Consider the following 121,896-nt stretch of genomic DNA (forward strand, 5'->3'; position numbering starts at 1 on the left):
TTTGCCTAATTGTATTGTGGGATAAACTGTATCTCACTGGGGAATGCTTCCCCTGCTTGGTGTTATAAGACAGGGCATATGAATCTGTCTCTCAGGAAACATTAATTAAACATACTAAGGAAACCAATGGGGTTACCTGAGACTGTACAATGTAAAGTAAAAACTGCAAGGTAATATTCAGGGGCTAATAAAAGAAAAAAAAACAACAGAAACTTTGCTCCGGGTCTAGCTTGTGCACTCAGAAAGAGGGACTTAGTTGAATGCTTTGTGCAAGCTTTTGAAGGCTTGATAAATGAAACTAAAATTCTAGAACATAGAATTCTTGAATTTCAGTTTAGTTGGAAATCTCACTTATATGAAAAAAGCAAATGAAAGAAAATATAGTTGGGCAAATCAATCTTTTAATATCATTTAGGAGGCAGACCAGTTCTTTGGAGAATTAAAAGCAGCTATCTTTGTCTTGTAAATCCCTACAAATCAGAAATTTAGATATAACCCACAATGACCTGAGACTGAGCCTAATCAGTTCAATCAGAAAGAACCTGAAGCCAAGGAGAGAAAAAGGGAAAAAGTGGCCTTTTAAAACTCGAACAACTGGAAAGGCTCACCTAGAATCTAAATCATAGCCTCCTTAAGTGTTTATCAAAGACAAATAAAAATCTTACGTCTTTTCCACAAAGAGTAAAGCCCTAGTCATCTGAGCAAATAAATTTAATTTATTTCAACTATTATTTATAAATGAAATTTATATTGTTTATAAACTTACTTTATATTGTAAGTTTATATCTAAGTAAGTTTATATTATAACACCTGATTCATAACTAAGTGTTAAAGTGAAGCTGTGAGATTTCTAATTATGTCTTTTTATGTCTGTGTATATTATACATATAACATATCTCTACCTCCAGAAAATATCAAAATTAAATTTATAAAAGAGCTTTGTTTGACTTGAAAGTAAGCACTTACAAATAAAATATTTCTAAATATAAAAGAAACTGGTCAGAATGAATTTGAGGTTTACATGATCTAAGAAATATCCAATATTAAATTAATATCTGGTATTAAAGCTAGCTTAGGCTTGTTGGTTTATCAATATAGACATGCCTTACTTTTATTGTACCTAGGTTAACTGAAGGTCAGTAAGGTCATGTTATTTCTGTTGGAGAGTTTGTCAGCAAGAAGAAAAAATTAACTTGGTATATTTTCATAACTTGTAAAACAAAAGTAAATGAGGAGTTTTCAGGTGAAATCCTTAGGAATTATATTTGGGGTATGTCTGGCTAAAATAGTTTCTCCAGATTTCTGGTAACTTGAGTTTTGCTAAGTTAAATGATGGGAAATCATTGAATATCAAAGTCATTTCAAATAAGATAAAATACTGGAACATTAAATGCTAAGCATATCTAAAATTACCTACCTTTATATCCTTATGAGAGGGAAAGAGGAAGGAAATTATGCTATGAGAAGATGTGTGTTTCTGGAGGTTATGGATTATTCCAATCAGGAATGCTGGTATGACAGAGTTCACAGTTACTTGCTGCTTGTCAGTTTTTGCTAGAGATTAAGGTTTTTAAGGGTTAAAATTGTAATACGTAGTTAAATCTACAAAAAATGAGGGAAACATTACAGTATGCAAGGAAAATAGAATGTGTGTCTTCAGTAAAAGAAGGTATGAGGAATGGAAATACTTTTGTTAAGTGAAAAGAGTGATTTTTGTTCTAGAGCTGGTTCTTTTTTTTTTTTTTTGCTGTACGCGGGCCTCTCACTGTTGTGGCCTCTCCCGTTGCGGAGCACAGGCTCCGGACGCACAGGCTCAGCGGCCATGGCTCACGGGCCCAGCCGCTCCGCGGCATATGGGATCCTCCCAGACCGGGGCACGAACCCGTATCCCCTGCATCGGCAGGCGGACTCTCAACCACTGCGCCACCAGGGAGGCCCTAGAGCTGGTTCTTGATGGAAAAATACGGGACAAACTCATATGGATTCAGAAAGTCATGAAAGGTTTATGGAAAGGGAGCCCTGAAAAGTAGTTTTGTGCATGGTTAGGCTGAGATTAAATTTAATTAGGTAAATGGATTTTGTTAAAAGTGGGCTGGTGCAGGACTGGATTTGGTTCCTCTCTTCATTGAGAGAACAAATTTTTCTTGGAATACTGCTTTTGATTGTGTTCCTTTACCTTTAAGTGATTTGTATTTGCTTTTGAAATATTTTGTCACTTACATTAAGTAAGTATTGTTTCACAGTGACCTATGATCCTGTTTGACCAAGTGTCTTGAAACCTTTTTGATATTTTTGACAGACTTCTCAAATATCAAATTTAATTGAAGTTCTTTTGACCTCCAGCTAACGCTGGGATGCCTCAGAGGAACCCTGAGGCACCTTAGAGAAAAAATGTTAAACTAATTAAGCTTATTCAGTATGTTAAATTACTTGAAGCATTGTTAAATGATTGGAGACAAACTTTAGGTTATATTGTATGGGTAAATGTGATTAATATAGATATTCCAAAATTTATATGACATTCCTAAAAGTCTGATACGTCCTGTTATGTTATCAGTCATAATTCTATTTATTATCTCAAAATGTTGTATGTCACAAAAATATCCCAAGTTTCTTGTCAATTGCATTGTAATCAGATATTTAACAATACCATTTTAAGTCTTTGTCCTTTAAAAACAATCATTGTTTTACTCTGATTTTATAAAATGAGGATCTTTAGGAAGATTTATAAAAAGGACTTTTTGACAAATTAAGTTTCTGATAACTTTTATATCATACAACTGAACTGGGTAGGAAATTTTAAAACTCTAATGAAAAAACCTGATGACTTCATCCAGATCAACAGGAATTAGTTACATGGGTCTGAATGAACTGATACATAAGACAATTTTATGACTCTTTTCTGAAATATACTGCCTTTTAATCTTTTCCAGAAAAATCTTTCCTCTTATGCTGTGACCTGCAACAAGTTGATAAAGTATACTTTTGTAAATGATTATGAAACATTTAGCTTTTTCTCTTTACCTGATTCTTCCAGAATTTGGCTTCTCCAGGTGGCTCCCCTGTGGACTTGATGGCTTATTGCAACCAGATTATAACTAGTTATACTAATCATTGTTTTAATTTGCTCTCTCTTGTTTTTAAATTATTTATACCTTGTGTCTCTCTCTGCTGTACTATGACCTTATTAACGTTACTAGCTATATTATTCTGTCTATTTTATAGGATTGTTATCTCTTGCACTACCCAATATGTAACCAGGCCTCTGACAAACTTAATGATGGCTAAAAGTCTTGAGGTAGTTGATCATATATAACTCTACATAGAATAATTGTAATAGTGCCACTCTAGATATGGGAAGAAGCAACAAAGGAAAACATTACCTGGATCATAATAGTCTAGTAAGACAGCTGATCCAGAGAATTTTAGAAGATCAATAGCCCTAATCCAAAAAATGAGCAGATTGAATAGCCTATCACACAAGCTTTGCCTGATCTAGGAATGAGCCTTCCTAGCACTGTGGGACAAAATTGGTCATTAAATGCCTCCCAAACGTTGGTTGAATTTGTGACCAAGAGGAAACATTGTGGACATAGAATGTTACCAGCATTTCAGTAAACAAAGAATGCTGCAGCCCCTGCAGCCACCAACTGTGCACCCGGAGGGGAATTCAGGATGGAGAAAAACAGGATACTGGCCCTAGATAGTTAAGGTGCATATCAAAGGAATAATTTCAATAAGCCCAGACTCTTGCATCTTCCCATACATGGAAAAGTGCTAAAATTCATTAACTTGAGATGTCTGGTTTTTCTCTAACAGTAATCTTTTTTTTTGTTTTGTTTTTTACATCTTTATTGGAGTATAATTGCTTTACAATGGTGTGTTAGTTTCTGCTTTATAACAAAGTGAATCAGTTATACATATACATATGTTCCCATATCTCTTCCCTCTTGCCTCTCCCTCCCTCCCACCCTCCCTATCCCACCCCTCTAGGTGGTCACAGAGCACTGGGCTGATCTCCCTGTGCTATGTGGCTGCTTCCCACTAGCTCTCTGTTTTACATTTGGTAGTGTATATATGTCCATGCCACTCTCTCACTTTGTCACAGCATACCCTTCCCCCTCCCCATATCCTCAAGTCCATTCTCTACTAGGTCAGTGTCTTTATTCCCATCTTACCCCTAGGTTCTTCATGACATTTTTTGTCTTAAATTCCATATATATGTGTTAGCATATGGTATTTGTCTTTCTCTTTCTGACTTACTTCACTCTGTATGACAGACTCTAGGTCCATCCACCTCATTACAAATACCTCAATTTCGTTTCTTTTTATGGCTGAGTAATATTCCATTGTATATGTGTGCCACATCTTCTTTATCCATTCATCTGCTGATGGACACTTAGGTTGTTTCCATCTCCTGGCTGTTGTAAATAGAGCTGCAATGAACATTTTGGTACATGACTCTTTTTGAATTATGGTTTTCTCAGGGTATATGCCCAGTAGTGGGATTGCTGGGTCGTGTGGTAGTTCTATTTGTAGTTTTTTAAGGAACCTCCATACTGTTCTCCATAGTGGCTGTACCAATTCACATTCCCACCAGCAGTAACAGTAATCTTTTGATGTTCTGACTACCTGTTTTTGTTTGTTTTGTTTCATTTGTTTGTATTGTTTTGTTTGCAGAACTCCTTTATATCCTGGCTCCTGTCTTAACCTCTTTGGAAATAATCCCTCAGAGCTATCTGAGAAGCTGTATCTTGGGCTTAAGTCCTCAGTAAGCCCACTGAATAAAACATAATTCTCAACTTTTAGGTTGAGCATTTTGTTTGGACACCTATCTGTTGAGCTTCTCCTATGAACGAGGTACTGTGGTAGATGGGGAATATAAAGATGACACCGCTTGGTTTTTGAGAAGGTCAGTTCACAGTGGAAGAGGCAGGACTGTAACTGTGTTGCAACCTATGTTGTACCAGAGCTATATACCAGAGGGAGTGAATGGAGGGTTACTATTCTGTATAGGCGGGTTAGGAAGAGCACCCCTGAAGAGGCAGAATGTGAGCAGGGCTGGAATGTAACGAGGGATTCCTGGGGACAGAACTCCAGGCAGAGGAAATGGCAAGTACAGATGCCCTTGGGGGGAACCATTTTGCTTCTACAAAGGGAAGCAGAGAGGCCACTGCTGCCAGAGGGCAGTGAGTAAGGGTGACCCCCAAGGGGGAGGGGAGGTCTAAGGTGAAGAGGTTAGGAGCACATCACTCCTGTCAAGTCTTGGGCTTTTACTCTAAGATGGGAAGTCCTGAAGGGTTTGGAGCTGAAGAGCCACATGTTTGAACTCGGGCTTTTCTTTCTTTCTTTTTTTTTTTTTTTTTGTGGTACGTGGGCCTCTCACTGTTGTGGCCTCTCCCATTGCGGAGCACAGGCTCCGGACGCGCAGGCTCAGCAGCCATGGCTCACGGGCCCAGCCGCTCCGTGGCATGTGGGATCTTCCCGGACCGGGACACGAACCAGCATCCCCTGCATCGGCAGGGGGACTCTCAACCACTGTGCCACCAGGGAAGCCCCCCCCCTTTTTTTAACACCTTTATTAGAGTATAATTGCTTTACAATGGTGTGTTAGTTTCTGCTTTATAACAAAGTGGATCAGCTATACGTGTACATATATCCCCATGTCTCCTCCCTCTTGCATCTCCCTCCCACCCTCACTATCCCACCCCTCTAGGTGGTCACAAAGCACCGAGCTGATCTCCCTGTGCTATGCGGCTGCTTCCCACTAGCTATCTGTTTTACGTTTGGTAGTGTATATATGTCCATGCCACTCTCTCACTTCGTCCCAGCTTCCCCTTCCCCCTCCCCGTGTCCTCAAGTCCATTCTCTACATCTGTGTCTTTATTCCTGTCCTGCTCCTGGGTTCTTCAGAACCATTTTGTATTTTTAGATTCCATATATATATATATATATATATATATATATATATGTGTGTGTGTGTGTGTTAGCGTATGTTATTTTTCTCTTTCTGACTTACTTCACTCTGTATGACAGACTTTAGCTCCATCCACCTCACTACAAATACCTCAATTTCGTTTCTTTTTATGGCTGAGTAATATTCCATTGTATATATGTGCCACATCTCCTTTATCCATTCATCTGTTGAGGGACACTTAGGTTGCTTCCATGTCCTGGCTATTGTAAATAGTGCTACAATGAACATTTTGGTGCATGACTCTTTTTGAATTATGGTTTTCTCAGGGTATATGCCCAGTAGTGGGATTGCTGGGTCGTATGGTATGAACTCAGGCATTTCAAGAACCACTGTGGCCTGCTATGCAACAGTGACAGTGGGAGACAGTTAAGAGGCACTGCAGACATCCAGGTAAGAGATGATGATGGCCTGGGTTTTGGTGGCTGATGGAGGTGTGAGAAACAATCAGGTGTTTCATATGTTCTCATGAGATTTGCTGAAGGAATGGGAGTGGAGAGTGAGACCAAGGATTCAAGGATAACTCTGAGGTCTTCAGCCTGAGCGACTTGAAGGAGAGTTGCCATTTATGGAGATGGGAAGATGAGGGGAGGAGCTGGCTGTGGGTGGGGGTGAGGCGCAGCAGAGTTTGGCTTTGGACATATTCAGAGACTGCTTGCCATGTCGTCCAAGTGGAGATGTTGATCATGCAGTGTACATGCAGCTAGGACAGCTGAGAGGCTGGCATCTGACGAAAAGAAGCCTCAAAAGCATAAAAGAGGAGTGGGGGGGCTTATAAAATAACCCTCCTGAAAAAGTGTCAAGGCTTTTAAACTTACATCATCACTGTTTTTATATCACTTGTAAAGTTCTATAACTGTAAAAGGTGTGGCAATACCATGTTGCAGGAAGTGGCTGTAGCTGGTCAGTGGTTTCTAAAGTGTGGGCCTGAGGCCAACAGCATTAAATCTCCTGTGAGCTTGTTAGAGATGCAGATTATTGGGCCTCACCAGACCAGACCTAGTGAATCATAAACCCGGGGCAAAGGGCCGGAACTGTTTTGACAACTTCTCCGGGAGATTGTTATGAAGGTTAAAGTTGAGTGAGCTAGATAAGAAGTTTAGCATTTCTAGATTTTAATCATTTAAAAAGAAACAACTTTTTTAAAGGTAAAATGTCTTTATTGTTTGAAGCATTAAAAAAGTAGACAAAAATTGGTATGATATTTCATTTCTTAGTCTTCTCAATGAGGTTATAAAAATAGTGCCACTTAGTCTTATAAACTCTTGAAACTGTCTAGAAGTTCACACTTAGTATTATCTAAAAAGTCACTTAAAACACACGAGGTGATAAAACAAAATCACCTCATAAATACAATCAAAATTGCTTTGAGAAATTTCTAAATATAGACTCCTAGATAAATAGGACTTTTTTCTTTTCCAAAGCATAGACAGTATTTTCCCCATGTTATGCCTACAGGCGTCATAAATGTGGACTGCCTTCTCCTACCTTCTGTTCTAGATATAGGTTAACAAATGCAAACTAAATTCAGTTTTTTTTCAATTTAATCTCTTATTTTGTTTAAGATAAAATTCTTAATTTAAAACCAAGATCTTTTAGAATGCCGGGCTCACTTTCATTTTGTTTCAAATCACAATTCATTAAAAAAAAATAGGAAGATGATGCAAATGTTCTTTTAAAGTACTTATATTCAGCTACAAAATCACCCTTAACATTTCTGAAGCATGTGAACATACATGTGTGTATATTTTTAAATATTGCTGTTGCATTGTTCTGTGTTTTGAGGATTCTGCACTAACTTAATCTTCGTAAACTGAGATCACAGGTTTGGATACAACCCAAATCATTCAGTGCATTCATCTATGGAAGCAGATTCGTGCACTTTACATGTTTCTAACTCTTCATTTTCCTTCAGGTTGGTCAAAGAATAAACAAACAATGTATACCATAAATTAAATCGAAACCCTCCTGCCTTATGTCCTGTATGTGCTATTGCTAATTAAAATAAGTGTATTCTTTCTTGCTGTGGAGATTCTGCAGTTTGGGAGTTGTATGAGATCATCTTTTCAAGGCATAGGTAAAGAATACATTTTTTTTTTAACAGAAAGAAATACAGATCAGATCATTAATTCATTCTCTGCATACAAAATGCTATTTTAGAGGTAAGTGAATTATTTCACCCCAAGGGTATTATTTACACTAAAGAAGTACACCAGTTGTTTAAGGAATTGCCTGAACATGTTCAGTTTGAAATAACAATGAAATACAGAGATTTGATTACTTTACTGGCAGGATTTGGACTATTAATGAAAACTGACATTTAAAATAATATGGGGGAAAATAGAGCCACTTGAATGCTTATCACCTTATTACTGCAATCATAACTGGTAATGATTTGAATGAGTCCTCGGCATTGATCTGTGTGTCTAAATTAGTCCTTAATTATGCCTCTTCTGCCTTTTGTTTGATTGCTCACCCTTTTAAGAAATGCCATGATAATTAGCACATGGTTGTGTTGCATAAAGCATCTTGTACCACCTTCCTGAGTACGTGTACATGTGTTCATTTCTCGTGCCTCAGCTCCTATTTTTCTATTCAACTTTTCTGTTGGATGGCATTGAAAAGCCTTTGCTGATTTTCAAGGCAGTCTTTCAGCTTATCCTCTGTCAAAGTCAGTCGCTGCTCCAAGATTGAAACAGTCTGCAAGAAAGGAGGACAAAAGAATCAATGCCTGGTGACCCGGTGGTGAGGAGGAGGATGATGATCTCGGCACTATCTTTTTCAGAACTGGAATGCAACCCTTTTGCCAGGAGGTTGGCTCAGAAATGAGCCCCAGAACTTGCCCCGCTTCTGTGCCCTAACACAAGGCAAAGCACTGTCAAGCAGTTTGAGGAAAAGAAGAAAAAGGAACCATTTGAGGAAAACGGAGTAAATGATCAAGGCTCTGTAGGCAATTCTGAAGTCTGATCTTCTAAAGCATCGATGCCAGAGAAGAGGCCACATGAGGCATGTTAGGTAGTGTCGCAGGTGACATGGAATGTGGGAACATTCCAAGAACTAGAACTCTGCCAGCCACCCCAGAGTGCCTTGCATGCACCTTCCCCCGTAACAGCCCCTATCCTGACCATTATACTAATCACTTTTCTGCATGTCTTTATGGTTTTATCTTTCAAGTGTACATCCCTAGACACTATAACTGTATCTTACCCATTTTCAAGATTTGATGTCATTTAAAGTCTTTTAATCTACAGATACCCACTCTCTCCATTTATTTTCTTGATAATTTGTCTTTGGACAGGTTCAGGCCATTTGACCTGCAGCGCCTCTACCAGTCTGGATTTTAGGGACTGCATACTCTGGGTACAGTTTAATCTGTTCTTCTACCCTCTGTATTTTATGTAAATTGGAAGCTGGATTCAAAGGCTTGGTAAGACTCAGGTTAGATCCCTCGGTAAGACTATTCTTTCTTTTGAGGGCACGATAATAACATTTGCTTCTTTTTCTGTGTTGTTAGTAGCTACTTAATGCCTAGATCTATCGATTCTTAGAGATTGCCAGTGATATTCTAATTCCATCACTTAAAAAATTTATTAGTTGGGATAATTTATACAAGACACTTCTCTCATATATTATTTGGTTACCTGGTAGTACAGTTCATATAGGAAAAGCAGCATAAATGCTTGGTTACTTTAGTTGACAAGTTTCAAAATAATGAATTGATTCCCTACCAGCCTCTGAAGGTAATCAGTTTAAAAAAAACATTATCATCTAATAGTTTTTGCTCTCATATTCCGTACTATAGATCATGATTCTTTGAAATTAACGGCAATGCTAATAGCTTCTACTATTTCTTGAGTGCCTACTATGTGCCAAGCATTTTGCCTGATACTTTACATATATTATCACAATGTAAGATGCAAAAGCTTTTGATATGTGTATTATCAACACCTTTAACACTGGTTAACTCCACTTACCTACCAACCATCTTAAAAGTTATAATGAGAAAGTGATACTACAATCTGTACTGAATTATAAGCACTGCCACTGGGTTAGGAGATGATCAGTCATCTGTAATTAAAGTGAATCTGAATGTGTTTATTTTACTTGTTATTTGCCCATAGATTCACACTGTTCCCATTTTGCAAGTGTGCTGTGCCTGCTTTTAACTTTTCATATTTGAAGGAAAGTCAGTCCTTAAAAATTAAAAGTAAAAAATTACAGACTTTCAATAAAAGAAGGCAAAATGAGTCATGAAGCTGACAGAGTAGAAGATGGAAAGACCCTAAAGAGGACCTGCCACCCAATGTGACAGTGCAGGTGAGGAAGCCAGGGCCCTGGGGAACAGGCCAACCAAAACTAAAGCTGTCATGAAGCTGAGAGAAAAACTGCCTTTTAAAGGAAATGAAAGTCCGATAAACACAGTCACCTCTAGCACAATACTGCAAAGCAAAAATTGATGATTTTCCTATGATTTACATTGAACAGATCTTATGACTCCAAGGTCTCACAAGGCTCATTCCCACAATTGGTCATGACCCACATCCACATCCCTTAACTCCAAGGCCCTGAGATGTTATCTAAAGGGTAAAAATTTTAATTACTGGCTCTTAACCCAAAATGGAACCTTAAGAGTCCGATGCCAGGGCCTTGAATTCTCTGGAGATGAGGACTGGACATCTGGATGATTCTTAACTGCCCTGGTGATTATAACATACAGCCAGGGTTGAGAATAAGAATTAGATGATTTCTATGCATGAGCAATTTCAACTTGAAATATTTATTCTGCAAAAGTAATTGACGTCTTCTCTAGTTCACATTATAGCCTCTTTCTGTATAATTTAGGACAGTGTCTGCTCTGACAAATATTAGTATCCTCATTCTATTTATCAAAGAGGAACAATAAGAATTCTTTAAAGGAAACACTGAGCAGAGCTGGAAGGGCAACCTCGGATGTATCCATCTTAATACACCACTTCCATTAAATGACATCTGTATTTCCTGACCAAGAGTTGGAAGACCTTTGATATATTAAGATCCATGGTATCCCTTCTTTTTTTTTTTGCAGTACACGGGCCTCTCACTGTTGTGGCCTCTCCTGTTGCAGAGCACAGGCTCTGGACGTGCAGGCTCAGCAGCCATGGCTCACGGGCCCAGCCGCTCCGCAGCATATGGGATCCTCCCGGACCGGGGCACGAACCCATATCCCCTGCATCGGCAGGCGGACTCTCAACCACTGCGCCACCAGGGAGGCCCCATGGTATCCCTTCTTGCAGAAGTATATTGGCATCAAAGGACTAGGTAATATTCTAAAAGGGGAATATGGGGACCTCACCTCTAGAAGAACAGAGCATCAACATAAGGAGCTTTGGAATGAGGGAAGTTATACAGAGAGACATGTATCTCTCTCTCTCAGACAGAGAGAACTTCTTCAGAGTGAAAAACTAAAGCACTGCCGATATTTCATTCTAACCGAAATGATTAATCCCAATACATTTTTCTTATTGCCCTAAATATTTCTTTGATAATGTCGAAATCTGAATACACGGCATCAAAAATTCTTAGGGCAAAACATTACTGTCCAAAATCAAATAATACATTTGTAGCACGAAGTACATGGTCTCCCCTATTCACTTGTGGTCCTCAGATGCCAGATAGAGTACAGTGTGTGTGTGCACACATGCATACGTGTATATGTGTGCATGGGCTCTGACTTTGCCTCCATGAGGTTTAGAGCAGCTCAGCACAGCAGGCGCTGTTGTATTAACTACCACCTTGGAGCTTGCCTTGCTAAGAAAATTTTCTCCCTGCTCTGCTAGTTCTGCAACCTTCTGTAACTAGGATTTTGTACCTCTTACCACCAAGTGAAAAGCGCGCCAACCCACCTGTGTCAAAACATTGAGCTGTTCCATAATATGCTCTAACGCGTCGGTCACAGTGAGCGGTATGCTTCGTTGACTCTCGGAAGGGAGCTCACTCATTTCCTCTGTTTTCTTTTTCAAGGTTGTAGGTGAACATTCTGATGACATTAAAGAAGGGTTCAAGAAATATCCGCAGATCTCTTCACCCTTGTCTGGTAGAGTACGAACAGTGGTTTCCGTTGTCTTTGACACCATAGAAAAGATAGGAAGAGTTATATTTTCCAAACTTTAAAATGATATATATTAAAGTTTTCAACATTCCTCTTTTAAAAGCCCAGCTTTCATTTAATTGTTCATCTTCAACTACAGCAAATTATGGAAATTACAATTATAAGAAGGAAAAAAACGCTAAAAAAGGATGGACGAAATTCACAATTTTCCTTGTACTTTGTATGTATCTGTCTGAAAGGTGAGTTCCACCATTAAAAAGGTGGTTACATGCTAATTCTTGATTTTTAAAAAGTCACATCCATTAAATGACTATTATTTGATTTCTATGGGGAGGGGACAAGATGGCAGAGTAGAAGGACTTGAGCTTACCTCCCCTCATGAAAACACCAAAATCACAGCTAACTGCTGAACAACAATCGAAAAAAAGATGAGAACCTACCAAAAAGATACTCTACATCCAAAGACAAAGAGGAGGCCACACAAGACAGTAGGAGGGGTGCATTCACAGTATAATCAAATCCCATAACCACCAGGTGGGTGACCCACAAACTGGAAAATAATTATATCACAGAGGTTTTCCCACAGGAGGGAGAGTTCTGAGCCCCATGTCAGGCCCCACCCCCAGCCAGGGGACTGGCATCAGGAAGCAGAGGAGCCCCCAGAGCATTTGGCTTTGAAGGCCAGTGGGGCTTGAGTGCAGGAGCTCCACAGGACTGGGGGAAATGGAGACTCCACTCCTGGAGGGCCCACACAAGGTTTCATGTGCACTGAGATGCAGGAGCCTGGGCCACACCTACCTGTGGGTCTTGGAGGGTCTCCTGGGGAGGCGGGGTTGACTGTGGCTCACTGTGGGGACAAGGACAATGCTGGTGGAGGCCCCGGGGAATATTCATCAGCGTGAGCTCTCCTGGAGGTCGCCATTTTGGCACTGAGACCTGGCCCCACCCAACAACCTGCAGGCTCCAGTGCTGGGATGCCACAGGCCAAACAACCAGCAGGGTGAGAACACCACACCACCCATCAGCAGACAGGCGGCCTAAAGTCGTCCTGAGCCCACAGCCACCTCTAAACACACCCCTTGACATGGCCTTGCCCACCAGAGGGAAAAGGCCCAGCTCCACCCATCAGTGGGCAGGCACCAGTCCCTCCCACCAGGAAACCTGCACAGTCCCCTGGACCAACCTCACCCACCAGGGTGCAGACACCAGAAGGTAGAGGAACTACAAACCTGCAGCCTCAGAAACGGAGACTGCAAACACAGGAAGTTAGATCAAATGAAACGGCAGGGAAATATGTTCCAGACAAAGGAACGAGGTAAAACCCCAGAAGAACAACTAAGTGAAGTGGAGATAGACAATCTTCCTGAAAAAGAAGAGTAATGATAGTAAAGACGATCCAAGATCTCACAGAAAGAATGGAGGCACAGACTGAGAAGATACAAGAAATGTTTAAAAAAGAGCCAGAAGATTCAAACAAAAATCAAACAGAGGTGAACAATACAATAACTGAAATGAAAAATACTCCAGAAGGAATCAATTATCAGAATAAATGAGGCAGAAGAACAAGTGAGCTGGAAGACAGATTGGTGGAGATCACTGTCATGGAACATATTAAAGAACAAAGAAGGAATAGAAAGAAGGACACTCTCAGAGACCTCTGGAACAACATTAAACACACCAACATTCACATTATAGGGGTCCCAGAAGGAGGAGAGAGAGAAAGGGCCTGAGAAACTATTTGAAGAGATAATAGCCAAAAAACTTACCTAACATGGGAAAGGAAACAGTCACCCAAGTCCAGGAAGTGCAGAGAGTCCCATATAGGATAAACCCAAGGAAGAACACAATAAGACACACATTAATCAAATTGACAAAAATTAAATGCAAGGAGAAAATACTAAAAGCAACAAGGGAAAAGCAACATGTAACATACAAGGGAATCCCCATAAGGTTATCAGCTGGTTTTTCAGCAGAAACTCTGCAGGCCAGAAGGGAGTGGCATGATATATTTAAAGTGATGAAAGGGAAAAACCTACAACCAAGAATACTCTACCCAGCAAGGCTCTCGTTCATATTCAAGGGAGAAATCAAAAGCTTTACAGACAAGCAAAAGCTAAGAGAATTCAGCACCACCAAACCAGCTTTATGACCCATGCTAAAGGAACTTCTCTAGGCAGAAAAGAAAAGGCCACAACTAGAAATGAGAAAGTTATGAATGGGAAAGCTCACTGATAAAGGCAAACGTAAAGGTAAGAAGTCATCCACATACAAATATATCAAAACCAGCAATCATGAGGAGAGTACAAATGCAGGATATATTGGAAATGCATTTGAAATTAAGAGACCAGCAACTTGAAACAATCTTGTGTGATATATATATCTATATATCTATATATCTATATATATGCCTATATCCAAACCTCATGGTAACTGCAAACTGAAAATCTACAATAGATACACAAAAGAAAAAGCAATCCCAACACAACACTAAAGTTAGTCATCAAATCACAAGAGAAGAGAACAAAAGAGGAAGGGAAGAACAAAGACCTAGAAAAACAAATCCAAAACAATTAACAAAATGGCATAAGAACATACATATAGATAATTACCTTAAACATAAACGAATTTAATGTTCAAACCAAAAGACATAGACTGGCTGAATAGATACAAAAACAAGACCCATATATATGCTGTCTACAAGAGACCCACTTCAGATCTAGGGACACATACAGACTGAAAGTGAGGAAATGGAAAAAGGTATTCCATGCAAATGGAAATCAAAAGAAAGCTGGAGTAGCAATTCTCATATCAGAAGAAACACACTTTGAAATAAAGACTGTTACATGTGACAAAGGACACTACATGCTGATCAAGGGATCAATCCAAGAAGGTATAACAATTGAAATATATATGCACCCAACATAGAAGCCTCTCAATATATAAGGCAAACACTAACAGCCATAAAAAGAGAAACTGACAGTAACACAATAATAGGGGGGGACAGGTCTTTAACACCCCACTTACATCAATGGACAGATCATCCAGACAGAAAATCAATAAGGAAACACAGGCCTTAAATGACATATTAGACCAGATAGACTTAATTGATATTTATAGTGCATTCCATTCAAAAGCAGCAGAATAGACATTCTTCTCAAGTGCACATGGAACATTCTCCAGGATATATTACATGCTGGGCCACAAAGCAAACCTTGGTATATTTAAGAAAATGGAAGTCATATCAAGGATCTATTTTGACCACAACGCTATGAGATTAGAAATCAACTACAAGGAAAAAAACTGTAAAAAACACAAACACGTGGAGGCTAAACAATATGCTACTAAACAACCAATGGATCACTGAGGAACTCAATAAATACCTAGAGACAAATGAAAACGAAAGCACGATGTTCCAAAACCTATGGGATGCAGCAAAAGCAGTTCTAAGAGAGAAATTTATAGTGATACAGTCTTACCTCAGGAAACAAGAAAAATCTCAAACCTAACCTTACACCTAAAGCAACTAGAGAAAGAACAACAGACAAAACCCAAAGTTAGTACAAGGAGAGAGATCATAAAGATCAGAGGAGAAATAAAAAATAGAGACAAAGAAAACAATAGAAAATATCAATGAAACTAAAAGCTGGTTCTTTGAAAAGATAAATAAAATTGATAAACCTTTAGCCAGATTCATAAGGAAAAAAGAGAGGGCTCAAATCAATAAAATTTGAAATGAAAAAGAAGTTACAACAGACACCACAGAAATACAAAGGATCATAAGAGACTACTACAAGCAACTCTATGCCAATAAAATGGGCAACCTAGAAGAAATGGAAAAATTCTTAGGTATAATATTCTAAGACTGAACCAGAAAGAAATAGAAAATATAAACAGACCAATCACAAGTACTGAAATTGAAACTGTGACTAAAAATCTTCCAACAAACAGAAGTCCAGAACCAGATGGCTTCACAGGTGAATTCTATCAGACATGTCTTTCTGAAACTATTCTGAAAAATTGAACAGTATAGAGGTTCCTTAAACAACTAAAAACAGAACTGCCATATGATCCAGCAATCCAACTCCTGGGCATATATCTGGAGAAAACCATAATTCGAAAAGATACATGCACCCCATTGTTCATTGCAGCACTATTTACAGTAGCCAGGACACGGAAGCAACCTAAATGTTCACTGACAGATGAATGAATAAAGAAGATGTGGTACATATATACAATGAGATATTACTCAGATGTAAAAAAGAATGAAATAATGCTATTTGCAGCAACATGGATGTACCTAAAGATTATCATACTAAGTGAAGTAAGTCAGAGAAGGATAAATATATGATAGCACTTATATGTGGAATCTAAAAGGATGATACAAAAGAACTTATTTACAAAAGAGAAATAGACTCACAGACTTTGAAGACAAACTTATGGTTACCAAAGGGGAAAGGTCAGGGGGAGGGATAAATTAGGAGTTTTGGATTAACATCTACCCACTACTATATATAAAATAGATAATCAACCAGGACCTACTTATAGCACAGGGAATTCTACTCAATATTCTGTAAAAACATATATGGGAAAAGCATCTGAAAAAGAATGGAGATATATATATATATATATATCTATATATCTGAATCACTTTGCTGTACACCTGAAACTAACACAACATTGTAAATCAATTATGCCCCAATATGAAATAAAAAATAAAAAACTATTACTTTAAAACATGAAAATAATAAGCGTTGGTGGAGAAATTGGAACCCTCATGCATTGCTGTCGGAATATAAAATGGTCACCTGATGTGGAAAACAGTTTGGCTATTCCTCAAAAGGTTACAATACAGAATTAGCATACAATCTAGCAATTCCACTCCTGAGTATATATACAGTATATATACACAAGGACTGAAAGCAAGGACTTGAACAGATACCTGTACACCAATATTCATAGTGGCATTATTCACAATGGTCAAAAGATAAAAACAACCCAGTACCAATCAACAGATAAATGTATAAACAAAATGTGGTACACACATACAATTGAATATTATTTAACCATAAAAATAAATAGAATTCTACTACATGCTACAACATGAATGAACCTTGAAAACATACTAAGTGAAAACAAGACACAAAAGAAAATACCATATGATTCCACTAATATGAGGTACCTGGAATAGGCAAATTCAGAGAGAGTATAGGTTACCACGAGCTGGAGGGGAGAAGAAACATGGGGCTTATGTACCCATTGCTTAATGAGGACAGAGTTTCTGTTTGAAATGATGACAAAGATCTCAAAATAGTGGTGATGTGTACATAACATTGTGAATACTTAATGCCAGGGAACTGTACACTTAAAAATGTTTAAAATGGTCAATTTTATGATACATATATTTTACCACAATAAAACAAATAAGCCCTCCAAACGTATAGCAATAAAAATCTAAAAATAAAATTAAGAAAACAACTCAGTCTACATGAGCATCAAAAAGAATAAAATGTTTAGGAATAAATTTAACAAAAACAGTGCAAGGCTTATATACCAAAAACTACAAATAAACCATCAGTGAAAGAAATTAAAGACCTAAATAAATGAAAAGACATTCCATACCCCATGTTCATGGAACATAAGACTTAATATTGTTAAGATGGCAATATTCCCCAAATTGATATATACAGGTTCAATACAATCCCCATCAAAATCCCAGCTGCCTGTTTAAAAGAAATTGACATGCTGGTCTTAAAAGGCATATAGAAATGCAAGGAACCCAGAATAGCCAAAATAATATTGAAGGATACAGTTCAAGACTCACATTTCCCAGTTTCAAAATTCACTACAAAGCTACAGTAATCAAGACAGCATGGGGCTGGCATAAGGACAGACATACAGATCAATGGAATAGATGGACCTTTCCATATACGGTCAATTGATTTTTGACAAGGTTGCCAAGATAATTTAATGGAAAATAATAGTCTTTTTCAAGAAACTGTGCTGGGAAAACTGTGTTTTTTAAATTCAAAAGAATGGATTTGGGCCCCTACCTCACACCATGTACAGGATTAACTCAAAATGGATCATAAAGTTAACTACAGGAGTTAAAACAATACAAATCTTAGAAGACAACATAGGAGTAAATTTTCCTCACCTTGGATTAGACTGAAGCTTCTTAGATACAATACCAAACTACAAATGACAAAATAAATAACAAATTGGACTTTATCAAAACATAAAACTTTTGTGCTTCAAAAGACAACAAGAGGGACTTCCCAGTGGTCCAGTGGCTAAGACTCCATGCTCCCAATGCAGGGGGCCTGGGTTCGATCCCTGGTCAGGCGGCTATATACCACGTGCCGTAACTAAGAGTTTGCATGCCACAATGAAGATCCTGCACACAGCAAAGATCTTGCATGTCTCAACTAAGACCCGGCGCAGCCAAATAAATATTTTTTAAAAGTAGGTAACAAGAAAGTGGGAACAAATCTCGCAGAATTGGGGAAAATATTTGCAAATCGTGTATTTGATGAGACTTGTACGAGAACATATAAAGAACTCTTACAACTCAACAATAAAAAGACAACCCAGGGCCTCCCTGGTGGGGCAGTGGTTGAGAGTCCGCCTGCCGATGCAGGGGATACGGGTTCGTGCCCCGGTCTGGGAGGATCCCATATGCCGCGGAGCGGCTGGGCCCGTGAGCCGTGGCCGCTGGGCCTGCGCGTCCGGAGCCTGTGCTCCACAATGGGAGAGGCCACAACAGTGAGAGGCCCGCATACCGCAAAAAGAAAAAAAAAAAAAAAAAAGACAACCCAATTAAAAATGATCAAAGGATTTGAATAGACATTTCTCTAAAGAAGATGATACACAAATGGTCAATATGCACATAAAAAGGCACTCAATATCGTTATCAGGGAAATGCAAATCAAAACCACAATGAGATACCAATTCATACCCATTAGGATGACTAAAATAAAAAAGAAAGAATATAACAAGTGTTGGTGAAGATGTAGAGAAACTCGAATCCTCACACATTGCTGGTGGGATTGTAAAATGATGCAGTCACTTTGGAAAACAGTTTGGAAAAATTCCTCAAAACATTAAACATTGAATTACTATGACCCAGTGATTCCACTCCTTGGTATATACCCAAGAGAAATGACATCCTTTACATAGATCCACATAAAACTTGTACATGAATACACAGCAGCATTATTTAGAATAGCCAATAAAATGGAAACAACCTGTATACATCAGAATGTTGTGATAATTAATGGAAAAACAAAATGTGGTATTATCCTTACAATGGATATCAGTTACCCACAAAAAAAGAAAGAAGTACTGATACATGCTGCAACAACACGATGAACCTTGGAAACAGTAGGCTGAGTTAAAGAAGCCGTACACAAAGGCCACATACTATGTGATTCCATATGAATGAAATAGTCGGAATAGACAAATACAGGAAGACAGACTGAGATTAGTGGTTGATGAAAATACTCTAAAATTATTTTTGGAGTGATTAAATATTCTAAAATTAGACAGCGGTGATGGTTGCACAACTTTGTGAATATTCTAAAAATCATTAAATTGTACACTTTAAAATGGTGAGTTTTCTAGTATGTGAATTATCTCGTTAAAGCTATTTTAAAAACAGAGTCCAGGGCTTCCCTGGTGGCGCAGTGGTTGAGAGTCCGCCTGCCGATGCGGGGGACGCGGGTTCGTGCCCCGATCCCGGAGGATCCCACGTGCCGCGGAGCGGCTGGGCCCGCGAGCCATGGCCGCGGAGCCTGTGTGTCCGGAGCCTGTGCTCCGCGACGGGAGAGGCCACAGCAGTGAGAGGCCCGCGTACAGCAAAAAAAAAAAAAAAAAAAAAAAAAAAAAACAGAGTCCAAATATATGCATCACAGAAATCACAGAATTTTTTAAAATTTTAATCAATTTTTCATTCCTGGTTGTCACTGGCATATGAGAGTTCCAGACAGAAGGTACCTCAAACATGGCAAGTGTACTTCTAATGATGATGGTGGTGGTGACAATCAGCATGTACAGAGTTTACTGGGTACTTGGCATTGTTTCAAGTGCTTTACACATGTTAACTGGTTTAATCTTCACAATAACCCTATCAGGTATGTTCTGTTCCACTATTATTCTCATTTTTCAAACTAAGAAACAGAGATACAGAGAGACTAAATAACTTGCCCAAGCTCACACAGGTAGGAAAGGTGTATGAAACATAACCAATCATAGATCTAAGAGATGCCAAAGCACTCTGGGTATTGTAACCTTGGGATCAAAGCCACTGTTTTCCATGATCTTCCCAACCATTTTTAGGAAGATGAAAACTTTCAAATTTCCCTCTGTCATAATCTTACTAACTCATCATTTGTTGAAAATAATAAAAACAAACTCAAAATCCACCACCCCCAGTTCAAGCTTATTTTAAAATATGCATAAAACACATCTTAGTACTCCTACCCAGCCGAGTGGATCTGCTCAGGTTCTTTTTGTTTGTTCACTTAACAAATACTTCTGGAGCCTCGCTCTGTGTGAGGCACAGTTCTCAATGGTGAGAACCCAGCAGTGGGTGGCAGGACCCAAGACTCTGCTCTCCTGAAGCTTATGTTCTGGTACCTTCAGTCATTTGGTACTTTATCTTTTCTACTTTTCTTTTGTTGCATACCAGCCTATGTTTATCTCCAAAACCATCCTGGTCTCTGAGCAGTTATGCTCTGTACCCCCAGGTTTTCCACCTTTGTGATACACCTGACAATATTAGGGTCTGAACCTAAAATACCTGAATGAAAATGACTTTTTTGGGCAGAAAGCACTCATTAAAATCCACACCCCCCCCCAAAGAATCCTATTACTAATGCTTTTAATTACTTAACTGTGTGATGAAGAAAATCTAAAACTGTCCTTGAAATGTTCAGAAGCAAAACTCCTAGCAATCATAGATCACAGAACAAGTTCACATAAAGGATTTTTAATGCCACTCATTAGCTGGGCCCAGAAGCACCTATGACCTACTTATTCATGTCCTGAGCTAAGGGAACTTAGAAAACAATCTACAGCACTTACCTACCTGGGTCCCCAGCTATTGGCTGGTGGCAAACACTGAAATAAAAGCAGTGTAAAAGTGAGTATGGAATATGTGAAGAATTCACCAAGAAGTCCTGTCTCACAATCACAGTCTGCATTCCTGGTCCTAGGCAGCCACCTCATTGACTGGGGACATTGTATGGATGGCCGTGCAAAGCCATCCTCACCCTAAAATAAATAATTCCTGCTCAAAAGACAGACTTTTTTTTTTTTTTTAACATTGCTTCTGCTGTGCTTTCTCTGCTCTCCTAGCATGACTGAATCTTTTTTGATCTCCAAATATCAGCTTAATTGTCACATCTTCAGAAAAGTAGTCCCTGACCACCTTAATGAAGGTGGTCTGTCTACTGGCTACCATGGCATCCTGATGTCTTCTTCCATAACTGATCAGAGTTGTCTTTTCCTTTTCTATTGTCTCTCTCCCTCACTAGACTGTGTTATGCCTACTCTTCTGACAACTGTACCCCCTGGATTTAGCAGAAACGTAAATATTTTTGAATATGTTAACCACTTACATGCAGAGTTTATCACCGTTCTCACAGATGGAAACCAAACTCTCTATGGCCAGGACAGTCTTTTTTACACAATCACAACATACCTAAGTATGTACACACATGGTTGCAAATATAACTAATTGTAGTAGCAGCTCCGGCCCTTCGTGGGAAAAGGCCTCAATCTAATTAACAAATTGGTCATCGAACCCTGGGGGACTGCAGTCAGGGTGGTTAGTGAAGAAAGGGCAATAGGAAATGGGCCAAGAAAGATTTAAGGCCGTAGACAGGCTAGGCAGGAAAAGATCCCGATAACCTTAACAATAGTTTTCTTGTTTGGGACCAAAAAAATATATATATATATATACTGTCATATGACACATAAAGATGAATAGAAAAGGGAAAAGGGTGTGGGCAGAGAGAAGAAAAGTACGAGATCTCCATCCCACATTAGCCGACTGACAGATCTGTTCTCCGGTCTCTCAAAGCTATTTGGACCTAGATATTAGCAGATTCCCACCGACCAAGCCTGCCTTTGCTTCCTGTTTGTACAGGAAAAGAGCAAGATGCACAGCTTGGGGAAGTTTCAACGCTCTCATTCTTTTAAAAAAAAAAATGAAAAGGGGAAAAAAATATGTCTAAGATTCTGGGTTATTAAAAGTCTAGCAAATGGGGCTGCAGTGCCTGCTTGCTCCCAATACACTGAGGTCCTCTCCCACGTCAGAGTTGCTAATATTCATTGTTTGGGTGAATGCTTAGTGAACACTGACAGTATACTAAGCATTTACCAATGTTAAATGTGAGTACAATGTGATACCAGCAATCAAGGAGTCTCTGTTATGGGGAGAGAATTAAGACAGAGCAAGCCTGGGATCCCCTGCAGGGCCTGGCACATACTGGCAGTGAATAAACAAGAAACACAAGCAAATGATTGTAAGAAAAGAACAAATGCTTTGGAAGTCCATAAAAGGAAGAAATCACACATGTTCCCTTACCTCTTACTTTTTTTTGCAGACACTTGAAGTACAGCAGGGTAACAATAACATTCATTGATTGATCCAGCAAACGAAGGCCTCCTATAGGTAGGCATTAAAGCTACAGCAAAGAACAAATCAGATAGGGTACCTTCCTTCAAGGAGCTTACAGTTCTCCAGGGAACCAGTTCCTTCAAATGGATGGCAGGGCAGTTACCACGCTTAAGTTCTCCTTGGATGAACTCATGGTTGCCATCTCAAAGATGGGAAATACAGCCTCACCAAGTGCACAGAATGAATGTGTGTGGCTAAGAAATCCTTATCCCTACAGGTTAAAAGGCTCCACTTTCCCTCTGAACATATATAATAGAGTAAAAAATACAGAGTTGACTGATGCAAACTACTTTGATAGTCCTGAGAGCTATATATAAAACCTGTCACATTCTGGGGACAAATGACTCTTAACAGGTTGTTTAAATGCCATGATTAATTTTAATGCATAAAGTTTCATTTGTCACATTAGAGAATGAATTCTTTTAATGCATCAACAGAAAGTGAAAATTGTGGCATTTGCAAGTAAATTTTTATTGGGAAATTAACCATTCAACAATGTAATCAAGGTCTACACATTTAAACTACTATTTATATCATTAACAATGAAACATTCAAGATACTGTGATGCCCAATTACATATGGAAGTTCATGCATTATATTTATTCTCTTCCTCTCCTCTTCTCTCCCCCGTCTACTACCCTTCCTACTTACCGACTCACTGTCTGGGCTGGCAAGTCAGCACTAATCACTGGCACCACTTCACTCTCAAGGAAGCAAAAGACCTGTACTCTGAAAACTATAAGATGCTGATGAAAGAAATCAAAGATGACACAAACAGATGGAAAGATATACCATGTTCTTGGACAGGAAGAATCAATATTGTCAAAACGACTATACTACCCAAGGTAACCTGTAGAGTCAGTGCAATCCCTATCAAATTACCAATGGCATTATTCACAGAACTAGAACGAATAATTTTTAAATTTGTGTGCAACACAAAAGACCCAGAATAGACAAAACAATCTTGAGAAAGAAAAACAGAACTGGAGGAATCATGCTCCCTGACTTTAGTCTATACACCAAGCTACAGTCATCAAAACACTATGGTACCGGCACAAAAACAGAAATATAGATCAATGGAACAGGACAGAAAGCCCAGAAATAAACCCACGCACTTATGGTCAATTAACCTACAACAAAGGCACGAATATACAATGAAGAAAAGACAGTCTCTTCAATAAGTGGTGCTGGGAAAACTGGACAGCTCCGTGTAAAGGAGTGAAATTAGAACACTCCCTCACACCACACACACTCATAAGTCGTGTTCATGCCATTAGTAGAGCATTCATCACCTCTCATTATATTTGTGCTTTCATGTCTATATTCCCTACCAGGTCATGCGTAGGAGGGTAGGAGCCATAACTTGGTCATCGTTCTTCCTCAGGTGCCTAGCATAGTGCATGAGACACATACAGGGCTCAACATTTGTTGAACGGAATTCAGCTGACCGTCCTGTATCTGCTGAGCCATCCTCAAAATGTAAATATTAATAATTTGACAGTATTTGGAGAGAAGTATTGATATAAATTCAAAGTCAAGCCAGTACAATTCTCTTCTAAAAATTACTATCTTAAAGGCCTCCTCAAAGGCACAGTGAGGGAGCAATGGAAGCATTTATCACTTAACTGCAAATCACTTCTTGATTGTTATCCCCCCAAAGTGTATTTGATGGTTTCTGGTGAAATAGCATAAGTGTGAACATGCAAAAGGAGGTACTTCACGTGTAAAGATAAGCAGTGACCTGAACTGCAGATACATATTTAATAAATGGGTTAAAATAAGTCAGTTTGGGCTTATACTTAACATTTCTGGTTTTGGTTTAATTCTGTAAGTAGAGAACAAAACAGACCAAAGTCAGCACAGTCTATCCCAAAGTGGTCTTGATCCCTCTAGCTAAAGTGAGTTTCCCATCACTGAAGGTTCTCAAATAGACTAGGGGTGATCACTTGTCAGGGATATTGTGAGAAGTAAACAAACATCAGATCAGGAAATTCAAACTGAATGCCCTTTAAAAGTCTGTTCCATTCCTGACATTCTGAGATTTTTAAAATCACTACACACACGCACACACACACACACACACACACACAAAATGCCTGCCTGAAATAGACTAGGATAACAAAAAATACCTTTGCCTGGACAAAAATAAAAGCAAATATTGCTTTTCAAAGAAAGAATGGATCATTTATCTTCAACAATAACATTTAGAATAGGGATTAGAAACTCCAATAATCTTTATATGGGATATCAAACAATGAAGACATACCAGTTATTCAAACAAAATTGTTTTTATTTAGCACCTACGTGCCAGGAAAATTCTAGGTGCCAGAGATATAGGTGTATATTAGTTTCCTACCACTGCTGTAACAAATTACCACAAGTTTAGTGGCTTAAACCAACACAAATTTACTTACTATCTTGAAGTTCTGAAGGTCCAAATAGATCTTACGGGGCTAGAATCAAGGTGTCAGCAGAGCTGTGCTCCTTCTGGAGGCTCCAGGGGAGAATCTGTCCTGCCTTTTCCAGCTCCTTGAGGCTGCCTACATTGGTGGCTCTAGGCTGCATCACTCCAACCTCTACTTCTCTGATTCCTATGCCTCCCTTCCCCTGTAAGGACCACTGTGATTGTGTTGGACCATAATCTAGGATAATCGCCCCATCTCAAGATCCTTAACTTAATCACATTTGCAAAGCCCCTCTGCCATATAAAGAAACATATTCACAGATTCTGGGGATGAGGACTTGGACATCTTTATGGACCATCACTCTGCCTAATAACAAGAAATTGTTAAACAAAAGAGACCCTGCTGACATGGGGTTATAGTCCAGTGAATAAATAGATAGATATGTGATGTCATGTCAGGTAGTAACAATGGTTATGAAGAAAAATAAAGCTGGGCAAGGTGTAACATTATGATTTAGCTCCACTGATGGTGCATTTTTTAATTGGGGTAGAGAATAAATTGGGGGCATGTTAAGTTTGAGATGCCTATGAGCCTTCCAAGGGGAAGAATCATGAATATAATTGGAAATACATGATTCTAGATTTCTGTGGCGAGGTTGGGGCTAAAGATATAAATTTGGGAGTTATCAGAATACATATACATATATTTACCAGTTTTTATAAAGGATACAAATGAACAGCCAGGTGAAGAGGTACATAAGGCAAGGTCTGGAAGGGTACCAGTTGCAGAAGCTTCTGTTCCCTTGTGGTTGGGATATTCAGCATGTAACTATTTACAGCCATGGCTCTATGATCAAACCAGAGGGAGAAGCCAAACAAGAGAACAGTTGCCAAGACTTGAGAAGGCAGGAAGGGAAGGAGCAGAAAGGTGACTAGCGACCCATGAGGTAGGAGGGGTACTGGACCCGAAGGTAGGTAAGGAAAAAGTTTCAAGGGGGAGGGAGTGATCACTAAGACCAAGTCCTATAGAAAGGCTGATTTGGATGAATCACTGGGACCTTGACATGAGTGGAATGGTGGGGACAAAAGCTTAACTGAAGTGGATTCAGAAGAGTAGAAAGTGAAGACACGAAGACTGAATATATGCCTTTCTTTGGAGGAGTTTTGCTATAAAGGGGGGCAGCGCAATGAGACGGCTTGGAAAGGGACGAGGGGTCACATGACGTTTTCCTGTTTAAAGACGGGAAATACATTACACACGTGGGCTGATGGAAAAGATCAGACAGAAAGAGAGCACCGATGTCACAGGACGGTGAGGAGATAACTACTCGGTAAATGGATTGCTAGGCGGTACTGAGTGCCCCTGGAGCTCTGTATAAATAAATTTAAAGGGAGATCAGTCAGCATGGCTGTCTAGTCGAATTCAGTTGCTTGGGTGTAGGTATAGAGTCGGCAGAAAAAAATAGATTTAACCAGGCTGAAGTTTTTTGGGGTGAGTACAATGGAGAGAGAAAGGGGAAAGGGTATGGCTACGATGATGGACTATAGAATCTAAGCCCATAAAGGCGAGACACACAGACACAGAAGGTGGGCAATGAAAAGGAAGAGGCTCAGTGAATTGGAGGTTCTTCTGAGGTTGAGGAATTATCAAAACTGAAGGACTAGAGGAAGTGGTGGCCAGTGCGTGGGAGGCTTTACACTGAGTTTACCATTAACACAAAGGATTCAGACAGTCACTGAGTTCATCTGAGAATCCTGACCAAGAGAGGATGGCTGTCTTTCAGAAGTGACTCAGAGTGTTGCTCTGTCTTTGGTTCTTTCCTTGAGATCAAAAGCCAGTGTTAACCAAGAAGTGGATGGATTAATCAGAAAAACAAAGAAGAGCTATGGAGTCACCCATGTGGGGCTGTCACAGGACCACAACACAGGCAGGATTCATTCCCAATTTCTAAAACTCTTAAGAAGAAAAGGCTGTTGATCCTGAAGAAGAAAACCGCATCTCTTCTATGTTATATCTGCACAGTGTATTGTATATCCTTGTAGGAACATACCCACCTGATCCAGTGTGATTGATTTAAAAATACTTCTAGGATAAAATCAGAGAATGTCATGTGAAATTTGTGTCTCCCAGACTAAAGTCGCTGAGCTGAGAAAGCCTTCTGTTTATCCTTTGGGAAAAATCATACATCTTTTTCTCAAAGAGAGAGAAAGAGGCTTTGGGTATAAGGTTTTACTCAGGGCTTTGATTTTTCTTCTTCAAACCAAATTGGAAATTTCATGTTTGTCAGAAGACTTGAAAAACACCCCCGCCCCTATGCAACTATCAACTAGAATATCTGAGTGATTAATTCAGTGCCCTTGAAAATGACAGCCGAGGCCAAAAATCTGTCTATCTTTGTCTTTAATCTTTACTGTCATCTCCAGAGAAGCTTATTAATTTTGAAGCCATGAATAGGTAGGATACAGCTAGGACAAATAAAATCTGTACAAAAATTTCCTTGCATGTTTCACTATTTACATGATTAGGCAAACATAAACTGTGAATCCCTTAAAGGAATATTTGTCTTCTAATGCCCTATGCTGAGTCTAGAACTGGGCACTGCACCAGATAAAGTTTAATTCATGATAAAGTACTTACCACAATTATCTGGGGGAGGTGGAGGGAGACAGCGGGTAGTCAGTGAACTAGAATTAGTACTCTCTCTTCTGAGTTAATATAAAACTAAAAATTCTAATCCCAGTATTCTAGACAAATAGAATGCCAATAAAACTTTCTGTAAATTCCAAAGGGAAAACAAGTAGTCATTACATCTTTTGTGAATCCTGCTGTTATACCCCAAAGGCCTACAGAATAAGGGATTCATTCTTATTATCTCCTCTTCCATATAGAATCAACAAGAATATTTTATGCAAGTTGCTGAAATGACAAGGGCAGAAATCAACCACTCTTTATAGCGATACCTTACTGTGTTCAAAAACGGTGTGTGCATGTGTTAATCTAAATTCTGAGGCAGGTAATAACTTATATTGTACAAGGACGTACTTTTTAAAAAGATATTTTACATTCAAGTAAGGATTACATCTTGGAGAAAACTGAAGTTTGACTTGGAAAACCACATTTGGTTTAGTTTCACCCACATCATGTCTCAAAAAAGCCATCTGTTCACCTTTCAGAAAGCTGCCGCTTCTTTGCATGCAGAACAGCAATCAAGTGAAATTAATACAGGCATGAATAAGCAACGCAACCGCACAGCAACACTAACATTTCTGAATGAATCTGTAATCCCTCTTTTTATCTCATAATAACTGAGTTTTTAAGTGCCAATTTTGCTTTCAAAAATTCGTTGAGAATAAAACTAAGTGAAGTAAGTCAGAAAGAGAAAAATATCACATGATATCATTTATATGTGGAATCTAAAATATGACACAAATGAACCTATCTATGAAACAGAAACAGACTCACAGACATAGAGAACAGACTTTTGGTTACCAAGAGGGTGGGGGAGGAATGGATTGGGAATTTGGGATTAGCAGATGTAAACTATTATATGTAGAATGGATAAACCACAAGGTCCTATGGTATAGCACAGGGAACTATATTCAATATCCTGTGATAAACCATAATGGAAAAGAATATGAAAAAGAATGTATATATATATGTATAACTGAATCACTATGCTGTATGGCAGAAATTAACACATTGTAAATCAACTACAATAAAGTAAAAAAATTTTTAAATTCAATGAAGAGATATAAGAATAATAAAGCAACCCTCTCCCCTACCATAAGAAACAAAGTATACCTTTTATGATCTATCTCCCTACCCGTCCCTCTTAAAGGATACCACCATCTTGAATATTGTGTCTATCATCCCAACCTATGTCCCTTTACTTTTATCACATAGGTAGACACCCCTAAACAGCAGTATTGCTTCTGTGTGTATTCGAGCTTCACATAAAATAGCATTAGATCTCTTTAGTATTTTCTGTTAACCAACATTGTTGGATTTGTCTATGGTGTTGCAGGTAGGTCTACTTCACTTATTTTCCCTGCCAAATAGTATTCCATTGATTGGGTATTCCACAATTTATGTGTCCTTTGTACTGTTAACTAGCATTGAATTCCACAGTAAGCATTCTTATAAATGTCTCCTGTACACAGGTAGGTGAGTTCCTCTAACGTGTCATAGTTCAGTTATAGTTTTACCAGATACTTTCCCAAATGGTAGAATCAACTTACTCTTCCATGAGCAGAAGAAAATCCCCCCTTTTTCTACAAAGTCAAAAATATTTGATTGTCAGGCATTTTAAATTTTAACAAAATTATGGGCAGGAAATGGTACCCCATGGTTTTAATTTCATTGTTTCCGTGATTACTGGTAACTTGAGCATATTTTTTGTGTATATTGATCATTCTTCTGCAAATTACCTATTTAAGTCCTCTGTCCACTGTTTAGTTGGTCTACTTCTTTTTTCTAATTTATATTTAAGAGTTCCTTCTATAGAGAGAAATGCAAATCAAAACAACAATGAGGTACCACCTCACGCCAATTAGAATGGCCATCATTTAAAAGTCTACAAATAACAAATGCTGGAAAGGATGTGGAGAAAAGGAAACCCTGTTACACTGTTGCTGGGAAGGTAAGTTGGTGTAACCACTGTAGAAAACAGTATGAAGGTTCCTCAGAAAACTAAAAATAGAACTACATATGATCCAGCAATCCCACTCCTGGGCATATATCCAGACAAAACTATAATCCAAAAAGACACATACATCCCTATGTTCTTAACAGCACTATTCACAACAGCCAAGACATGGAAGCAACCTATATGTCCTTCAACAGATGAATGGATAAATAAGATGTGGTACATATATACAATGGAATACTACTAATCCATAAAAAAGAATGCCATGTGCGGCAACATGGATGCAACCAGAGATTATCATACTAAGTAAGTCGGAAAGAGAAATACCATATGATATCACATATATGTGGAATCTAAAATATGACACAAATGAACCTATCCATGAAACAGAAACAGAATCAGGGATATAGAGAATAGACTGGTGGTTGCCAAGGGGGGAGGGAGGTGGGGGAGGGATGGAGTGGGAGTTTGGGATTAGCAGATGCAAACTGTTATATAGAGAACGGATAAGCAACAAGGTCCTACTGTAGAGCACAGAGAACTATATTCAATGTCCTGTGATAAACAATAATGGAAAAGAATATGAAAAAGAATGTGTGTGTATGTGCGTGTGCGTATATATATATATATATGTATAACTGAATCACTTTGCTATATGGCAGAAATTAACACAACATTGTAATTCAACTATACTTCAATAAAAATTTTAGAAGTTCCTTATATATTATGGATACCAATACTTTGTTTATATGTGTAATACATCCCCTACTCTGTGGATTGTGTTCACTTTTATGGGATTTTTTACAGAAGTTTTTTGTTTTAAATGTAGTCAAATTTATTAAACTTTTTCTTTTATGATTTGTACATTTTATATTTTGCTTAAGCAATCCTTGCCTACCCAGAATACATAAATATATTCTTCTGTTTTCCTTTAGAAGTTTTGAAGTATGGGGTTTCACACTTAAGCCTTTAACCCATCTGGTATTGATTTCATTTGTCGTTAAAAGTAAGAACACAATTTTTTTTTTCATATAGCTAGCTGTCCCAGCAGTATTTATTGAATAGTTGACTTAGTGACAAACCCATCTTCATATGTCTACAAAATCAGGCCTTTCATAGACCAACCATCTGCACTTGTGTGGGTCTGCTTATGTGCTCTCCATTGTGGACTCTTTGTCTCTCTGTGTAACAATATCACACTTAGAGCTTAACGAGTCCCCAACCTTCAAATTTCTTCAAAATTGTCCTGCCTATTTGGGGCCCTTTGCTCTTCCATGTATGCCATAAAATCAACTTTTTAGGTTTCATGAAAAATCTTAATAGGATGTTTATTGGAATTGCCTTGAATTTGTAGATTTATTCAGGGAGAACTAACGTCTTTATGACACTGAGCCTCCCTAACTACAAACATAATATTCCAAAACACATGGAACATTTAATAAATTTCAACTTATTCTCTCGTGGAGGCCACTCTAATATTTTCTGCATCTTTTCAATTTTAGTATACGTGCTGCAAAAGCAAATACACCACCACCATTTTAGTATCATGATAATGTACATGGAGAGCCGACCAAACCAACAAGCCAAATGTTGTCCTCAAATAACTACCCTCATTATTTTTATGAAACACAAAATTATCACAGAGTCAGGATTATTTAGAATAAATTTCTGAAAAATTATTTCCTGGGCTTGCTGACTCTCTTAAGATAAATAACGCCATTCTTTGACCTCTTTTATAGGCCTATTTTCTGTTCCTCAAAACTCTTCAAGTGCCAAGTTCAGGAGAAGTGAGCTGTGTGTTAAAAGTCATGAGATAATTTTTTTTTTAATAGCACATACACAGTAACTCATGCTTTGCTCATTTCAATAAGACTAGCTTCTTTACTGTGTTTTAATACTATGAAGAGGCAATTTTAAGGCAGAAATTTATCCAATCATTTAACAAAGCTACATCCAGAAAACTGGCAAGCTTTTCCGAACATATTTTAGAGGGCAAATATTATATTTATTTATGTTCTATTCACCATCTAGCATAATGTGAACATTCTAGTACGATTAATGATAAAACTGTGATTATAACAGTAATGTATATTCACAGCTGGGTATTGAGAACCACTCTTCTTATTTATTGTTCATTATAGCATTCAAAAGACAGAGAGTGAAAGCTTTCTATGAGATCTCAGTATACACAGTGCACTTTATGTAAGTTTACTTCAATTTGCATTTGCAAAATAATGAAGTCTTTCCTCATCTTCCCCAAATAGATGCAATTTGCCTGTTCTAGATCTCTAGAAAAATTCAATTTTGTTTCTTAAAGGTAATTATCAATTTTCCCTGCATTTCTGCTGTTTGTGATACTGTATAATTATCCATGCTATCATATAATATGGCACTTTATTAATGGGGCATCAAGTCACATAGACTTGGGTTTAATCTTGTCTCTTCTGTGTACTGACTGTATGACCTTGGATAGATTACTTGGCTTCTCTAAGTGTTAGTTTCCTCACCTGTAAAATGAAGAAAATAACCCTGGGCTACATTATAAGGTTGCTGTGAGAATACAGATAAAGAGTTTAATCTATAGTTTGTGATCAATTACCTATCGTTATCAATATTATCAAATTGTGTCCTCCCCACAACTCCACTAAAATCTAAATTGCACCTTTCTAGAAGGCAGAAGCCATAGCTCACCTTCTTTCAGATAGTTGACAATATGGTGAGTGCCTCCTATGTGTAAGGCATACATAAAGTAATTAATAAAATTTGTTGAATTAAAGATATTTTTCTATCCATTATATTCAAATTAAAAAAAATTCTTCTATGTCTGGTTTCTCAAATTAGTTAATAGGCTACTTAAGGGCAGGTGGAAGTTCAAAAAATAAATGAACAAGTCATACTAAATAAAGTAGTAAATGGATAAGCATACGCTGAATATACATTTAAAATGAAAATCACTGTTCAGCAAATCCAAAACAAAATATTAAGACATTTTCAGATATAGTTAAAAAAGAAAAAAAGTTTCCATTTTCAGGCAGCTGCCTGAGAAATGTACATAATACCTTTTTAAAACACTTAGTAGACAAAGATCCAACATCTTTTTAAAAATTCTGGTCCCATCATTTAATAGGTGAAAAATGATTTCCTAATAACACAGGAAGCCAATCTAATATCAAGCATTTAAATCTATGAATCTCATCTGAAATATTTAACCCCTTGATAAAGATTATATAACTGGACATAGTTGAAAAATTATGCCATAAAATCTTCAGGACAAAGAGCTTATGAGTAGAAAATCAGTAACAAAGTACTCCATTATAAATAAGAGGCCAGGATAACAATATTACTGTTTGATAGACATACAATATTTTTCTTTCCTACATTTTTGTGTATAGAAAGGTATGGGTGTTTTGCTCCTTTCTAATTTTGCTGGTGGAAGAAACTCAGAAACCAAAGGATAACAACAATGACTGATAACTAACAAGGACCTACTGTATAGCACAGAGAACTATACTCAATATTTTTTAAATAACCTGTAAGGGAAAAGAATCTGAAAAAAAAGTGTATATATATTTACATATATATATAACTGAAACTAACACAGCATTATAAATCAACTATACTTCAATTAAAAAATTAATTTTAGAATGACTGTCTTTATAAAGAAAGATTTTCCTTTCTTATTTTTTTTTAAACCAATTATCATGGGGAAAATGGTCCAGGAGAATTAATATTCAAATGTTCCCATAAAGTTCAAAAGTATTTTTCACAGATGTCATGAGTCAAAGAGAATATGAACTACATTCTATAACTTTATTAAAAGTGTGGTTAAGAATCATGAAAATTTATCTACACTAAACACATACCCAGAGGAGTAAGCAGGAAGTTCTTAAAAAAGGCAGCTGAGACACCACTAATGCACGTCTGCTACTTACAGCCATTAAATGCAGCCAGTTTTATCTGCTTTATATTCCAGTCACAGTATTTACCAAATAACCTGCATTATTCAAACAAACAGTCTTCTAATTACCACTCCTGATGAATGAGATGAGATGACTGGTGATCATCTATTTGTCATAATCATTACCGTATTTAGCATGAAGCTGCCGTTCAGGGATCATCCTGTGGGACCTCACGGCTTGATCGATCCATTAAAGATTCCCAGATCTATATTTCTGCCTGGATGCTCCATACCCAAGACCTGTCTCTGTCCTATCTTGGTAAACAGTGCCATTATCTACTCAGGAGCTTCAAATTTGGGAGCTATTCTAGAGTCTTCCCTCTCCTATGTCTAATCAGTAAACAGAACTTTCAACCCTGTCTCTTCAAGATCTCACGGCTCAGCCTCCTCTTCTTCATTTCCCCCTATGTTACTGCTCAAGATCAAGCACCCCCCCCCACTCCGTATCTAGATTATGACTGCACTTGCCTCCTAATTTTCATGCCTCCCAGCCTCACCTCCCTCTAACCCCTCCTTTATCACATCTCTAGAGTAACTGTCCTAAAACTCAAATTTGCTCTTGTCATGGTTCCCTGAATTCACCATCCCCTCTTAAGCCTTGTCACCTATACAAATGCTGAACTCTGTCCGTGTTCTCCATAATGATAGGCAAATTCTCAAAGAAACAGCTCAAGTTTCAACCATTTCCAGGAAGTTATCTCTGATTAAGTTTTCTGTCCCCCACCCACATTTTCTAGTACTCACACACATGCTCATGTGTACACGTACACACACACACACACACACACTCATTTAACCACTCCACTGATATACTCCCATAGCAACTTAGGCATTTATCACTATTATTGGACTCTTTAATCTGTGCATTCTCATTGCTTGGTATGTAATAGACGCACAGCAAATGTATTCAATAAAAGAAAGAATATTCTAGCTGTCTCTGCTCACCCTGCCCCCTCCACTCACTGTTCAACTCACTTCCTACTGGCTCACACCTGTATTAGTCCATTGAAAAAGCTCTCCAAAAGGTAACCAAAAATGTCTGCTAAATTGATTATTATAAAAATCCTTCTCTTGGCTTTCAGCAATGTTGACACTCCCATCTTCTTTAAACACTCCTCTCTTGGCTGTCCTGATACCACATTCTCCTGCCCATCCCTGGGCTCCAGCCCTCTTTTCAGTCCCTAGAGCATACCAAGGTCCCTGCAAGCCAGTCTTTGCATACACAGTTCGCTCTGCCTACAACCCTCCAGTACTCCTAATCTTCTCACACCAACTCTTACTGAAGCTGTAGATCAGCACTTCTCAAACTTTAATGGACACAGGTCACCTGGGGATCTTATTAAAATGCAGAGTCTGATGCAGTAGGTCTGGGGTGGGACCCAAGACTCTGCATTTCTAAGAAGCTCCCAGGTGATGCTCAAACAAACCATGGACCACAGTTTGAATAGCAAGGTTTTATATCTCAGCTTAAAACAACTTTTTCAGGGAAACTTTCTCTGATTTCGCCTCACCTATACTCCTGACTTAGTCAAATGCCCACAATTCATACTGTCACTCTACTATGTAACTTTCCACGATAGCTTTTGCTTATCATTATAACCCACGTTCATCCTCCTCCCTCTCAACCCCCTACTCCTATCTAGTGCCTGGCATGTTCATTTTTGAGAAATGAATGAACAATGTCTATTGAGTCAGCCCCTAACTTAGGCTGAGTCACTTCCCTTCATGATGCTGCACACCAAAGATTCACTGCCCTGAGCTCGGCTCCTGCAAAAATACAGCTCATCCGTGGTTAGTACTCTGAAAGATTTTCTATTCCTGCCAAGATTCACTCATTTGGGGTCTGCAGAGCTATGGCAGGAGAGTAATTAATTCCATATGTACTCGTTTTGCTACTCTAACAAGCTGGTTGGCCGCAGTCTCCACATACAGTCTACTAGTACTCCAGATTTTCTTGTGCCAGGCATATAAGCAGCAGAGGAAAAAAAGCAAATCCTAGTTAATGTGGTCAGATCCAAATCTCCCACCCTGGTGTGAGGACTGGCACCAGGAAGGGTAGAGGCAGGAGGAAAAGACAGAAAGTTTCAGTACATTCTGATTTTTTTCCATTCAAAATTCATTGTTTAGCTTCTCATAAAATTCATTTTCCCCTTACATTTAGGAAAATAATTTTGACTAAAAATACTGTAGGAAAAATTATATAAGTTAATGGCTAGATACAACAGCTAGAACATTTGCATGAAATAAGTTGTGATGGGGAATATACTGGAAGAGCTTAATTGCATAAAACACGACAAGCAGAAGCAATGCCACTGTTGCCAAGAGAACTGCCTGGAAAAAGTGCCAAAGCAAAACTAAAAATAAACAAATAAAACATAATTTGAGATAAACCCCAGGAATGTCATTTTGCTTGACTAATAAATACATAAAAATAATCATAGTACATAGTAATAGAAATAACAAGATCCTAATGCTTGATTAAAATATTAATCATATAATACCTTAGGGAAAACTATTGCTCTCTAAATAAAAAGTTTCAAATACATTTCAGGGAAGAGATAATTTATTTTTAAATAGAAAAATTTTTTTCTCAATTCTGTGTCATAAACCTATCAGTTTGCTCAATTTAAAAAATGGTGATATTTTAAAAAACATATTATTTGTTTAAAATTTTTCATGTCATTTAATTGTATATCAGAAAGAGGTTGTTTTCCCTGAGTTGGGAGGAAGAGGGTGTGACTCTCTGATAGATTAGCGCCCAAAATGTAAAACAGCCATAGTTTTATGGCATTTATAATTCGTAGGACATATATAAACGATTTCTTGAAAAAGAACAAAGTTTTTAAATAGTGTTAACAGCTTGAATTTTTTTCAGTAATTTTACTGTGTACTGAATTGTACAGAAAGTACACCGAATTTTCTAAAAGTTCAAATCTGGGAGAGTGCATTTCTTAGTCAAATTCTTCAAAATTTCAACTGATTTTCCAAAGCACACAACTGCCTTCACTTTATCTTAAAATAATGCATTTCCAGTTCTGTTTAAAACAAGTAATTATTTATCAACAAATAGTTAAAAATTCATTAGATGATTAATTATTATCCCTAAAATGCATTGTTTCTGAATTTAGAATAACATTTACTCTGGTACTTTGCCTGATGCTGAATGTCATTTAAAATGAATTTAGTTTACACAATATCAACCTTAGAGAATGGACAAAATGGGACACAGATTCATTCTACTGAACCTGTAGCTTCAAACAGAAGAACTTTCCAAGTGAATTACAAAATGTCTTTTAAAGTTTCACCTATGGGAACAAGGTGTACTATTTCTGTAACACTGTAATTATGGATTTGGGCATGCTTTCAAGCCTAGCCCATAAGACTTCCAGCCCAATAAACAGAATATTACCAAGAAAACAGAGCTCTGCTTAAAAATAAAAGTTAATGGAAAATAGGATTCACTTCATAAAATTCACACTGTAAACAGGTCTGATGGAAACTATCACCTATTCCACAAAGGAAATAATATCTGCACACACCAGAATGAATAGCAATAACACCACCAAAGAAACCTTAGGCACACACAATTCTTGCCACAAAGAATACCCTTCCTTAAAAAAAAAAAAAAAAAAATGAAAATAAGTGATGGGTGAGGTCGGGGACCTGGGAAGAGCAGTAAAAGAAAAGTAACTACAAAGCCCTACCAAGGAGGTAAAGCCCATCCTCAATTTTTGTCAACTGTCATAGTGATGTTCTATATAGCAATTCTTCTACTGACGCAGAATCAAATTCAGAATCATACACATGCATTTAGCTGCTGTTAAACATGGCATGGCTATATAATATTCCATCACTTGATATACTATTCCATCACTTGATATACTATAGTTTTATTTAACTAATACTCTCTTAAAGGATATTTGACTTGTGTCCATTTGTTGTTATAAGTAATGCTGAAATAAACACCCTTGAATACAAGTCTTTTTCTGTACTTCTATTTCTTTAGGATGGTTTAGGATCTTTAGGATGATCATTCAGGATCCAGCAGGAAAACAGAAACCACATCAGTTATTTTAGCAGAGAGAATTTAATATAGGGAACTGGTTAAAAAGGTTTGGAAGTCTGCAAAGGCTAAAAGGGATCACAGAGGTGAGAAGAAATAGTAAATGCATGAAGCAACTAACTCTCTAGGGCTGAAGGAACAAAGGAAAGAAGTTGGTTTGTTAGAAACTTAGACACTTAGAGGCCCCCTCACTGAGTTGAGATGTTTTGTTCATAGGAGGGAAGAGGAATGTTCATTAAAAAGACATTCTGAAAGGAAGAGGAAATGCCTGACATTCCTTTTCTCCATCTCCCCTTCAACTTAAAACAAACAACATGTAACTCTTATGTGCTTCAGTAAAATAATCCAAACAAATACATGAAAAGTAAAGGAATTTTGCCACCATAAATGCTGAAACCCACCAAAATTCTGTAGTGATCTGGAAAGCAATTTAAAAAGAACATATGATATAAAAACTGGGCTTTACAGCGGCCATCATTATCTCAAGTAAAGGAAAAAGAAAATACGTAGGAATTAGGGGAAAAAAATTATACCAGAACATTCCTCAGTTGTAAAAGTCATTCCAAGTCAGTCTCAATTTTTAAATTATAGGGGTTGGTGGATTGGCCGGTTTGAAGCAGCAGAGTTTTCTGTGTGCTCGAGGATGTATGATTGTGCACACAGTATGATATCTTCAACTGATGCCTGACTTTCAGAAAGTAAAAGCAAGGAGACTGAAAGACATAGATGGAACTAGTCAAGAACCAGCACTGGGCATCAGCAGCCAGTTCACTCAGATTATGAGGATTTTAATCTCTCTCTGAAGTCCTAATATAGTTTACATAACCTGACTTCATAAAGCACAAAGAACTGACTGAAAAATTCATTTCAGCAGACTTGTTGACTACTTCCACCGAACAATTAGCTGTCAGGTGGCTAAATAAAGGAGCAAAGCCAACTAGCTTCACTGTATAAGCAGCACCAAATTGCTCAAAACCAGATGGGTGTAATGTACAGAACAGCTGAAAGGGAAGCTCGCTATCTTCCAGGCAACTCTGACAGACCTGCCAACGGCATTTAGCTCCATAGTAAACCATCCTCCAGGTCAGCAGGAAGCTCATTATGGGCTGACAGTCCAGGAGACAAGCACTTTGCAGAATGCTCCCCTAGTAATTTCCTGTGTGAAAAGCTCACTGCTGTTCCTGCATTCCTCAGGGTGCATTTCTTCTCATCTTTGAGGATGTTGCTCTTCCACAGGAAGAGGAAGGAACCAGTTGTTACTGGATGTGTGGGCTGAGGCTGTCGGGCATTTTCGGCACGCCTCAGTCTCAACTGTGGGAACTGGGGATGCGGCTTAGATTCCCAGGCCTGCAACAGTCCGGATGACTGCAGCAGTTTAGAAATACAGTAGCTCAGGAAGTTGGAAGGTAGAAATAATACCTGGAACATCAAAACCTCCAGTTCCCAGAAATGTGCTAGTTTTCTAAAGGAAATTAAAAAACGGATTTACTCTGTTGGGCTCCCAAATAGCATGTTTTATAAAATCCTTTTGTAGAGTTCTCTCTCTCTTTACATTTCATAAAGAAAAGTTTAAGTCCTAAATCACTTTTGTCAACAGGTTATAAGGACCAGTTTCACTGCATACATTTTTAACTAGGACTGTGCTTAAAAATTTACTTAGTATAAAATTTTTGGTAAAAGGAAACACTCATTAATGTAAGCTTTCTTTCTCGGTGACCTTGAAACTTAAAGGGAATGAAGCTCAAATTAGTAAGTCGTTAAGGATAGTTAAACATTTGGGACTTATGATTATTATGATTTTTATCAAAAAGTATATTTTATTTGGAGGAAAAAAGAAACCCTCTGACCCACACTATTACTCTCTTTTTACAGTGGTACTATCTTAGTAAATCAGCTATTAAAAAAAAAGCCACGTTCCTTTAACAGACTAAAAGTTTTAGTTGCTTGTTTTTTTTTCTATAATCCCCCAAACACATTTTTTTTAAAGGTAGCTATCACATTCACAACTGTTGGTAGTTCTTATAACATATAGGTCATGATGTACTTCTAAAGCAAGGATGCAACTAATTTGGAAATCGTCTCTTCCTCTCTAATGTTTTCTCTATCTCTATCTCTAAAATAACTTGTATCTGAAAAAACCATAAATGTGTTTTCTATTCTAAAGGGTGAGAGATTTGTGGAAGTGTATTTTTTCTTATTTACTTCTGTTAGTTTTATCATGTATGTCTTATTTTTTAAATGCTTTGACAATTTAATTACTTTATTTCTTTCAATTTCAAAGGGTGATGTTTTAAAATTATTTCTCAGCCCTGATAAGAATTCATCTTTTACTCCTACTACACATCTTAACTTTTTGAGACACTGGATTAAAAAAAAAAAAAAAAAGAATCACTGTATCTCACTTGACATATTCACTATCATTTGAAATTAAGACTAAATGTCTTTTAATAAAATGAGGATAAACTGTGGAAAGCACCTCTGTGTACAGTCCATAGGCGGATTTTACCAATGCCTGTGTTTATTTTCTTTCAAACACTTCGAGTGGGAGCAGGAGAAAAGTCCCGAGGGCCACTGAACTGATGCCTGGAGATATCATGAATATGTCTGTTTCCTAAAGCTTAGCAAGCAACAACAAAGTTACAAACATACCTAGTTTCAGAAATCATATGCCCCGAATTTACAAATCAAATGCTACCTTATAAACTGTTGCAAAGTTTAAACACTTAAAAAAGAACTTCACCTACCTCCAAATTAGAAGCTGTTTATATGTAAATGCAGGAATGTTAGCATACAGAAAAGCAGTGTAAGCAGGAGGTTTGTGCAACATGATTTTTAGTGATTTTCCTGGAAAGGTAAATGAGGTATCTGGGGACAATACATCACATATTGCCATTTTACACTTTCAAGTTACAAATTTTAGTTTAGAACATTTAGGTTTGCATACACTGTGTTCTTTCAAGTAAGTCTTTCCAAATCTTTGCTTACATAAGCAGTTAGGACCTGGAATAGCTCTGAACTGGTTACGCAATGTTGTCTAGTAACCAGGACGAACTGTTGCCACAACAACCATGGAGATATCCTCTCTGCAGCTGTAAGTTTACTCTTTGTATGTCCTTTTATTTTATCAATATATCAATATTTTTCAGAGGGCATATATCATATGACAATCTCCATGAAAGTGGATAACTTTTTTCTTCCTAAAAACAGGCTGATGCAACACCCTTTCCAAAAGGGAAACCAATAAACTTTGCTGAAAAATGCAAACCTAAAGGACACCTAGGAAGGAGGACTATGTTTTACCACTGTGCTTCCCAAAGTCACAGAAACAGCACAGCATCTCTTGCTTTGATTCAGCTGATCACTTTCCTAACCCCAGAAAAGAAGATAGGAAAATCACAAATCTCTTTTTCTCTCAGCAACCCCTCTGGCAAAATGATGCTGAGCCAGGAGATAAGCTTGGCCACCCTGAGATTACTCAGGGCTGCGCCTTACTACCCCTAGGGAAAGGAGATAGGGAATCCCACAGCGGACATCCAGTCCATCGGCTCCACCTTCAAAATACATCCAGAATCATATCGCTTAACACCACCTCCTCTGCTACGGCCCTGGATCAAGCCACTCCTGCCTTCTGTCTGAGGATTTCATTAGCTTCGGAGCGGGTCTCTTTGCTCCCCTCCACCATCACCCCCAGCTGATTCTCAACACAGTAGCCAGAGTGACCCTGTTAAAACACTCATGAGATTATGCCCCTTTCTCTGCAGGAAACCCTCCAGTGGCTCCTCCTCACTCCCAATCTGGCCTTCCAGCACTGCTCCCATGGCCTGGAGTACCTCCCCAGATAGTCATCTAACTTGTTCACATCATTCCTTCAGTTCCTTCCACAAATGTCACCTTTCAAATGACTCTTGTCCTGGCCATACTATCTAAATGCACCCTTCTTCCTACCTAACTTCGGTGCTAGTTACACCTTTGCATTGTTTCCATCTACTATACTATATGGTCTACTTTTTTAAAATCTGTGAATTGCTTGTCTCCTCCTCTAGAATATACAATGTAGGCTTCTCTGGGGCAGGTAGTTTTTGTTACTCAAGAAGTATTGATTGAGAGCTAAAAATGTGTGTGAGTAGGTATGCTCCCAGCATCCTACCACATCTGCTATCCATTGAGTTAGGCAACGCAGAGACTCCAGATTAGACGGCTGCACTTTTATTACCATGGTACATACTGTATTTTCAATTACTTCTAAGGCATCTACTTATACCTTGCCTTCCCCACCTGGAATGTCTCTATCAAAATCCTACCCATCTTCGGTCAGGTCAAGAACTGGTCAAATGTTTTCTTCTAGAGAAGTCTTCTAGTTTCCTCTAGCCCATTCATGACCTTTTCTGAATCCTTCTGTTAACAACCTTTCCTTTGACAATCATATACCCTTGGCATCTAGTATATTGAAACTGCCACTTACTTCTTACACTGTTATTTCTCTCTGGCTCGGCTGTTAGTTTCTTGAGGTGAGGCAGCCAGCTTGACATCCTGTCTTCAGTATATCATATGATGCCTCCATGCAGTGTGGCTTTAAATATTTGACTGATGGAGCAAGAAGAGACTGTAGGCCTTGATTTTCTTCTATGATATAACTGCAGATTCTCAGTTTATTGTACATAATTAATTTAACCTGAAAACTCTCCCTAAGTCTAAAGAAAGGCATAAATATTACATTCATACTCTACACAGTTGCCAGAGTGAAGGCAAGGACACTCTTTGAGTTCTCTGAGTCCAGTGTTTTGAGTCAGTCAGAGTAATACTAGCAAGATCATCAGTTTCATTGTGTTCATTTGTTGGACAAATAGTAATAAAATACATCAAAACCTAGGAATATAGTTTCCCTAAAAATAACAATTTTAATAATCCTAGAGTATTTTAAACAAATTCTGTTTAGTTAGTATTTTAAAAAACCAAACACCACTGTATACTAGGACACAGAAGAGAAATTACTGTCTTACTCGCCTTTGGGGGGAGAGGAGCTGAGGATGTAGCCTCACCACATGTGCTAATGCTAAATGCCTTGTACAGTTTTGATGGCAGAACTTTGGTCTATTTCTGATAGAGTAAATGAAAACCTTAAAAGACTCAATGGAATCTTGAACTAAATAATCTTTAGATCAGCAAATAACAAGAGACAACGTAATTGGAATAAGATTCAGAAATTTGAGATCAACATTTTTAAACTATGTCTATGCGACAGCCAGTATATCCCTATACAGAAACTTTTTTTTTTTTTTTACAACAAAGCTTTAAAAATGCAGATTGGGAACAGCTTATTTTGATCCTGAAATATTGTATCAAATTTCCTGCCTGGCATTAGAGACACAAGTGCAAGCCACAAAGATACCAACTGTTACACTGTATGCCATAATTTCTTCTCTGTTGTAAGAAGGCATCTGAGCATAGATATCAATACACTTAGATCTAGAAATCATCCTGAATGTAATATTAAATCAAGTCAAAACAGGAACAGAAGCCAACTATTTCTTACACCATAAAAACCTGCTTTTATCCTACTAAGAAATTTCACAAATTAAGGTTTAAAGAGTAACCTTTTTACATCTCATCTTGATGGAAATGAATTTCTAAAGAAACTTTCTTCCAGTCTGCAAAAACCAAACCAACAAATCCCCAAAATAAACAGTAACCACAATAACAAAACCCAAAACCACCTGTAAACACTGCCTTTTTTTTTTGCTTCCAATACTTCTCTGTGTTTTTTCATTATCATTACATGCAAAGTTCACACCACAATAGTGCTTCATGCCAGAATAGAAACAAATCTCCTTTACATTTATGTTTGATTGGTTGTGCAGAAGCAAAAGAAAAGCAGCCAATACAGAGGAGATGACAGATTAAGAATTACCACTAGATTAATGGAAAGGCAAACAATTACAGTGATTGCACTTTAGTTTTCTAACCACTTATCTATCAATGAGCTAAAAGAAAGACACATACATTGAAAATTTAAAGGAAAGCTCTTTAAAGATACTCTTTATAAAAATCTAAATGCTTCATGAATATCTGTCTTCAGAAAATGTGTCAGTAAAGTAAATAAAATCAGGAGTCCTTATGTCTTGCCAGGAGGCAAGCAGCTATCTTCCAGATTGTAAAAAAATCTATCTAAGTGGGACATCATTAGCCTAATTCCAAACCAATTTATAGCAAACAAGTTTTTGTTTTCTTGTTTGTTTTATTTTTATGTAGCATCAAGCACACAACTCAAAGTAACAGTGGAGTCTTCCTTATAATGCTTATGTGTGGGGCTGAACCATGGGAAATCACTGATATGTATTAGATCATTTTTGCCTACAAAATGGCAATATCATATAATTCAGCCTAATAGTATCCCTTATGTGGGTAATAACTGTACTCTTTGTAACACAACTGCAAACGTGTCACATGTTTATTATAAAAATTGTCTTCCCTGTAGAGAACGGACTTGTGGTTGCCAAGGCGGGGGGGAGCGGACTGAGAGTTTGGGGTTAGCAGATGCAAACTATTACATATAGAATGGATACACAACAAGGTCCTACTATATAGCACAGGGAACTATATTCAATATCCTGAGATAAATCATAGTGGAAAAGAATATGAAAAAGAATTGTATATATGTATAACTGAATTACTTTGCTGTACAGCAGACATTAACACAACATTGTAAATCAACTATACTTCAATTAAAAAAAAAAAAGAATTGTCCTTTTGAAGTCCCACGTACCCTGTATTCCTGAGTTAGGGTTCTATAACATAGACACTTGACTTTGGCACTTCTGCATTACCATCCAGGGACAGACACCCTGCTATTGCTTGCTAGGTGGCACTTATGCCCACCTCCATAGCACACTGTTGAGAACACATGGATTCCTCAGGTCATGAGGTTTTGCACATTTCGAAGGGTACTGGCAGGGAGAGTGAGTCTCAAAGCTCCGATCAAAGATTTTTGATGATTTCTGATATCTTTTAGGCCAGAAACACCCAATTTTAGTCTACCAACTACCTCACAAGAAGGCAGCACATCTCAAAAACCACCTATCTTTTGCTCCTCTCACTAGTGGGGCAAAAACCCAACTCACCAGCATTTGTAAATTTCAACAGTGAGACTTTTGAGTAATTCATTGAACATAAGTATTGAGCACCTACTATAAGCTAAGCACTGTGGCAAGAATTCGAAGTCTAGTTAATTTTTAAAGTCATAAGTAAGTTATTAATGCAGCAATGTTTGTAGTGTTACTTTATAAACATGAACACTGTAAGGGACCAGACCACAGATCCACTTAAGGTCCTAGTTGTCACCAACAGTTCTTGGACCTCTCTTTGACAATCAGCCCCTGGGTTGACCCTCCAGCTGATTTCCTGTCTCTGGAACTTCTCATGAGTGATCTAGGAGTCTTCTCTGCATGGAATTAACACTGAAAAGACCCTGTAATAAGCAGATTACTTTCTGACACAGCATAGACTCAAGATAGACTAGTTCTCTGCAGAATTCCTCTACAATAAATACAATTCTTGAGATCTACTGGAGAGTTTGTAATGTTGTAATGTCAAGTGTTCTTCTTGTTTGTTTTCTTTTCTGGCCATGTATTAATAAGTTACCCAAAATATTTAACTATACTGACATTATCACAGTAGTGTTGCCAAAGATCATGCCATTCCTCCCATTCGTTCGCTTTTTTTTTTAATTAATAAATTAATTAATTTGGCTGTGTTGGGTCTTCGTTGCTGCATGAGGGCTTTCTCTAGTTGTGGTGAGTGGGGGCTGCTCTTCATTGCAGTGCGTGGGCTTCTTGTTGTGGTGGCTTCTCTTGTTGCGGAACACGGGCTCTAGGCATGCAGGCTTCAGTAGTTGTGACATGCAGGCTCAGTAGTTGTGGCTCACAGGCTCTAGAGTGCAGGCTCAGTAGTTGTGGTGCACAGGCTTAGTTGCTCCACGGCATGTGGGATCTTCCCGGACTAGGGCTCGAACCCGTGTCCCTTGCTTTGGCAGGCGAATTCTTAACCATTGCACCACCAGGGAAGTCCCTCCATTCATTCTTATAACTAGTTTTGCCCTGACTAGCAGAATTGATGGCAGAAATAATCTGCTTTGCAAAGATTAAGCAGACTCAAATTGAAATGCTAAAACTCTCAATTTTTGAAGTCTTTGGATACACTTAGTAAATAAATTATATGTATGAAATTTTTTAAAACAAAATTGCAAGTGTTAGAAATACTTCTTAATTTCTGGATTATCCATCAAGAGAGACGAACAAAGGGAAATGATTGCTTTTCTTACACCTTCTAAGGAGACTAGACGTAAGTTTAGCACCTCTGAAAGGCAATTACCAAAGAAGGAAATCTGTTCTGTGACAGCAAGTGAAATGTCACATGGGTGGCACCTTAACAGGAGATGAGACGATATGGATTCTACTGAGCTCAAGGTCCTCAAATTGAAGCTTTTCTAGAAATTGGTACTGCTCCCCCTTGTGGCTATTTAGACACATTGTAAATATGACTTTTGTACAAGGTTTTTTCTATGCTAAGATGTTAGGCTATTTAGCCCATTTTTTATCTTCTCTCCCACACACTTTTTAAGGAAAATGGATTGTGCCAAACAATTAAATACCATTTAAATGCCAAAGAAAACTTACTGTGGTAGAATCAAAAGAAAGGATGTCCACAACAGGGGGAGTAGAGGTCTGCAAATCGATTACATCAAGCTTTGGATTAATCTGTATATATACATTAAAAAAAGCTAATATTAGATTTTTATACCATAGGAAAGTGGATGCCATTTCTAATAATCTAGAGGGTACTTCCTAATATAGTCTAAAATGAAAATATCCATATATTAGCATGGATACAAAAATTTTAAATAAAATATTAGCCTATCAAATCTAACAATATATAAGAAAAGATCACTGTGAGCAAGTTGAATTTATCCCAGGAATAAAAAGTTGCTTTTACATTAGAAAATCAATGGGATTCACCTATAAAGGGATGTTAAAAATAAAATAAAATGACCCACCTCAAAAGATGCAGAAAAAAATCCTAGCCAGTTCAGTAAGACAAGAAAAGGAAATAAAAGCATTAAGATGTAAGAATTGGAACAGAAGAAATAAACATTGTCATTCATATATAATTATCTATAAAGAAATCCCAAAAGAATCTACCGCTGAATCATTAAAACTAAGAGAGTTTACTGGATCCAAAATTGATATACAAAATCAATTACCTGTCTGTACTTCAGTGCACAGAAAATGTAAATTTTTAAAAATCATAATTTACAGTACCATAGAAACTTTTAAATACATCAGGAAGAAAACCCAAAAATGCATATGACCTTTACAGAAAAAAATAAAATAAAACTCATGTAAAGACATTAAAGAAGTCTTTAAAAAATAGGAAGCAATACCATAAAGGGTTCAGAAGCAAAGCCCTGTATATATGGAAAACAAATACGAAGGAAAAATGGTGCCACAAATCAATACAGGAAGGATGACTTGGACCTGAGAAAACGGGCTCACTAAATACTACATACAGAGATGTACAGCAGATAAATTATAAACCTAAATGGTAGGTTAAAACTATAAAGTTGGGCTTCCCTGGTGGCGCAGTGGTTGAGAGTCCGCCTGCCGATGCAGGGGACACGGGTTTGTGCCCTGGTCCGGGAAGATCCCACATGCCGCGGAGCGGCTGGGCCCATGAGCCATGGCCGCTGAGGCTGCGCGTCCGGAGCCTGTGCTCCGCAACGGGAGAGGCCACAACAGTGAGAGGCCCGCGTACCGCAAAAAACAAACAAACAAACAAAAAGTATAAAGTTAGTAGAAGTAAATGTGTAAGAATATCTTTCTGGGTCTTCCCTGGTGGCGCAGTGGTTGAGAGTCCGCCTGCCGATGCAGGGGAAACGGGTTCGTGCCCTGGTCTGGGAAGATCCCACATGCCGCGGAGCGGCTGGGCCCGTGAGCCATGGCCGCTGAGCCTGTGCGTCCGGAGCCTGTGCTCCGCAACGGGAGAGGCCACAACAGTGAGAGGCCCACATACCGCAAAAAAAAAAAAAAAAAAAAAAAAAGAATATCTTTCTGACCCAGTGTAGAGAAGAACATCTTAAAAGCTGCAAAAGTAAAACCATAAGGCAAAAACTAAATAAATTTTAAAAAAATGGATCCACCTGTTTACCCCAAGATTAAGGATTTCTGTTTAACAATGGTTACCACAAAGTTAACAATCAGATAACGGAATAGGAGGAGATATTATATCTGAAACTGAAAAAGGACAAATATCTAAAATATATAAGAAAAACCTACAAATCAATGTGAAAAGAAGAGCAATCCTAAGGAAAAAATTATAGAAAACCTAACAGTTATCTAGAATATGAAGAGATTTTCAGAAACATTAGTAGTAATTAGAAAAGGGACGATTAAAGCAAAATACTGCTTAACACCTACAAGACTGCAAAGCTAGAAAGCTCAATGATGCTGACATTGTTTAGAGCAACACTGTAATGGCAAAAACAAAAAGAAACCACAGTCTTGCAGAAACTAACACAACATTGTAAATCAACTATATGTCAATAAACAGTAAATTAATTAGAAAAACAAACCACAATCAGAAATCCCCACCTGTTTATCAACAGTAGAATAAATGTATAATCATGGGAATTAATACTGTAGTAAATTCACTGAAATCCTATACAGCTGTGAAAATGAATGAAATACAACTATGTGCAACAACATACGAATGTATGAATTCAGAATCCATGCACATGAATCTCAGGATTTTAATGCTAAATAAAGAAGGAGGCTATAGTAAAATATATGCAGTATGATTCCATTTATATAAAGTTTAAAACTATCCAAAATGAAAAAATATCTAATTACTGATTCAATCATAAATAGTAAAATTTAAAAGAAAAGCAAGGGAATAATTAGAGTGGTGACTACTTCTGAGGGAGATTATTTCAGAATTCAGAAAAACAAAAAGGGAAAGAAACCACATGATCACCATTTATTTACTAAACATTATGAATACAAAGAAGTAAACACAGGGCAACAGAGATAGCAAACTTGGTATCAAATAAATGCTACCAGCAAAAAGCATACTGGCGAACCTCAAAGGAGAAACTGTTGACTGAGCACTTAGTGAGAAAGGCTTCCCGTGGAGGAAACAGAGCTTACGATGGCTCCTCTAGAAAAGGTTTATAAAACAAAAGCAAAAAGAGAGAGACAGAGATGAGGTTACAAGCCTCCCTGAGCATAGAGGCAGAATGCTGACACGATACTGCTGCAGAGGGCAGCGACGAGAGAGGGTGACAAGGGTCATATTGTGAGGGGTGAGGGAATTTGGGAAGGCACAGAAAAACTGGAGGCTAAAATGTGCTTTAGAAAGATCAATCTGACAGGAACATGTAGAGTATCAAGAATAAAGTAGGGGTAACAGTGAGGACAACACTGCAACAGTCAGGGACTGGGGTAAGAGGAGTGGAATGATTTTAACAGCACTTATCAAGTTTGATGGGTACAGCTGTAGTTTTGGAAATATTAATAAGCATTTACATCTATCCAGCCACTTGTGTCAGAAGTAGAGGTGTACACTCCCAATAATCCCCACACTGCAGTAAAGAAGGAATTAGAACCATGCAGGACTATCTGCTTGGCCCGCCAACACCTGTTTCTTTCTGGCCATTCCACAGAGCAGAACACACAAGCTTCTTCCTATCAGCTCTGAGTCCAGAGTTGAGGCAAAGTTAAGAAACCTGAGGCTGACTCGCTTTCCTTTTAAGCTTGGGGTAGCTGTCCAGAAGGAGTGCTTGCCAACACATTAATCTCATTTATCTACTGCCACCTAGTGTAGATATGAAATTGTTTACCAATGAAAAATACAATCTGGTTTTGCCATGTGAAACTGGAGTTGCTCAAAAAAACACTAAATCACATGGAAATGGTCAGCATTTCTCATAGAGAAATCCTTGAGCTTCTACGAGCTGGGAAACTTTTGATGTAACAGTATTTTGCTGTACTGTACCACAGTTGCTGCCATATACATTAAATGGAGAAGGAAATTCTTACTAAGTAAAAGTTTAGTCTTCTCTGCAAAGAAAATATGCTGAGGCAGTGACACTTACAGTTAAGTTCTTTGCAAGCTAACCTCCATGAATAGTAACAGTACTGTCTATCTCTCCATTTTTATTAAAGGAAAGAACACTCCAATAACTACAGGTGCCTTGAAATGGGGTTGGCTGCCTTATGAGAGGCTGAGTTCTCCATCACCGAACAAGGGATTCATGCATGGGGGAGGGTTAGTATACAGGACCTCACCAATACCATCCCACTCTGAGGTTCTGGTGTATCCATCATACTGAGGAGTCCATGAGCACAAACCCTGCTTCTAACAAATTCTGGAGGGCAAGAAATATGCCCATCTTGTTCACTGTTGCACACTCTAAAGCTAGTACGATGTCCAATATCTGTTAACAGGATGAAATTAAATTTTTATTCTATTGAAGCACTGCATCAAAATAGTTAAAGGTACAGAATGGAACCAGAGTGACTGGGTTGAAATTCTCATGTTGTTACTTACTAGCTTTAAGATTTAATTCACAGACTAGGAAACAAGACGGCAGAGTAGAAGGACCTACTCTCACTCCCTCTTGCGAGAACACCAGAATCACAACTAGCTGCTGGACAATCGACAGGAAGACACTGGAGCTCACCAAAAACGATACCCCACATCCAAAGAGAAAGGAGAAGCCACAATGAGACGGTAGGAGGGGCGCAATCACAGTAAAATCAAATCCCATAACTGGTGGGTGGGTGACTCACAGACTGGAGAACACTTACACCACAGAAGTCCACCCACTGGAGTGAAGGTTCTGAGCCCCATGTCAGGCTTCCCAACCTGGGGGTCCAGCAATGGGAGGAGAAATTCCTAGAGAATCAGACTTTGAAGCCTAGTGGGATTTGATTGCTGGACTTTGACAGGACTGGGGGAAACAGAGACTCCACTCTTGGAGGGCACACATAAATTAGTGTGTGCATCAGGACCCAGGGGATGGAGCAGTGACCCCAGGGGAGACTGAACCAGACCTACCTGCTAGTGTTGGAGGGTCTCCTGCAGAGGTGGGGGATGGCTGTGGCTCACCGTGGGGACAAGGACACTGGCAGCAGAAGTTCTGGGAAGTACTGTTTGGCATGAGCCCTCCCAGAATCTGTCATTAGCACCAGCAAAGAGCCCACGTAGGATCCAGTGTTGGGTTGCCTCAGGCCAAACAACCAACAGGGAGGGAACCCAACCCCACCCATCAGCAGTCAAGCAGATTAAAGTTTTACTGAGCTCTGCCCACCATAGCAACAGTCAGCTCTACCCACCACCACTCCCTCCCATCAGGAAACTTACACAAGCCTCTTAGATAGCCTCATCCACCAGAGGGCAGACAGCAGGAGCAAGAAGAACTACAGTCCTACAGCCTGTGGAACAAAAACCACATTCACAGAAAGACAGACAAGATGAAAAGGCAGAGGGCTATGTACCAGATGAAGGAACAAGATAAAACCCCAGATGAACAACTAAATGAAGTGGAGATAGGCAACCTTCCAGAAAAAGAATTCAGAATAATGATAGTGAAGATGATCCAGGACCTCGGAAAAAGAATGGAGGCAAAGATCGAGAAGATGCAAGAAATGTTTAACAAAGACCTAGAATAATTAAAGAACAAACAAACAGAGACGAACAATACAATAAGTGAAATGAAAACTACACTCCAAGGAATCAATAGCAGAATAACTGAGGCAGAAGAACAGATGAGTGACCTGGAAGACAGAATGGTGGAATTCACTGCTGCGGAACAGAGTAAACAAAAAAGAATGAAAAGAAATGAAGACAGCCTAAGAGACCTCTGGGACAACATTAAATGCAACAACATTCGCATTATAGGGGTCCCAGAAGGAGAAGAGAGAGAGAAAGGACCCAAGAAAATATTTGAAGAGATTACAGTCGAAAACTTCCTTAACATGGGAAAGGAAATAGCCACCCAAGCCCAGGAACCACAGAGAGTCCCATACAGGATAAACCCAAGGAGAAACACACTGAGATACATAGTAATCAAATTGGCAAAAATTAAAGACAAAGAAAAACTATTGAAAGCAGCAAGGGAAAAACGACAAATACCATAGAAGGGAACTCCTATAAGGATAAAGCTGATGTCAGCAGAAACTACAAGCCACAGGGGAGTGGCATGATATACTTAAAGTGATGAAAGGGAAGAACCTACAACCAAGTTTACTCTACCCAGCAAGGACCTCATTCAGATTAGATGGAGAAATCAAAAGCTATACAGAGAAGCAAAAGCTAAGAGAATTCAGCACCACCAATCCAGCTCTACAACAAATGCTAAAGGAACTTCTCTAAGTGGGAAACACAAGAGAACAAAAGGACCTACAAAAACAAACCCAAAACAATTAAGAAAATGGTCATAGAAACATACATATCGATAATTACCTTAAATGTGAATGGATTAAATGCTCCAACCAAAAGACACAGGCTTGCTGAACGGATAGAAAAACAAGACCCATCTATATGCTGTCTACAAGAGACCCACTTCAGACCTAGGGACACATACAGACTGAAAGTGAGGGGATGGAAAAAGATATTCCATGCAAATGGAAATCAAAAGAAAGCTGGAGTAGCAATTCTCATATCAGACAAAATAGACTTTAAAATAAAGACCACTAGAAGAGACAAAGAAGGACACTACATAATGATCAAGGGATCAATCCAAGAAGAAGATATAACAATTATAAATATACATGCACTCAACATAGGAGCACCTCAATACATAAGGCAACTGCTAACAGCTATAAAAGAGGAAATCGACAGTAACACAATAATTGTGGGGGACTTTAACATATCACACCAATGGACAGATCATCGAAAATGAAAAAAAATAAGGAAACAGAAGCTTTAAATGACACAATAGACCAGATATATTTAATTGATATTTATAGGACATTCCATCCAAAAACCGCAGGTTACACTTTCTTCTCAAGTGCACACGGAACATTCTCCAGGATAGATTACATCTTGGGTCACAAATCAAGCCTCAGTAGATTTAAGAAAACTGAAATCATATCAAGCATCTTTTCTGACCACAACGCTATGAGATTAGAAATCAATTACAGGGAAAAAAACGTAAAAAACACATACACATGGAGGCTAAACAATACGTTACTAAATAACCAAGAGATCACTGAAGAAATCAAAGAGGAAATCAAAAAATACCTAGAGACAAATGACAATGAAAACACGATGATCCAAAACCTATGGGATGCAGCAAAAGCAGTTCTAAGAGGGAAGCAGCTTTATAGCTATACAAGCCTACCTCAAAAAACAAGAAAATCCTCAAATAAACAATCTAACGTTACACCTAAAGGAACTAGAGAAAGAAGAACAAACAAAACCCAAAGTTAGCAGAAGGAAAGAAATCATAAAGATCAGAGCAGAAATAAATGAAATAGAAATGAAGAAAACAATAGCAAATTTCAATAAAACTAAAAGCTGGTTCTTTGAGGAGATAAACAAAACTGATAAACCATTAGCCAGACTCATCAAGAAAAAGAGGGAGAGGACTCAAATCAATAAAATTAGAAATGAAAAAGGAGAAGTTATAACAGACACCACAGAAATACAAAGCATCCTAAGAGACTAACAGACTACTACAAGCAACTCTATGCCAATAAAAGGGACAACCTGGAAGAAATGAACAAATTCTTAGAAAGGTATAACTTTCCAAGACTGAACCAGGAAGAAATAGAAAATAGGAACAGAACAATCACAAGTAATGAAATTGAAACTGTGATTAAAAATCTTCCAAGAGGGCCTCCCTGGTGGCGCAGTGGTTGAGAGTCCGCCTGCCGATGCAGGGGATACGGGTTCGTGCCCCTGTCTGGGAGGATCCCATATGCCGCGGAGCGGCTGGGCCCGTGGGCCATGGCCACTGGGCCTGTGCGTCCGGGGCCTGTGCTCCGCAGCGGGAGAGGCCACAGCAGTGAGAGGCCCGCATACCGCAAAAAAAAAAAAAAAAAAAAATCTTCCAAGAAACAAAAGTCCAGGACCAGATGGCTTCACAGGTGAATTCTATCAAACATTTAGAGAAGAGCTAACACCTATCCTTCTCAAACTCTTCCAACAAATTGCAGAGAAAGGAGCATTCCCTAATTCATTCTATGAGGCCACCATAACCCTGATACCAAAACCAGACAAAGATACTACAAAAAAAGAAAATTACAGACCAATATCACTGATGAATATAGATGCAAAAATCCTCAACAAAATACTAGCAAACAGAATCCAACAACACATTAAAAGGATCATACACCATGATCAAGTCGGATTTATCCCAGGGATGCAAGGATTCTTCAATATATACAAATCAATCAACGTGATACACCATATTAACAAATTGAAGAATAAAAACCATATGATCGTCTCAATAGATGCAGAAAAAGCTTTTGACAAAATTCAACACCCATCTATGATAAAAACTCCTCAGAAAGTGGGCATAGAGGGAACCTACCTCAACACAGTAAAGGCCATATATGACAAACCCACAGCAAACATCATTCTCAATGGTGAAAAACTGAAAGTATTTCCTGTAAGATCAGGAACATGACAAGGATGTGCACTCTCGCCACTATTTTTTTTTTTTTTTTTTTGCGGTACGCCGGCCTCTCACTGTTGGGGCCTCTCCTGTTGCGGAGCACAGGCTCCGGATGCGCAGGCTCAGCGGCCATGGCTCATGGGCCCAGCCGCTCCGCGGCATATGGGATCCTCCCGGACCGGGGCACGAATCCGTATCCCCTGCATCGGCAGGCAGACTCTCAACCACTGCGCCACCAGGGAGGCCCCACTCTCACCACTATTATTCAACATAGTTTTCGAAGTCCTAGCCACGGCAATCAGAGAAGAAAAAGAAATAAAAGGAATACAAATTGGAAAAGAAGAAGTGAAACTGTCACTGTTTGCAGATGACATGATACTATACATAGAGAATCCTAAAGATCCCACCAGAAAACTACTAGAGCTAATCAATGACTTTGGTAAAGTTGCAGGATACAAAATTAATGCACAGAAATCTCTTGCATTCCTATACACTAATGATGAAAAATCTGAAAGAGAAATTAAGGAAACACTCCCATTTACCACTGGAACAAAAAGAATAAAATACCTAGGAATAAACCTACCTAGCAAGACAAAAGACCTGTATGCAGAAAACTATAAGACACTGATGAAAGAAATTAAAGATGATACCCACAGATGGAGAGATATACCATGTTCTTGGATTGGAAGAATCAATATTGTGAAAATGACTCCACTACCCAAAGCAATCTACAGATTGAATGCAATCCCTATCAAATTACCAATGGCATTTTTTAGGGAACTAGAACAAAAAATCTTAAAATTTGTATGGAGACACAAAAGACCCAAAATAGTGAAAGCAGTCTTGAGGGAAAAAAAACGGAGCTGGAGGAATCAGACTATGCTACAAAGCTACAGTTATAAAGACAATATGGTACCGGCACAAAAACAGAAACAGAGATCAATGGAACAAGATAGAAAGCCCAGAGATAAACCCACGCACCTATGGTCAATGACTCTACGACAAAGGAGGCAAGGATATACAATGGAGAAAAGACAGTCTCTTCAATAAATGGTGCTGGGAAAACTGGATAGCTACATGTAAAAGAATGAAATTGGAACACTCCCTAACACCATACACAAAAATAAACTCAAAATGGATTAGAGACCTAAATGTAAGACCGGACACTATTAAACTCTTAGAGGAAAATATAGGAAGAACACTCTTTAACATAAATCACAGCAAGATCTTTTGTGATCCACCTCCTAGAGTAATGGAAATAAAAACAAAAATAAACAAATGGGACCTAATGAGACTTCAAAGCTTTTGCACAGCAAAGGAAACCATAAACAAGACGAAAAGACAACCCTCAGAATGGGAGAAAATATTTGCAAACGAAGCAACAAAGGATTAATCTCCAAAATATACAAACAGCTCATGCAGCTCGATATTAAAAAAACAACCCAATCCAAAAATGGGCAGAAGACCTAAGTAGTCAGTTCTCCAAAGAAGACATACAGATGGCCAAGAAACACATGAAAAGCTGCTCAACATCACTAATTATTAGAGAAATGCAAATCAAAACTACAATGAGGTTATCACCTCACACCAGTTAGAATGGGCATCATCAGAAAATCTACAAACAACAAAGGCTGGAGAGGGTGTGGAGAAAAGGGAACCCTCTTGCACTGTTGGTGGGAATGTAAACTGATATAGCCACTATGGAGAACAGTATGAAGGTTCCTTAAAAAACTAAAAATAGAACTACTATATGATCCAGCAATCCCACTACTGGGCATATACTGAGAGAAAACCATAATTAAAAAAGACATATGCGGGCTTCCCTGGTGGCGCAGTGGTTGGGGGTCTGCCTGCTGATGCAGGGGACACGGGTTCGTGCCCTGGTCCGGGAGGATCCTACATGCCGCAGAGCAGCTGGGCCCGTGGGCCGTGGCCGCTGAGCCTGCCCATCCTGAGCCTGTGCCCCGTGGCAGGAGAGGCCACAGCGGTGAGAGGCCCACGTACCGCAAAAAACAAAAAAGAAAACAAAACAGAAAAAAGACACATGCACCCCAATGTTCATTGCAGCACTCTTTACAGTAGCCAGGTCATGGAAGCAACGTAAATGCCCATCGACAGATGAATGGATAAAGAAGTGGTGGTACATATACACAATGGAATATTACTCAGCCATAAAAAGGAACGAAGTTGGGTCTTTGTTGAGACATGGATGGATCTAGAGACTGTCATACAGAGTGAAGTAAGTCAGAAAGAGAAAAACAAATATCGTATACTAACGCATGTATGTGGAACCTAGAAAAATGGTACAGATGAACCAGTTTGCAGGGCAGAAACTGAGACACAGATGTAGAGAACAAACGCATGGAAACCAAGGGGCGAAAGCTGTGTGTGTGGGGGGTGGTGGTGGTGTGATGAATTGGGAGATTGGGATTGACATGTATACACTGATGTGTATAAGACGATGACTAATAAGAACCTGCTGGGCTTCCCTGGTGGCGCAGTGGTGAGAGTCCGCCTGCTGATGCAGGGGACACAGGTTCGTGCCCCGGTCCGGGAAGATCCCACATGCCGCGGAGCAGCTGGGCCCGTGAGCCACGGCCGCTGAGCCTGCGCGTCCGGAGCCTGTGCTCCACAACGGGAGAGGCCACAACAGTGAGAGGCCCACATACTGCAAAAAAAAAAAAAAAAAAAAAAAAAGGAAAAGAAAAAAGAAAAAGAAAAAGAAAAAGAACCTGCTGTATAAAAAATAAATAAAATAAAATTTAAAAATTAAAAAAGATTTAATTCACATGTGCCTCAAGTTCTCATGGGATAAAAATGGTGCTTACTTCATAGAGTTTTAAGGAAGATTTAATGACAATTTGTGTAAGGCTATTAGAAAAATGTTGCATGTGTTAGATATTAGTATTATTACTGCTATTATTATTATGTAATCTCTGAAGAACAGTTTTTGAGGTCCAAAACAGTGTAGACATATAGTACAGCTAGAAGTAAAATACAAAACTGATAGAGGAGTGGTCACTTTTTTAATCATAAACTATAATGTTTCAACCTTAATAGAAGGTTGAGATAAAACCCAATCTCAGACTCCAAGACTCAAATTGATCACTTGTAGTTTTCAACTATGAATCGTGGCCGGGCTACCATAAAATATCATTATATAAATATTTGGTTAAGTTAAAGGAAGTTTTCCTTCCTGATCAATGTACAGAATTTCCTATGCAATGTGTAGATTAAGGTAATCTCAAGTGGCCATTACAAAATTAGAAGCCATCAAAACAATTATTTTATTTTTATTTATTATTTATTTTATTTTATTTTTTTATTATTATTATTTTTTTGCGGTACGCAGGCCTCTCACTGCTGTGGCCTCCCCTGCTGTGGAGCACAGGCCCCGGACGCGCAGGCCCAGCGGCCATGGCCCACGGGCCCAGCCGCTCTGCGGCACGTGGGATCCTCCCGGACTGGGGCACGAACCCGCATCCCCCGCATCAGCAGGCGGACTCCCAACCACTGCTCCACCAGGGAAGCCCAAAACAATTATTTTATTAACAAATTCTTTTTAACAAACGAACCATTACCCCTTCCTACAATATTCAGCAACTCTCCTAGAATAGTTATTTTGATGCCTTTCTGTCACCAAGATCTACCACCATCCCTTAGAATGGCTCTATGTCTTCCCATTAAAATATGCAAAAGGGTAGGGAACCGCTTGGGAGAAAAGTGTCAGGCACACACATTAAGTTAGTTCCTCCTTCAAGAAGGAAAGTTTGGTTTTGTCTGGGCGGCTGGACTATGCAGTCCAGCTCGTGACAGTCTGAAGAAGACAAAGTCAGCACAAATTAGTGATGTGCCATTGCGCAATGCAGGCAGGGTTAAGATACCTTGTTTTAAAAGTGGGCTTCTTTCCCACCAAAAAAAGAAAGAAGTTGGTCTTATGTTTTAATTAAGACAGAGTGCCCAGGCCAGGAGCGTTACAAAGGCTCCGCAGTTAGATGAGCAGAAAGGACAGGGGAGGGGTGTGACACAGCAAGGGAAAGGAATTCATGCTTCCTGCCTTCTTTCATGTGGCCTTCATCTCTCATTTATTCTAAGAGCAATCTGGCTATCACCCTCTCTATCTGTGTAGGAATTAGTAATTTATATCTGTAGTCAGCTGGTACCCAAGGTCTAAGACTCCACAGGATTCCCCACCTTCAAACAAGTGACAACTTTAAGGCTGGCAAATGGATGGCTTTTGCAAAAGGCCAAATAATTTCACCCAGAAGACTAAGATTATATGTGATTCAAATGAGCCTCACAGAAAACACAATAAAATACAAATCATAGGAAAGCTATGTTACTTCAAACTCAGAAATGAAACACTCGTGGTTACTGTAAAAAGAGAAAGCTGGGGAAATTAGATCATTTAGATGTCATTTATTTCACATCTTCTAATAATACATTTTTATTCCTTTAATCAGGAATTCTGACCTCAAAAAAAAAAAGTTTACTAGTTTCCAAATATTTCCAAAGTAACATATGTAAGCTGACCTTGCCTGAAGCTTTGAAAAAAAAATCTAATCCATCAAATTTAGTATTTCAAAGTAAAATTTGCTAATCTTAAATGAGCACAGTACAAGTTCTGATTCATACTATTCTATTCTAAATGATATTTAAAAATTTATAGTCTTTTGACCCTATGAGGGATTCACAGACATTACTTTAAAGTCTTTAAAAAATAATTTGATATTTAATAACTATTTATTCATAATATTAAAGATGTTCTCTGTCCAGAAAACTTTACACCCTTGTTTTATTATAAGAGATTTTAAGGGGAAAAAAAATGAACAGTTGGTTGTTCATTTGTAGAATCCTATATCATAAAATCTCTGGCATTTCAGGTCACAAAATCTGAATTTTGACAAATAGTAAGTCATACTGTATACTTAATTTAAGCAGATAATAAATGTAAAGTGCCCAGGTAGTAACTGATATTTAATAACTGTTCAATACTCTCTATTATGTACTGGCATCTAGTAAGAACCAAGCCTTTTGGTAAATATGAAAAGTAAAAATAGTAAGTAGGGTTGTAGAGAATATCTATGTGCACAATCTGTATACTCTCTCAGGACATTTCTCTCATCACTGTCCTGTATCCAAGCCGTATTTAGAGTGGTAAATCATGATTACGTGTTTACGCTTAGGAAGACAGAGCATTGGTTCCCCCAATCATCTTCTGTAACTAAGAAAAGGGACAGAAACGGATCACGACTCTTTACGAATTGGCCTCTGATCCCCTAGGGTTAGAAGCCGACATTCGCTTTCTCAGAAGTGCCATTTTCTAAAGTGTCTGTGGTGGATAAATGATAGATACTACAGTTGCTACTCTAAGTTTAGTTCAGTCCCCATTCAGTGAGGACCTGTGAGTGCGTACAGATAATTTAAACTGTACACAGAGGCCGACTTCCTTAAGGCAACAAACAATTCAGTCACAGCGTTCAAGATTCTGTATAGTGTAACTGAGGTGTAACTCCAAGATGAAAAGCCAGTGTTTAATAGATGTTTGAAGGGTATATGTGAAAAATATGGGTTGAGGGTGGCTCTGCATGGCCTGGGTCATCTTGACCTAGCCATAGAAAGCAACCCAGCTGGTTTTACTGCTTTCTGGCTGCACTGTCAGAGAAGAGCTACTCAGAGAACTTGTTGACACTTAAAAGAAAGTCTAGCACTCTTAAGTGAGCTGGGGCTGAGAGTAAATCACAGAGAAAATGGCTTGAGTCCCCGGCGCTGAGGCAGTGTGATGCCATGGACGTATAACTGACTTAGGAGTAAGGAGACCTGGGCTCAGCCTCCAGCTGTCACCTACCACACTGGAAAGGTCGGTGGCTAAGCGGATGAGAGGGCAGCAGCAATGGTGCTGATCAGGCCCAGCTAAGCTACGGAAATACTAGAACAAAAAACACCAAGAGGGGCCTCCCTGGCGGCGCAGTGGTTGAGAGTCCGCCTGCCGATGCGGGGGACACGGGTTCGTGCCCCGGTCCGGGAGGATCCCTCGTGCCGCGGAGCGGCTGGGCCCGTGAGCCATGGCCGCTGAGCCTGCGCGTCCGGAGCCTGTGCTCCGCAACAGGAGAGGCCGCAACAGTGAGAGGCCCGCGTACCACAAAAAAACAAAAAACAAAAAAAATGACTTACAGGAAGCCTTGAGAGTGTTACCAAATTTAAAAAATAAAGAGGTGGTTCTAATTAAAAAAAAAAAAAAAAAAAACACCAAGAGTCAATAAAACCAGCTTAGGTAAAACAAGAAAAGAAAACTCAAGTTGTGCTTCCCTGGTGGCGCAGTGGTTGGGGGTCTGCCTGCCGATGCAGGGGACACGGGTTCGTGCCCCGGTCCGGGAGGATCCCATATGCCGCGGAGCGGCTGGGCCCGTGAGCCATGGCCGCTGAGCCTGCGCGTCCGGAGCCTGCGCTCCGCAACGGGAGAGACCACAACAGTGAGAGGCCCACGTACCATAAAAAAAAAAAGAAAACTCAAGTTAAAATATATTTCACATATATTTGATGTGAATGCATGGGATCACAGGGGATCAACAAATGCATCCATAATTGCAGAAACTGGAACAAAAGTGTGGTGAACCACAAATTACATTACATTCTTTCTTTCAAAAAATGAAAGAGGGGGAGTTGATAATACAATAAGTGGCATGAAGATGTAGTAAAGCACAACGGTAAACACTTTATTTAGAAGGTCTGGAAAGATGGTCGGAAGTTGGAGAGGACACAAATTAGAGCAAAGAACTGAAAATAAACGCTACCATTGAAAAACAAGGAAAGAAATCCCCAAAATGTGGCTAGATTAAACAAAATCTAAAAAACAGTCTAAAAGAATTAAAAGTTTTAAAAACTTAAATTTATGCGTGTGTGCACATGCACACACACATACACAAAACCTGAGACTAAAAGAAATACGTGAGGTAAGAGAAAAAGCTAAGACCAAGGAAACCAAAATTAAAGAACTGACATGGGGTAAGGGACCCAGAGACCACAGAAGGGGGTCTGGAACCACAGCATGAATAACAAGCAGGAGGTGGCTGTGAACTGCCACTCAGGAATAATAAGAATTTTAAAACATCTACTTGAAAAGCAAAGAAAGACTGCCAGTGATTGGAAAAAAAATTCAGATGAACAGATAATAGTGATTCCTGATATCTGCTCTTTCTGAGAGAAAAAAGAACTTAAGAAGAATCATGCAATGGGAATTCCCCGGCAGTGGTTAGGATTCGGCGCTTTCACTGCTGTGGACCCGGGTTCAATCCCTGGTTGGGGAACGAAGATCCCACAAGCCAGCAAAAGGAAAAAAAAAAAGAATCATGCAAAATGGAAAGAAATAGACTAATACCAGCAAAGTACCCCGCAAAGACAGAACTTTTTTCTTTGAAGACAGTAGAAGAACATTTCAATCTATAGGACCTAAGGGAACTTGCCAACAAAAATTTACAGCTAAACAGATAATTATATACTTGAAAATATATGTTGGCAAACAGTAAACTGGTCTCAACTATTAGGTTTAATGCTTAAGTCTCTTCTTTTTACTGTTCATAAGACCTTTTATTTTATTTTTTTGTTGTAAAAGGGCTTCAAGATACTGATTTCAATAACTGCTCTAAAAATTCTTGCCCTTCAGCCCTGTTCTCATGACAGCCATCGCGTGAGCTCCCTAAACATGTCTAGAATACGAAGCCAGCTCAGACTTTAGTCATCAGAGGTCTTAGATTTGATTGCTCATTTCCATTATTATTAACACAATTTTTAAGTTTCATTTCTAAATCTTCAAGAAGCAAATATGAGAGGCTTTAGTACTATTACACACTGCCTTATTTATAGTCTTATTTTATTAGTGAAAATAATTGTTTCTTGAAGTGCTGCTGTTTTAAAGCAGGACTAGGTTTCATCTAATTAAGTATAATTTCAAGCATCTAGTTGACCAATAGCCCCAAAGTGTACACTTAACAAATGGTAGGACAAATATGCACAAAGTACTCACTTCAACAGTTTCAATTTTTCCCTCCTGGGGATGTGGTGTCCTTGGGTAGATATCGAGAAGATGTGGTGGTGAATCAAAGTGTAATCTTTTGAGGTTTCTTTTAATAACATCTTTACAATTCAGTTCATCAAAGTTAGTCCTCCATAATAAGACCTATAAAAATTAATCAGGTTGGCAGTTATTGACTTGCATGTACAAGCAGTAGAAGTAAAATTTTTTTTAAATGAATATATAGAATGGTCTCTCAAAATAGGAAGGCTAGATATATATTCTGACAATGTTACATCTCAACACTTTTTTTTTAAAGGGTGATAAGGAGAGATTTAGCATTTCAAATTGCCTTTATGTCCAGTTTAAAATTCATATTAAGAAAATAACTTATTACCTTAAAATCCTCTTTTATTTTTCCCAAAGCACCAAATCATGTTTTTGGCTTTACTGTCCACCTTATTCAATAAATCTGGCTCTGAATGACTTTTGGTCATTTCAAATAAATGCAGATTTGCTATACAAACAATTTAATTTTACCATCCTCAAGGAGCTTAATCAACATTTGAAAAACAAGGCATACAGACCATAGATTAGGCAATAATTCAAGTGAAAGGGCCACACCAATATTAGGTATTCAGTAAGTGTCAGTTTTATGTATTATAATTAAGTGTAAAGATGAGCAAAAGAAAATAACTACTATTTGAGTTCCAAAAACTATCAGAACTGGCAGTATTTCAGCTACGAGATAGCAGACTTCCTGGCACTAAATTAAAATATAAACTCATTGATAATCCTCTTAACATATACAAACTAGCTGGTTGTAAAAATCTTAGCTGAGGTCTCAGATTCCATTCCCCTAACCAAATCAAAGAGGGAGCCGAGAGATTTACAAACCTGTGCATCGGCACCTCCTGATGTAAACAGCTCTCCACCTTTTGAAAATGTAACAGTGAAGACAGGCCCCTAAGAAATAAAGGGAGATAAAAGAAAAACTTACTTGGTAATGTGTTCTCATGGCCAAGAAGGCCATGAGTATTAATTTTTCATCCTAACTTGTGCAGACTATTTTTTTTTTTCTGGCGGTACGCGGGCCTCTCACTGCTGTGGCCCCTCCCGCTGCGGAGCACAGGCTCCGGACGTGCAGACCCAGCGGCCATGGCTCACGGGCCCAGCCGCTCCGCGGCACGTGGGATCCTCCCGGACCAGGGCACAAACCCGTATATCCTGCATCGGCAGGCGGACTCTCAACCACTGCGCCACCAGGGAAGCCCAGTATCCAGCTGTTAGCAACTTATGCAGGCAAAGAGAATCAAAGAATCAACCCAATTATATTAAAACATCTATAAATGACACTAAGTGAAAAAAGAGATACTAATAAAAATGAGAAAATACACTTTTCTCCCCTTTAAAGAAAAGCTTGGGCATAGGTAAGTTAGGAAGAATTTCTGTTAAGATTTTCTGGCTTTGGATTCTTTATTCAACAAATCACTAGCAGAAACTGAATGATAATTCTGTAGGTGATGGGAATGAGGCTGTACGAACAAAGCTCATTTCCTGACCACAGCAGGCTTTGCCGAGTTCTCCCTTCATGTGGGCAACATTGAGCCACTCAAAGTTTTAAGAGCAGGACATGGATAGAAGAGCTGTGATTGACGAAAATTGGTATCACGATTGTGAGAATGATGCGTTGGAGTCAGAACAAACGGTTGCAGGGCAGTTAGGAAGTTACTGCAATGATCTGGGTGAGAGGTAACAGGAACAGGAAATGGAGCCATGGCTGTGGAGCTGGACAAGACTATACCCGCCACAGTCACAACATGACCTCGAGGTCAACGTTCAGTCAAGAAAAGAGTAAATATTCCTTATTTCAAAAATAGTCGTATACTGTTTGTTTTTAATATGTCCTTAATCTATAAAAGAAAATCTTGGGGGGAAAACATCTTATATTTTTCAAGTAGACCATCCCACAGACTCAGGTTATTATAGCCTCATAAACACCTTCACCTCCAGACTGAAAAATTCCATCTTCGTGTGTAGTGCTTTTCTCCTAAATTATTTTATTTATCTTTTTTCTATTACTCTGTCCTTCTTCCATGGATATTTTAATCCTTGGCCACTTTTATTTGTTGTTCATCCAGCCTAAATCCATGGGTACACATACATCTGAGCTGGTTAGTGTCTATTTCTGCTTCACTCTAACACAGCTGCAGAACAAATGATAAAGCAAGCAGGAAGTCCGGCAGGATACATGAAGGCAGAAAAAAAAACTCCCTTAGACCACAAAACCCATTCTATTTCTGGATATAAATAACTTATACTTGGTTAGAAGGAAGTACCTAGTACATCTTATTTAAAAAAAGAAGAGGATGCATTCTAAAAAATTTAGAGAAGTTTGAATATTTACCCAGAAAGGAAAGATAGTTTCTACACTTAAAAAGTTTTTCTTTGGTACATTATATACGTGTGTGTGTGTGTGTGTGTGTGTGTGTGTGTGTGTGTGTGTGTGTGTGTGTGTGTGTGTGTGTGTGTGTGTGTGTGTGTGTGTGTGTGTGTGTGTGTGTGTGTGTGTGTGTGTGTGTGTGTGTGTGTGTGTGTGTGATTGAATAGGCTCAATAAATAGCACCCCACTTCCCCACTGGGTTCCTAAAACAATTGAAAAATAAGACAAAAGAAATATTATCTTTCTTACTGATGAAGGCTTATAAAGAGAAAATGTGGCTTTATCTGTGGGCAACTGGGCTTTCTAGAACTGAATCCCAGAATGAGTCAGATTTGAGTACCCAGTCACAGGCAAGGCTGGACAAGGGCAGGCCTCCCCACAAGAAATATCAGAGGAAAACCATATGGACAGGCACAGGCTCCCAAGAGTAGAGGGCATTGGGCCCGACTTGTCAAATTTCTCCTTCTAAACTTGCCAATCAGATTAGTGAAAGGAGAGAGTGAAGGGGGTGTGGAGGCTAAGAGGGTCAAAGCTAGTGGGACAGCCTCCACATGAGGGGAAAGATCAGAAGTAAGAAAAACAGGTATCCATCACCATTTAACCAGTCAAACCTATACTACATACTGAGGAAGACAGCAGGAGAGGATTAAGTTAATGTCCACTGAAAGATACACATTGATTTTGACATGACTTACAATAAATAATATTTATTTAAAGATAAAAAATATTTATTTAAAAATAAAAATCATAGCCTTGGAAGCAAAAAAAAACCACATTGTGATAGCAGCAGTGTGTGCCACATCTGGAAAAATAATAAAGCCATATAATAAAATGGATCAGAACTTTTAAAGAGGTATTATTTAAGAAGCAAAAATCTTAGTGTTCATACCGTATGTCCTTGAAGTGTATATATGAGCCTTCCTTCTAAGAGGTCCAGAATCTTAAGCATACCATCTGAAGAAGCAGTGATGAGATAGTTACCCGAAGGATGGAATGACACACAATTAACTCCACCGCTGTGAACTGATTTGTAGAAAATTAAAGCAAAAAGTTCAGAGAATAATTCTTAATTCTAGAGATGCCCCTTTACCCTATTAGCAATACTAGGCTGAAAGCAAGAGTCAATTAGGGGCAATGTCTCTACAGCAACCAAAATTCCACATAGCTCGTGAGACAGAATAGCTTTACAAATGAGAGTGTGTCATGGAAGAATGATCTTAATAAACAAACACATAACTATAAAATCTTCAGATATATTACCAATATAAGCAACCATTGACCACCACCGGCTCACATAAGGTATACATCTTAGCCTTAAACTAAATTTAATAACCAGATAGCTGCTTGGGACAAGGGGTGAAGAGTATGGAGATATATTTGGAAAAGGCAGTCTTGCCAGCTTGAGAATTCATTTCTGGACAACCTCCTTCCAATAGGAGGCAGTATAACACAGCGATCAAAAGTTTGTTCATCACTGTATTTTATAAAAATGTACTTTATAAACAGAAAGTCCCATGTCAGTTCTATCCCTATTTTAGCAAGTAACTTAGCCCCTTTAAGCCTCCGTTTCCTTATCTTTAAAGTGGATGTAATACTAATACCTCTTAGGGCTGTTGTGAGGATTTAGCACAGTGTCTCCTACATTATAGTTATTAAGAAAGGGAAATGTGGATTTAATATAAATCTAATATACACTAAGAAATCAATTCATTTCTCTTTTAACTTCAATATATGGGCACAGTAGGATGTTGTTTTCTACCAGTTATAACACCTATCTGTGCTCACGTATCTCCTTCTGAGTCAATTTCTATCCTGGATTCTTTTTTTTTTTTGTAGGACGCGGGCCTCTCACTGTTGTGGCCTCTCCCGTTGCAGAGCACAGGCTCAGGACGCGCATGCTCAGCGGCCATGGCTCACGGGCCCAGCCGCTCCGCGGCATGTGGGATCTTCCTGGACCGGGGCACGAACCCGTGTGCCCTGCATTGGCAGGCGGACTCTCAAGCACTGTGCCACCAGGGAAGCCTTATCCTGGATTCTTATACAAAGCAGATAACCAAAGTTTGAAAATCCTACAGTAACCTTTTTTCTTTTCTTTTTTTTTTTTTTTACAGCCCTGTCATCATTTTTAGGGTCCCTCCACCCCCTTCTGCACGCTGGCCTCTACTCCAGCTCCTTGAACCATGCTGCTGAGAGGGGCTAACTCTTCTCTAGTCAGTTCAAAGTCAGCCCATCTTTCTCATTAAGAGGGCCAAGCCACACTGAGAAGGACAGTCTGTCAGCGTAAGAACTTCCTAGAGGAGCCCATTTTACAACTGAATTTTGTTATGGAAATTGTTACCTTGATAATGCTGGAGTAACTTGTTCACTCTTATATCCCAGATTTTCACGGTATGATCAGAACCTGCTGAAGCTATGCATGTACCATTAGGGTTAAAATCCACAAAATTTGCAAACCTAGGAGGAAAGAATAAGATGGTCTAATATTTTTATTTCTCTTTACTCTCATTTCTTTTTTTGAATTGTAATAATTAAATGTCTCCGTAGCAAACTAAACCATATAAATGCAAAAAGAGAATGGACTTACCCTACAAAATCTGAGATGTTATTAACACATTGCTTATTTGTGGTATCCCAGATTTTAATAGTTTTATCCTCACTACATGATACAATTAGTCTTCCATCAGGTGAAAACCTGGAAAGCATAAGAAAGATAATTTTTGTGGCAGGCTCCTGACAAACACCCCCACCCCCACCATGACATACATGACATATATGACATACTAAATACCCTAGGCCAGTGTTAGCACACCACGCAGCAAACTCCTATTCTGCTACCAACATCTTTTCCAACTAAAAATAAGAACAACGAATGACACTGATAGACCATTAAAAACACGAAAATATACTATATAGACGAACTGAGAGTCTTTTAACCTTTTATTCTTTTATATTTAAATAATTTAGTTTCAAGGTAGTTTCTGTCTGAGGTCTGCACTGCTTCCAAGCCAAGTAGCTTGTTTTTTGTTTTTTGGGTTTTTTTGCGGTACGCAGGCCTCTCACTGTTGTGGCCTCTCCCTTTGTGGAGCACAGGCTCCGGACGCGCAGGCTCAGCAGCCATGGCTCATGGGCCCAGCTGCTCTGCGGCACGTGGGATCCTCCCAGACCGGGGCACGAACCCATGTCCCCTGCATCGGCAGGAGGACTCTCAACCACTGCGCCACCAGGGAAGCCCCAAGTACCTTGTTTTTTAAAAGTATTCTCTATTTCTTTCTACTGTCATTTTCTGGTGTTATCCATATGACCCAAGAGAGCATCTATTACTCATCCTACCAACTCTACAGTGAGGCTTTTTGTAAGAAAAGAACTGGTGTGTTGAGAATTAAAATTGAATGCTATCATCAACAAAAGAACCAACTCCCCAAGCCTGTAACTCCCTGGATTTGGGGAGGCCAGAGAGCTCCAACAGACTGAAAATAGAACAACTCATTTTTACAAAACTGAAGTTCCTTCACGGACACACCTATTATCCATATGCCCCATTAAAAAACAAATGAGAAAATTCTCAGACATCTTGTCTACTGCTTTTATACTCTCTCTCCCTTTAAAATCCTTTCCAAGGTTCTTTTTCTCTCTTAAATGCCTTTTTAGAATGGAGATGGAAGAGCAGAAGGCTGAAAAGAAAATGAAAAGTTTTAGACTATTAAGAAACTATGGAGCAGGAGCAAGAAGAACTACAACCCTGCAGCCTGTGGAACAAAAACCACATTCACAGAAAGACAGACAACATGAAAAGGCAGAGGACTATGTACCAGAGGAAGGAACAAGATAAAACCCCAGATGAACAACTAAATGAAGTGGAGATAGGCAACCTTCCAGAAAAAGAATTCAGAATAATGATAGTGAAGATGATCCAGGGCCTCGGAAAAAGAATGGAGGCAAAGATCTAGAAGATGCAAGAAATGTTTCACAAAGATCTAGAAGAATTAAAGAACAAACAAACAGAGATGAACAATACAATAACTGAAATGAAAACTACACTGCAAGGAATCAATAGCAGAATAACTGAGGCAGAAGAATGGATACGTGACCTGGAAGACAGAAAGGTGGAATTCACTGCTGCAGAACAGACTAAACAAAAAAGAATGAAAAGAAATGAAGACAGCCTAAGAGACCTCTGGGACAACATTAAACACAACAACATTCCCATTATAGGGGTCCCAGAAGGAGAAGAGAGAAAGGACCCAAGAAAATATTTGAAGAGATTACAGTCGAAAACTTCCTTAACATGGGTAAGGAAATAGCCACCCAAGTCCAGGAACCACAGAGAGTCCCATACAGGATAAACCCAAGGAGAAACACATCAAGACACACAGTAATCAAACTGGCAAAAATTAAAGACAAAGAAAAATTACTGAAAGCAGCAAGGGAAAAACGACAAATACCATAGAAGGGAACTCCCATAAGGTTAACAGCTGATTTCTCAGCAGAAACTCTACCAGCCAGAAAGGAGTGGCATGATATACTTAAAGTGATGAAAGGAAAGAACCTACAACCAAGATTACTCTGCCCTGCAAGGATCTCATTCAGATTCGATGGAGAAATCAAAAGCTTTACACACAAGCAAAAGCTAAGAGAATTCAACACCACCAAACTAGCTCTACAACAAATGCTAAAGGAACTTCTCTAAGTGGGAAACACAAGAGAACAAAAGGACCTACAAAAGCAAACCCAAAACAATTAAGAAAATGGTCATAGCAACATACATATAGATAATTACCTTAAACGTGAATGGATTAAATGCTCCAACCAAAAGACACAGGCTTGCTGAATGGATAGAAAAACAAGACCCATCTATATGCTGTCTACAAGAGACCCACTTGAGATCTAGGGACACATATAGACTGAAAGTGAGGGGATGGAACAAGATATTCCATGCAAATGGAAATCAAAAGAAAGCTGGAGTAGCAATACTCATATCAGATAAAATAGACTTTAAAATAAAGAATGTTACAAGAGACAAGGAAGGACACTATATAATGATCAAGGGATCAATCCAAGAAGAAGATATAACAATTATAAGTATATATGCACTCAACATAGGAGCACCTCAATACATAAGGCAACTGCTAACAGCTATAAAAGAGGAAATCAACAGTCACACAATAATTGTGGGGGACTTGAACATCTCACTTACACCAATGGACAGATCATCCAAAATGAAAATAAATAAGGAAACAGAAGCTTTAAATGACACAATAGACCAGATAGATTTAATTGATATTTATAGGACATTCCATCCAAAAACAGCAGATTACACTTTCTTCTCAAGTGCGCACAGAACATTCTCCAGGATAGATCACATCTTGGGTCACAAATCAAGCCTCAGTAGATTTAAGAAAATTGAAATCATATCAAGCATCTTTTCTGACCACAACGCTGAGATCAGAAATCAATTACAGGGAAAAAAACGTAAAAAACACATACACATGGAGGCTAAACAATATGTTTCTAAATAACCAAGAGATCACTAAAGAAATCAAAGAGGAAATCAAAAAACACCTAGAGACAAATGACAATGAAAACATGATGATCCAAAACCTATGGGATGCAGCAAAAGCACATCTAAGAGGGAAGCAACTTTAAAGCTATACAAGCCTACCTCAAGAAACAAGAAAAATCTCAAGTAAATGATCTAATGTTACACCTAAAGGAAGTAGAGAAAGAACAACAAACAAGACCCAAAGTTAGCAGAAGGAAAGAAATCATAAAGATCAGAGCAGAAATAAATGAAATAGAAACAAATAAAACAATAGCAAAGATCAATAAAACTAAAAGCTGGTTCTTTGAGAAGATAAACAAAATTGATAAACCGTTAGCCAGACTCATCAAGAAAATGAGGGAGAGGACTCAAATCAATAAAATTAGAAATGAAAAAGAGGAAGCTACAACAGACACCGCAGAAATACAAAGCACCCTAATAGACTACTACAAGCAACTCTATGCCAATAAAAGGGACAACCTGGAAGAAATAGACAAATTCTTAGAAAGGTATAACCTTCCAAGACTGAACCAGGAAGAAATAGAAAATAGGAACAGAACAATCACAAGTAATGAAATTGAAACTGTGATTAAAAATCTTCCAACAAACACAAGTCCAGGACCAGATGGCTTCACAGGTGAATTCTATCAAACATTTAGAGAAGAGCTAACACCCATCCTTCTCAAGCTCTTCCAAAAAACTGCGGAGGAAGGAACACTCACAAACTCATTCTATGAGGCCACCATCACCCTGATACCAAAACCAGACAAAGATACTACAAAAAAAGAAAATTACAGACCAAAAATACTAGCAAACAGAATCCAACAACACATTTAAAGGATCATACACCATGATCACGTGGGATTTATCCCAGGGATGCAAGGATTCTTCAGTATACGCAAATCAATCAACGTGATACACCATATTAACAAACTGAAGTATAAAAACCATGTGATCATCTCAATAGATGCAGAAAAAGGTTTTGACAAAATTCAACACCTATTTATGATAAAAACTGTCCAGAAAGTGGGCATAGAGGGAACCTACCTCAACACAGTACAGGCCATATATGACAAACCCACAGCAAACATCATTCTCAATGGTGAAAAACTGAAAGCCTTTCCTCTAAGATCAGGAACATGACAAAGATGTTCACTCTCACCACTATTATTCAACATAGTTTTGGAAGTCCTAGCCACAGCAATCAGAGAAGAAAAGGAAATAAAAGGAATACAAATTGGAAAAGAAGAAGTAAAACTGTCACTGTTTGCAGATGACATGATACTATACATAGAGAATCCTAAAGATCCCACCAGAAAACTACTAGAGCTAATCAATGACTTTGGTAAAGTTGCAGGATACAAAATTAATGCACAGAAATCTCCTGCATTCCTATACACTAATGATGAAAAATCTGAAAGAGAAATTAAGGGAACACTCCCATTTACCACTGCAACAAAAAGAATAAAATACCTAGGAATAAACCTACCTAGGGAGACAAAAGACCTGTATGCAGAAAACTATAAGACACTGATGAAAGAAATTAAAGATGATACCCACAGATGGAGAGATATACCATGTTCTTGGATTGGAAGAATCAATATTGTGAAAATGACTCCACTACCCAAAGCAATCTACAGATTGAATGCAATCCCTATCAAATTACCAATGGCATTTTTTAGGGAACTAGAACAAAAAATCTTAAAATTTGTATGGAGACACAAAAGACCCCAAAGAGCGAAAGCAGTCTTGAGGGAAAAAAATGGAGCTGGAGGAATCAGACTCCCTGACTTCAGACTATGCTACAAAGCTACAGTTATAAAGACAATATGGTACTGGCACAAAAACAGAAATATAGATCAATGGAACAGGATAGAAAGCCCAGAGATAATCCCATACACCTATGGTCAACGAATCTACGACAAAGGAGGCAAGGATATACAATGGAGAAAAGACAGTCTCTTCAATAAGTGGTGCTGGGAAAACTGGATAGCTACATGTAAAAGAATGAAATTGGAACAGTCCCTAACACCATACACAAAAATAAACTCAAAATGGATTAGAGACCTAAATGTAAGACCAGACACTATACAACTCTTAGAGGAAAACATAGGAGGAACACTCTTTGACATAAATCACAGCAAGATCTTTTGTGATCCACCTCCTTGAGTAATGAAAATAAAAACAAAAATAAACAAATGGGACCTAACGAAACTTCAAAGTTTTTGCACAGCAAAGGAAACCATAAACAAGACGAAAAGACAACCCTCAGAAAGGGAGAAAATATTTGCAAACGAAGCAAGGGACAAAGGATTAACCTCCAAAATATATAAACAGCTCATGCAGCTCAATATTACAAAAACAAACAACCCAATCCAAAAATGGGCAGAAGACCTAAATAGACATTTCTCCAAAGAAGACATACAGATGGCCAAGAAACACATGAAAAGCTGCTCAACATCACTAATTATTAGAGAAATGCAAATCAAAACTACAATGAGGTTATCACCTCACACCAGTTAGAATGGGCCTCATCAGAAAATCTACAAACAGCAAATGCTGGAGAGGGTGTGGAGAAAAGGGAACCCTCTCACACTGTTGGTGGGAATGTAAATTGATACAGCCACTATGGAGAACAATATGGAGGTTCCTTAAAAAACTAAAAATAGAATTACCATATGATCCAGCAATCCCACTACTGGGCATATACCCAGAGAAAACCATAATTCAAAAAGACACATGCACCCCAATATTCACTGCAGCACTATTTACAATAGCCAGCTCATGGAAGCAACCTACATGCCCATCGACAGACAAATGGATAAAGAAGATGTGGTACATACGTACAATGGAATATTACTCAGCCATAAAAAGGAACAAAATTGGGCCATTTGTAGAGACGTGGATGGATCTAGAGACTGTCATACAGAGTGAAATAAGTCAGAAAGAGAAACACGAATATCGCATATTAACACATATATGTGGAACCTAGAAAAATGGTACAGATGAACCAGTTTGCAGGGCAGAAATTGAGACACAGACGTAGAGAACAAACATATGGATACCAAGGGGGGAAAGCAGTGGGGGGGGGGGGTCGTGACGGTGTGATGAATTGGGCGATTGAGATTGACATGTATACAGTGTTGTGTATAAAATTGATGACTAATAAGGACCTGCTGTATAAAAATAAATAAATAAAATTCAAAAATTAAAAAAAACAAAGAAACTATGAACAGTAATTTTGCTATTAATATTTTAGCAATAACAAAAACCAAAAAAATTTAGGTCATAGACCGATTATATTTCAATTTTATTTGTAGTTTCCCTCTCTGCCCAGATTACTATAAAAGTCATTAACTAAGGGTGTGGATTATAAGTGAAGGTTTTTCTTTTTGTTTTTTCACTGTCCCCTCCCCTGCCCCTCCCATTCTTAAGGTTGGCCGACAAATAATTCTTCCTAACAGAAACTTTCAATCTGGAATTTATGAATTCACCACATTTTAAAAGCAACATAGATGCATAATTAAATTCTATGTGAAATTGTTTTTAAAAATTCAAGAAAATAAACTTGCAAGGAAATATCTTCCACTGGGCAGTTCAGCTTGATTTTATCATAATATTTTATTAATCTTTTACTTTAGGAAAATATGTGAGGAAGATTCAAATATGAAAGACAGTTTTACAGAAATGTTCCAAATAGATGTAACTTATTTTGTATAGATACTGGGGAAGAAAAACCTATTCAGTATCCCCATGAAAATAAATTTTGCATAGTAATTGTAAACAACTAATGTAAGAAATCAAATTGTGTTTATTAATAAGCTCTCTTTTAAAAAATTATTTAATGTGAGCATTCTAAATGATAAGAATATTTCTAGGAGATGAGTTGATTCTGACATTTTAGGAAAGCAATGATGAAAAAAATTAATAGAATGGAAGGATTAGGTTAAAAACAAAGTACAAATATACTCATTCTATGATATTATTGGCCAAATACCACCACCACCATCATCATTATCCTGTCAACATTTACTGAGCATCTGTGTCCTAGAATGGTTCTTAACACTTTACCTGTAGCAACTCATTTAATCCTCAGAATAACCTTACAAAACAATTGCTATTGCCGGCCTCAATTTACAGATGAATAAACCAAGGCACATAAAGGGTCAGTAACTGCCAGTCACACAGCCAGGAAGATGTGAACTAGGCAGTCTGGCTCCAGAGCCAGATCTCTCAGCCACTCTGTTTAAGTCTCTTACAGAAAGGAAAGTTTCTTTTACCGGCCAAAGTAGAGCACAGGAAGTTCTGTGTGGCTTGTGTAACCACAGAAAGTTCTAAAGTGGAGAAAAACCACAGGCAATGCTCTTAGGAGGCTATATCACTGGGCTCTGCCTGATAGGCTAACCACTAGACAATCCTTTAATAAAAATCTGTGTGTCTGCTGCCATACCCGATCAGTGTCCTTGAGGAGTTTCTGGGGAAGATAGTCATTCATTGGCTCATTCAAATATTTACTGAGCACCTGCCAGAACCAGGCACTGGTCACTGGCCTAGGTAATAGGAATACCACAGTGAAGGAGACTGCTAAGACCCCTACTCTCATGAGGCTTTCATACTAGGAAGGAGGGAGGGCACACAAATAATATAATTTTAGATAATGGTAAGAACAGAGTTGGTAACAAAAAGGTGCCAATTAGTTACCAGAAGAAACAGGATTTTAAAGAAACTTGTGAATTAAGGAAAAGAAGGTATCTTGACCAGCCAGAAATTCATCCTAAGCAGGAATGGCCATAGCCTGGGAGAGATTTCCCCAGCACTAGAGAAATGAAGGGAATGTGAACCTCAGATAAGTGGGGAGTGGAGAAGCCGACTGGGATGAAAGAAGGCGGTGCCTGAGGGGGGGCATTTCTATCTCCCCCCTCTGCACGACCAAAGCGGGGCTCAGGGCTAGGGCCTCTCACTTGCTCTGGACACTGTGTATAATCCCCGCATAAACTCTCTGTCGGCTCTTTTCGCCTTTGGAGGGGTTGAAAGTGAGGACGGCGGTTTGTATCTTCTCCTCCCTTTTATTTTTAATTAGATACATCAGAAATAGGTTCGTGCCAATAAAACAGGCTTCTCTTTGCCCTGACTTTGATCAGGAAAGCATAGTCCTTTTTTTGTCAGGGCTCAAACAACATCTGATGGAGTTATTAATTTGAAGCATGTTAAGAGGATATAAAATTTCTATCAAGACATAAAAAAAATTTCTAACACTCTAATTCAGTACCACCTAACCACCTTTTAAAACTTCCAGCAAGTGTGTCAAGAAGATGGATGTCACATTAGTCAACAGTGACTAATGGATCAGCAGACGTGAACTGTCTGTAAGGCATCTGCGAAGTTAACTACTTCCTATTCAAGCCTTTAAAATGTACTGGTACTCTTTGGAGAAAATGAGGGAATTCTTGAACTTTTTTCTAGAAAAACTGGTTCACATGTCCTTGAGAGTAGCCCAAGTTATGTAACAGGAGTTCTTTAACTTTGAATCTATGAAGTTCCTGAAACTATATATAAAATTATATGTCCATAAGCACAGTCACTGAGTTATTCGCTCACTAACGAGCCAAACATGTCCATGAACCCTGAGAAGTTTTAAAGTGCTTTCATAAGAAGTCAAAATTTTCATTTGGCTATTTCTTATCATTAGACTAAACAGTCTATAAAAACACAATATATACATGCATGTATCAAATCACCACATTGTACACCTTACGCTTATACACGGTTATATGTCAATTATATCTTAATAAAGCTGGTGGGGGAGGGACAAGGGCACACAGCCCCCATCCCTGCCAGACACTCAGCTGCATGGACGAAGGGCTCAGACTTCTGAGATGAGAGCCTGTGACTCAACCGTCAGCCCTCCAAACAGGAGGAGGACACAGAAGACTAATTTGGGAGTTAGATACGCCACATTTAGGAACTAGATATCGTCCCTGAGGACCAACCTGGACTCCAGGGGCTGAAGGATATCTATTTAGCATCCAATGTCAGCCACACTCACCAGCTCCACCTCTGGTGGGGGGGGAGGGGGGGCAGGGTAAAAAAAAGAAAAGAAATTAAAAATAAGGGAGGATAGAAAGGGAATCGTGGGAGAGAAGGAAAGAATGAAGGAAATACAGAAAGAAAAAGATTCTCAAAAAAAAAACAAAACCCTACATTTCTGGCCCTCAGGGCTCTGAGACCAGGGTAGGCACTGTTCCATGTCCCTTAAGAAACAAATCATTAGTAAGTGGTACTCTGAAGCCAGCAGCTATTCAATAGGAGGGGAAAGCAGTAAAAAGCAGTGAAAATAAGACTACCCAGTCAGTACAGAGTCCTGAATTCTAAAGCCAATTTTGCAACTGCCCAGCTCTGTAACCTTGTGAAACTCATAACCACCCTGGCCACCATTTTCTATTTGGATAATGAGAAATTCTGGATTGCATTCAGGCCTAAAACTTTCATAGACTCATTAAAAAACAAAAAAAATTGGCAGTCTCAGAGTTTGCTTTGATGGGATTTTGGGTTTACACAGTGAAGGTGAAATTCAAGGCAATAAGCAAAACGGTTATGCTTTTTAAGTGGTGGTCAGCATTAGAGGAGAAACCGTCTGTTGATCGCAGTAACCGGATTCATCCCTGTAACTGCTGAGAGACAAAAAGCAGATGAAAGAGACATCATAAGATTTAAGTATGCCATGAAACATGCTAATTATTGCTGGGTCATTTACCATTTACACGCCCAGACTCCTCTCCCGGGATTTCCACCCACAAGTACAACTGCCTACTAAGCGTTTCCTCTTGGATATCCTGCAGGCACCTCTGACTCTGAACTTGTCCAAATCTGAACTCATTATCTTCCTCCCCGGACTGCTCCTCCAGCGTTCCTTTTCTCAGTAGATGGTTTCTCAAGACAGAAACCTAGGAGCCAAGCTTGATTCCTTTCTCTTCCACTTGCTGCCACGTTCCAATCCATTATCAGGCCCTTTCTCTTCCAACCATATCAGGCCCTGCTGACATTCCATTCTCCACAATCAATAAAAGTGATCTTTAAATCTTAAATAAATTTTTTCTGATTAAAACCTTTCGGTGGTTTCACATTTCCCTTGGGAAAAAGCGACACCCTTCCCACTGCTTCCCGGGTCCTCCAGGACCTGCCCTCCTGTCTCTTAATCTCCATCACCTTACTCTTCCTGGCACCACACCCCTCTTCTCTCGGGTCTTTCTCTTGCCTCAGGTGTTCCCTCACATGCTGTTCCCTTTGCTTCAAACACCGCTCCCTACTCTTTATCTAGTTTTTTTTTTTTAATTTATTTTATTTACTTATTTTTGGCTGTATTGGGTCTTCGTTGCTGTGTGCAGGCTTTCTCCAGTTGTGGCGAGCAGGGACTACTCTTCGTTGCAGTGCGTGGCCTTCTCATTGTGGTGGCTTCTCTTGTTGCGGAGCGTGGGCTCTAGGGTGCATGGGCTTCAGTAGTTGCAGCATGTGGGCTCAGTAGTTGTGGCTCACAGACTCTAGAGCACAGGCTCAGTAGTTGTGGCACACGAGCTTAGTTGCTCCGTGGCATGTGGGATCTTCCGGGACCAGGGCTCGAACCCGTGTCCCCTGCTTTGGCAGGCAGATTCTTAACCACTGCGCCACCAGGGAAGCCCTCTTTATCTAGTTTTAAATACCTAAGGGGATTTTACTCATCCTTCAAGTCTCTGCTCAGGGTCACTTCCTCAGGAAAAGCTTTCCTGAACTCCTCCCCCGAGTAGGTCTGCTCTCCAGTATGCATCTTAGAGTAGCTCACAGTCACACTTACAACCAATTATTCTGTTTGCTTCCCTAAGAGAATGTAAACTCCAAGAAGAGAGAAACAACATGTGTCTTATTCACTCACTGCTGTATCCCCAGGCACAGTATATGGTACTGAGTAGGTCCTCAGTAAATATGTAGGGCATTAAAAAACTTTTCAAGGGGATTCTCATCAGCCAATGAACGCTGACGTTTAAAATCTTTGCAATTATTTGCACAACATATACGTACTTAATGCTATTGAACTGTATACTTGAAAGTGGTTAAATGGTAAATTTTATATTACGTATAGTTTACTGCAATAAAGAAAAATCTTTGCAATTCAGATGATCAAAGATCACTTGTAACACTACCAAACACTGAAAACTAAGGTCAGATTTCCCCCCTAAAATTAATGCTAGAAAAACAAAGTTGGAAAAGTCGTTCATTAGCCGCTACTTTTTTTTGCCTGAGGACACCTAAAGAAACATAAGTTATCCCACAACACACATTATTTTTTAAAATACAGGATTATAACAATTTGAACTTTCAGAAAAATTCATCTGCCATTAAAAATAAATATTTCTCAGCCCGCATATGTAGATATTTCAAATGATACATGTTTTCTTCATTACTCGTTAAAGACAAATTGCTTGTTTAAAAAAACTGGGAAATATAGTAAGTAAAAAAAGTCCATAGTGGGCCTCCCTGGTGGCGCAGTGGTTGAGAGTCCGCCTGCCGATGCAGGGGACGCGGGTTCGTGCCCCGGTACGGGAGGATCCCACGTGCCGCGGAGCGGCTGGGCCCGTGAGCCATGGCCGCTGGGCCTGCGCGTCCAGAGCCTGTGCTCCGCAACGGGAGAGGCCACAACAGTGAGAGGCCCGCGTAATGCAAAAAAAAAAAAAAAAAAAAAAAAAAAAAAAAAGTCCATAGTGCCAGCACCCAAACAAAATCATGTAATATTTGATGTATGTAGGTACTTTATCTTTGTCCACGTACAGATCTTTTATATTAGAATCATGAGCTCTGAATTTTGCCCTTCTTACCCCACACATAAACACGTTTTTATGTCACTACTTACATATATTCTCTTTTAAATGGCTAAATAATAATCTAAATTTTTTAAACCAGCTTTCTTTATTTGGAAAACTTGGTTATTTCCAGTTTCTCATCATTACAAATTATACTGAAAGCAATATCTTTAAATACAAAGCTTTTTCCTTTAAATACAAAAGAGTATTTATTTACGATAGATTTACAGTTGTGGACTCACTGCCACAAAGACTCCTGATATATTTTTCAAATTGATTTCTAAAAAGACTAGAGTAATTTATATTTTTAAAGCATGAATATATCTCCCAATAGATGACATATCTTAAAAATATGAAATATTTCTGTGAATCAAGATGTATGATCATAAACGATAGTTAGTCCAGAAAACATAGCTACTCATCTCTTCTTACACTAATGGGCACCATCTCTGTGCCACATGGAGGTCTGGACTCCAGGGACAAACTCATAATAAGTACTAGGCTCAGAGAGAGACACAGAATTTTAATTACTCAAGTCCATGGCACATTTAAAATTCAAATACTTAAGGGAGAAATAATTGCTCTGTTGACCCTCTACATTCATTTAAATATGCTGTCCATGCATTGGAAGGAAAAGCAGTATCACTTAGATTATTTTTAATGTTTAGTTGTTTAATTCATCTACAATTTTTGTAAATGTGTGGTGTGCAATATAGATCCGGCTTTAAATTTTTCCAAATAGAAACATAATTATCTTAACTACATCTAAAACAACTATTTTAATATATTAAGTAATTATTTAATATTATCTCTTTTTTTAACATCTTTATTGAAGTATAATTGCTTTACATTGTTGTGCTAGTTTCTGCTGTATAACAAAGTGAATCAGCTATACATATACCTATATCCCCATATCTCCTCCCTCCTGTGTCTCCCTCCCACCCTCCCTATCCCACCACTCTAGGTGGTCACAAAGCACCGAGATGATCTCCCTGTGCTATGCGGCTGCTTCCCATTAGCTACCCGTTTTACAGCTGGTAGTGTATATAAGTCCATGCCACTCTCTCACTTTATCCCGGCTTCCCCTTCCCCCTCCCCGTGTCCTCAAGTCCATTCTCTTCGTCTGTGTCTTTATTCCTGTCCTGCCCCTAGGTTCTTGAGAACCATTTTTCTTAGATTCCATATATATATGTGTTAGCATACAGTATTTGTTTTTCTCTTTCTGACTTACTTCACTCTGTATGACAGACTCTTGGTCCAACCACATCTCTACAAATAACTCAATTTCGTTTCTTTTTATGGCTAAGTAATATTCCATTGTATATATGTGCCACATCTACTTTATCCATTCATCTGTCGATGGACACTTAGGTTGCTTCCATGTCCTGGCTATTGTAAATAAAGCTTAATAACTCTTTAATATTATCTTAACATTTTAAATAACTATTCATCCATTTCCCCACTGATTGGAAATGCCATCTTTATCAAAAAACATATATGGATCTGCATCTGAGCTTTCTATAACCTATTTTCCTAACGCAGTACCGTGATCACCACACTTTAATTTCTATAGCTTTATACTGTGTTCTGAGAGCTGGTTAAACAAATTTCTTCCAATTTTTTCTGGTCATTTTTTTCGTGGCTATTCTCACACATTTAACTCATCTGTACAAACTTTGAAACTGGCTTGGCAGTTTCCACTAAATTCCTTCAGCAAAACTTCACGTTCTGGATAGGAGCAGTAATGATTATCAGACTTACTTCCCTACCACAAACAATCATACAACTCAGCAAAATACATGAAGCAATTGTTTTTAGGCACTGGACAAGAGACAGCACAGGGCTGTGAAACTTGGGAGATAGAAAACAAATGAGATAAACACAAAATCCATCCCAGATTTCTACCCAGGAGCATTTTCAGGCATGGCATAAGGACGCAGAGTCCAAGGAAACAGCTGCAGTCTCACTGGGCAGAGGAAATGGCAATTAGAATTCAGAACTGCTAAAGGGCTGGAATTTTGAGGGCAGGGTAGGTGAGAGGACCTGTGAAGAGCAGAAATCCCCCAAAATCTGCCTAGAAGTCTCACTAAGTCTTTGGTCAAATACAAACCTGATAATGCACAGGACAAGAAGACTTGGCAGAGAACAACGGAGACTGTGAGCCAAAGAAAGATTCCTGAGGTTACACAGTACTGAGAGATGTTCAAGTTCTGAACCGATTTGGCTGAACACTCCAGGCCTTCAGCTGAGGCCCTAGAAAGTCCACTAGTACTATAGCCCAAGAGTAAAGGCCACTCTGGATCCACCCTAAAAAGTCTAAATCCAACACAATCTAGCCAGGCCAGCAGAAAATTAATTGTTTACCAAAACAAAACTCAACACTTTTCAGAAGATGATAGAGTAACTCATACTCTCAAACACTGAGCAATGTTTGTGCATACAACAAAAAACTTAAAAAATACAAAGCAGCAAAAAATTTTTATCAAGATATGACATAAATGTTAGAATTAACAGACAAGGACTCTAAAATTGTTATTATAAATATGTTCAAGGATTTAAAAGAAAAGATGGGCATAATGAGCAAACAAATGGAAAATCTCATCAGAGAAATGGATAAGCTTACAATAGATTGGACAGTGCAGGGAAAAAAATACCACTGAACTTGAAAACAGGCCAATAGAAACTATGCAAACTGAAGCACAAAGAGAACAGAAGTTTGAGAAAATGAACAAAGCCTCAATAAATGATGGGACAATATCAAGTGGTCAAACGTGAATTTGGAGTTCCAGAAAAAATGAGAAAAAAATTAGGGCAGAGAAATAATATATGAAGAAAAGAGAAAAACTTTCTAAATATGATGAAAAAAGATCAGTCCACAGATCCACACAGTTCAATGAACCACAAGAAACATATACAAAACCATACCCAGGTTCATCATGGTCAAATCGCTAAAAACAAAAGATTAAGCAAAAAAATCTTAGAGCAGCAGAGAAAAAAAAGACACATTACATGCAGGGGAATAACGATAAAAATGACTGTTGCTTTCACTTTAAAAAAAATGCAAACCAGAAGACAACGGAATGATATCTTTAAAGTGCTGAAAGAAAAATTATCCACTGAAATAAAATTCTACATCTCAGCAAAAATATCCTTTAAAAAGGAAAAACAAAAAGCTGAGAGAATTCATCACCAGGAGTCCTGGGATACAAGAAACAGTAAATGAAGTTTTTTAGGGCGAAAGGAAACGATATTAGATGGAAACTTGGATCTACACAAAGGAAAAGAGTGCGGGAAAAGGTAAATATAAAAGCCTTTTTTGTTTCTTTAGAAGAAAATGGTTGCTTAACGTATTATGGGTATATATGATATGTAGAAGTAAAACTGTCAAGAGGTGGGTGAATGGAGATGTATTTTTTTAAGTTCTAACATTAGAACTTTTATAAGTTCTAACATTATATATAGAACAGCATAAAATTAATTCTAGACTATGATATGCTAAGGTTACCGCTAAACAAAAATATAAGACCAAAAGTAAAGCTAAAAAGACAATAGAGGGACTTCCCTGATGGCACAGTGGATAAGACTCCATGCTCCCAATGCAGGGGGCCCAGGTTTGGTCCCTGGTGAGGGAACTAGAGCCCACATGCATGCCACAACTAAGGAGCCCACGAGCCGCAACTAAGGAGCCCGCCTGCCACAACTAAGACCCCAGGCAGCCAAATAAATAAATATTTTAAATAAATAAATAAAAAGACCATAGAGGAGATAAAACGGGATACTAAGAAATACTTGATTGATCCAAAAGAAAAGGAGTAAAAAGAAATAAACAAATGAGACAAATAGAAAACAAAGAGCAAGATGGTAGTGTTAAAATAAATCTAATCATAGGACTAGTTACATAAATTTAAGTGGACTAAGCACTCCAATTAAAAGGTAGAGATTTTCAGACACAAGCAGTTAAAAATAAAGTTACCCTCTATAGTTAAGTACATAAAATGCATTCAAAGGTTAATAGTAGTTACCCATAGTAGCAACCCCAAACACTATGTGCAAATGTGTGAAATGACTTTAGAACACAACCTAAAGGTGACTCCAGTAGAATTCCAAGGAGAAAAGGCTGGAATGTGAGGGTAGTTAATAGCTGACATTATTTACATTCATTAGCTTGTTCCATTTTCAGGATGACTCTCTGAGGAAGGTACCCCTTTGTATCCATTTTATAAGGGAGCAGACTAAGGCCCAGAGGAGTTATGTCATGTTTGCAGGATCACATGCTAGTGAAACCAATCAGCTCTACTGCACCACCTAAAAGATACTATGTCAACAGAGAGGAGGTGCCCAGGAACCACCCAAGGCAAGAGCAATCATCCATCAGGGTGTCTCCAGCCTGGCCCAGGGAAGAGAGTACCTGACCAGCAGAACTGATCGTGCAGTTTCCTTGGCAGGTACGTATATGTGGAGGAGATAAGCCCACCTCACTACCCTAACCTGAAAAAACTATCCATCAAGATTTTTTTCAACAAACTTTCTTGCCTTAGTTCCAGGGCCCACTGAGCCCTTATTCTGACTTTGCTGACCGGGGAGGAAGGCCCTGACCGAGGCATGCAAACGCCCTAACCCCTCTGAAGGCTAGCGTTGTCACAGTCAATAAACTGTAAATTTGGCTTCTGTTTCAGACTCTCGTACGTTTATTAAGCCTGACTTAGTTCCCCCCTGAGCCTTCTCACCTCGGGCCAAAACAGAACTTCTGGTCCCTCAGACATTTAGCAGAAAGTCCTAGACTGGAAGGACCCCATCAAGGCGAAGCTCTCACAGGAAGCTGCACAAGCACTGAGAGGCCGGGCCTGAGTGGTCAGTTAGGCCCTCCCAACTCTCTTGGACTCCATCTGCATTAAGAGGAGTCAAGAAAAAAGATGGTAATAAATGTGTGAGAAAGAACTCATGGTGTCGAGCACATCTATGGAAAGCCGGCCAGAAGAGGAAATCTTTTTTCATTAAATTTAGCCAAATTTATTATCAAAGAACATTCCTCCAGAGAGGCCTCTACAGAATTCCACAGGAATCACTCTCTCCAAACAGTAAGAAAACAACTGATGGAAAAATCAATCCATCAATCAATCAATCCCTCAGATCCACAAGGTACCAGCAAAATAAAGGCATTCCATTAAGACCAGGTGTGCAGAGTATAAAAATTATCAATCTGATCAAAAATAACACAAAATGAAAAAGTAGTGAAGCCACATAAATATTCCTCATGCATAACATGCATGTATAGTACTCCTGAATTTGGTATAAAAAAAGCCACAAAAATGACTCTTCCCTGAAGAAGCCCATGAAAACTCCCACCAAAGCCACCTGCACATTAGCGGTCAACCTTTCACGGATTCATTCAACCCCCATTTTTACACAACTCCTCTGAGCCTTCCTCGCCCTATAACTAACACTCTGCAGTGTCTCTCACACTGTATCTGACTCTCAATTGAACACTCTCCCCCGATACCCACCTTGTCAGTTCCCCCACTTCAGTCAGTGTCACCTTAATAGAGCTGCCTTCCCTGGCCACCATATGTAGAAAAGCACCGCCCAGCCCCGTCACTCTCCGCCCTGTCACCCTACTGCACTTTTCTGCGGAGCACATGTCACTAGTATATTTGGTTATTGTCTGTCCCTTTTGATAGAAGGAGTTCCATGACAGCAGGAATTTTGTCTGTTTTACTTTCTGCGGTATTTACAGCATTTAGAATGGTCCCTGGCATGAGAACACACAATGAATAAAATACTTGTCATTCAAAGTCTAATAGGGAAGTGAGGCCTAAACTGGCAGACAGACCTCATTAACAGGGTAATGTGGTGGCATAAAGGCATCATAACAGGCTCCACCTGGAGAATCGGAAACACTTCGTAGAGGAAGAGATGCAGAGCAGGCTGGTGAAGGGAGGGTGGAACTGGGGGCATTCCAGGTATGGCGGGCAACATGTGAAGGGGCACAGAACATAACAGAGCACCGCACACTTGGGGAACCTCGTGTAGCTGCAAGAAGGTGAATGGTGAGAAGGAAAGACAGGCGAGCTTGTAACAGGAAGGCAGGGCAGATATGGCAGGACACGTGTGCCTGGACAGGAGTCACCGGGTGGCTTTAACCTGAGGAAAGGCATGACCAGATTTGCACTTCACAGAAGTCTCTCTGGAGGCGGTAGGGGAAGGAGGGAATGAATGCCCATCTGTAGTCATGGAAAACATGTAGGAGCTTAGTGCCCAAGTCTCCACAAGTGGTAATGATGCTGAAAACCAAGGCCGTGTTGGGGATGGAGAGAAAACAGGAATCACGAGTGCACACGACTGGATGCAGGGATCACTCCCACTTTTCCAAAACCCTGCTTCACTATCACTTCCTATGGGAAGTGCCTTTTAAAAAAAGAGGGAAAAGAAATATTTTAAGGCTCATATCTCTGTCTCCCTCTCCGGCCCCTCCCCACCCCCACTAATAATTCCAGGCATGGCTGTACCCAGAAACCACACCATGTAATCAGACAACAATTTCTGTCTTCCTCTCACAGCTCCGCTCTCCTCTGAAAGAACCAGCATCATTCTTAGGTCAGTATCTTGTGCACGGTGTCCCTCAGCAGTTCAGGTTTAAATAAGCCTAAGATAGCAATCCCACAACAAAGGCCTACCGTTCCAACAAGGCTCACTCTCTCCTGTGGGAAGCGGGATGCTCTTTCCCGAATGGCAAACCTGAGCTGAGCCTCCTGCTGGACCGGAGATAGGGCCACCACAGCACACAGAGGGACCGTCGGGGAGGGCTGGTTCCCCAGGGAAAATGTGGGCGCTACTACCAGGAAACGGGGAGTGATGCTAGGCAAAGTGCAATGTTCCACCATGGCCTTCTTCTCTTGATTTAAGGAAAAACAACATTTTCAAAGGCTCCCCCCACTTCCCGAGTTTCACCCTAGCTGATGGTGCTCAGCTGGAGTCCTGCGGCATCACTCGGTCCCAAACGCCGTAAACTTATATTTCTCAATCTCGCAACAGTCCACTTTGAGGAGCCTCATCACCCTCACTTGCCACAGAGGCAGAGAGCCGTGAACCGAAACATGCCCGAGGGTAACAGGTGCTACACGTGGGCATGTGAATCTTGGACTATCTCATGCCGACCCTCTAAACGCAAAGTCATGCCAGTAGAATAGACCAATTAACAAAGAAGAGCTCAGATCATGCTTCTTCCGGATTCCAAGCTCTCTGGTGTCACCTGTAGGATGAAGTCCAAAGTCTTTTCACGTCATCCAGGACCCTGAGCCTTCCCGTCTCCTCCTGCACCTCAGCCCACCTTACTTCCTGAGCAGGGCCACAGCTGAAGAGTTGACAGGGCACCACACGCTCCCAGCCGCGGTGCTCACTCCCACTGACTCCCTCTGGAAGGCCTGCCACCCGCCTCCCGTCTGATGACGGGCCCCCCCCTCCTCGTCTCCTCTCCCCGCCCCCCTCAGTTAGGGGCTCACAGTGTCTCTTTTGACTTTCCCTCACACAAGCCTAGTTCAGTACTCCACTCGCACACTCCCTCATCATGTATATCATTTTCCCATAGGACACACCCTTTTATAATTATTTATATCTTTTTTTTTCCCCTTGAATTATAAAAGCTCCTTGAGGCTAAGATGGGGTCTTTCATCTCTCCATACTTAACACCCAGCACAGACGTGTGGCTCGTATCGGGGGCTATGCTTATTAAAGGAATGTTTTGATGACGAAAATTTCACATTATTGGCGATCTTTCAACCCTTCGTAAGTTCTATCTTACATTAGTGTTACCTTTTTTCCTTTTTTAACATTTATATTATACATAGATAATTCAATACAAGGGCAAGGAATAAAGTATTTCCTAGAATCTACTCCAGGAAAAATTTTCTCTTATCTGAACAACTTGACAGGATTCCTTCCTGTTATTAGAAAATGAAAATGTCAGCCTCCATCATTCCATTAATACCTGGGCTGCAGGAAGCTCAGGCTACACCTCATGCCAAAACTGCACTAGCCCGGGTTACATGGTTCTAGACAGAACTGTCTCTCCATTCCCTCCAGTGACTGAGGTATACAAAGGTATGTCAGCTATTATAAACCACTTTAAATTCTTTATGAAAGGAAACAGAGATACATAGGTCACAGTGGATAAATAACAGCTCTTACTATTAGTCAGAATATAGAGGACACATTCTGTCTTGATTAGTTAAATCAACATTCAGTGCTTTTGCTTATGTTGAGCTCCCTGATGAAAGTAACAGAAATCAGTCTCTTTACCAAACATATCCAGAGTTGGCACATAGTGGGAGCTGAATGACCCTTCCTAGTCCCAGGCCCTGCCACCTATACCTCTGCTCTCCAGGCCCCAACCACTAGATAATAGACCTCTGCCTCCTCTTATTTACAGCCTCATTTCATAAATAAATACAAATTGTGCCACCTCCTTAGGTGGGGAAAAATGATCAATTCAAGTTACATAATACATGTAAAAATTAAACAAGAATGAGATGTCCAGTGATGGGGATGACGGCTAAGATTTATCTACTGATTAGTCTGTGGGCTTTTAAATCTACTCATTTAAATACCATGACAACCTAGGTGGCAGGTTACTAGTATCATCCTAATTTTACAGATAAGAAAACTGAGGCATGAGAAATCAGATAATTTCCCCAAAGGTCATACAGCTAGTAAGTGGTGGGGCTGGGATTTGAATCTATATATTTGTAACCACACAGATATATGGCATATAGAGAAACTAATACTAAGATGGCCAGAGCCAAAAGTAGCTAAGCCCTTCAGAAGGAAAAAAAAAAAAAAAACAAAAAACTATTGACTAAAAGTATGATCTTCTATCCTTTTTTAGTCTGCTTAGACTCATTACCATAAATTATAATCAACACCTCCTGGGCAATAATGCCCCCCAGAGAGCATAACAAGGGTTAAGAGTTTGGACTGTAAGGCAAGACAGAGAGAGCTGGGCTCATAGGCTCACTCCACCACATCCTAGCTGCGGACACCTGGCACGTTACGTCATATGGTGGGCACAAATCCAGGTGACCACAGGGTTCACGGTTTCCCCCACTGATTACCTCTGTACCAGCCCCCTTCTTTTTATTTATTTATTTATTTATTTATTTTTTTTGCTGTACGCGGGCCTCTCACTGTTGTGGCCTCTCCCGTTGCGGAGCACAGGCTCCGGACGCACAGGCTCAGCGGCCATGGCTCACGGGCCCAGCCGCTCCGCGGCATATGGGATCCTCCCAGACCGGGGCACGAACCCGTATCCCCTGCATCGGCAGGCGGACTCTCAACCACTGCGCCACCAGGGAGGCCCCCAGCCCCCTTCTTGTGAGAACTCTCCTCTCTCTGCATCACCAGAAAACATGGTTGGTATGACCCCTCCTCCCCAGCCAGGGTAGCTTGTCTCAGTTGGCTGCCTGGATAAATTTGAACAATCACAGTGTCTCACAGCCTGGTGAAGGGATGGGTCCAGGGTCCTAGCTGGGCCAGAGTCACCCCCGGGTACTTTTCTAACTGGAGCTGGGAGAAGCTTTTCCTCTCAAAGCTTAGGGTTTCCTCTCAAAGCTTAGGGTTTCCTCTCAAAGCTTAGGGTTTCCTCTCAAAGCTTAGGGTTTCCTCTCAAAGCTTAGGGTTTCTCAGAGAGAAAAGCTGGCATGTTAGAGAGGCCTAGAGAGAGGTAAGAGCATTGGAGTCCCGCGTTCTGGTCTCTGCTTCCAACTCCAAGGTTATCAAACGGCCAACAAAACCACCTCGAGAAGTGAAAAGGAATGGGTTTCTGTCACTTTCAGCTAGAGGAGCTCTAACTCCAACTCTGAAACTTAGTTTCCTCATCTGTGAAATGGGGAATTTAGAACAGCAGCCCTTCCCTCCCTGGCCAGTCCCGATGGGGAACGGAGATATGTATGTTCAGTACTGGAGCATTGGGTCAGGAATAGAGGGCTCCGTGGCCATCAGCAGACCCTAATAACACAAGAGCACTTGTCCCAACAGACTGTTGCCAAAGATGATGGAGTCATTCTCGGTCTCTCTCTGTCTCGTCACATCCAGCACGACAGCAAGTACTTTTGGTGGTAACTTCAAACTACAGTTGACCCTTGAGCAACACGGGGGTTAGGGGCACCATCACTCCACAGGGTCAAAAATCCATGTGTGACTTAGTTTGCCCTTGGAATCCAAGGTTCCTCCGTATTCACGGTTCCACATCTGTGGATTCAACCAGCCTCGGTTTGTGAAGTACACTAGTATTTATCGACACTATTGAAAAAAATGCACGTAGAAGTGGGCCCCTGCAGCGCAAACCTGTGTTGTTCAAGGGTCAACTGTATAGATTATCTAAAATCCAACCGCTTCTTGAAATGTCCACGGCCACTACCCTGGACCAAACCAGGATGAGAACCTCTGCCACTGCCACAGCCTGCACCTCCGGGCTCTGCCCTGACTTCTGACAGTCTACTCTCCACACAGTGGTCAGAGGGGTCCCATTAAACTGTAGGTCAGAGAGATGAACATGCTCCAGTGGCGCATCTACTCGGCGTGCCCATCAGGGCTGTTCCCCGGCTTCCCTGCACTCTTGGCCACCCCTGCCTTCTTGTCCTCACACAGCCACCCAGCTCCCGCCTGAGGGCCTTCACTCCTGCTTCCTCCACGCGGACTTTCCTTTCCCAAACACCTTCAGCCCTCACTCCCTGCCCTCCCTCTGCTCAAAGGCCACCCTCTCTGGGAGCAGTCGCTGAACACCCTGTTGAAACTGGCAGCCCCCCCGTCCCATCTAGCTCTGTTTCTCTCCGTAGCACTTACCACCATCTGACCTACCATATCCAGTTCCCCATTTGTTTACTGTCTGTCTCCCCTCCCCAGAATATAAGCTTCATGAGAGCAGCGGTTTTTGACCGTTTTGTTTACTATTGTTTCTGGCACATAGCAAGCCCACAATAAATATTTGCTGAATGAATGAACAAATGAATGAATGAGTGAATGAATTTGCCCTCAATCTCCTTTTCTGGGAGTTGGTGGGGGGGGTAAAACATGGACTATAGCAAGAAAAAAAAATGTGAAAACCTTACTGTGAAACTTTGCACTTACTTGGCACAGCGAACCCAGTGTGTGTGTCGGTACAGAGAATATAAGAAGCGCTGGTGATACATGTTCCATACTTTGATAGATTTGTCTTCAGAAGCTGTAGCAAGAAACTGGCCATCGGCTGAAAAGTCCACACTTCTAACTGGAGCTGTGTGAGCTTTAAATTCAGAGGATTGCCCTCTCCTGGAGACAAACAGTTTAATATTTATAACATTTGATTTAATTATCAGTATACAGACTTTGAAACATATAAAATAGTTGTTGTAAAAACTGACAGAAGTGTGAAAAGGCTGTGTTGTACTGTACTCTTCATCGACACTGTTCCAAGCTGGTTTTGCTAGTTAAAGTCACAGCTGACACTAAACAAGTGAGAACCCAGTGGTCCCCACCCTGAAATGCATTTGCTGACTTTGCTTTAATAGGAAGCTACGGAATAATATTTTGAACAAATCTCTACCATGCATTTTAACTTCCTGTTGTTCCTCTAGAGAGAGCAACATACAGTTTAAATAAACTGCAACCTAGAAAACCTAAGATTCATTAAGTGAAGAGCTCTGAGGTAGGGTTTTCAAACTGGGCTCACATGGAAATTGTGTGGACTGGCAGTCTGTCTTGGGAAGGAGGAGATGTCCCCTATGTCACCTGCCTCTATACAGAATGTCCCTGGGTGATCTGACTTTCCTGCTTTCACCCACCAGCCATGCGCACTGAGACCCTGAGGTACACCTAAGGCCTTGCTCTCCCCTGAGCCCAATCTTACATTCATAAGCAAAACAAAAGATAAATGGTCATAACATATTGATCCTTCAGTTCTCAACACCTTGAAATTTCAGATACTTTTTTTTTCTTGGCTAGGGTGGGAAAAAGAGAATAGGAAAAAAAAGTTGGAGAAAATAATGTTTGGCATTTAAGGAGAAGCAGCAGGAAAAATGTTGACATAATTAGGGGTAGGCTAGTAGACAGCGCTGGAGTTAAATGGTGACTTTTTTTTTTTTTTTTTTTTTTTTTTTTGCGGTACGCGGGCCTCTCACTGTTGTGGCCTCTCCCGTTGCGGAGCACAGGCTCCGGACGCGCAGGCTCAGCGGCCATGGCTCACGGGCCCAGCCGCTCCGCGGCATGTGGGATCCTCCCGGACCGGGACATGAACCCGTGTCCCCTGCATCGGCAGGCGGACTCCCAACCACTGCGCCACCAGGGAAGCCCTAAATGGTGACATTTGGGAAATGCTACTTTGTGTCAGCGTTTCCAAGTTCCCAAGTTACTTTCACTTTATACTACATTTAGACTTAGCAATTTTTCCATTCAGAAAGTTGTATTTATACAGGTGATGCCTTATGGGAAAAATCAGCACAAGTGTTTGAAGAAGATCAGGCAGCAGAACTTGCAGAAGCCTGGAGGTTACACTCAGCTCGTCCCCAACACCCGACAGGTCAGCAAACCTATTTAATGTGGCAGTGAGACTGCTGTTACCGCCTAAATAGCGTTTGAATCCCTCCTCGTCTTTCCATCCCAGCTCTGCTTGCATTAAGGTAGATATTCGTACCCTCAGTATCCTTCACCTAGATTACTGCAAAAGCCTCTTAACTGGCCTCCCTGCTCTAATCTTTTATCTCCCTCCAGTCACCTACATCCTGTGCGTACAGCCTTGCTAAATGTATAATTCTAAGCGTGTAAATCCCAGTGTAAACGTGTCATGGGCTGCTCTCCAAGAAAAAGTACAACGCCCAAGCTCTTTGGCCACTGCCTGCCACTGCACTGACCTTTGTACTCTTACAACAGTCTCACTGCTTCAAACACACCTCTGGCTTTGTACTTACAGCTTTCTTAGCCTGACTACTTTCCCCTACCAGCAAAGCCCCCTTGACCAACCCAGACAGGCTTAATTGTTCCCTTTCTATTATAGCTATTTAGCTTATTACATTATACAGTAAATTTTGTTTTAAAATAGTCCTGTTTCTCTCCTATTAGGCAGTACTTTTTTGAGGACAGGAAAGTCGACTTACTCATCTCTAAAAGACCAGCATCTAGCACAATGTCAGGCGTGGAAAAAGAACTCAGTACATTTTGCTGAATTCTGCTGGGAAGAGTCAATACTTAATGGTTCTTAGATCCATCCTGGCTTTCCCTTCCAGTGGCCTGTAGAAGGCAGAGGTGACTTTGTCATAAGTCTCCATCACCTGATATATGACACACCAAGAACAATTAAAATCAATATTTAAAAAAAAGTAGGAGGGAGCATTCAGGGACTACTAGTTCAGTGAGGTTTCAAGAGAAAGTTCTTTGAGTGGAAGTCAGGAGTCCAGTATGGCCTGATTTTAAGAATAAAGCCTAGAGAAAGCAAAGACTTGGCAACTGCTGTGGCCAGGAAGCCAGGAGACAGTGGGTATCATCAAAGTCTGCCCTGACCTTTCTTCTGCACTCCACACTGCAGGAGCCTTTCCTGCTTGCATTCTTTCTAAAAGCCGCTCCTCTCGGCTATAGCCTGGCCCAACTGCCAGATCCAGATCCGGTCTCAACAGGAAGCATACAGGAAACCGAGATAAGAGGGCCTAGTGTTTGTTGTGCTGGTGCTTAACTGGTTTCTAGTTCCTCACATCGCCTTAACACAGACTTTCCACCTCCCACACATTTACCTGCCCTTTCCGCCCAAATTCTCTTGATTGCCGACTGTGATGAACGCCAGGCCAGACCTGCCTCTGAACTCGCTCCTACTATGCTTTCTTAGCCTTCCGGTCACCAGCTCTGGTGTTTGCTCATCTGGCTGCCCACAATTCCCCTCAGCCCTGTGCACACACGTCACTCCTCCCCATGGGAGGTGGAATCCACCAATTTCTCCTCCCTTTGAATCTCGGCTGGGGCTGTGACTTACTTTGACCAACAGAATGTGGCAGAAGGGATACATACTGTGCAAGTTTCAGGACCAGCCTTTAAAGAGTCTAGCAGCTTCGGCGTTTACCATCCTAGAACCCAGCTGCCATGCTGGAAGGAAGTCCTTATAGAGCCGGGGTAAGGGCATATGGAGGACCAAGGTGCCCCAGCCAATAGCCAGCACTAAGGCCACAGGTGTATGAGGGAGACACTGGACCGGCCAGCCCAGCTGCCAGCTTAGTGAAGCTGCGTGAGTGAGAGCCAACATCAGTGCGGCAGACGAGTCGTCCAGACGACCCATAACGTTGTGAGAAATGATAGTGATTGTATTAAGCTACTAAGTTTTGAGGACTGTTATGCAGCAATAGGTAACTGGTTAATCAGTTTCCTTCTCATGGCCATGACGCACTATTGCCCTGGCCCCACTATGATCTGATTTAGGAAGAGGAACTAGACGTGTCTACAGAAGCCTAACTGCTGTACTTAGATCAGCCAGTACAAGTTAATGGTTCAGTGTGGTTTTAGTTCATCTACCCTTGTGCAGTTTACTGAGATTTCCCTGAATTAGCGATGGGAGACTGAGGCTGTGCTGAAAATAACAAACCACTAGTCCTGAAATTGAAGGGTTTTAAAAAATGCTTTCACTTTTGGACCCCAAATCAGCCTCTTGTCCTTACAATTCCCTCTACATTGCCATCTGCAGTATCATAATATGCCACTTCTCCTCAGTAGTGTTTGCTACCTCAGGATACTGTTCAGATTTCTCAGTATGGAGATCATTTGGGTAGTGGCAGGAAAAAAGTGCCCACTGGCAGGGAAATGCCCCTGGAACTTTCATTCATTTGCGAGTGCCTGAGCCTGTTCAGTCACGAACCACAAATCAAATCCTGCCACAACAGAGTGAAGGAAAACACTCGTTTCTTATTATCCGAAGTATTTATGGAGGAAATGATATGATGTGTGGGATTTGTTCTAAAAATACGTATTCCAGAAAAGAAAGAAAAAAGGTGTGTGGCAACGGGGGAACAGATGAAACAAGACTGACAGAACACTGATAACTGCTGGATATAGGGGACGGTTATGTGGGGAGGGAGTTGTCACATTACCCATTCTATTTTCATGTATGCTTGAAATTCTTTATAATTAAGAGTTTAAAAAGTTTTAAAATAATCAAGGCTCAATAATTGTTTAAAATAGATGGGCTATCACCTAGGATTTAAAAAAACCTCTTATAGAGAGGTTTGCTATGACAGGATAGGACTGTGCACAAATGCAATGAGGTTTATACATTTGTCAGAAATTCTCTTTAACAAGAAAATTCTGGAGCCCAAATGAATGATATGCATCAAAGAATAGCTAGCCCCGGGGTTTTTAATAGAGATTCAAAGTCCCCTCAAGGATCCACGATGGGTGGTGGTAGGTTAATAAACTGTAAAATCTTGGTTAGACGGGCTGATGTATATCTCTCTGGGGAGACGATCTAAAGCTTACATCAGATTTATAAAGGGACTGATAACCATCACCTTTCCTAACCGCCCCCCAAGAAAACCTTAGGACACATTAAGCATATTTCCACGGTTAGAAATAGTTTTCAAACAGAAGACACAATTATGAGTTAAAGATGAGGAAAAACTGGTACGAAATAGTTTGAATTTAAGACAAGGGCAGTACACCTTGTTTGTGACTCAGACTAAAGATGTGCAGGTAACTGGGGGTGTGGGCATTCCAAGAACGGCACAAGGAACAGCCCGCCTCCAGTTTTCTTTCACATTTCTAAACCCAGAGCATAACAGGTGTTTGTTTCTCTTACTTGTCAGGAATCCAGAGTCTAACAGTCCTGTCTCGTGAAGCAGATGCCAGTAAGTTTCCAAGTGGAGAAAACTGCACGCTGGTTATAACGTCCTTGTGACCCACATATCTGAAAGCTCTAGCTTGCGGCTTGAAACTCCATAGCATGAGAAACGTATCCCAAGAACCAGTAGCTATTAAGAAATAGAAGAACAAAACCACTGTGTGTTAAAACACAAATGTAGGCACGTCTCATTACAATGGGCAGCATATCTAAGAACAAGACGTCCAGGTAACAGAGGGGCCTGGAGGTTGTAAGACAGACCAAGTAATGGCAAAAACATTAGTAAAAGAAACCCCAAGCCACATCACTAATATGCAAGCTTGGCTGTGTCCTGTGTAGCCACAGAGCAGGATTATTGGCCCCTGTATTTGGTTAGAACTCAATGACTATTTACTAGAAGAAGGCAGCACAATACAACAGAGACACAGGAGTAGGAGTCAGTTCTGTCTCTCTCAGGTTGACTGAGAAAGTAACTTAATCTTTGTGTCATAAGGACTGAATGCTTTCCCTGAGAGGGCTGGATGAGAATGATTTTTTTTTTTTTTTTTTTTTTGCGGTACGCGGGCCTCTCACTGCCTTGGCCTCTCCCGTTGCGGAGCACAGGCTCCGGACGCGCAGGCTCAGCAGCCATGGCTCACGGGCCCAGCCGCTCCGCAGCATATGGGATCCTCCCAGACCGGGGCACGAACCCGTGTCCCCTACATCAGCAGGCGGACTCTCAACCACCGCGCCACCAGGGAAGCCCGAGAATGATTTTTTTAAACTGTTTAGGCAGAGATAACTTCACAGATACAGAACAGTCATAATACTAGTTTAAAGAACATTAATATACCCTTTACCAGATCCACCTGTTGTTACTGTTTTGCCCCATTTGGTTTATACTTTGCTCCTGTGCTCACTCTTTTTCTGTACACAAGCATGTATGTGTGGGCACACATACACACAATTTTTTCTTCCTAAGTGATTTTGGGGTAAGTAAATTCATCATCATGGCACCTTTATTCCTAAATACTTAAGCGTATTTTTCTAAGAATAAAGATATTCTCTTACATGCCAATAGCACTGTAATCAACTTCAGAAAATTACCAGTGACAGTACTTTAATCTACCGTTTTCCAGTTTTGTGAATTGACCAGTAATGTCTTTTATAGCTAGATAAGGTAATCTTAAAACACACTTTTTGCTCTGTTATGACATTCTACAACTAATAAAAGAGTCATGTGTTTCAGACATTAACTTTAAGGCTTTAAGAAAAGGAAAACAAATGAAATCAACAGTGGAAATAAATGCCTTAAACAAGGAATGAAGAAATAAACAAATGAAAGATAGATCTAACTCTTGCCCTAAAACCAAATTTTATATATTCATGTAGCCCCAAAATAGCCCCAGTGAGAGGAACCAGTTCAATGAGAATCACTAGGTCTAGACTGTAGAATGTTTAGAAAAAATACAACTTTATAAACTTGAAATACAATTAGTATTACTGTTAGAAGAGAAATATAAAGTCACTGAAAACCTTCTAAGTTCCTTAGCCATAGATAAAATTCATTTGGACTTGGCCTATGCAATGTTTCCATGTAAAATAGTTAAGTGAGTTTATAAGCTGTATACTACCCCCTATTTTTAAAAGTACAAAAAGTTGATATTCCATTACAGCTCATCAAATTATTAAATAAATCAGGGTTTGAATTATCTGGGGCTAATGTGGACAAAATAGGGAAAACAATGAATTATCATGTACATTATATTGGGGACTCTATTTGAGTTCTAAGGTATTATGCTACAAACAAGAGCTACAAGAGGGAGCAAGACACAATCTCTCGCCCTCAGGGAATCACAACAGAGCAGGAGATGGTTCATTAGATTATAATATCATACATGTTCAGAGGACTTTTATATATTATTTATTCTTTTTTCTCTTCCAGGTTTGAGATATACATCATGAAATGATTACCACTATAGGTTTAGTGAACATTCATCATTTCATATTTCTCATTAAAGAAAAAGGAAAAAAAAATTTTTTTTCCTTGAGATGAGAACTGTTAGGATTTACTCCCTTAACTTTCACATATAACAGACAGCAGTGTGAATTATATTAATCATGTTGTACATTACATCCCTAGTACTTATAAGTGGAAGCTTAAACCTTTTGACCATATACTTAATGCTATACGGGGTAGTTAGTGGTCCTTTCGAAGGAAGAGACATTCGAGCAGAGACTTGAGTGAAATGAGGAGTGATCCAGGCTAAGACGTGAAGAAAGAGCATTCTGGGCAGGAGGGCTCCACATGCGAGGGCCTGAGACAGCCATGCACTTGTCAACCTGAGGAACAGCAAGGAGACCAGCATGTCCACAGGGGAGGGCAGAAAAAGAGAACAAGGGATGGAAGCCCAGAGAGAAGCTGATGCCAGCAAGGAGCCATGGTGAGAGGTGTGTATTTAGTTCTCAGCCACTGAAGGATTGTAAGCAGGAGGACCTTGTGATCTGATTTAAGAAAACTGCTGCTCTGACAGTGAGAAAAGGATGATCTTTGCAAAAATGATGTTGGGTCAACTGGATATTCACAAGGAAAAAAAATGTACCTTGACTTCTACACTTTATACTGTACACAAAAGTAATTCCGCATGGATTGCAGATCTAAATGTGATCGGTAAAACAATAAGCTTTTAGGAGAGAACGTAGGGGAATATCTTCATGGCCATTGGGGTAGGCAACGATTGCTTAGATAATACCTGAAAATGACTAAATTACTAAAATTACTAAAAGAAAAGAATGATAATTTGTACTAAAGTAAAATTAAGAAATTTTGTTCATTGAAAGATACCGCCAAGCAAGTGAAAACGCACGCCACAGAGACAAAAAAGATATTTACAATACGTTTATCCAACATATAATAAAGAATATATAAAGAATCCTAGAAATCAATAAGGAAAGGCAGTAAAATACGACAGGCAAATACATAGGCAAAGGGCTTAAACAGGCACTTCATAAAGGAGGCTATGCAAATGGCTGATAAACATATGAAAAGGTGCTCAAATCCATTAGTCACTAGGAAAGTGCAAATTAAAACCACAATAAGATATCACTACACTCTCATTAGAATGGCTACAATAAAAGAGATAAATAGTACCAAATCTTGGTGAGTATGTGTAACAAGTGGAGCTCTCAAATAATGCTGGTCGTTTTAAGCACCCTTGGAAAACTGTTTTGAAATCTGTTGAAGCTGAATGGACACTTACCATCTGACTCAGAATTTGACTCCTAGGTATATACCTACAGAAATTCTTATGCATGTTTAGCAGAAGACATGTACAATAATGTTTGTGGAAGTACTATTCAAAGAAGACCAAAACTAGAAACCCAACGGTCCATCAAAGTAAAACGCACACGTAAATTGTGGTACATTCATACTGTGTACCTAACGTGTAATTAAATTTCATTTATACGAAGTTCAAGAAGAAGCAAAACTAATCTATGGAGTTAGAAGTCAGCATAGAGATCATGTGGGTGGTAGGGAGGGAGGAGAGTGGCTAGAAGGGAGCACAAGAGGGCTTCGTACTCTGGATGTTGGCAAAATGGGCATGTCACAGTTGTGGAAATTCAGCAAGCTGTCCAATTTTGGTACATATCTTACACTTTAATAAAATGTTTAGACGAAACGAACAAAAAAATCTCACTCTGGCTGTTGTGTGGAGTATACACAGCGGGAAGAAGGAAATCAATCAGGAGGCTATTGTAGTAATCCGGCCAGAAGGTGGTGGTCTGGACTAGGCTGAAGGCTGTGGAAATGGTAGAAGCAGTCAAAACCAAGATATATCCTAAAGACGGAGTCCACAAGGCTTGCAAACACATTAGATGTGAAGGGGAAAGAAAGAAAAGAAACAAAGGTGCCCAGCTTTTGGCGTGCGCACCCAGGTAAATCTTAGAGAGATTTAATGAGATTAAGGCATTTAAAGTATTCAGTGAAATAATACTCAGAAGACGTGCCTGGCACATAGAAAACGCTCAAATGTAGCTATTATTACTGTCGTTTTAATTTTTGTTACTGTCAGCAGCAACAGTGTAGATAATACATTAGAGACTGGAAACTGGATGGGATCACTCAGACAGTGAGTCTAGATAAAGAAGAGGGTGCAGACACTTAACCTGGAGAGAAGGGAGAGACAGGAAGGAGCCATAAATGGAGGAGGAGGGGGCAAGGAGACTGTGGTGTCCAGGAATTCAGGACGTGTTCCAAGAGGCTGACGGGCTGTGTGAAGTGCTTTGAAGAGACCTGGTTAGGATCAGGCCTGAACACGACCAGCTACATAATTTGGGGGGTCCAGTGTAAATGTGGAGGCCCTTGTAGGAAATCATTAAGAATTTCAAGACCATGATAGCAGGGCATTAAACCAAGTATGAGACCTGCGCAACGATACAGGTCATTTGCCCAAGAAGCCAGCCCTAGGCCCGAGGATCAAACGTTGGCTTGGCAACAAGGATTGTTTCAGTGAAGCGGTGGGATCAAAGCTGGAATGGTGTGGGTTGAGGAGAAAACGGGAGGGAGGCAGTGGAGAGAGTTAATATACACAATTGATCCATGAACTCATTGAAGGTTTACAGGGTCACTAATGTTCAATATGACAAGGACCAGAAAAAATGTTATTATAGGATCATGGTGAAGCAACAATTGATTGGGGGTGGCATGGGCTGAGGCGGGGGAGGGCAGAACCAGAGGAATAAGAACATGACACTTAACTGAGAAGGTGCCACAGGACTTGAGCCTTTACACATTTTGTCAGAAAAGGAAAAGGACGTCTTAAGCAGAGCGGATGCTCAAAAATCATAAATTTAGAGTTGATGGCTACATACCCACATTAAAGCAACACTTGGCTATTATCAGCCTGAGGCCCGCTAAAGAGAAGTGATGAGAGGGCCGGATGAACGCATGGTGTAAAGGACAGCAAAACCTTACAGCAAGGTGGCATTTGCAAGCCCTAATAATTAGGAATCACTAGAAGCAGGGAGGTCCCAATTACAGCTGTGTGGCTCAGGGAACATGCTACATTTTCTTCCAAATTTCAAGAAAACAGAAAAAAAGACTAACAATCTACGAAAAGCCCATGAATGCATTCTCATTGGAAACGATGCAAACCAACATTGAATTTCCCTCCTTACTTCCTTAACCCTGCCCCACCGAACCCCAATACCACAATAATACAAGGTATTTGATAATTGGCGTCAGCGCTGTACGGTGTCAACCTGGCATTTGCTTTCATACATTTCTAGTGAAGCACACCCTCTATAAACATTACCACATCATTTAAAATGTCAAAGCTTGTACCCAATCGTCATCTGACTCATCTATTTTAAGATAAACTATCAAAGGGAGGAAGTTAAAAATTTAACTAGTAAATCTACCCATTAAAAAAAAGTATTTATATTGTATAACAATAATCTATTGTCTCAAGAAGTCCTCATTAGGACAAAAGAAAGAACAAAGTCCACAGTCACCTAGGCCAGTGCCAGGTCTCTGGAGGTGACAACAAAGAGCATACTAATGGTTTGCTCTCCATCATGTCCAAAAGGCCAACAGTTATTGTGTCACCTTAAGTAGCAATAACTTCCTTTCCTCAACCCGAGCTCTCTCACTGATTTAACCAAAATCAACTACAGTTAACTGGAGGCTTGCTTTGCGAGGAAGACCTTTTTCTGGAAAGAGATGGTACTGCCTCCCAATTATTGCATTTGTTGTTAAATTATCTTATCTTTTCTACCGGTGATAAATGTATATGACGCAGAATTCTAGTATTACAAGGGTATTTACCAAATTTCCTTCCAGCCCTTGGCCACCTGGTTTCCCTTCCTAGAGGCACAGTTAACATATTTGTTTAAGCACATAGGAGAGAGGATACTCATTTTCTTGAGTATCCTCCCATGTGCTTAAGCAAATATGTGGGTCAAATCACTTTTTTTTCCTGGATTATTTTAATTTTTTCTTCCATTTTTATTGAGATATAACTGACATACAGCACTGTATAAGTTTAAGGTGTACAGCATAATGATTTGACTGACACACATCAAATGCTGACCACAATAAGTTTAGTGAACATCCACCATCTCATATAGATCCAGTAAATAGGGAAAAAAAAATTTTTCCTCATGATGAGAACTCTTAGAGTTTACTCTCTTAACAGCTTTTCTATACAACGTACAGCAGTGTCAATTACAGTTATACACCCCTAGGACTTCTTTACCTTACATCTGGAGGCTTGTACCTTCTGACCACCTCCATCCAAATACCCCTTCCCCCACCACTGCCTCTGGTAATCACAAATCTGATCTCTTTTTTAATGAGTTTGTTTTTTCCTGTTGCTTCCTTGCCATTAGAGTCAGGATATACACTTTTGACAAGAACACCACAAAAATTATGTTGCGCCCTTATCAGTGCATCATATCAGGGTACGCTTGATATCTGTCCCAGTACTGGTGAGATTAACTTTGATCACTTGGCTTAGGTAGTTTTTGCCTTGTAAAGTTAGTATTTTTCCCCTTTGTAATTAATTAGTATTTTGTCGGGAGATACTGTAAACTATATAAATATCCTCTTCCTCAATAAACTGTCACCCACTAATTTTTTTTTTAACTAATTAATTTATTTATTTTTGGTTGCGTAGGGTCTTTGTTGCTGTGAGAGGGCTTTCTCTAGTCGCAGAGACCGGGGGCTACTCTTCGTTGCAGTACGCGGGCTTCTCATTGCGGTGGCTTCTCTTGTGTGTTGCAGAGCATGGGCTCTAGGCACGTGGGCTTCAGCAGTTGCGGCGCACAGGCTTAGTTGCTCTGCGGCATGTGGGATCTTCCTGGACCAGGGCTTGAACCCGTGTCTCCTGCATTGGTGGGTGGATTCCCAACCACTGTGCCACCAGGGAAGTCCATCACCCACTAATTTTAGCATCCTTCAATGATTTTCCAACCCATTATTCTTTCTATGATTTACTAATTAATGTTTAATTAATGAACTAATGTTTGTTATTTTAAGGAAGAATCTTCTCTTTTTCTCCACTTATTCAAATACTTGTTTATATCAGTGTGAACTCAGATTATTTTACTCAGTGGGTTATAATCCAAAGCTATCATTATTTATTTTGACTCATATTGTTCCAGGTTTGGCTAGTAAGAGTCCCTTAAAGCTGACCTCTGTGTCCTCCTGATATGTGTCCATCATTTTGAATACTTCCTTACTTCTAGAACTACAAGATGTTCCAAGATGCACTTTCCCTGCTCCAGCCCTGGAATAGGTCTTTTCTCCCCAAGAAGCTCTGATTCCTCTTAATAGAGAGTGGTATTTAGAAACCAAGATCTGGAAACTATGTTTGCTCACTGCTACTGTTGCGACAGCTAAAAGAACTAAGAAAGAAGGTATAAACAGAAATCTCAGCAGGCAGAACTAAGAAATTAGATATAAATAGAAAGCTGTATCTATCAATATGTAGAAATGAAGATAAAGATATTAAAAACCATGAGTTCATATTGATAACTCTAATTCAATCTAACAGCACCGAATACATTCCAGCCCTCCCTCTTCTTACATTTATAACTCTCTTCCCCCACAGTAAAAAATCTGGCTCACATTACACTCAATATATTTCTGTTCAAGTCTAGAGCACGGAAACGGTTTCAGAATCACTAACCCACACCCCTGCAAAAAGCGGTGCTACTAACTAGAGCTCAGGGTGCAGTTTTACTCCTTTTGATCTTGCCAGGCTTGGTTTTATTCTTTGTTAGTGCGAATCTACTTCAGTTTTAAATTTAGTTTTCGGGCATGCCCTTTATTTCAGATGTGGTCCTGATGCCTAAGGCCTGGCCTCCCTGGTGTCTCGGCTGAGGTGCTGGGCAAGATCTCCCCTTTGTCTGAGCTACAGCTGGAGCGCTCTAGCCCGGCATGGTCACTGGGCTCCCCATTCCTCTTCCAGCCCAGCAGGAAGGGGTCTCCGCTAGACCTCACACTCTCTCAACTTGCACCTCAGCCGGAACTGCAGCAGGCCCCACAGACATCTGAGGCCACGTACCCCACGCGGCAGCAGCTTCTCAGGAACCCTGCCACACGCATTCAGCCCGGACACAGCCGGAACGAAGACCTCTGCTCTGCTTTGGTCTACCTCTGCTGTGCAGCAGGAAGGCCGCCCCCGGGGAGAAAGCCAAGTAGGGAGGAGCTCACCTTCCTTGCAAGAAGGTGTTTCCTTCTTGCAAGGATCACCGGTTTACATTCCCTGTTTGCTCAATGCCCGAAAACAGTTGCCTCATATATTCTGTCTCGTTTTACAGTTGTTTTCAGCTGGAGGGCAAGTTTGGTTACCAGTTACTATCGTGTCTGGAGGCAGAAGTTGGCCTTAGTCTTTTTAATAGCTGCATAGTATTCTATGGTGTAGCTATACCTTAATTTATTTAACCTGTCTACCCTGTTTAGGTTGTTTACAAATGATGCTGCAATGTACATGTGTCGTTTCTGACATATGCAAAATAACACTGTGATAAATGCCCAAAAGAATTATGGATGGGTCAAAGAGTACATATTTTAGAATTTACTAAAAAGGTCCATGTTCATGATATAGTATCTTTCACAACTTTATAAATTTGGATTATATTCCTCTTAGGCCTTTTCATTCCATAATCAAGAGAGTCCTAATAACTCAATCACCTCCGTATAGAAATTCTTGAATTTTTCAATTACTTCGGAAGCCCCTCAATATATTTCCTACCCTCATTATGTTCTGCTTTAAAACCCACTACCAGAATGAAACTCAGCTCTCTAGTTTGAGGGCACCATGATTTTGTACTTTCTGTTGCATTTCCAGGTTCATGCTGGTCTTTGGTTCACAACAGAAACACTGGACCACCTTCTTCAGGAAAATATAAACAAGGAAATCTTCTAAGGAAATCTAATAGAAGGAGTTCACTATAAATATTTTTAAGACAAGAAAAATAAAATGTAACCCCCAGGCATACACATCCATAAACCCAGACAGAAGGGAGGTGGCTGCGCAATAAAAAAACAATATTCTAACCGTAACTAGATAGAGTTTAATAGCCTGTCTAATACTTTCAGAATAGTTTGTACAACCCAAGCACTATGTAATAGTATAATCAAGGGATGGCACTGACTTCAAATTCCTGTCTGAATGAGGGAATAATTTTCCTGCTAGCTGACACTAAGTAGTTAGCTTGCTGGTGTAAGCAGAGTCTCAAAGGAGCTGTGACTGCTTTAAGAATAATCTTTAGTCATGACAATGTAGAGAAATTTAACGTATTCAAATTCTGAATCTCGATGAGGGGTGACAATCTTAACGACACAAACCCTTCTCGAGTTGTCACTGTGGGCCAAGTACTTTTAAGAACTTGGTAAACATCCTTTTACATAATCCTCACAATGAGGTAGGTGACTATCATTATCCCTTTTTTACAGACGAGGAAATGAGGCTTGGTGAGGTGAAGTAACTTGCCCAGAGTCACGCAGATGGCAAGGAGGAGAGCTCCGTGTTTAACCGGGTCTATCAGACTCCACAGCCTGGGCATTTCACCAAGAACCCAGTGCTTGGAGAAGCTCTGGGGATTAACTGATTATCCCCATTGGAATTACTTGGGGACCTTGTTAAAAACGTGTATTTCTAGTACGTTACATTCTCTGGGGTGAGACCCAGGAATCTGAACTTTTGATCACTTTCGCCGTCAATTCTGATACACGTGGAAATCTGAGAAATACTGCCCTCTGCTACTGCTGCTCAGTGCATACCCGAGCTCACTTTAGTGCTTGGGAGCAATTTTTAAAACTATAACAGTAGGAGGAACTCAAGTAAATCTGCTACACACGTTGCCATCAAGAACCAGAATAGAAAAAGAATTTCTGGCAAACTTTAATTATAGTTTCACTGTGAGGAAAATAACTTAAAAATTCACAATTTCATTCTGCCTCTATTCAGAAAGAAAAAGGAGATATAAACTTGTCCTATACTGTCATTTACTCTACAAACATCCCACAGATTAAATAGGGAATGACTCAATGACAGGGTAACCTCGCACACAAAAAGAGGAAAAGGTGACATCAATGTTAAAATATATCATTTTAAGTGGAAACTTCTAAAGTGCAGCTCAGACTGTCCACGTCACATGAAAATGCTCTTAAACTCTTCTAACATTTGTATAAACTTCAGTGTGGCCCTCTGGGAAACTGCCCTAATGGAAAAGAGTGTGGCTCCAGAGGCCGACTGGAAGTCAGGCTCAGCCAGGCTCTGCTGCTTACCAGCGATACCGCCTCAGCAAAGTTACTCAACTTCCAGTTTCTGTCTGCCTAAAGAGGGATGGTATTTCACAGGTGGTCATTTTTTCCCATCCTCCCCTCTGTGACCACCTTCCAACTCATCCTGTGAAACCCAAGAGCCCACCACCTTCCAAGAGGCTATTGAGTATAAATCCACTATGCTTCATGCTCTGTTTCCTCCAGTCATGACCAGGAATGTAAGCCTTCAGCCTCTCTGGTCATCAATTACCCTGCACTCTCTCCCATAATGCTCCAGATAGCCCCTGAGCTGACCCTGGTACCCATGCCTGCTCTCCTTCCCCAAAGCTACCACGGGCCAGAGAAACACCCACTACATGACCCCTCTTGTAGACACATTCTCCCCTCTGAAAGCCCCTCCTCCTACTAACCTACGTACACTTGGACAGCAAGTTCCCTGCAACCCTTTCAAGCAACAATCATTTTCTCTTTCACACTTCATCTACCTCAGGTCACAGTCTTTCTCTCCGTTCTAACTCCTGGTATTATTAGTTCATTCAACAGATATCTCACCCTTACCACATGGAAGCCATGGTGGGCGGGGCAGGGAGAGTCCTAAGTAACGATACAGGCAAAAATATCTGAATAGGGAGCTTAATTTTTTTTTTAATTTAAGTTTGTGTGAAGCTTTATTTCACTTAAGTAACTTCTTTGGGTTTCAGTAGACGCATTGTTTTCATGAACATTTCAATAAACGCAAAATCAAACATACTGGCAGGTCACGAACTTGTCTGAAAATTGCAGGCGAGCTCTTGACTCGGGCAGCATTTTCAAGTGCTAAAATCTATAGTGCATCTCAGACACAGGATCTTAATGGAAGAAAATATCATCTTTCTCCAAAGCCATGTGAACAGTACACCTATCACCGTTCTCCCAGCAAAATCTGCTTTAGCCGTGATAACATCCAAAGCAAAGACCAACGATTATCTTGCCGGCACTTTTCCACGTGCCTCTTTGTGCCCAGCTACTTGATTTGTAAAACAGGGAGCCCTGGTATAGGCTTAAATTTAAGCAGAGAAGAGGGAAACAAGTCAATTAGCAGGCAAACATATCACTTTAAATTGTGCTAAGAGACATGAAAGATAAAGCAGGATGTCACATGAGAATTTTTCATGGGCACAGAATACTTTATTCAGATGGAGGAATCAGTGGCATTTTAAGTGGAGGCGTGAAGCACAGGGAGCCAGCCAACCAGAGTGAGGTGGTGAAGGATATTTCAGACTAAAGGGACAACCAGGCCTCTCCAAAGACCTTTTCTTCCATGCTTCCTCAGCAGCCCATTCCACGGTCAAACCCTGGATCTTGTCGCCAGCAGAACCAACACTTCCCTGACTGCTACATGAAACCCACTACCCTTTGACAACATGCTTTTCTTATAGCTTCTTTTCTGGATGAGCTTCTAACTCATCCAGAACTCCAATCCACTGACCTATGTTCTCCACGGAGGCCCTCTTTCACTATCTTCATTTCACTATCTGATTTAGAATCCTCACTTCTCTCCTTATGCAAATTATAAAGCCCTTCTTACACATATATTCAATCCTTTGACTTTTCCTCCTTCCTTTAAATTCCCCTGGCAAAATCCCAGTCACTCTGCCTTTTCTGAGACTGTATCTGTGCCAGTGAGAATGGCCAGACACGCTCCCAGGAAGACTGGAAATACTATAAATTCATGATCGCTAATTGCACACGGATCTTCCACACTGCCCAGTGGTGCTCAATTCTATAATAGTTCCTTTCCCCACTCTTTCTAATGACTATTTAATATCTTCTTCTCTCTCTTCTACATTTTTACTACACGCTATCTACACCTTGGCTTTCATAATACCTTACTATAATGGGTTTCCCTCCTATTTTTCCAACTATTCCTTCTTTGATTCTTTTGTCATTTCCTCTTCTGATCCAAAGGTTGGGGAGCCTTAGGACTCAGAAGGGGACCACTTGCCCTCACGGTTCTATGTTTTCCCAGGTGACCTCATCTATTCCCATGACTTTCAGTACCATTTGTATGCTAGTAACCCCCAAATTTCTCTCTTTCCCAGGCTATCACCTATTTTGAAGACCACCATCCTAGTCTGAACCGCCATCATCTCCTGCTGATATTAGTATAATAGCTCCTAATTGACTTCTCTACTCACAGTGGTTCAATCTCCACGTAGTAACCAGAGTGATCTTTCTGAGGTATAAATCAGATTGTATCATTCCCTCATTTAAAATCCTTCAACAAATCTCCATGACTCTCAGCACAAAAGCCTAAAGCATGCCCTCTTAGTTTCCTGTGGCTGCCATAACAAATTACCAAAAACTTGGAGGCTTAAAGCAACAGAAATTTATTCTCTCACAGTTCTGGAGGCCAGAAGTCCAAAATCAAGGTGTTGGCAGGATCACACTCCCTCTAAAGGCTCTAGAGATTTCATTCCTTGCCTTTTCCAGCTTCTGGTGCCTCCATGAGCTCCTTGGCCAGTGGCTCTATCATTCCAATCTCTGCCTCTGACTTCATGTGGCCTTCTCATCTTATCTCCTCTGTATGTCTCATTTTAGGGTCCACCCAGATAGTTCAGGAGGATCTCTGCTCAAGATCCTTGATTACATCTGCAGAGACCTTTTCTTTCAAATAAAGTCACATTTACAAGTTCCAGGGATTAGGACACGGACATATCATTTGGAGGGTCGCCGTTTAACCCACTATAGCCTCCAAAGACAACTCAAGCTGCCTCCGCCTCCCCCTGCAATCTCACCTCCCGAAGCTCTCTTTCTTCCTTTGTTTACAGGCTCTACCCATCCTGGCCTTCTTTTATCTCCTTGATCAAGGACAAGCTCTTTCCCACCCTTGATGTTTGCTTATTCTATTCTGTCTCTAGTCTTTGCCTAGCTAGCTCCTCCTTCAGGTCTTGAGTTAAATCTAACTTCCACGGAGAAGTGTTCTTTGACCCCATAAACTTAAGTACGTCACCCCAGTTTTCATCCCTCAAAGAACCCTGTTCCTTTTCTTCACAGCATTTGATTGTTTTCCAGTTTCAAGTTGTATCTGCACATGATTTGTATGTTTACTTGTTAATATCTGTCTCTATCACTGGACTGTGAATTCTTCATACCATCATAAGAAGCACACCTGTTTTGTACATCTCTGTATGTACACCCAAGCATTGGACAGCACCTGACACATAGCAGAATTAACTTAAAAAAAAAAAAAAAGAGTACTAAGTAAATAGAGTACCTCCTATTCCTTTTATGAAGAGGATTAGATAAGTGTAAATAAATGGGTTAGAATGATCAGACAGCTGAGGACACTGCTGGCCTGCAGTAGACATCCCTCCCCAGCCAGCCTGGGATATGATCAAGTTGGGCACAAAAGGAAAAGCAGTATCCGACTACTAGCAAGTTAGACGGAGTTCTCTAGTCTTCAGTTCTGCCACGGACAATTATATACTCTGGGAACTCGTTTCACCTTTTATAATAATCTCTACCTCCTGTTCAAAAGGATTGAGTTTTTGAAATTTTAAGAGAAAACTCCAATACAAACTGGTTTCCACCTGCACCCTCATACGAAGCTGGGAGATTCACATATTTATCTAACTTCCTTAATTCTGAATTACAGCATGACTCAAGTATCAACAATAAATACTGCTGGCCTGTTTTAAAGTCTAGTATGCACAGAGGGACAGAGAAAAGAGCAATCTTTTCTGAGACACATGAAATTCTCCAGCCTCTTTTTCTACCCTGAAGTTTCTTTTTTTAATTGAGATACAATTCACATACCACAAATTCACCCTTTTAAAGTGTACAATTCAGTATTTTGCCCAAAGTTGTACAACCATTGTCACTATCTAATTCCAGAACATTCTCATCACCACCACCACAGCCTCCAAAAAAACCCAACCTCATTAGCAATCATTCTCTATTCCTGCCTCCCCCAGGCCCTGGCAGCCACTAATATTGTCTCTACGGATTTTCCACGTTTTTCTAACGTTCATGAAACTGAAACACAGAGAGATGAAATGATTTGCATAGGGTTGCAGTCACTTAGAAACGTACTAGCAAGATGATATTACTCATTATTAGGAAGATCATAACATATATTTATAGTAACGTTTTAAACTGTACATAAAATAAAAAAGATCAGTGAAAATATGTTTAGCTTGACTACACATATCCTAAATGTGGCTATAAGACATCTGATATATAAAGCGGAGTCCTTAGGCTGGTGATGCTCAGACAGTGTTTCAGGCCAGGGAGAGGCAGGGGTGGAGGGTGTTTGGCAGGAATCACTAAAAGAGGAACAGAGATGCTACTGGTGGACAGGAATTGCACTTAGGGACAGGGTGATGCAGAGAGAAGGTTGAGGGAAATGCGAAGCCATGCAGTTTACAGGACAGACATATTTCTTTTCGGCCCAGGGTTCTGAAATTTGTGCTAAGGTGCCCACGTATCCACTTGCCTCCTTTTATAGTGCCCCCAATTTGTCCCAGAGATCTCTGATCATTTCCAGTTTGTTTATGAGTAGTTAATGCATGAGTAGTGTTAACACCACTTCAGAATACTTGCTGGTTAATGACACTTTGCAAAATAATACATGAAATTCAACTTTTTAAAATGTTCTACTGCCTGCATTGTCAAATAAGTAAAATAATTACAAGCTAACTTACTTCTATTACCATCAATAAATGTGTACACAGGAAGAGTGACCCCAGAGACTAAAATCATCAGAATCCATTTGCAAAAAGAATTAGGCACACTTTTTATTTTATATGTCTTAATCAATATTGCAAATACCATTAACAAAAGGAAAAAAGGATGGAAACCGCTCATCACACACACAAAAATTCATCGTTCAAAAGAGGTTAACCTGAACCTCAACGTTCCTTGTGCTCATTTTAAAACATTATTAAAATATCAATAGAAAAGGACAAACAAGTCAAAACTAAGTATTTTATTAATTAAAATTGAGACCCTAAACCAACTAAAATTACACAACTGAAAAATAACCTCCTATCATCAACCTAGAAAAGTTAGATTTGCCAACATATAATGAATACCCAGGAGCCTACTACTGGGTGCATAGACAAATTTTCTTTTACAAACAAGTTATTTTGAGTTATAGAGATCCTGTAGATGACCAGATTATCATTTTTTTAAATGGCTGCTAAAAATGACTATTTAGTCAACCTATTCATAGAACTGAACACTAAATAACATAGTGACCATTTAAAGTTGAAACTTCGTGTCTACCAAATTTCTTATAAAACTGCTTTTAAGCATGTAAATTAACTTAAAAGATCAGCTCTTAATTATCTACCGCAAAAGAGAGCTTTGGTACCAATAAATTAGAAGTAGGCAATCAACATATACTTTGTAGTTTTACAGTGTATTTTAGGAATTAAATTGGAAATGCCTATATATGAAAATTGGGTCTCATTCTCTTGTTACCTACATTACTGTGAGGAATGAACAGCCCACTGATTCCAAATTACTGATATAAATAAAACACTAGCCTAAAATTTCTTCCAAAAAGATGAATAGGTCACACCCTGCAACTTAGGCAAAAGGTAAATAAAGAATTAAGCGCTTTACTTTTCAATGCTCCCTTTTTCTTTCGATGGGAGCAGCAAGATTCTAGAATAAAAGTAATTCCAGTAAGTACATTTAGAATATGTCAATCTTAGTGTCCCATTTGACAGGGCGCTAAGAAGAACAACAAAAATAAATAAAAAGAGAAAGGGTGACTTTAAAGACGAAAAGGCAAACCGAGCAAGGGGGGAGGGTGGGTTTAGGAGCATATCTGCTGCCAATTAACCAAGTCAGAGCAGATTACAAACCCTCCTAAACTGTACCCAGGGCCATGCACACTGCACATGGAATCCGGACAATTCTTTGCTACATAACTTACAGAAAGTTATTAACACATTTTTATTTTAAGAAACAAAAGAGAATCAAAATATTCAAAACACATAGCAATTTTACTTTTTGAAATGGTTATCCTACAAACTTTTCTTAAATTTAGATTTTGCAAAGTTCCTACTCTCCAAGTCATCAAGTAGACACCGAAAACAACTTCCGAGTACTGTGGACTGATGCTTTATGGAGCGTGCATTTTTCACAAATCTAGACCACAATGAACTAATTAAAATTTAATTCTGAATTCAGCCTGTGATTGAATTCTGGATACAACATTGGAATAAAACCAGTAAAAATCATTTTTTTAAGTATGTCTACTTCTTGCATAATTTAGTTTGGAAAATATTAATATTCTTAACCCAAAAGATTACTTTTAGAGTTTGAAAGATTAAAGATAAAAAACAAAAATTGGTTCAGCAATTGTCAAAATAAAATGAATACAAACACTGACCACAACTTTCCATTCAATCCAAAATAAACCACTTCAGTTGAGCTCAGCTCACTTTATTTTTAAAACCATTTCTTTTTTCCAGCTTCATAACTGGACTGAACGTTGCTCAACAACATTACCTACGTTAGCAGGGAGGAAATCAAGGTGTTGTAAAGATTGCACAGTGACTGAATGTACAAGCATAACATTTCAGAGCTGGAGGGATCTTCAAGACCTGCTCCAGCACCCACATTTTACAGAGGAGAAACTGAGGCCCAAACTAAGTCAATCAAACGACTTGACCAAAGTCACAATCATCGGCTGAGCCATTCATTCATTCATTCAGTCAGTCATTCACCCACACTACTGACAGCTGCCTGAGCACCAGGCTCAGGGTTAGCTGCAGAAAACAACCTGGAAGGCAGCATCCACCATTGCCAAGGCTATCTTTTCCCCTTGTTTTCTTAAAATTGATCCTTAAAAGTCCTAATCAGCAAGAACTCTGTAGGAGAGTTCCACAGCCTTTGTAGATGTGGGCCCACTTTCAGTTTCACACATTTCAGTAAATGCAGCTGTCCTCTATTGTGTTAAGTGATTAAGCATTTACTTTAAGTGATTAAGCATTAACAAAGAGAAGCACAGTATTTTGAATGAGTCCCTCTCCAATACATTCATAACTTAAGGAAGTGCAATCAGAAAATGCCCTACACACACAAACAAGTTCACAGAGAGGACAGCTTACAAAATCAGAGTGATGTGAGGTATCAATATAGATCAGTTAAGTCCAATAGCTCAAGTTTGCAGTGTGGAATGTAAATATCTCTCATTTCATTCAGATATGGGTATATTTTTCTGAGATGTCTGTATGTTAAAAAAGACCTCTAAACTCACATTCAAATTCACATCTAATGACACATATGTCTAAACCAGGTCTTTCTCCTTAAGATTAACTTTCCTTGACTTCTATTTGAGTAAAGGAAAATTAGAATTAAAAAAATAAACAAAACCTAAAATTTAATGTGCTGGCTAAAGGAAATTCAAATTCTATGTACAATAAAAATAGCAATAGCTCAAACTGCACATTTCTGAGTTGTTTTTTTGTTTTTGTTTTTGTTTTTTTTTGATGGGATGTGCAGTGAACTTACCCATCAACATAAATCATCCCTCGTTTTGCATAGACTTTTACGTTCTTTAACATTAAGTCTGGCACTTAAATGTTTTGTGTATCTCAAGTCAAATTCTTTAAGAAGAGACCATATTGACAAAACTCTTAAATAAAACAACCCATAAGTAAGGCACTTTGAAATATTCAACAGCAGCTCTCTGTGTACCCAGTTTCAGTGTTTTTACCAAAATGATCCACAGCTTTTACAGAGCTCTCGCAGATGACCATTGGGTGAATGCTGATAAACTTAATCTTCACTGAGGCTCTCTGAAGGCTCTTTGACTTTCCTCAAGCTATTGTCAGCTCAGGACCAAAGTGCTGTTATGCTCTTCTATTTCTCAAACTTCCAGATTTGATTTTTATCTAGAGCATCACAAGTTCTCATTTGAACATCAGGTCGGCCCTCAGGTGTCCGGTAAGCACTAAGACACAGTCCTGAGTGGGGATGAAAAATGGTTCCATCTTCTTTAAAATACCAAATAATGTTTGCTGGAACAGGAAACCCATCTCTGGGACAATTTTGCATTCCCACGTGACTTTTTTGCTCAGGAACCTCTGCACATAACTCTGTCACTGAATTAAACCTTATTTCTTTGTTTGAAGTATATTCAAAGAATTGATTGCCTCCTTGACCGTGGCATCCAAACAGTGAAAGGTTAGCACCTGTGGGGTTGTTGTCAGGAGAATTATAATCTAAACATTCGGAAGAGATCCCAATACTGCGAATAGCTCCGTGCCAGCCTGGCCTATCCTCTGGAACATGTAAATTAGAAAACACATTTTTCAAATACCAGTCAAAACTCTTGCACCTCAGCCGTTCTCGTAGTAATTTTCTTTCAGAAATATCGCCATAAGCTTCTTTCCTTGCTGGAGGGTTTCGATTGTAGAAATGCTCTTTGTACCCGTCCATCCACACTTCCGCTGCCCGAGCAGTATTCTGCAGGAAATTGGGCCGAGCATATGGCGCCCGCTTGGGGAATACGTGGCCCACATGAGAACAGGGGTGGATCTCCAGTTTACCTCCACACTGCCACACCCTAAAAGACAGCTCCAGATTTTCACCTCCCCACACTTCCATCCCAGTGTCATAAGTTCCAAGGTACTGAAAATATTTTTTGCTGACAGCAAACAGTCCTCCAGCCATGGTGGGTGATCTGATTGGGTCAATTCTCGATTTCCTCCTCTCCCTTTCATGTTTGGGGACAGAATGCCACTGGAACGTTAGACGCCAGTCAAACCCACCAATCATGGGCTCCCCAGTCTGCATATAGAATTCAAAAGTATTCCAATCAATGGTGTCTATAACAGGACAAACAATTGCTGTTTCATCTTTAGCAATCCTTTCCAAAAGTGGCTCCAGCCAACCAGTATTACACTCACAGTGACAGTCCAGGAAAGTGAGGACATCCCCAGTGGCAAAAGTGGCCCCAATCAGACGGGCCCTAACCAGCCCCTCCCGCTTATTTGTTCTAATCAAGCGAACTCTATCGAGATTGCTGATATAAGTTTCAAGTTGTGTCTTCAAATAAACTCTGTCGCTCAAGTCATCGACTAAGATGATCTCCTTCAGAAGGACTGCAGGAGAAGTTTCTAAAACACTGTGGATGGTGCGGAGCAAAGTCGACCAGGCTTCGTTATAGAAAGCAATGATAACAGAAGTGGTGGGAAGTCTCCTATAGTTAAATTTCTTGGATTTACACTCATACATTCTTTTATCCTCTACGTGGCGGTGCAGGGAAATCCTGTCACTGAGGTAAATATTAATGGCATATCTCTCAACGAGTTCTTCTTGCTGCTTCACTTCACCCTCCTTGAGCTGGAGTATGCTGGCTTTCCCCCACTCCCCAAGTGCATGGGAATCTGCAGGGGGCTTCTCATAAAGCGGTCGAGACAAATCCACTGCTTCCTTCCCGGAGTCTGAGAGCTGTCTTGGGCCCCGCTCCCTGGTAAGGCCGGCTCCTGGGGAGGCATGCAAAGTGGAGACGGAGAGTTCCACCAGGAGATAGGCCACTGTTAAAAGCGCCAGCAGCAGGCAGCTTTTGCCTGCCCACGTCCACCTCACGGCCATCCGGATCCTCATGGCTGGGGCGCGGACGCGGCCACCAGAGCCACCACGCAGGGGAAGGGCTGCGGGACCCGACGCTGGAATTCCGGGCTCAGGTAGAAGCGAACTTCCCAGCAGGTCCCTCCTTTCATGAAGGCGCTCGGCTCCTTTCCAGCCGCGGGGGCCCCCCGGGGGTCACCTAAGACCACCCCGTGCTCGGCCTCCGGAACAGCCCCAACGCCTCTCTCCCCCACTTCCTCCTGCTGGTCTCACAACTTTTCACAAACTCTCCAGCCAACACCCCTCCCTCCCGGGGCCGAGGACAAACTCCGCCCCTTCCCACTTACTCCTCCTGGTGGTTAGTTCGCGAAAGTCGTCGGCCAGGCCCAGGCCTATAGGCGACTCTGCGGGGCCGGGTTGACCAAGGTGGCCCCGGCTCGGGCCCACTCTGGCTCCGAATGCATCTCGGCCGCTTTCAACACCACCTCCACCCATAGGTCCTCAGTGGTTCTCGCGGGGGCCCGGCGTGGACAGGAGGCAAGGGTTCCGACCGGTTGAGCGTCTCATCACAAAAAGAAAAAAAGAAAACTTACCAAGTTGTTTGCCGTCGGGACTAAAGTCCACGGAGGTGATCGCCGCTTTGTGGCCCTTAAAATAACGCTGCAGAACGGGGTCCTCCTGGGAAGGAAAGTTGTCAAGTTTTGAAAGCAGATGCTGACCTCGAATTTGGGGGGTCGGGGATCAACGCTGTCCCCTCCTCCGGGGGCCGGCCCGGGAACGGCCGCATCGAAGGTGGGTGTGCAGAGCAGGAGCGCCCCGCGCGAGCACACGCGGCCACCGCTACAGGGGGACGCCGAACGCCAACTTCCCCAGCAGAGCCGGCCGAATCCTCCACTCGCGCTTCCCAGAACCGAGCGCACGCGAGGGACCACCTGGGCCGCTCCATTGAAATGCACGTTCCGGGCCCCGCCCACTGGCACGCAGTCACAGGTGCGAGGCGGGGCCCCGGCTTCGGTACTTTTCAAAAACCTCCCAGGTGATTCTGACAAAGGCGCTCCACGGAAACGCTCAGAGAATTCTGGGGTCCATGGCGCTGCCGGGGCTGTCGGAGCTCCGGGACTCGGGGAGGAGTGCCCGGGAGCTCGGCCAGGGCTCTGCGCTCCCGGTGTCCCAGTGGCTGAGGACGAGTCACCGGCGCCCCGGGGCGAGGGGCGAGGAGCTAGCGGCTCGGGACCCAGCTGAGGACGTCTGCCTCCATCTCCCGCCAGGTGCGGGCGCGGCCCCGACCTGGCTCCCCAGCCGGCGGGACCGGCTCCAGGGAGGCGCACCCCAGCCCGTCCTTACCGGGGCGGAGGCCATGGGGGGAGCGGTTGGCTCCTGGCTTCTGCCCGTGTGGGGAATCGGGGGAAGGGAGGGGGCGAGGTAGGAAGGGGGACCGTGCGGCGCCCGGAACCGTCTGCCCGGAGCGGCAGCGCCTCGCGGTCACTACAACAACGGCCCACTCAAACCCCGCGCTCCAGGCATGGCCAGCCGAGCCCCGAGGCTCCGCCCGCGCCGTAGAGAGCCTGGCCTCCGCCACCTGGCAAGCGGGAAGCCCCGGGGTCAGGTGCCGGCATACATCAAAGCCAACGTTTACTAACACCTACGCTCCCCACGACTTGACACAAGTAGGAGGGTAGTAACCGGGATAGAAAAGAGACTGATGGGTGGGAGAGGGTAATGAGCCTGTGATCGATGCAATCAGAGTTCTATTACACGTTAAAGAGACAGCCCGCGAGAATTTCAAGCTGGTCCCAGACAGCTTATGACGCACAAGAGAGTTTGATGCGAAATGGGGCTTGCTATTTATTAATATACCCAAAGGAACTAAACCTCTGGAGGAGAGGCTTGAATTTATTTAATCACTAGTTTTCACACAATGCCTGGCCTGTTATAAATGTAGATGCTGTATAAACGTGATGAATGAATTAATGTTATGAATCCACTTCATGTTTTTCTGCTGTGCGTTTTCTATTCCAATCTCATTTGCATATGCTTTAGAGCAGCAAATTGATACAGCAGCATATTTAAACTTTTTAGGAAGACGTAGAAAGGAACATATTGTTTTGTTTAAATTATTGGGCAACATAATAACAATAGCCTTTGCTACAGTAGGCTTTCTTGCACAGAATATCATTGAGCTTCAGCAACGCTATGAAGTTAATAGTTACAAAATGTTACCAACCTTTACAAATTATAAACTTGATTCTTAGATATTTTAATTTAATTATCAAAGATCACACAAACACAGCTCTTCCAGTTCCAAGTCCACACCCTTTTTACCCTGCCTCAAAGCTTGAAGGACTCAGCTGAAAATTACATACAGAATAAAGATTCTTGGCAGCATAAGATGGCATAATAGACCACAGCTGGTAAGATACACATTCTATGCAAATGAAAGATAAACTATACACCAAAATTACAGAATAACTAGTTGTCTAGTGACAGAATTTAGTTTTAATGAATACTATACATAGCAATCAAGCAAATAGGAAATAGCTTTAGACTGCAACATTAGTTCAAATATATGTTTGTTGAATATCTCCTATATATTTGGCTCTGAGGAGAACAAAGGTGACTGAGGTATCTTCCCTGCCTTTAAGAACTCAACAATCCAGGTTTCTGCGTCTCATATTTTAACATGCATAATGATGATTTAGGGCAGGGGTCCCCAACTTCCGGGCCGCGGACCGCTGCAGGTCCGTGGCCTGTTAGGAACCCGACCATACAGCAGGAGGTGAGCGGCGGGCGAGCCAGCGAAGTTTCATCTGCCGCCCCCCATCGCTCCCTCGCTCGCATTACCGCCCGGACCTTCACCCCACCTCCCCCTTCACACATACACACACTCGCCCCCCGTGGAAAAACTGTCTTCCACAAAACCGGTCCCTGGTGCCAAAAAGGTTGGGGACAGCTGATTTAGGGGATCTCATTCCCCAAAATACTGAATCAGCATATAGGGGGTGGGATCGAGGACCCTATAGATGTAATAAGTCCCTTAGGTGATTGCCATGGGAGTCTCAGCTGTGTACATTGAGAAACATTGCTCTAGTTTAGGAGGTGATGTGTCCAGATTGTTGATACCAGCAACTTATCAGCAAACTGTGGCAGGACTCTAAGCTTTGCTACGTATTCCCAGTCTAGGTTTGACTTTTTTTTTTTTTAAAAAAAAGAGGAATATATTTAAAAATAATGCTGGATGCTGGTGGGAATGTAAAAGGATATAGCACTGTGGAAACAGTTTGGCAGTTCCTCAAAAAGTTAACTCCTAGGTATATACCCAAATGTATTAAAAACAGGGACTGGAACAGATACTTGTACACCAATATTCGTAGCAGCATTACTCACAGTAACCAATAAGTGGAAACAATTCATGTATCCAACACGTGAATCAATAAAATGTGATACCTACATAAAATGGACTGTTATTCAGTCATAAAAAGAAATTTTGATACATGTTATAACATGGGTGAACCTTAAAACGTTAAGCTAAGTGAATAAGCCAGACATAGAGGAACATATATTGTATGATTCCACCTATATGAGGTACCTCAAATACATGGATTCATAGAGAGAGACAGTGGAATGGAGGTTACCAGGGGATGGGGATAAGGAAGAATGGAGAGTTATTGTTTAACGGGTGTGGAGTTTCTGTTTGAGATGATGTTCTTCCAGTTTTGTTGAGATATAACTGAATTATAGCACTGTATAAGTTTAAGGTATACAACATAATGAGTTGACTTTCATACATCATGAAATGATTATCACAGTAGGTTTAGTGAACATGCATCATCTCATATAGATACAAAATAAAAGGGTACGCAGCTAGGAAGTGGCAGAGCTTTAGATTTTAGTGGGCACTTCCAGACTCCACCTCTTAAACACTAAGTCATGATGCCTTTTTTGTGGTTGCAAGGGTATGATAAATGTAAAATTCTGTATCCTACCTAATGCTTTACCAGTTTACAAGTTATACAAAAGAAAAAAATGTAACACCTCCTTTATTTCCATTCTACTGTCCTCATTTATTACTCCCCAATGCCCCTCCCATGATTCTCTTCCATATCTGATTTTATTTCTTTTTGCTCTTCCTAACCTTTGCAAACAGCAAAAGCTCAGAGGTGGATATTTGGAAATGTGGCCCAAGTTGGGGATTTCTTTTCTAACCCTAAGCCTGCTTCAGTTCATGTAATTCTACTTGCTACAGTAATTATTTGGGACCACCTCAAACTGCAAATTTATTCATCTGGATGGGAGTCACAATATTTAAAAATCTAAGGTATCACTGGAGGCCAGGTACAAAGGTCGGGTAAAACTGACTCTTTAATTAGCCCTCCTTTTCCAGATCCCCTTCAAACCAGAAATTGAATTTATCCACTTGCACGCGACAAAGGGTTGTTTCTGGTTTAGCACGAGTCATTCCGAGGTTACTTCCCTTCCAAGTGGAGAATTCAGGCATAGCACAAAAGCGCCATCTACTGTTCATTTCCCTATGTGGCACTTGGACTGAAAATACAGTTGACCCTTGAACAACATGGGTTTGAACTGCGCAAGTCCACTTATACGTGGATTTTTTTTTAATAAAGATATTGGAAATTTTTTTTTTTGAAATTTGCAAAAAACTTTCTAGGCTACTTTTGTGTAGCCTAGAAATCTCAAAAAATTAAGAGAAATGTAAGTATGTCATGAAGGCATAAAACTATGTAGATTAGTCCATCCTTCATAGGCATAAGGTGAGTGATATTGAATACTAAATTAATCATGTATTAGTCTTCTTACTGTTTTACAACTTTGCTTTCAAAGAATTACATTACCATATGGTATGCCTCTCTCGTAATTAGAGAAACTGCATATCATCCTATCATCACAGGTGTTTTTTAAAATGTAACAATGTTTCCAATACTGTACTCTGAATATGACTGCAATACTGTATGTATGCCATAAAATTTTTATATTGATTCATTCTTTAGTGTATAGGCTAGGCTACCATGAAGCATTTGCATTGATTGCACTAGACTACACAATAAAGCAATGATATTGCTGCTGCTTCATTATCAATGCATGAATCGTTATACCTGTAAATAAACATGGATTTCCTTTTCACATTATCTTTTCATTTTTGATGTCTAGTGTTAGTAATATGTATAAGATATACAATGGTTTGTATTATATAAGATAATATTGATGTAGGTACAGGCAGACGATTCATCTTGTAAACAGACCACCTAAACTTATGGTATTGATAAATATAGTACAGTACTGTAAATGTATTTTCTCTCCCTTATTATTTTCTTAATAACATTTTCTTTTCTCTAGTTTACTTTATTGTAAGAATTTAGCATATAACACATATAACATACAAAATAGGTGTTCACCAACTGTGTATGTTATCAATAAGGCTTCCAATCAATGGTAGGCTATTAGTAAAATGTTTTGAGGAGTCAAAAGCTATACATGGGTTTTCAACTGCCCCTGGGGGGTCAGCACTGTTCAAGGGTCAATTATTTTGTAGCCTGTTGCCTGGCAGTGTAACTCTCTTCTGGATACAGTTACTTCAAAGTATAGGAGAATACATAGAAAGGAAAGTACCAGATCCTTCTGAATCATTAAAGCATTAAGCTTTAAAAAAAAAAAGACTGTGAATGATTTGTCAATCAACATTAAGTCGCCAAATCCTATCCACTATATCCTCACGACAGATTTTATCTTTCTATCCTTCTGTTCTTTGGCTCCAGCCCCTCTGCTTCTGCCTTCTGGAGTATTTCCATAATCCCTAAATTACTTTCTGACTTCAAGACTTACCTGTGTCTGTCTATCCTGCATGTTGCCAACAAACACATAAGAATCACCTGGGTAGGGCTTCCCTGGTGGCGCAGTGGCTGAGAGTCCCCCGCCGATGCAGGGGACGCGGGTTCGTGCCCCGGTCTGGGAAGATCCCACATGCCACGGTGCGGCTGGGCCCGTGAGCCATGGCCGCCGAGCCTGAGCATCCGGAGCCTGTGCTCCTCAACGGGAGAGGCCACAACAGCGAGAGGCCCGCGTACCGCAAAAAAAAAAAAGAATCACCTGGGTAGCTTAAGTACCAATTCTTGGGCCCCACCCCAGATATTTTGATTTAGAAAAGCTGATGTGAATGCAAGAAATCTATATGTTCTTAAACAAGCTTTCCAGGTGATTATAATGTACATCAATATTTGGGAGCCATGGGGCAAATCATGCCACGGGACTTCTTTAAAATGCATTTTGTGGTTGCATGGTCTGAACCTCAAACCAACTCTTATTTTATATCCAACAGTCCAGCTTCCCTAGGCCAATAGTTAAGCCATTGCAGAAAACTCCTGCAGGAAATGGGCATTAGGATCACCTGAAGGACTTGTTAAAATGCAAATAGCTGGGTCCCACTTGAGAGTTTCTGGTTCAGTAGGTCAGGGGTCTAAGAATTTGCATTTATATTTCCTAGATGTGACGCTTATGCTCTCAATGAACCATTCTGTGGCAATCAGCAGACTAAATAAAAAGTGGTGATGGGGACTTCCCTGGTGGTGCAGTGGTTAAGAATCCGCCTGCCAATGCAGGGGACACGGGTTTGATCCCTGGTCCAAGAAGATCCCACATGCCACAGAGCAGCTAAGCCCGTGCACCACAACTACTGAGCCTGTGCTCTAGAGCCCATAACCCACAACTACTGAGCCCACGTGCCACAACTGCTGAAGCCTGCGCACCTAGAGCCCATGCTCTGCAACAAGGGAAGCCACCGCAATGAGAAGCCCACGCACCGCAACAGAGTAGCCTCCACTCGCTGCAACTAGAGAAAGCTCATGTGCAGCAACAAAGACCCAACGGAGCCAACAATAAATAAATAA

The 121,896-nt window shown here is 40.1% G+C and overlaps 2 protein-coding genes across 4 annotated transcripts; both read right to left on the minus strand.

The window, feature by feature from the left end:
* Positions 1–7,123: 7,123 nt before the first annotated feature.
* POC1B (POC1 centriolar protein B) lies at positions 7,124–116,622 on the minus strand. Of its 3 annotated transcripts, XM_082636015.1 has the most exons (12): positions 116,342–116,435; positions 115,591–115,675; positions 95,110–95,281; positions 90,435–90,614; positions 67,528–67,635; positions 67,282–67,397; positions 65,833–65,966; positions 63,398–63,466; positions 62,513–62,665; positions 46,487–46,567; positions 11,857–12,075; positions 7,124–8,674 (listed from the first exon to the last, which is right to left on the minus strand). In XM_082636015.1, exons 1-12 carry the CDS (start codon positions 116,354–116,356, stop codon positions 8,570–8,572), a joined length of 1,437 nt encoding a protein of 478 aa, XP_082492141.1. In that variant the 5' UTR covers positions 116,357–116,435; the 3' UTR covers positions 7,124–8,569. The 3 variants fall into 3 exon arrangements, with proteins under 3 accessions (XP_082492141.1, XP_082492143.1, XP_082492142.1); XM_082636017.1 differs by lacking the exon at positions 115,591–115,675 and having other exon boundaries at positions 116,342–116,622; XM_082636016.1 differs by lacking the exon at positions 46,487–46,567.
* LOC309812328 (polypeptide N-acetylgalactosaminyltransferase 4) lies at positions 111,321–115,282 on the minus strand. Its single transcript, XM_082636014.1, has one exon. It carries the CDS (start codon positions 115,031–115,033, stop codon positions 113,285–113,287), a length of 1,749 nt encoding a protein of 582 aa, XP_082492140.1. The 5' UTR covers positions 115,034–115,282; the 3' UTR covers positions 111,321–113,284.
* Positions 116,623–121,896: the final 5,274 nt, after the last annotated feature.

This window comes from Mesoplodon mirus, assembly GCF_964341445.2.
Source record: "Mesoplodon mirus genome assembly, chromosome: 11".
Classification (NCBI taxonomy): domain Eukaryota; kingdom Metazoa; phylum Chordata; class Mammalia; order Artiodactyla; family Ziphiidae; genus Mesoplodon; species Mesoplodon mirus.

Coding starts and splice junctions, on each gene's coding strand:
- POC1B (XM_082636015.1), bottom strand. Junction 62,666..63,397: donor CAGGAGGTGCCGATGCACAG/GTTTGTAAATCT, acceptor TAATTTTTATAG/GTCTTATTATGGAGGACTAA. Junction 12,076..46,486: donor TTTCTTTTGATTCTACCACA/GTAAGTTTTCTT, acceptor ATGGTGTCAAAG/ACAACGGAAACCACTGTTCG.
- LOC309812328 (XM_082636014.1), bottom strand. CDS start 115,033: ATGAGGATCCGGATGGCCGTGAGGTGGACGTGGGCAGGCAAAAGCTGC.